Source organism: Periplaneta americana, chromosome 15, assembly GCF_040183065.1.
Source record: "Periplaneta americana isolate PAMFEO1 chromosome 15, P.americana_PAMFEO1_priV1, whole genome shotgun sequence".
Classification (NCBI taxonomy): domain Eukaryota; kingdom Metazoa; phylum Arthropoda; class Insecta; order Blattodea; family Blattidae; genus Periplaneta; species Periplaneta americana.
In genome coordinates, this window is record NC_091131.1 from 17,606,625 (window position 1) to 17,728,520 (window position 121,896).

General features: G+C 35.6%; 1 protein-coding gene across 2 annotated transcripts; it reads right to left on the reverse strand.

The window, feature by feature from the left end:
- Positions 1–38,581: 38,581 nt before the first annotated feature.
- Positions 38,582–120,256, reverse strand: LOC138714687 (RUN and FYVE domain-containing protein 2). Of its 2 annotated transcripts, none has more exons than XM_069846749.1 (11): positions 120,017–120,256; positions 79,981–80,159; positions 77,199–77,308; positions 75,544–75,751; positions 73,808–73,968; positions 70,974–71,271; positions 64,910–65,050; positions 62,454–62,551; positions 54,018–54,234; positions 49,107–49,337; positions 38,582–45,513 (listed from the first exon to the last, which is right to left on the reverse strand). In XM_069846749.1, exons 1-11 carry the CDS (start codon positions 120,204–120,206, stop codon positions 45,373–45,375), a joined length of 1,974 nt encoding a protein of 657 aa, XP_069702850.1. In that variant the 5' UTR covers positions 120,207–120,256; the 3' UTR covers positions 38,582–45,372. The 2 variants fall into 2 exon arrangements, with proteins under 2 accessions (XP_069702850.1, XP_069702851.1); XM_069846750.1 differs by lacking the exon at positions 120,017–120,256 and adding an exon at positions 101,055–101,653.
- Between the last annotated feature and the right edge of the window lie 1,640 nt (positions 120,257–121,896).

A 121,896-nucleotide genomic window follows, 5' to 3' on the forward strand; every position in this document is an offset into this window, starting at 1 on the left:
GTTGACTCACAATGTACATGACGCTTGGCTTCCGTTTCACTTCCATTTCAAATCCGTAATTTATAATTTCTAAAATTTAAATAATTTGAATAATTTCAAGGGAAAAATTGTTCCGGGGCCGGGTATCGATCCCGGGACCTCTGGTTGGACGTACCAGCGCTCTTACCAACTGAGCCACCCGGGAATTCCACCCAACACCGTCTCAACTTTTCCCTTTATATCCACACAACTCGCGTGGGCTGAAGAAACGCCAGAGACCCATATCGAGTGCACACAATCTCTGTGTGACTTGGAATTGTGGTTTTCTGTTAACGTACACAGTAACGTATATATTGTGTGGGTATAAAGGGGAAAGTTGAGACGGTGTCGGGTGGAGTTCTCGGGTGGCTCAGTTGGTAAGAGCGCTGGTACGTTCAACCAGAGGTCCCGAGATCGATACCCGGCCCCGGAACAATTTTTCCCTTGAAATTATTCAAATCTGCTTTACAGGGAGCTTCACCTGAAAGACTAGATTTGTATAAAATTTAAATGTTATACACACCTTACATTCCACATACCCTACGTTCAGTTACCTAATTCTTTCAATCATCTTTCTGCCGGATCAACTTTTATGATGGTATACGAACTAGTCATGTTTTAATAGTGTGCATTCTCAAAGGAAGCTTTCCGTTTCGTTCATTTATGTTCCTCCTTCTCCGTGACCAACATGTGGATAATCTTTACTTTTAAAATAGCTAAACTTTAATACTTCCTATTTTACTTTTTTCTCATTTTGTAATTCAATGACGAAGAACTCATTAAACTTCTGAGGTAAAATCCAGTGATTTACGAATTCGAAAAGAGTAGGCCTATATAATGTGTTAAAAATGTGGAAAAGTCTTAAATCAATTTAGCTGCCTATTAAACTTACAGTATTACTCGGTTAAGAGAGAAGTTTTATATAATATTGTTATTGAATTTGGTATTCCCAAGGAACTAGTTCGATTAATTAAAACGTGTCTTAGTGAAACTTACAGCAGAGTCCGTATAGGCCAGTTTCTGATGCTTTTCCAATTCACTGCGGGCTAAAGCAAGGAGATGCACTATCACCTTTACTTTTTAACTTCGCTCTAGAATATGCCATTAGGAAAGTTCAGGATAGTACAGAGGGTTTGGAATTGAACGGGTTACATCAGCTTCTTGTCTATGCAGATGACGTGAATATGTTAGGAGAAAATCCACAAACGATTAGGGAAAACGCGGAAATTCTACTTGAAGCAAGTAAAGAGATAGGTTTGGAAATAAATCCCGAAAACACTAAGTATATGATTATGTCTCGTGATCAGAATATTGTACGAAATGGAACTATAACAGTTGGAGATTTATCCTTCGAAGAGGTGAAAAAAATTCAAATATCTTGGAGCAACAGTAACAAATGTAAATGACACTCGGGAGGAAATTAAACGCAGAATAAATATGGGAAATGCCTGTTATTATTCGGTTGAGAAGCTTTTGTCATCTAGTCTGCTGTCAAAAAAACTGAAAGTTAGAATTTATAAAACAGTTATATTACCGGTTGTTCTGTATGGCTGTGAAACTTGGACTCTCACTTTGAGAGAGGAACAGAGATTGAGGGTTTTTGAGAATAAGGTTCTTAGGAAAATATTTGGGGCTAAGAAGGATGAAGTTACAGGAGAATGGAGAAAGTTACACAACGTAGAGCTGCACGCATTGTATTCTTCACCTGACATAATTAGGAACATTAAGTCCAGACGTTTGAGATGGACTGGGCATGTAGCACGTATGGGCGAATCCAGAAATGCATATAGAGTGTTAGTTGGGAGGCTAAAGGGGAAAAGACCTTTAGGAAGGGCGAGACGTAGATGGGAGGATAATATTAAAATAGATTTGAGGGAGGTGGAATATGATGGTAGGAACTGGATTAATCTTGCTCAGGATAGGGACCAATGGCGGGCTTATGTGAGGGCGGCAATGAACCTCTGGGTTCCTTAAAAACCAGTAAGTAAGTAAATAAGTAAGTAAGTAAGTAAATATCATTACTGACTTTATGTTTAATGCTTCCAACGGACTTCTTTTAAGGTTGACTCACAATATACATGACGCTTGGCTTCCGTTTCACTTCCATTTCACATCCGTAATTTATAATTTCTAAAATTTAAATGTTATACACACCTTACATTCCACATACGTTCAGTTACCTAATCCTTTCAATCATCTTTCTGCCGGATAAACTTTTATGTTGGTATACGAACTAGTCATGTTTTAATAGTGTGCATTCTCAAAGGAAGCTTTCCGTTTCGTTCATTTATGTCCCCCCTTATCCGTGATCAACATGTGGATAATCTTTACTTTTAAAATTGCTAAACTTTAATACTTCCTATTTTACTTTTTTTGTCATTTTGTAATTCAATGACGAAAAACTCATTAAACTTCTAAGGTAAAATCCAGTGATTAACGAATTCGAAAATGGTAGGCCTATATAATGTGTTAAAAATGTCAAATAAATTTACAATTTAAGCGTTCTTCCTCATTCCAAATAACAGCACACAGCATTCAATTTAATATACACTACATTATTTCGAAAAGTCTTAAATCAATTTAGGTGACTATTAAACTTACAGGATGAATTTGTGTTATTGGCCAATAACGTTTCAGAACCGCCTTAAAACCAACCAATCACATTCTTGATGAGACGCTTATATTACTTTTGAGGTTAAGTATTGTTGTTTCGTATTTCCGCTCTGAGTAGTTGGCAATAGTATCTAGTATGCCGTGATAGATAGCAGTTTGTTTTTGAACTTCGTTAGGCCTACGAGGAAATATAATAATACCGCATTGATGTGTTTTATAACGTTTGTTCCAGCAAGGTTCGGAATCGATTCTGAACTGCCTGCTCATGCGCAATAGCTTAATATGTGTTCCAACAAGACTAGAACTGATTCCGAACCAATACTGAACTCCTAGTTTCCTGTACCTACCAACGTGCTTTAGAACTTATTCGGAACAAGTGACATTGGTTCTCGATTAAGAGCAGGAACTGGGAATTATGAACTGTTGACGCATGCGCAGATGGTTTAATCTAAAGTTACGGTTAAAATGCTCTGAGACTAGGCAGGTTAAAATATATAAAAAAAAAAAATAGTCGATCATGAGTGCCATTGAAATGGGTGTTTGAAAATGTACCGTTTCTGCAAAAAGCGGATTAGTCCAACGTCTTTTTAGTAAAAGACTGACAAATCACATACTTATCCGGTTCTTGCTAGAAAATATTATGAACATGGCATTAGTGCTGTCTTCTTTTGTTTCATCGCCATATTAGCTGTTATTGTCGGTGTTATTGGTTAAATATTTCGTTTTGCAAATGGTCATCAAAATGAACCACATTAAAAAAAAAAGCAAGTCATCAGAATGAGGAGAATGTTGAGGTGGCAGAATATGACATATTGTGGGTGTGATGAGCGAAAACAGCTATAATAATAATAATAATAATAATAATAATAATAATAATAATAATGCGATGAAAGAGTAATGGAACGGAGAAAAATTCTCTCCGGCGCCGGGATTTGAACCCGGGTTTTCAGCTCTACGTGCTGATGCTTTATCCACTAAGCCACACCGGATACCCACCCCGGCGTCGGACAGAATCGTCTCAGATTAAGTTACAACTCTTGGGTTCCCTCCAGTGGCCGCCCTCTGCACTACGTCATAGATGTCTATGAACGTAGGACTGAAGTCCACACATGTGCTGAGGTGCACTCGTTATGAGTGACTAGTTGGCCGGGATCCGACGGAATAAACGCCGTCTTAAATCACGAAGTGATTTACGCATATCATGTATATTATTTTAATGTACTGAAGTACATAGTGCATAGTTTGTGTTATTAGAATAATTAGTTTTCGATATTTACTTGATATATCTGACGTGCCAAGAATTCAAAGATTAAAGGATACAGATTTAGAAAGAGAAAAATATAAACATAATATTGTTTTTCTTGTTCAGGAAATCATTCCAACATTAAGTTTTTAATTTAATAAAACACTTATATAGTATTTATTTGTATGTTGATAGAGTTGACAATTGAATAGAACATGATTTCATATACTTTTTCTCAATTAATGTGTACATATAAAATTTTCTGCAAAAAGTGGATATGTTCAAAATTTTTGTTTGTTTGTTTGTTTGTTTGTTTGTTTGTTTTTCTAGAAACCATACAAAGAAAATAGTGAAACTTTTTTAAAAATTGGTAGATATATGAGAAACCTATACAAAATATGTCAGATTATTTTATTGTATGAGAAACGTGAGGCCATGTATTGTGGGTCCCTATTCATTCATTTCATTCATTCATTTATTTTATTCCATAGATCTTACATGAGCAATGAAGCTTTAAGATGTGGAACATGTCAACATTTTACAATATTACAATTACAATTTTTACAAATTTTTATAGTTTTACAATTTAGTAATTTTCTACAATTTTTACAATGTTGTACAATTTTTTTTTTTTTTTTTTTTTTTTTTTTTTTTTTTTTTTTTTTTGGCGCGTCCTCAGGTAGCGGATAGAGGGGACGGCCTCCAGATATGGAGGGTAGCTGCGAATATATTGAATAAGCAGTCGTAGACAGCCGATAAGGGGTGGTCCTCCAGCTTGGGGGTTGGGCGAAGGGCTAACAACCCATCACCGTAAAAAACAGCTTGTTACGAAACCTAACAATAAGCCTCGGAATGGGACTGATTCTCCGGCACGACCACAGCAAAGGAATAAGGTTATAAGAAAAAACTACGTATAAGATTATGTCTCGTGATCAGAATATTCTACGAAATTGAACTATAAAAGTTGGAGATTTATCCTTCGAAGAGGTGGAAAAATTCAAATATCTTGGAGCAACAGTAACACATATAAATGACACTCGGGAGGAAATTAAACACAGAATAAATATGGGAAATGCCTGTTATTATTCCGTTGAGAAGCTTTCGTCATCTAGTCTGCTGTCAAAAAATCTGAAAATGAGAATTTATAAAACAGTTATATTACCGGTTGTTCTGTATGGCTGTGAAACTTGGACTCTCACTTTGAGAGAGGAACAGAGATTGAGGATTTTTGAGAATAAGGTTCTTAATAAAATATTTGGGGCTAAGAGGGATGAAGTTACAGGAGAATGGAGAAAGTTACACAACATAGAACTGCACGCATTGTATTCTTCACCTGACATAATTAGGAACATTAAATCCAGACGTTTGAGATGGGAAGGGCATGTAGCACGTATGGGCGAATCCAGAAATGCATATAGAGTGTTAGTTGGGATGCCAGAGGGGAAAAGACCTTTGGAGAGGCCGAGACGTAGATGGGAAGATATTAAAATGGATTTGAGGGAGGTGGGATATGATGGTAGAGACTGGATTCATCTTGCTCAGGATAGGGACCAATGGCGGGCTTATGTGAGGGCGGCAATGAACTTCCAGGTTCCTTAAAAGCCAGTAAATAAGTAATTATGAGAAACGTGAGGAACAGTTTTTTTGGTTTTCTAACAAATTAATATTTTGACTTGTCCGGTTTTTGCTATCAACCCTTCAATTCCAAGTGAAGCACTCTGAAGCGGGTTTCTAATGTTGTTTCAGTATCATCTTACCAGAAAATGCTAGAAACGAATACACGCATGCACTGATTTACAGAATCCTAGTGCAACATGCCTTGAATGTCGTAAACAGGTTGCATATACTTAGTGTACACGCGTCTGTTCTGTTGACAGTTTGGCTCAAGACGAATTTCTGTTCGACGATGAAAACAAGATGATGGGGAGGGACGCCGCCTGCACACCGCGACACAACATCGCCTCTGGCAGCGCTACGGGCCTCGAGGTGTTCATGGCGAAATCCCGCCCGGAAGACACGCTGGGAGAGGGTCAGATCGATCCTAACGGAGCACGGGTCAGTTCTCTTAGCAACTCTTGCCTTTATAGAGCAACATGAAAACAGTGGGTTTCTCGTTGATTGCCATCATTATAAACTATATCGTTTTGATCTTAATATCAGTTTTGATTCCACACACACAGTAGTAGGTCTATATGGATGTAACGTCATCCAACGGAACTGAAAATTGTGTTGTTGTAATACAAAGGAAAGAAGTTGAAGGCAAAGCGGGGGAAGAGGAACAACAAGAAGACAACAAGAGCCAGGGAAATACGACTAGAATAGGGATATCTTATGCGAAGTTTTACCGCTAGATGGCAAGAGCGTTCCATGCGGCGCAACATGTTGTAGGGCTATATTATGTCGTATGCTACAGTCGATTACGGTTTCCCGCTTGTTGGTTTTCTGTGCGTGTCAAAATTATATTTATATTATTTTATGCTCGACCATGCCGAAATGTAGTAATTATACACCTGGTAGTAGCCCTTTAATGCACCTCATTAAAGTACACCTATTCATTATAATTCAGTTGTTCAGCCAATGAGAAATCACCATTGTATCATTATAAAACCGCAACTATCGATTATTCTCTGATATGCAATCGAAAGACAATTAGCGAAAAGTCACGGAGGCTGGAAATCCAATACTGTCGCAGAAGGTTATGTTCTGTTACTATAATAATTAGCGTTAATTGTAAATAATATTCAAATAAATTCAATTTGTCATCTCGTTTTTCAATTCTAAATCAATTTCCAGGTTATAGGCTATCAAGACTAATCTTCATGTTATTCTCTAGATTATATCAAGGTCAATGACATTCGTGCCTCGGAAAAAATCAATACTTTCGTGTCTGCGCACATCTCACAATTCAGGTCAGTCCCGCTCCTCACATAACCATAACATGAATACTTATGAATAATTTCAAGTTAGAAATATGGTCGAGCATAAAAAGTCGTATGAAACTTGCCTATAATGGTAATTAAGACGTTCGTATGGAAATTATGAAACTCGCTTGCGCTCGTTTCATAAATAAACATACTCGCGTCTTAATTACTACCATTATAGGCTCGTTGCATAATGTACTATTGTATAACCTAATATAATTTAACATAATTCAATATTTTCTTACCTCATAATTTAGTTCAATTTACAATAAATAATAACGTAAACCTGTATAATATTGAGCGATTCCCCGAGATGGATGGGGAAATCTGCAGTATGCAGAATATAGACACGAGTAAATTGAATGTTCATGAACCTAAACGAGAACTTTGAAAACAAGATGCGCGAATAAAAAATAGGAACTATGTCGAAGGTGAATATTGTCCCCTTTAATCATTAGTATTTAAGAACCGTACGCTAAAAACAGGATATGCAGCCACCAATGTGTGTGTGTTTTTTTTTATATAGGGAAGAGACTATCGAGATTGAATTCCTTGTATTTTTTTTCTGTAGTTGCAGAAAGATCAAATGCAATTTTTAATAGGATGATATAATATGATCGCAGTAGTATCACGATTAGTCGTGCGTTTTGTAGGTTAAGGACATGCAGTTTTGAATGCTATGTAGGATGATTTTGAAAATTTGAAGTTAAAACATGGTTTTAATAATTAGGGTACAGTACATTAAAAACATAATTCACGAAATGGGTTTCACTACGGATCGTCCTGGATAATAAACATTCCAGTTTATCGAGAGTTTACTGCAGGCGTAAAATTCGGAGACTCCTACAACTGCTGCATATAATCTAAGCTAACATAGCTCGCTGTCGAGGTTGCATATGTTTATATTAATTTTTCTTTTTCCTCTTCCAAAATGAAACTATAGTCAACAATTCCTTACTTGAAGTAGTTACTTTTATTTAATAGCTAGCACTTTCGAGGCCCAATTTAATTACTTATATTTTTCAAGGTTTAAAGCATATATTCAGAATAGGCCTATTTCTGAACCTGATTGAAGACAAAAAGCTTTACCTGGTTTTTACATATAGGAACATAACAAAAATTTGCCATTTTTAGTAGTTTTTAAGAGTATTTAATATACTAATACACTACGTATATTCTCAATGTTTATATACCGAAAAAACAAATGCACACGCAAAGCGCATCCGTCAAAGTACACGTGCGCTATCTGTTGGTGCTAATTCAGGATATCCCTATAGGAATACAAGAATGAGGGGAATAGACCTACATGGCGAACAAGGGGAGACGTGGAGAACAAAGGGAAGGGATACGAAGAGGAACGTAAGGAGAACAAAGGGAAGACAGATAGAACAAGGGGAAGACAAGAATAAGGGCAAGACAAGGATAACAAGACGAAGACAAAAACAAAGGCAAGACAAATAAAAACAAGGGGAAGAGAAACAGAACAAAGGGAAGACAGGGTGACACAGGGGAACAAGGGGAATACAAAAAGAAGAGGAGGAATACAAGGAGAACAAGGGGAATACAAAAAGAACAGGAGGAATAAAACGAGAACAAGAGAAATACAAGGAGAACAAGGGGAATAGTAGGAGAACAAGAGGACGACAAGGAGAAGAAGAGAAAGGAATGGAAAACAAGGTGAATACAAGGATAACAAGGGAAGAGAAGGAGAATAAGGGGAAGCAAAGGAGAACATGAGAAAAACAAAGGTAAGCGGAGAGAAAGAGAACAAGAATAAGAAGAATAAGGAGAAACCAAAGAGAACAAGGCGAATGAACTGAAAACAAGGGAAAAATAAGGAGAAGGGAAGACAAGAAGAATAAGGGAAACAATAAAAACTAGGGGAAAACAAGGAAAAGAAGGACAAGGTAAGGAGAACAGCGGGAATGGAAGGCGAACAAGGGGAAGACAAGAAGAACCAGAATAAAATAAGGAGAACAAGGGTAGTGCAAGGACAACAATGGGAATGCAAGAAAAACGAGGGGAATGCAAGGAGAACAATATACAGTAGAACCTCTATTATCCGTGGTAATGAAGGGGGTGAAGTGAACGATTAATCGAAAAAATCGGATAATCCGTACCACAAAAGATTTTCATGAATTAAATGCCTAATGCAGTTCCCAAATTTGCTCCGTGATCTTTTGTTTTAACACACTAAATAGTGGATCAGAAGTTCGCTAATTTAAGTCTGGTTTTGAACGACAAGTTTTCAATGGCCAAGAAGACTCCTTATGACTGCTGTCTGTGGAAAGACAGGAATAGTATAAGTCTCATGCTGTAGATTTACGTCCTTAATACACTTTATACTTGTTTTTCATTAAATCTCGCAGAGTTGTAATTCCAATCTAGTATTCTAATACGATATGAACCATAGTTTCCCTTTTCCTGAATCGCTTAATTAGACCTACTCGCACTTTTCCTCGTAGAACAATATGTTTTCTTTGACATCTATGGAAGACATTTTGACATTTTGCATAGAAGTTATACAGTACGGCCACTCGAACAAGTAGACCATATTGTGTGAGGGTAAAGGTTTGTAAAAGGAAAACACTCTAGTAAAAAAAAAAAAAAAAAAAAAAAAAGCAAGATAAAGATAGTCGGATAATCCACCAATCGGTTAATAGGATGACGGATATTCGGGGTTCTATTGTACATACAAGAAAAAAGGGGAACACAACAAGAACAATGAAAAACAAGGAGAAGAAGTGGAAATGGAAATCAAGGATAACAATGTTAATATAAGGAGGACAAAGGAAATAGAAGGAGAACAAGATAAATAAAATGGACAATAACGGAAAGACAAGGAGAACAAGGGGAAAGCATAGAGAGCAAAAGGAAGACAAGAGAACAAGAAGAATACAAGGTGAACAATGGTGGTTGCATTTTTGTATGACAGTCAATATCCAAATTAGCCGTCATATCTTGTGAGGAGAGAGACATAATTCTACATAAATCTTGAGAAAGATGACTGTAGAAGATTTCTTCTCAGACTAAAAGCACAGAATTTTTACAAAAAGATGTTAACTTTGAAACATTGGTGTCAGAAGTACTTTGCATTCCCAGTGTTGATAACTAATGTTATTTCGTATGTGAGGAATAATCAATCGTACACCTCCCCGTACGACACATTCGTGATAGGTGTTTCCGTGTCACAGATCCTTGTGCACCACCCCACGGCGCCCCCCGAGGCGGGCAAGAGCCTGTACATGCCGGACCGCAGCATGTCCACGTTCTCCATCAAGGTGTCGCCCGTGATCACGGTGTCCTCGTCAGAGGTGCGAAGCCTGGACCTGGACACCCGCAGCTGCATCTTTCCGGACGAGCACGCCAGCGGGTACTACCGCACCTACACGCTGCAGGGCTGCCTCATCGAGTGCCGTCTGCAGTGGCTCGTCTACAAATGTGGCTGCCAACCTTACTTCTTCGACTCGCAGAGGAGTAACAAGGCTAACTCATTATCTTCCTATTATGTCTGTTGCTGATTCGTATCATTCTTCCCCAGCTTTCTATTCGTACTTCTTCAATATACACTATCTACCAAAAGTAATTGGGCACTGTTTTTGTCCCTTTAGAATCTCGTGGTACCACCTCTTGTTGCTATAACAGCAGCCACCCTGTCAGGCATGCTCTCCACTAGTTTGTGTAGGATATCCACTGGAATGCGTCGCCATTTCTCTAGCAACATGGCACTCAGACAATGGAAGTTGGCCCCATGTTTCGGCGGCTACTATGCAGTGGTATGCAGACAATAACTTTCACTTTACGTAAAATGTGAGAATGGAAGCACATGAAGATTCGGACTACTTAAATTTGTCCTCGACTTATAAAAACCACTTGGGCCTACTTCCCTTAATACATAAATAATTATTTTATATATATTTTACGTTTATGACGCGTTTGTCCAAAAATTCAAACATTTTTAATCTTAATTTCCAAGACCTTTCATTATTTCCAGCCATTTAAATAATTTACAGGTTCAAAAAAAGTGTTTTCATGGGTCCTATTCCTTTATCACGAAATCAACCCAAGAGAGGTACGAACTTACCCCTGACCGCAGCCCAGGACTGTGAATCAAACTCGCTTTCGTCTGAGCTATGTTGGTGTGAACCGGTGAATCATTAATCAGCCAGTTATTTATTTACAGTTACAGCAACATATTACTAATCCACGATTAACTAATTGTAATTGAATAAATACGGAAGTTAAATCGTATTTAATTTGTTTGCATTTAACGAAACTAATAATTAAAACAGAGTCAATTAATTTAATTCTCTATTAAGTCATCACAGCCTTCTGAATCATAGTAAAATCGTAATTCCGAAGGTCATGTGTCTGTTAGTGTTGACACTTTCCTTTATAATGAATTCATTTGTTACTATATATATACACTATCTACCAAAAAGTAATTGGGTACTGTTTTCTCTCCACTAGTTTGTGTAGGATATCCACTGGAATGCGTCGCCATTCCTCTTGCAACATGGCACTCACAAGCAAACGTTCTGATGGGAGCAGATAAAAAAGTTAAATTCTTTTCTTCCACCATGTTAATAATGTCAAAAGAAGTGCTTATACAAATTTTGGCCATTCGACCGCAATTACGAGGCCGTCAAAAATAAGTTCGCAAGGGGCCACTAACAAAAAAAAAAACACAATTTCATTGGACAAATTTATTGGAACGGACACAGCAATTGTTGAGCTATTTTTCAACATATTTTCCATCGGAATTGAGACAGTTGTCATATCATGGGATCGACAGAGAGAGGTGCAGACGCAGTCAAACGCTGGTTCCGATCTGAGGCGGCTGACTTCTACGACACAACAATTGATCCAATGGTATGACAAATGTCTCAATTCCAGTGGGGGATATACGGACAAATAGTCCACACCTGTGGAGTAACGGTCAGCGCGTCTGGCCGCGAAACCAGGTGGCCCGGGTTCGAATCTCGGTCGGGGCAAGTTACCTGGTTGAGGTTTTTCCGGGGTTTTCCCTCATCCAATACGAGCAAATGTTGAATAACTTTCGGTGCTGGACCCCGGACTCATTTCACCGGCATTATCACCTTAATTTCATTCAGACGCTAAATAGCCTAGATGTTGATAAAGCGTCGTAAAATAACCCGATAAAATAAAATAAAACATTGACAAATAGCGCAACAATTGCTGTATCTGTCTCAATAAATATGTCTATGCAATTGTGCTTATTTCTATAAACGGCCCCAGAGAAAAATCACTTTCTGAACGGCCTCGTAATTGCAGTCGAGTGACCAAAATTTGTATAAGCACGTCTTTTGACATTATTAACATGGTGGAAGAAAAAAATTAACTTTTTTATCTGCCCCCATCAGAACGTTTGCTTGTCAGTTGGACAATGGAAGTTGGCCCCATGTTTCGGAGGCTACTATGTTGAGGTATGCAGACAATAATGTTCACCAATTGGACTGGCCTGCACAGAGTCCTGATCTCAATCCCATTGAACACCTGTGGGACGAATTGGATTGGCGATTGAGGTCTCGGGAGATGCGGCCAACTTCCATTGTCCAACTGAGTGCTATGTTGGAAGAAGAATGGCCACGCATTCCAGTGGATATCCTACACAAACTAATGGAGAGCATGCCTGACAGGGTGGCTGCTGTTATAGCAACAAGAGGTTTTACCACGAGGTTCTAAAGGGGCAAAAACAGTGCCCAATTACTTTTTGGTAGTTAGTTTAGATCTCTCCTTCCGTCAGTTTCCGTCTTTACTTTTTTTACATTCTTCCCGTTTGTCCACATCTTTCACACTTATTTCTACACTGCTCCACCCATTTAGGAGAATGCGTTTGAGTCTAAAGACAGCAGCAAAATAGTACAACGTGGTCTTCTTTTGTGACGAGAATCCACTCCCTGCATGTTGGTAACGCATCATGTGACATGAGTAGTTCTGACAAAGTAAATGACGGGATCAGAAGCGCAAAGGGGTACAAGTGACATTTCTAAGAACGTGAGTTAAGTGCATCTAGGGCAAGCTAAAACCACAGTCTAGTATATACAGTCGCGAAGCTCAATACGTAGTAAATATGCAAACATTAGATAGTTGCTCACCACTAAGATCGCTAATATCGCCTCATTACAGGCAATGCAAAATAGTACCGTCACAGTCTATTGTTTCTAGCACCCTCAAAACTCAAGCTTCGTGATTATATATAGTAGACTGTGCTAAAACATTAAACATTTTAGTGGCAAAGGGATATATCTTTTAACTACACCACTTACCTACTAACATTTAAATTTAAAAAGTATACGGAATTTACGACATCTTAAGTACTTTTTTTTAACAAAATAACTCTTATATTAAATTTTTGGTACCGGTATTTAAGAAAATGGTCACATTTCTACCAAAAAGTTCGATTAATTTTAGTATTTAGTTCTTGAATATTGAGCCCAAATAATTTTGGTTTAGTAGTCTTGAATTTATTATACGTAGGATCACTAACGAACTACAACATACACAGTTTAATAAAAGTCTTAAATACAAAATTTGAACATTTCCTGTAATATATAACCACAAAATTTCACCATACACAGATATAATAAAATATAATTCTTTATTTACTTACACTGGCAGAGTTAAGGCCATAGGGCCTTCTCTTACACTCTACTTACTTACTTACTTACAAATGGCTTTTAAGGAACCCGAAGGTTCATTGCCGCCCTCACATAAGCCCGCCATCGGTCCCTATCCTGTGCAAGATTAAGCCAGTCTCTATCATCATACCCCACCTCCCTCAAATCCATTTTAATATTATCCTCCCATCTACGTCTCGGCCTCCCTAAAGGTCTTTTTCCCTCCGGTCTCCCAACTAACACTCTATATGCATTTCTGGATTCGCCCATACGTGCTACATGCCCTGCCCATCTCAAACGTCTGGATTTCAAGTTCCTAATTATGTCAGGTGAAGAATACAATGCGTGCAGTTCTGTGTTGTGTAACTTTCTCCATTCTCCTGTAACTTCATCCCGCTTAGCCCCAAATATTTTCCTAAGCACCTTATTCTCAAACACCCTTAACCTATGTTCCTCTCTCAGAGTGAGAGTCCAAGTTTCACAGCCATATAGAAGAACCGGTAATATAACTGTTTTATAAATTCTAACTTTCAGATTTTTGGACAGCAGACTGGATGATAAGAGCTTCTCAACCGAATAATAACACGCATTTCCCATATTTATTCTGCGTTTAATTTCCTCCCGAGTGTCATTTACATTTGTTACTGTTGCTCCAAGATATTTGAATTTTTCCACCTCTTCGAAGGATAAATCTCCAATATCCTTCTACCAGGTCACAAAGTATACAAACAGTTAAAAACCTTTCAACCACACTTTCTCACAAATAACTTTAGTGCACTTATAACCCGTTGCTTCTGACCCACTCAAATATTATTCAACGCTTTGAAAACGGCGCAAATATCAAGGATTTTGCTGGAGAGTTTAAAACAATATTTATTTACGGATTTCATGTATTTTATGTATTTATTTATTTACTTACTTATTTCCATTTATTTAATTATTCATTCATTCACTCATGTATTTATTTATTTATTTATTTATTTATTTATTTATTTATTTATTTATTTATTTATTTTTTTTTTTATTTATTTATTTTATTTTATTTTTTTAGAAAGATATATTCTAGGAATTAAATTTAATTTGTATTGACGTTGTATTACATTCACTTTTTAAAATGAATTAACAACTGTTACATACCCATTTCCGTATAATATATTTTTCACTGTTCATAATGTTCCTTGACTTTCATGCTCTACCTAAACATGATGCTTGCCGATTGCAGGGGACTTGATCCGCGTGTTATATTTAAGTAGGTAAACATTGGCTTTCTCCAATATCGACGAAGAAGTGTACCTTCATTTGTCGTCGCAATGGAGAAATGGAAGGAGAAGCAGTTAAAATGAATGCAAAAACGTATCTTTGCAAGGGAATTTGGGGTTGAGAAAAACAGAATAGGGGTATGTGAGCTCCAAGTCTGTTGACCACTTGTCTCACTCCGATTTTCGCATTTCCACCTGTGGAACTTCAGACAATTTTGAAAGGGAACGCCGACCTAATATGGTCGATGTAAATTGAGCCCGAACTGCTTGTTTACCTATCTCAAGAATGTAAATTCGAGTGTTTGGCATGTAGCATACATTATTATAGACTGTTTTTCGAATCTAATTATATGAATGAATAGGCCTACAAAGAGCATAAAAATACAGTGCGTGTTTATGTACTGTATGTATGCTTGTGAGAATATACAGGAAGCCATGTTTGAAAACAGCACGTGATATAATCAACAAGGACTGTGAGAACTGTTTCTCTGCTCGAGACTGCAGTAAAATGTATTGTTTCCTTCACCAGGTGGAGTTCCGGAGTGCAACATCACACACATGTGGTGTCTGGCGAATGAGAATGGTAAGATCAACATCACGTGACCGATTATCAAACTGAAATGCTCTAGTGGAGCGATTCTACGATATTAGCACAGTCTAGTATATACAGTCGCGAAGCTCAATACGTAGTAAATATGCAAACATTGGATAGGATCGCTAATATCGCCTCATTACAGGCAATGCAAAATAGTACCGTCACAGTCTATTGTTTCTAGCACCCTCAAAACTCCAAGCTTCGTGACTGTATATACTAGACTGTGATCTTACGCAAGTCTATTCACCAAAAATGTATTGGAGGAAAAGAAAATAGAGGCTAGGCGACTTTCAATTCACGAAAGCGCTTGAACTTGACGTGAAGGGGACACTAAGTATAGAGTCCTCAAAAAATATATAGATGTTTTGAGGTTAGGGGTTGAAAAATGAAGCAATAGTTAATTCTGGTGACTGATTTTCCTTAACAAAGTTATAAAAGTAGCATTATTTTGTTGAATGCAGGTATGTAGTATGAAAAGTTCGATACAAAGGATATACAAACTAAATTGAGATTTCTTATACACGTTAGACCAGTCTTGGGCACAAAGGGGAAGTGAAAAGGAACGGAGAAACTCCCACCCATGTCCTTTTATTTTATACCACCTAACAAACAACGCACAGTAAGGTACTCTGCATAGTGGTGGATTTCAAGCGACCAGCGAGAGACTAAAGTTCGTAAAAGCCTGATGCCTGCATTATATAATCCGTCACTGAGCAATGATTACTTTCCCGTCTACTCGTCTCAACTCGAAGGTGGAGTGGGGAGTTAAGGGGAAATCTGCAGTGACTCGATTGAGTTAATAGTGCCCAGGCCTGGTATAGTTCATCACAAACCCGGTGTAACAGATCTGCATCGACACTTGCCACAGCAATCGTGATGAGTTGTTTCAACTCATCTGAATCATTAGAGAAGGTAAATATTGTGTTTCAAAAAAATCCCAACGAAAACAGCCGCAAAGTATAAGATCGGGGCTCCTTGATGGCCACCGTGCGAGAGCGCGGTTGTCGCCTGTTGCACGACCAATCCAGCGTTGTGGAAGTGTTTCGTCCAGATAATTTATAACCCTGCTGTCAGTCATTCTGTTGGGAGATGGAGTACCTTCCATCCCTTTGCAGTTGAGGCAGTTCCTCAAAATAACAGTGCAAAATGCATGTCGATATCACAGACAGCGATCTTAGCTATTATGTTTACACCAGCGCAACAATCAGAGTTGTAATACCACCAGTGTGTCTTGTCGAAACTTCTACAGTTCCTCAACCTAACAGCGCAAAATGCATGTCGATATCACAGATAGTCATCTTAGCTATTATGTTTGCACCAGCACAACAATCAGAGCAGTGTGTGTCTTGTCGAAACTTCTACAGTTCTTCAACCTAACAGTGCAGTCGATATCACAGCTATTATGTTTGCACCAGCGCAACAATCAGAGCAGTAATACCAACAGTGTGTTTTATCGAAACTTGTACAGTTCCTCAACCTAACAGCGCAAAATGAATATCGACATTATACATAGTTTTTGAAACAACACTGAAAATGTCTATTTCTTTTGCACTAACCCGGTATCCTACAATATTAATTGAGGTTTGAAGGTCTTAGTTCTGCTAAAATTGTGTTAAACTGATTTTCAGCCGCCTTGCGGGTGTACAGTCCCCCTCCCGGATACCGAGGTCTGGACACCGGGAACGAGCCGGCGATGCCCAACTGTTCCAACTGCCTTCCCACGTGTCACGACAGCACGTACCTTATGGACTACGACACCGTGCCAGACAGCAACTTCTTCACTAAGGACGGTAGCGGACACATCGACGTCTTCTACAAAGACCTCGGAGCCATAAAATACCGTCGAGAGAGAGCCTTCACTTTCATGCAACTCATCGGCAAGTATCACTATACAAAGCCCTCTAATTCTTTCACGCGAGATGCCATAACCGAATACTCAGGTGTCATCAAACCAGGAGATGGCGTTTCCAGGGCCCTATTCCACAAAAGTATGGTTCACTACATTGCAAATGCACTGAGCTGTAACTAATAGTTATTAGTAGAAATGTGTTCCGCAAAGCTTTCTAGTATATTTGAAGACTTAAGGGGAGAGGATATTATTTTTTAAAACTTTTTTTCTATTTGGTATTAAATATTAATTTTTTGTATGTGGAGAGCTCATAGCTGTGGCAACTCAACCAAATAAAAATATTTTGAGAAAAGAAATATTTGGGGGCCCGAATTTGAAAAAAAAACCAATGTAGGATTGTACTAAAACCGATATATCTAAACCGTTTTTAAACATAGATTCAAACAATTTTTGCACTGTATTTGCAAAAGTATTTTCTACAAACTGTCTGTAACAGAATTTTGATATTAGTCCCTACGTTTGTAAAATAAACAATTAAAATTTAATAATTTTCTGATTTCCTTTCTTGCAAACAAACGGACGTATTTTTAAAATGAAATCAATTAACAAAATTCTGTTACAGAGAAAAATGTCCTAATAGTCTAAAGAATGTTTGTTCTAAATTTCATGCATGTATCTTTAATAGTTCAGAAATTATATCCATTTTTGCCTGGCAATGTAGCAAAAAAAATGAAGTTACTGGAAACTGATAAAAGCGGGCGTGTGATTTAAAAATCCATAACGCAGGAAGTTTAAAAATGGCGACTCAACATCCGATAAGGGCACAAATATCCACAAAATGTTATGCTATGCATTCCACACATAACACAGAGTATTTTAAAGAATTTGTTTTGAAAATTTACTCATTTTTCACCAAAAAATACCATCCTCTCCCCTTAAGAGCTATAGTGGGCCAACCCCCATTTATTAAAAAAAAAGGAAAAAGCAAGGGTTAAAGTTAAGTGAATACCATAGTTTAATGAAGATTGGCATATAATTTAGTTTTGAAATGCATATTTTAATTATTTCCTATATTTTTCATTAAATTATGGCAATCACTCAAATTTAACCTAGTACAAAAGAAAAGAGTACCGGTAATTAGAATAACAGTAGGTGCCACATCTAGGGACTCGTGTAGAATCATTTTCAAAATAACTACAAATAACGCCCAAGGCTTGTCAATATATTTTTTTCATTAATAAACTTCCTCGTATGTAACCGTAAAACCTTTGTAACAAATTTTATTCCACAGTTCATAGTATAAATACTTGTCAAAAAATTACTTTCATACTCCATCACCAAGTCTATCGCGCTATCAAAAAGGAGTGCGTTTATGGCATTAAAATTTGTATGGCCTCCCTATGGATATAAAGAAATCGAACTCAAAACATAAGATTATTTAGGGCCAAATTAAAGAAGTGCCTACTGTAATTCCTCACGCCTTCTGTTCTGTAGGTGAATTTACAACATTAAACAAAGCTGCATGAATATTTTTGTCTTGTATTAAGTACCAATTCTAATCCCTTGTGTTGTAGTAATAAACGCTTTTGCATACAGGGTGAATTGTAAGTAATGTCATTAAATGTTTCATATAAAACTATTTTTATCTCGAAAAGGAAGCAAAAACGAGCAAAATTGTGTCTAACTATTTTGTTTGAAATAACCCAAAGAATAACCCCCTGAAATTAGTAACACTACTTGTGGTATAGACTATTTTAACTAGACTGTGATTAAGAATTAAAAGTCCACACCTGTGGAGTAACGGTCAGCGCGTCTGGCCGCGAAACCAGGTGGCCCGGGTTCGATTCCCGGTCGGGGCAAGTTACCTGGTTGAGATTTTTTCCGGGGTTTTCCCTCAACCCAATAAGAGCAAATGTTGGGCATTTCATCGGCATTATCACCTTCATCTCATTCAGACGCTAAATAACCAAAGATGTTGATAAAGCGTCGTAAAATAACCTACTAAAAAAAAGAATTAAAACCGTGTAGTACGAGTACAATTAAGATTTTTTGACATGTTCCATATTTTAACTGTGAAGCGATGTACGAATACCACGGAATGTGCATAAATACAGTACAATTCTGCATATGGTAAGCCGATGCTGTCTTGCTTGCAGTTTCCTTCGGAGGCATCATGAGTCTATTCCTGGGAGTGAGCCTTCTCAGCGGTGTGGAGTTCGCGTACTACATCATCAGGCTGCTCAGAGCCTTCTGTATGAAATGGAAACCCCAAGAGAAACAAGGCACAACGGAAGTTAGCACGCTTTTCACAAACAGCAAGGCGTACGGTTTTCGAGACTTTCCAGGTTTACCACCCGTACACACCGATACAGCTTCATAAACTTGCACCCAATAGCAGTTGTAATTGAATCCGATATAATTATAATGTTGTAATAAATGTCATTAATTATTACTATTTTACATTTTTGGCACAAATTTCCACCACAATCAGAGGTAATCCTGCGGTAAGGATTCACAACAGCAACGTGGACGGACGGACGGACGGACAGACAGACAGACGGACGGACGGACGGATGGACGGATGGGCGGCGGATGGACGGATGGACGGATAGACGGATAGACGGGTAGGTAGGTAGGTAGGTAGGTAGGTAGGTAGGTAGGTAGATAGATAGATAGATAGATAGATAGATAGATAGATAGATAGATAGATAGATAGATAGATAGATAGATAGATAGATAGATAGATAGATAGACAGATAGACAGATAGACAGATAGACAGATAGACAGATAGACAGATAGACAGATAGACAGATAGACAGATAGATAGATAGATAGATAGATAGATAGATAGATAGATAGATAGATAGATAGATAGATAGATAGATAGATAGATAGATAGATAGATAGATAGATAGATAGATAGATAGATAGATAGATAGATAGATAGATACTGGAGGCTGAGGACTGTGATAAGTTCAATGTGGATTAGATGAGGGAATTTTTAAGAGGAGGCTGAGGACTGTGATAAGTTTAGTGTGGGTTAGATTAGGGGATTATTAAGTGACAGGAGGCTAAGGACTGTGATATGTTTAGTGTGGATTAGATGAAGGGATTATTAAGTGACAGGAGGTTGAGAAATGTGATATGTTTAGTGTGGATTAGATGAAGGGATTATTAAGTGACAGGAGGTTGAGAACTGTGATATGTTTAGTGTGGGTTAGATTAGGGGATTATTAAGTGACAGGAGGCTAAGGACTGTGATAAGTTTAGAGTGGATTAGATGAGGGGATTATTAAGTGACAGAAGGTTGAGGACTGTGATGTTTAGTGTGGATTAGATGAAGGGATTATTAAGTGACAGGAGGCTAAGGACTGTGATAAGTTTAGTGTGGGTTAGATGAGGGGATTATTAAGTGACAGGAGGCTAAGGACTGTGATAAGTTTAGAGTGGATTAGATGAGGGGATTATTAAGTGACAGAAGGTTGAGGACTGTGATGTTTAGTGTGGATTAGATGAAGGGATTATTAAGTGACAGGAGGTTGAGAACTGTGATATGTTTAGTGTGGGTTAGATTAGGGGATTGTTAAGTGACAGGAGGCTGAGGACTGTGATAAGTTTAGAGTGGATTAGATGGCGGGATTGATAGATTACAGAAGACTGATGACTGTAATAAGTTTAATGTGGGTTAGATGAGACGATTATTAAGTGACAGGAGGCTAAGGACTGTGATAAGTTCGGTGTAAGTTAGATGAGGGGATTGCTAAGTGACAGGAGGCTGAGGACTGTGGTAAGTTTGGAGTGGATTAGCTGGAAGGATTGATAGATTACAAAAGACTGGTGATTGTGATAAGTTTAGAGTGGAATAGATGAGGGGATTATTAAGTGACAGGATATTGAGGACTGTGATATGTTTCGAGTGGATTAGATGAGGGGATTGTTAAGTGACAGGAGGCTGAGAACTGTGATAAGTTTAGAGTGAATTAGATGAGGGGATTATTAAGTGACAGGAGGCTGAGAACTGTAATATGTTTTGAGTGGGTTAGATGAGAGGAATTGATAGATTATAGAAGAGTGATGACTGTGATAAGTTTAATGTGGGTTAGATGAGGGGATTATTAAGTGACAGGATGCTGAGAACTGTGATAAGTTTGGTGTAAGTTAGATGAGGGGATTGTTAAGTGACAGGAGGCTGAGGACTGTGGTAAGTTTGGAGTGGATTAGATGGAAGGATTGATAGATTACAAAAGACTGGTGATTGTGATAAGTTTAGAATGGATTAGATGAGGGAATTATTAAGTGACAGGATGTTGAGGACTGTGATATGTTTCGAGTGGGTTAGATGAGGGGATTGTTAAGTGACAGGAGGCTGAATTCTGTGATAAGTTTAGAATGGGTTAGATGAGGGGATTGTTAAGTGACAGGAGGCTGAGTTCTGTGATAAGTTTAGAATGGGTTAGATGAGGGGATTGTTAAGTGACAGGAGGCTGAGAACTGTGATATGTTTCGAGTGGGTTAGATGAGAGGAATTGATAGATTATAGAAGACTGATGACTGTGATAAGTTTAATGTGGGTTAGATGAGGGGATTGGTAAGTGACAGGAACCTGAGAACTATGGTAAGTTTAGAGTGGGTTAGATCCACCTACTCAATTTGCTCTATACAGGTCTAAACCAGAGAAGATTACACTTTCATAAAGAGTGCTACAATGAACGGTGTCCACGAGAAAATACCAAGATGGTAACATGGTGATTCTGGCTCGAGATTTCTAGATTTGTAGTGGGCAAACAAGCAGCCACTTGCCGAACAGCTCGATCCAGTTGTTACCACCAATATTTTTCCTTTCCTTCGCATAGAGGCCTTGGGGTCATATCGTTTTTATTTATCTCGACTTAATCTGTATTCTGCGAAAGACTGACTTTACAAACATAGTTTTCGGGTTAATTTGAAATTCAGGGGAGCGCTTCCGTACAGAGACAGCTGCATTTCTCTAAGGTTCGAGCAGAGTTTAGGTGTGCGTGTATTAATCGAAAAAAAATATCATATAAACATTCTCAATATTTTTAGCCCATAATTTTCGATTAATACACATACACCTAAATTGGGCTATAGCCTTAGAGAAATGCCACTGGCCCTGTACGGAAGCGCGCCCCTATAAACTATAGTACGGTATCAAGTTAAATTATTGTACTCACCTTTAAAAGAATACTTCATCTGAGATGAAGATGTACCATTTCCTTTCTTCATCAGTCCCATTTTCCATTTCTTCAAGACTTCTGGTAAACTAGCCTCCAGAATTTCAGGTCAAAGTAGACAATATAGTCTATGTTTTCTTTTCGTATGGTAAGTAGGTATGTATGAACATCAAAGCGAGCCGATGGGTACAAACACTACGGAATACGTCGTAAATAACTTTCCTTACGTATAGCACTTTTCAGGATTTTCAACTTTTCACTTATGTGGTTATAAGAAGTATAAAACAATTTATACAATACATTTTACAATATAAAAATAAGATTAAACTGCTTCAAATCACCACTGTAAACACCACGTTTCTTTCTTCAATTCGATTATCGATTATAAAATACGTCACACACTCTATCAATTTTGATTCATATTTTAAATACTTATTACCATGGAATTCTGGTCAATTCTCTAGAGGGTTATTAACTGATCAAATAGTCGATATCGATCGAAAGGATAGATTATGTGGCATCCTATTAGTACGCTGGTCACATAGATTACAGAAGGCATATTTGTTTAAATTTACTTTAAAAATTGATTATTAAGGAGACGTTAATTGGAGATCTACATACTGAACTTCACTGTACTATGTTATTGACTATTAGCGTGATAGTTTCTTAAACAGTGTTCGTAAGGTAAAGGATCAGTGACAGGTTAGGTTTGGTTTGTTCAGGCTTTTGATATGCCTTGCATATATGCTTTTTGTTTGATACATAAATCTTGTCCCGCGTCGTGGTCTAGGGCATCCTGCCTAGGACTCGCGTTACGGAATGCGTGCTGGTTCGAGTCCTCATGGGAGAAGAAATTTTCTCATGAAATTTCGGCCAGCGTATGGGACCGGTGCCCATCCAGCATCGTGATCACTTGGGGAGCTACGATAGGTAGCGAAAATCCAGTTTCGCAAACCAGCTATAACGGCTGGGGGGATCATCGTGCTAACCACACTATACCTCCATTCTGATTGGATGATCGTCCACCTCTGTTTTAGCATGTGGACGTGAGGCCAGCACTCGGCTGGTCGGTCTTGGCTCTACATGGACTGTAAGGTCACGGATTTACTTTTTTTTTACATAAATCTTAGGTACACTGACTCTACTATATGACTCTACTAATCGATAGTGATCGCTAATTTGTTGTAAGTGTTGCTTCTTTTGTTATTACTTTTATGAATAGATGGCGAAGATAACAGTGTTACCAATAGTGTATAAATATACCCGCATTATATAATTCAATGTTTCATACCACGCTACTTCTTGTAAAACAACATTGAGTTCAGCTGGAAACCGCTGATATTGTTAATTATGAGAATAATTTATGCTTAACCTACATAATCATTTCCCCTCACACTATTTAACCGCCCAATAATGGTGCCACCTATTGAGAACTAGCGGAACTCTTTCAAAGTTTGTTAATTTGATATATCCTTGATTCTGCATACCGTGGTTGGAAAATTCGCTTAACGATCACAAAATCGGTCAGATATCTGGTCGTATAAGCTTCCAAGGGATGTCAGAACAAAGAAATAACAAATTGACAAACTCTTAAATAGTTCCGATAGTTCTCAATAGGTGTCACTATTATTGGAACAGCACGCTATCGAAACGAAACGTCGTTGTCGGCCACTTTGCAAACATTGCCTATGGTCACGTGATAGAAGCTAATTATGTTAAAATACGCCAATACATAGTGTAAAGTTTGTAGATTACGATCATATAGTCGTTTTGTTACATTATTGGAATTAGAGTTATAGCAATGGATTGCTCATGACTTTCAGTCGGTCCTCGTAGCATATCAGCTGCTCGCTACATGCTACTGTTGAACGAAATAACGCGCAAGATACCCACTGTCAAGGGTAGCTTTCAATTGCTCCATACGCTCTTTTTTTTTTAATGGAAAAAGACATGCTTCATTGAACGAGTTCCGTTCACTCTTGCATGCATTGCTTGAATGTGTAAAGTTAAATTTGACAGAAAAGTTGAACTGTCTATGCATGCAATCTGAAGAAGATATTGAAAGACGCAAGTTTGATACGTTTTTCAATTAAGGTTCATGCAGGTTGTCTACATGGTCTGCAGTGTTAAAAGTAATCTTCACTAAGTATATATATTTAGTATTATTATTATTGTTATTATTATTATTATTATTATTAATATATTAATAAATATGAAATATCATTCCAATACTTAGACCTACTTGATTCTCAAAATTGAACACTTTCGATAATCTTCAATAAAGATAATTGTTCCCTGGAGTTCAAAGATATCTACCTACAATTTTATGATCGTGTAAGCGAACTTTCTAACTACGGAATAAGTCAGAATCAAAGATACAACAAATTAACAAACTTTTTAAAATAGTTCCACCACTTCTCAATAGGTGACACTATTGGGATAGTTAAAAATTTGTGGAAAATGAAGATGTACATTAGCTATAAATTATCTCATAATTGACAGTATCAGTAGTTTACCGCTAAATTTAGCATTTTTTTTTTACGTTCATTAGAGAGGGATGAAATTTTTAATTCTATAATGCGGGTATATTTATTTACTATTGGCGACACTTATTATCTTAGTCATTTATTTATACAAGTAATAACTACAGAAAACACACTTACACGAACAAATAATCGATCACTGTCGATTGGTAGGGGTCAGGTATTTTTGAACGCTAGTATACATTCTAATTATTATGCCTGCCACCTACTTTTTAGATTTCGTACTAATGATGAGGAAAACTGCAGAGCTTTTCGAAACTATACTGGGAACTAAATACGATTCTTTTATTGTAATGAAATAGCAATTCCCAGTCTTCTTCTATCCTCATTAAAAAAAATTAGATTTAAGAAAATTGTAGAAATTTGAACTGTTCATTCATTCATAGTGTTTTGCCCAAGGACAGGTCTTTCACTGCAAACCCAGCATTCTCCAGTCTTCCTATTTTCTGCCTTTCTCTTTGCCTCCTCATATGATTCATATATCTTATTGTCGTCTATCATCTGATATCTTCTTCTGCCCCGAACTCTTCTCCTGTTCATTATTCCTTCCAGTGCATCCTTCAGTAGGTAGTTTCTTCTCAGCCAGTGACCCAACCAATTCCTTTTCCTCTTTCTGATCAGTTTCAGCATCATTCTTTCTTCAACCACTCTTTCCAACACAGCTTCGTTTCTTATTCTGTCTGTCCATTTCACACGTTTCATTCTTCTCCATATCCACATTTCAAATACTTCTAGTCGTTTCTTTTCATTTCGTCGTAAAGTCCATGTTTCTGCTACACTCCACACAAAGCACTTCACTAGTCTCTTCCTTAGTTCTTTCTCATGTTTTTATAATCTGTTCTCAGCTGTGTCACCATTACAAAAATGTTGTATCCCTGCAAGATAGGGGGAAGGGGAAAGGTTGAATTCTTCCATAGTACGTGAGCACATAAATCAGATCACTTTCCATCAAGATCAAATGAACGATGCCATTTGCAAAAAATATTCTGCTTAAGACTTTATTTAAATTGAATGTCATATATAGTTTACCTCAGTTCGAATGTGGAGCTTAACCAATCGTAACAGTAGGGACACATCACAGAGCAAAACTTCGAATCAACGACTATGGGGTGGGCAAACCATCAACAAATTCAACACAATGTCCAGCTCATGTACATGATAATCCATGAACATCTGGGTTATCAAGGTGTGTGCACAATCAGTACCACAACATTTGACACACTTCCACATGGAAGGACATAAACAACTCATTTTGCTGACACATCTGAGATGATCATGGGTGACAGCGTTTTTTGATGAACAAGGTTTTTCTGCTGCTTGACTTTCTGGAATGAAGTGCTACACAACACTGTGAGATGTAATCACAGTCTACTTTACACAGTCGCGAAGCTCAATATGTAGTAAAAATGCTAACATGGGTAGTTGCCCACCACTAGGATCGCTACTATCGCCTCATCATCACGGATCTCTCCTAGCAGATGACAAAATATGTTACACTTCCGTTGTCGTGTTCTTTTGGAAAAATTAACAGCTTCCTTCCATTATTGAAATATTAAATGGATAAAGTTCATTTATTATTTTAATGAAGTATATTAAATTCCACCATAAACTTGAAGATACCTGCAAGAAATAGGTTAATATTATTTTTGTTTGTGCAAAACGAACTGAAATTTACTATAATCGCTTCACTCATTCAAGATTATAGCGATAATGAACTATGAAACCAATAAATATTAATTTGCATTTCCCTTTACAACAATATAATAACAATAATAATGGAAATATGAATTAATGGGAGTAACTTACGTGTACCAGTACTTGTAGTGTAGACTTACATAGTTAACAAAGTGGGATGAGGTTAAGCAATAATAATCACACCAGAATTGGAAATAAAACGTGATCAATAAATTTTATTGTAACAGACTTACTTTTTCTACGTTTCTAATAAAGTAACAAATAAAAATAACAACAAAATTAACAGCTATAATTAAAAACATACCGGTATCCTTTGAAAAAAAAAAGTAGGCCTAAGTTGTCTGAAAAATTTACAATTATTCAAGGAATCAGCTGATACAGACGTAGAATTAGTGCAAAGCTTTTGTTTCTCAGCTGCAGGTAATAACAGAACAGGTTTATTTGAAACATCAAATAAAGTCGGAACTGCATTCCAGATTAATTTATTTTTGTTTTCATTCATGAATTGTGTGTTTTCGAAATGAAGAGAGCAAAACTTTACATTATTATAAAGATATGCGTCATTCTTTGTCATTAGATCTTGCCCCCTGCTGTTTATTAACCACTTTTTGCATCTAGAAGTAAAATAAGAAATAGATGTTAGGATTTTTCTTCACGAGCATCAATGCGAAATACGCAACGACCTAGCACTCGATGGAAATACGACTCAGTCCACTCTAAATCCAAAGTCGACCGTGGACAGTCTATAGTTTCTAGTTGCTAACCGCTTGGAGCGCTTTATCGCGAGATTCAAAAAATCACCTCAAGCTTCGCGACTGTATATAGTAGACTGTGATGCAATCATGAGCAAGCATCCAGAGAATCTAACAGCACTGTTTTCTGCATGACAATGCTAGTCCCCTTGTCACAACACTGAAATGTTCCCGATCATCCCCCATACAGTCCCGATTGTCAACCTGTGATTTTCGCATCTTTTAAATGTATACATAAGCGAAATTGAACATGATGTTCATGGCAGAGAGAATAGGACATATAAAATAACGAAACATTTAAATAAAGAAGAAAAAGATGTACTCCATTATCAACCCAATAACAGGAAAAGAATGGCTAGAGTATTTTAAAGAGCTATAGACGTGCAATGAAAATTACATTATTTTAGCTGAACCAAATGAAAATGTAGATCCGATAACTTTAGAATAATTATTAACAATTCTTAAAAGTAGTAAAAATAAGAAGGTGCCAGGCACAGGCAAAATCAACATCGAATGAATAAAATATGCATCACCTAATGTACAAATCAGAATATTAAATCTCTTTAATACATGTTGGTTCCGTAGTTACGTTTCTGACGAAAGGAACTCAGCTCTAATCTCCCAATGTTTAAAAGAGGAGATAAATTATAGAGGTATCAGTATTCTGAACTCTTGCTATAAACTCTATGCCAAAATATTAAATGATAGAGTGAGATCAATAATGGAAGTTTTAATTTCAAACAGCCAGCATGGTTTCAGAATAGGGAGATCGTGTTCTGACTGCATATTTGCTGTTAACTCAGTTGACTGAGAAAAGAAAAGACTTATTTTACCTTTAACGACTATGAAAAGGCTTTAATAAAGTCAATCGATATAAACTATGGAAAATATAAAAAAACAGAGAAATTACATCTCATCTAATAAGAGCTATACACAGCCTTTCTAGATATCATACAATACAAATAAAAATATTCCGAAATGATACAGCAGAAATAAATAAAGGAGTCTGACAAGGTTACCCTTTATCACCGACACTTTTTAAATTCTATTTGAATGAGGTCACAGAAATTTGGCTGAATGATTTAATAGATTTTAAAATAAATGAAATAAGTCTTACAACAATAAACAATACTATTTGCTGATGTCCAGGTCGTCATAAGTAAAAATAGGCCTACTTTACAAAAAACCATTTTCAAGTCAAATCAAATAGCAACTAATTTTCATCATCATCATCATCATCCTTCACGAATTAGGCCTCTGTAGACCTGTTTCGGCCCCTTGTTTGAGGCTTGAAAGTAATGTAATTTTCCCTAAGATAGGTTACTAGCCTTATCGTTAGGTAGTCCAGTAGTGGGGCTGCCACTTTTAGCCTCTGGACAGGCTTGTAATGCAGCATTTCCTCTGCATTTCATGAAACAGTTATACCGCTGTGACTCGGTCGCCATTTCCTCGTTGGTAGAAACAGGGTGGACCACGGGAAGGTGAGGATGGCATTTGGATAGGAGAGGCTGTATGTTTCGCGTCGCTATCCCTTCTTCACCCCCAACTAATTTTAACATGACAATATCTGTTAATAAAACAAAAACAATGGCTTTTCTAGGACCTCACCCAATTAGAGCAAAAATAGTTATAGATAGTAAAATAATAGAACAAGTTAATACATTTAAATATTTGGGTTGCTCTATAACTTGTGGAAAAAAGGTTGAAATTGATAATAAACTAAATATATTTAACTACTTATGTGGTATAATTCGCTGTACTTCAGGTAAAAAGATGCAAAAGGAAATTTTATTGAAGTTTTATAAAGCCATGGCAATCCCCTGATTTTTTGTATAGTTATGAATGCTGGACTCTAACCAAAGAATTGAAGCAGAAGAAATTAAGTTTTTGAGATATGTAGCTATACTTTAATTAGAAAGAGGAATGAAGGTATAACAAAGGAACTAAATATACAAAGTATAACAGAAATAATTAGAACAAAACACGAGGATAGGAAAGAACACATACCCAGAATGCCAACTACACATATTGCTAGAGCAACCATGGATTATAATCCAAGAGGAAGGAGGTCACTAGGAAGATCAGTTAAAAGATGGCGAGAGCAATTATGATGGAGGTGGAACAGGTCGAAAGGCCTAAGTCTTGAAGGAGATGATGATGATGATAAGATGTTTGAAACAACGTCAGTTCACCTCACATCAGGAAGAGTGTGATGTCGTGGAACAGTAATTTGGACAGCAACCAGAAAGCTTCCTTGCCAAAGGCATCAGGAAAGCGATGCACCATTGGGACTGTTGCCTTAACACTGAAAGGAACTATTTCCAACCCTATCTGAGCCTGTGATGAGTGTAGTGTCTATATACTGCGTGTTCAGTTCAAAGTGTGTCATGGCTCGCTGTATGCCGTCATGTGGCTAGCCGATGAGCCTAGAGAATTTAATCTTCCTACACTTCCGCAAAGCCATATTACCTACGTGCCAGAGAAGTTGCCTGGCAAATACGGTGTTCATTCAGAAGAGCACTTACCGATACGTACGGTAACGCCTGTAGTGGCAGGAATGTGAACTGTTTGGAAACACATACCGAGGTGAATTTTTTTCTTACTGTCGGGATATGGCAAGTGGGTTAAGATATTACTTACGTATTTGTTGACATTAACTTGGACGGTCAACATGGACACGGAGCAATTGATTTGTGTTGTGGAATGTTGTGATACGCAACCGATGATAACGAATACCCTGCGTACGACTTGGCCGCACAAAACACAGTTCGAAAGAGGTTATGGTAGCACATAGACCGTACAGACCGCCATCTGTTGCTAGGACATTCAAGTTATACCGTACACGTTCTCAAGTTCAGATTGAACGCCTTGATTAATAGGCAACTTCTCTGACATAAAAGCTGAAACTCACTTCAAATCGCTGACTCATCAACAGTGACGTCATGACACACTTTGAAATGAACACCCAGTATAATTACATTTATGATAATAAAAGCTGGTATTCAATAGAAGGCTGAGTCTATGTTTCATTTTAAGGTACCCCATATGTAAACGAGCTAAATAAGTGAACAAATGACTACTCATATTGAAAGTCTCAGAGAGAGAGAGAGAGAGAGAATGTTTATGATTGAAAGAGAGAAAGAGACAGTTTGTACATGTATGTGGATGTGTATGAAGGAAGGGTTAAAATAGGGACAGAATGCTCAGAATCGGAACATAATAGTTTTGTGCGAGATCGTGCGTATTTGCTTGTTTTCCGCACAGAACCAATATGCGGTAAGTGTGAAATACCACATTCAGTATTCCCAACGTAACACACACAACAATTTCCCTCTTCTTACCGCTTAAGCGCGACATTCATTTTACTGCTTTAGGCTTTTAACATATTATTTTTAGAGACGTTTAACAAAGTAATAATTATAAATTGGAAACTTACCACTGCAATTTCACCTAAATTGCACTGTTAATTATTGTTTTTAAATATTTGCAAAAATTAAGTAAAGTCTACTACTCCACGAAACTTATTGCATTCCTGATACAAGTAACATTAAGGAAGCCGTGAAAAAATCAATGAGATTCCAGATGCCGATGTTATTACTGCAATATATTATATAAATAATATTGTTAAAATATTAAAATGAAAAATAAATCATTACATAACCTTACCGTTTGTTTTAAGTTCGCATTTATAGACTGGGGGGAAAAAAAAGACACACGTATATCACGGCCTGTTGGGGTATAGTAAACACAGAAAACATTTTACAGCAACAAAGTTGAAGAAAGATATTTTGGTGTTCCGAAGTTGGCATCATTAAACAGAAACCAACATGGAGATTTCATTGCAACTAATTAGAAATTCGTCTTTCAGGTATGTAATAAACGATCTTCGCACAAAATAATGTACGATACACGAGCGGTATGTTTGTTTTCATGTTCTCGGAAATTAAAAAAGCTCAACTACGTTTCGCTTTTTCAATCTTTTCCTCGACCATGAAAACGTCAACATACCGCTCTTGTAACGTATATTACTATTGCAGAGGCCGAGACGTTGATGGGAGGATAATATTAAAATGGATTTGAGGGAAGTGGGATATGATGATAGAGACTGGATTAATCTTGCACAGGATAGGGACCGATGGCGGGCTTATGTGAGGGCGGCAATGAACCCCCAGGTTCCTTAAAAGCCATAAGTATACTTGTAATTAAGATTATTTATTGTAATCTCAACTTAAACATAAACATCTCAAATATCTGTAACATTCTTCTCCTTTGTAAATATACAATAAAACAGTACCTCATGACATTTCTTGTTTTTACAATAATCGTACAAAATCATAAAATCAGTTATTGTAAAAACATTATTTTTTACTGTTTTATTATACAAATTTTTAATTCATGTATCCATCACAGTACGTTTTAAAAAATTACTAATATATGATAACCTCTTCTTGTAAAAGCCATCTGTGTGTTATAATAACCCTGTATTTCAAGCATCTTACATTCAAAACTCTCCCTTCATTTTCTTCGTTATGGTGAATTAACCCCAAAGATCCAAGTCAACCATCATTTCATTTATGCTGAAATAAGAGCTGTAACACAACACAACAAAGATAATTTACACTTTCAATAAACAGAGTGATTTACATTACAGATACATGCTTCGAGGGGTGATTCTGAGTAAAATGTATCACAGCCATTATTTCTCATTTTCATATTATACATGTCTATGTTATATTTGAGACTTCAGTGAAATTACTCAACATGGAAATCAAAGTCGGATCACAAATACGAAAATGCAAACCAAGAGGCCATAAATCATTTGAAAAGTCAGAGTAGATGTGGGAAAGAATTCTGTGGAGATTAAACCAGCCTTATGAGACAGTCACAAAGAAGAAAAAAAGAACGCAAATCAAGCTTTCAGGTATAAACTCCCTGTAAAGTTGATTTGAATAATTTCGAGAGAAAAATTATTCAAATCAACTTTACAGGGAGTTATACCTGAAAGCTTGATTTTCATAATACACGTCACTGTTCGTTAACAGAAAACCACAATTTAAGTCACACGGAGTTACGTAGTGTGCACTCGAAGTTGGTTGCTTGACGGTTGTCAGCCCACTTTGAGGTCTGTGGATATAGAGGGAAAAATTGGATCGGTGTCTGGTAGAGTTCCCGGGTAGCTCAGTTGGTAGAGCGTTGGTACATTAAACCAAAGGTCCCGGGTTCGATACCTGGCCCCCCCTCAAAATTATTCAAGAAAAAAAGAAGATTAAACATGCAAATATATGAGAACAAGAGGTCTGGGTCTTCCACATCGTATTTCCTCCTCCATTTTGTGAATTTTGACGTGAAATGTCAATATTCGACCTACAAGGAGAGAAAAATTATAATGTTTTGAGATGAAAGATTTACTCTGATGTCACTCATGGTATCATGGAAACAAAAGCGTAAGATGAGCTTTGTTCCTAGAAGTTCTCAACATAGTCCTCTCCATCATGTGGTAACTATTTCCAAACAACAAAATTCTCTTAAATTACTAAATGGGTAAAATAAACGCCTTTGAATACCAAGTAAATATTTATATATATATATATATATTTGAAGGGTTTTTTTTTAAAAAAAAAAGAACCATAGTCCAAAAAATGCAAATTTGAGATATTAAGCATGTGGTGAGAGTATTATAGTGACCATCTACTGGATTTGTTGTTAGTGGAAAAAAACACCGCAGTCCTATGTTATAGGAGTGGAAATTTTCAGTGGTTTTCATAAAACAACTATAGTCAAAAGACCTTTTTTTTTTTTTTTTGTGAAAACAGCCATTGTCCAGGACGATGGTAGCATTTACAAATATCCCATTAATATCATATTGAAACATTTATCCATACACTTTTAAATTGCAGTAGATTGGCAGTACTGCTTCTTATGTATGTGGCAAAAGCCAACTCGGAGAAAAATACTTTAGCACGTGAATTGTTGTATTAGTTAATGGAGTCATCTTTAGGTGCAGGAGTAATTCCATGGAAGAAACGTAAGCAACAAAAGGAGAAGAAACAGGATATAATAAAGAAAATGAAGATTCAGCCACAACAGAGTATTTTTTCTTAAAGCAATCATTGTCCACAGTTACCTACATTTACACATGTATTTCTATGAGACAATATAAGTTATAAATGTACTTCAGCTTATCCAAGTTTCTACAACACCTTAAGAAATGGCATGATGAATTTCATACTTGAAGTGTCAACAATACCCATTTTAGAGAGTTTTTTGTCATATCCGTCACGTATTAGACCCTGCAGGATCTGTTACGGTCTCATGCCAGCGCTTGCGTGGGCTTCCCAATTTCCTCTTTCCTCTTGGTACACAAGTAAGAATTTGTTTAGGCCATCGTGTGCGATCCATCCTTTCGACATGTTTTTTCCACTAAAGTCGATATTGTTGAACAAAATTAACTATAGGATCCATTTTTAGTTCCTGCAATATGTCCACATTTTTATGGTGTTCCAGCAAAGAGCATCCCGCTGTTCATCGCATGAACCTCATCTCAGCTGTTGTCAGCCTTTGCTCATCAGCTTTTCTGATTGTCCATGCCTCGCTACTGTAAGTAGCCATATAAATGCCTGTCCAGAAGGCTATTAAGGTAGCAGCCCCACCACTGGACTACTGTGCGACAGGCTTGTAACCTATCCACAGGAACTCTATATTACATTCAAGTCTCATAATATTAACAGCCGGAGTTTTTTGTTTCTCCTGAAAATTTACGTTTTTGGACTGTGGTTGTTTTTCCAAGAAATTCTTCATTTCTTTAAGAATTTGCAGAGCTGTATAGTATATAAAACATCATTATTTACATAGTGGCATTTGATTTTCGAGAAGTACCACCCTATTGGAATGATTCAATAGATTTTTAAGACCAGAGACGTCGCCTAACTGCTGAAATGAGTTTCATGCGAAAAACTGCTGGATACTCTCTTCTCAACAATCATCGGAACATAGATATTCTGAAGGAATTAAAAATTGACTCTATCGTCCACTATCTGCAGCAATACAGGCTTCAGTGGCAGATGCATGTCAAGAGGATGGATCGCTCTAGATGATCCAGGCAATTTTGTCGTGTGTCCCAAGAGGTCGAAGAAATTTAGGAAGACCTAGGAAACGCTGGCAAGAGACTGTAACAGATCCACTGGGGTCTAACACTTGAAGGCTGATGATGATGATGATGATGATGATGACGATGACGATGACGATGATGATGATGATGATGATGATACGTCGCCTACTCTGTTGGGCTTGTTAGCTAATCCAGAAGACTGTAGTTCCTAAACGTTAGAAACGTCAAGTTCCAGGACACAAAAGCCTAATTCCAATAAACACAGTCACCGTGAAAGCCTAAAAACTCATATAAAGCGCCACTCTAGTTTACTGGTTCGGGATCACACACAATTTGGATCACTTAAGAAGAATACCTCCAAACAATTCCACACAAGCTTTTAGATTATAAACTGACAGAAAACGACAATTGACTCAGCTTACTTATATAATTCCTGAAAATGGAATAGGCCAACTGGTATCATCCATTAAACTAGTGCAAGCACAAAACAGTGGAGGTCACCAACCTTGTCGTCAATTGGATTTTGCACCAGTAACATAATATTCCTGCTTTACAAGGTGATTACTACAAAAAAGAACTTATACAGAGTGAACTAGCCAGGGCTAAAATTCTAACAGCGACTGATTCATATGTAACGACACTACCATATGCCGAGGATTCGTTCTGCGCTTTTGCAGTTAGTTTTTTTTTTTTATTGGGTTATTTTACGACGCTGTATCAACATCTCAGTTTTGCAGTTAGTATTGTGTAACGATGTACTTACTGAATTCACAATTCACGTTCGAAACGACGTTCTTGTGATACCTGGCAGGCTGCACATCTCCACATGCAAAACCTAAGTCTGCTCTGATAATCGGGTTCCATTAACCTCTGAACTACACGAATTTTGTAAGGTTTTAATTTTAATTGTTTCGTACCTCTTATCACTGACGACTGTGACACTCCTACCTGCTGAGCTACATGGCGGGATGATGTCGTACGACTTCTCTCTAGTCAGTGGCCAATTTCATCTAACATCTCCTCAGTGAGAACACGCTTCACACATGTTCGTTTCTTATCCAGTAATGATCAGTTGTACGAAATTTCTTCAATCAATTGTAAATCATTGCTTTAGAAGACTCTGGCGAATCAGGGAATGACTGATGGAAGTTTGTTACAACTGTTCTCCAAGATTCGTATTTCACAAAGTTGTCATAAATAAACACTCGTTATTCAAGGCTATATTTCACACACTACTGCACTCTAAATGTACGGTATACAACCAGTGGCGGCTCGTGAACTTGTGGATTGGGGGCGCTGCAGTAGATTTTGGTATATACAAATTTCACTTCAATCTTCTCCGCAAGGGAAAGTTGAGAAAAATTAATATTCTGTAATTCACACACACTCATGCTTGCACATTTGCACTGGTTAAGTTACGGTATTAAGACGTCACACCAAAGCAACACTCAGATATACTGATGGTCAACAATTTTCTAAAACTGGAAAGAGGTCTCTTTCGTATTTTACATGCTATATCAAAATGATTCTACTCGCGCAAAACATTTTCAGTTAAGGAGGCTGGATATAATTATAATAATAAGGCAAAAGAGGATATTAATTTCGTTATATTAACTCGATAAGATTCTACAACAATAAGAATGTGAAGAGAAAATAAAAATTTTGTCATTAAGTTTCAAGGGAATAGAGAATCCAATTGTGAGAGGGGAGGATAGATCTTCCCTTGTGGCCTGGCTCTGCAAGCTACTGCAGCGAAATATGGGTTTTAAACAGCGGCAGTTTCCCTCTGCTTCCCTTCACCTTTCTACCCCCTGACCATGCAAGACACACTCTCTTACGAGCTGTCCCACCCTGCAGATCCCAGGACGACTTTGAATGCAGTGTCAATTCCAATACAGTCAATGCGCAAAAATATTATGCATCAGATAATAGTACATATTCCGGGCCAGATGAAATATAAAGCAATTTACTTAAGAAAAGCTATAAAAAATTATTCTACAAATTAAAATAAAAATTATTTTTATTTTCTTGACAAAGCAGGGAGTGCTGCAGCTCCGCAGCTCTTATGGGCGAGCCGCCCTGTATACAACTACACTCTCACTACACGAACTAAACTAAACACAAAATGCACGCGAGCAAGAGGCCTGATCACTGTGATAGCGCAGCAGTTACTACACATAAGACTTTCCGCTGATGCTGGTCTAGCCCTGGCTGACTCAATCTGTTGTTATTGCCCGAAAATGACAGAATGACAAAAATGCCGAAAAAAAAAATAGATTTTTTTACATAACTATGATTCTCAGCATCACCTCCAGAAGCATGCAACAGTTTTGTATCTCTCTGAATATTCTCACTCGTTAAGCTGACATAGAAGCAGAAATAATGTAAACATAAATTATTAAATTGCACACTGGACCAAAATTGAAGACCACAGAAATAATTTAATTTAGTGCCTCAAACTTCGGTTGTTACAAATACAGAAGCGAGTTTCTGCACCGTGCGACCTGCAAACAGATCGGCAAGAGTTCCAAAAAAATTTCATAATTATCAATACTCATTTCAACGAGTATTTTAGACTGAAAATACTGCAACAACATTACCAAAAGCTTGAAACGTACTGTACACAGAAATTAATATCAGTATTTCACGGCATTATACGTATATGAATTGAACTTACAGTAAAAGTAGTCAAAATGCAGGAGTTGTAAGAGGTCGAAATTTATCCAACTTAAAAAAATATTTTCTGTATCAAATTGGCACAATGCATGAAAAAGGCAATGCAATTACATTGGTACATTTGCAACATTTGGCATATGCTTCCATGAATCCATTCGTTTAAGGATTACTTAAAAGTACACAAGAATTTTCGTTCCATGGTCCCTTAGGCCATTCGTATTAATAATGCTCGTCGCATCCAGCAAAATAATAATGCACTGTTAACCTGTTATCAACTATAATGATCATTACTAAGTGCTATACAACAATAAATTAGTATCAACACAACTTGTACCTTCAAGTTGAGTTATTTCTTCTTTACAGTGTTGACATAGAGTTCTACCTGTATTTAACCCTTTGTAGAATGAGACAATAAAATTAAATAAATAGTCAAATATAGTATCTCATTTATTTTGACCACCAAAAATAACTCTGTATGGAAGCACCAAATGAAAAATTGTTTCATACAGAAGGTGTACGAAAGTGTCGAGCATTACAGGTGCTATGTTCAGTTCAAATTTGTCATGTATGGCAAAGTTCGATAATCGCCGATGTTCGCTCTGCAGCAGAAGGTCTGTTGTGTTTATTCCATAGTGCTGCTCAGCAGATCAAATACAACTGCTGGAGGAATCGGAGATTACGAATAAAGCTTTCTTCCATGATCTCCGATAACACTGTGGATGGTAAGAAGGGATGCAGAGATTCAGAGGAAAGCGACAATCAAAGGACGGAATTCTCAAGGATCGACCGGTGGGACTGGCAGTAACTGTCAGTGGGATAAAATGGCACTGAAGTGGGTATCCGAAACATGGAAAATCTTTCATTCAGTTTAAAGTAGCAGAATTTTGTCAAGGAGGTCATTATTAAAGTTCTTTAATTTAATTTTAATTTATTGGTCTGACCCAATATTTTGGGTTTGCCCTGCGACACAGAATAGCTCAGAATAAAATTTCAAATGAAAAATTATATAATAATAATAATAATAATAATAATAATAATAATAATAATAATAATAATGTTTTATTTTCGCTGGCAGAGTTAAGGCCATAAGGCCTTCTCTTCAACTCAACCAGCCTCCTTAATCGATACAATATATATTTAAATTACAAATATTTACACTACACTTAAAAGGTTCTCCAGCTATATTCTTCAGTTAAGTTTTAAAGTTTTTAAAGACTAGTAGACTACATATTTATTTAAATTTAGATAAAACTATAAGGTAAAGTAGTAACTTAATTTATATGCTAATTTAATTCAATGAATTATAATTAATTTAAGATTTGAGTTAGCTAGTAAAATGATGAAAATTAATTTAATATAGGCTTACTAGGACTATGTTACAGGGAGAAAAAAAATATATATATATATATATATATATATATATATATATATATATAAATCTAAAATATATTTCTATAATGAGAATATTAATGTAATTGCCATAAGAAGTTTTGTAAATCTATTTAGAGAAATTAATGATAATAATAGGAATGGACAGATGTTAGTGTCATTATAATATGTAATAAATATTAATCAGCAATTAATTTGTTAAGTAAGAATTTATGTAATTTTGACCTAAATGACAACCCCTTACATCACTCGGTAGCGAGTTCCAATTTCTAGCAACTGAAACTGTATAAGATGAAGAATATAAAGATGTCTTGTGGTAGGGTATGATGAGCACTTAGCTGATGATATGCGGATAAATTTTGAAAACAAGAAGCCAAATAGATTGGGGTAGCAGTGCGCAGAATTTGAAATAAGAGGACAAGAGAATGCAGGGCTCGTCGATCGCTTAGCCTTAGCCAAGACAGAGTTTGGAAAGACGGGGAAACATGATCAGACTTACGAATATTACAAATATAACGGACGCACGCATTATGCACACGTTGTAGCCTGCTGCTCAAATTTGCATTTAGGTTACTTAATATAATATCGCAGTAGTCAAAGTGTGGCATCACGAGTGTTTGTACAAGGATTAATTTTAATTTATCAGGAAGAAAGTGCTTCAGTCGCTTTAATGAGTGAATAAATATATAAACAGGTTTGAGACAAAATTGATTAAGACATAAGAAAAAGAAAATAGAACCAGCTATAATTTAAATTGAATGTACACCATAAAGATGCTGATGAAATATCGCTACAGAAAATTTTATTATGTTGGTGACGATGGCATCTTGAAGATCTCTCGTCAGCTTGTATTTTTCCCTCCACTTTACTAAGGCTTTCGGAATGGTGCCTCTCGCTCCAAAGAAGAGACCGGTAACTATGATTTTTTCAATGTTGTATTTCGCCGGTAGGTACTGAATCGTGGGATCGTAGATTTTCTTTTTCTCTTCGTTCACTTCAGATGGTTGAGTGGCTGAGATTTCAAATCTGATGGTTGGATCAATTATTTCGGCTGTTTGTTTATTTCTATTTATAGCTATGATATCGATCCTATGATTGCTTCCACCATCAGCAATACAATGAATTTCCACGTGAACATCTAGATTTTTGGATCGAAGTGCATCTGCGATCATAGAACGTATGATGTTGTGACGTTTTATTCTAAGTACTTCTACCTGCGGGCAACTCCCAAGCACATGTGGTAAAGTTTCATACTCACTGCAGTGCCTACAGTGGGTTGTGCCTGTTGAGTGACCAGGGAGAGAACGTACTGGTGCCACCATCGCAGTCATTTTTAGCATATCTCTCCATTCAGAACTTGATAAACATTCATGCTTGATGATCCACGAGTTGGCTGCAGGTACTTCTTCAAACAATACAACTCCTTTTCTCTTCTGGGGGTATACATTATCGGTATTTCAAATTTTGTGTATTATTATTATTATTATTATTATTATTATTATTATTATTATTATTATTATTATTATTATTATTATTATGGTACGGTATATTTATTAATATTATACTATGTTCTAATAGAACATATTCATGAATATTATGTAAAAGTGTTTTCCAGAGTTAAAGGCAACGAAGGGCCTGAATAAATTATTTTCAAACAGTAAACCTTAACACATTCATACCACATGTTTCTTCAATTCCATTGTAGGAAACAATTTTTCATTTGGTGCTTGTGTATAAAATAATTTTGGGTGGTCAAGATAAATGGGACACCCTGTATAAGAGCACGTATTTTTCATACACTTCACACAGTAACTAATTAAATCACTATTAATCATTAACTCTGTCAAATGAATCATTCTTGATCACCGCTCTACATATATCTTTATGTATTCATCCCATAAGCAACTGAAATGAAAGAAACTGATTTGTAAGTTTACCAACTACCAACTTTCTTTTTACCTTAATCATGCTGGATGGAATGACATATGAACGACCTGCATGCACTGAATATTAAATGAAGTGTAGTGCCTTGAAGATGATCATTCTGTTGAACGTCAGCTGGTTCAGTAGCATTTAAAAATCATTCTCTCTCAACTGAACATTTTCTAAAATTTTTTATTTAGTATACTGTTTTCTCTTAAAGGAAAAATATTAAAAATGAAACAGTTAAAGCCAACTTAAAGTAAAACAAAATAGTAATAGGAGGTCATGATTGTTTGGCCAAACACCTGAATAGAAATGGAATATATCAGTCCCCTAACTGCCCATTGTGCAACTCAAACCAAGAAATGGATTCGGAACACCTCAAAATCTGTGCTTCAGTGGCTGAGCATGATAATATCTTTGAAAAATATTGGAGTGCAAGAGGTCAAATGACTTTATTGTCAAACGCCTGGCATTAGAAAACAACAAACAACAACAAATAGTAATAGGGAATTTGAGGAAATCCCTGTAATATACAGGGTTCAGGGTGATGGAATTAGATATGCAAATTGTTGTAAAGATAATCGCACTCCTTAGACGAATCACACGCAACAGATATTTTAAGTAGAGTGCATTCATTGTAACGGCTCCACCTCATCAGATTCCCTATCAGCTGTTTAAAAATATGACATACGATATTGACATTGTTGAAAACAAAGGAATTTTGAGGTTAGGCCTATTAATCATGCGTGACAGCAAAGAAGAATTTGTAATTGTTTCATGCATATTAATCAAGGAGGAAGAAACGAAAGAGATATTGGTTACATAATACATGTAAGAAATAACTTGATTGCTGTAATGAAGATGCCTCAAATTATATAATTCATCGTAGTTTTCTACAAGCAAAATAACTTTCCTGTCTTCCATTTTGGGGTGACACTGAACATGGCAGAACATAATAGTAACAGTTGAGCAAATAAGATTGATTTATTAAAGGCCATGGTCGCACGAATTGGAAAAGTTGCTCCTCCAAGAATCGTGGACAGATTTACCGAAAGCCCATGCATGTGATACGACGTAGTAAACGCAGTTACATAACAATTATAGCAAAGACTGTTTTTCTCCAATCTGTGTGATTCATCCGATGATGTGATATGATGCAGTGAACGCATATCTTTAGATTAAGGTTGTCTAATGAATGAAATGAAATAAAGTCATATAAGCTGAATAACAGTCAATTCTCCTATAATAATAACAACGAAGACAAGTATGGAACTATTTATGTCTTTCAACATCTACCCTGTTCAACAACTACTTGGAGGATTTAGTGAAGAACTGTTTTCAGAACATGGGAGGGTGACAGTAGAAAGAAGAACAATAAAGTGCGTAAGATTTGCTGCTGATATGGCGTTGTTAGCAGAAGAGGAGATGATACTAAGTGATATGCTACTGGAGCTAAATGACAGCTGTGAGCAGTATGGGATGAAGATAAATGCCAAGACGAAGTCCATGGTCATAGGAAGAAAAATGAAGAAGGTAAACGTGCGAATTCGAGACGATGCAGTAGAGCAAGTGGACAGCTACAGATACTTGGGGTGTAGTATAAGCAGTAACATGAGCTGCTACCAGGAAGTCAAAAGAAGGATAGCAATGATCAAGGAAGCTTTTAATAGATAAAGGAGCATTTTCTGCAGAACTCTGGTTAAAGAGCTAAGGAAGAGACTAGTGAAGTGCTTTGTGTGAAGTGTGACACTGTACCCATATGGGGCAGAAACATGTACATTTTGACAAAGTGAAGAGAAACTACTAGAACTGTGTTACAAAGAGTGAGTGGAAAAAGAACTATGAATGACTGAACCTCTGATAAATACTGTTACTGTTATGTATCCATCAGTATGAGTGTATGAAGTTATGAATGTACTGTGCATGCGTCTGTTTCGTGTCCATGTCAAAGCACAACTGAATAATGTTATTTTTTTAAATATGTTAGAGAGTTTTCGCACCCTCGTCGCCCACAAAATGGATAATGCTATGTTCACATCAGAAGTGACATATTTGGTGACGTAGGTTTATGTTCGTAAAGCTTCGGAAAGAATCATAAGCAATCGGTGTTTGCTGACAACATGAAGTCCAATATAGTCCACTGTAGTCTATTCAGTTGTTGTTTTTCACGAGAAATGAGGGGTATTTTGATCAGTGTTCATTATAGATGCCTGTTGCTAGTAGCCAGAGGTGGGGTGTAGTCAATATATACTGCAGGGCTGTGTCTTCTGCAACTGGTACTGATGATTTTAATTTACTTCTTTTGTGGTTTATGGATGGACAGTATAGAAGAATGTGTTCCAGATCTTCATCATGATTATTACACCACAGACAAGTAGGATTATCAGAAATGTGAAATCGGTGTAGGTACAATTGAGTGACAATGTGACCTGTTCTGGCTCTTGTTAAAAATGTTTGAACATGTCTGGGCAAGTTTTTGTACATTTCCAGGTCATTTGGTTTCTTTTGTACAGACTGTAAAATTGTTCCTTTGTCAGAAGAGAGCCAATTGTTGATCCATAGGTTTGTAAAATGAGACTTCACTGAAGCAAAAGCACTGGATAGAGATATCACTTGAAGGGGTTTTGGTTGCAAATATGTTGCCTGTTTTGTAATATTATCGATTTTCTCGTTTCCAGGTATGCCATAATGACTAGGTATCCATTGAAATGTTATTTCCTTTTGGAATTCTTTTAGTTTACTTAGTTGTTTCTGAATTGGAATAATAATAATGATATTTAATCAATCGAACTGCAATTTTTTTAACTGATAGCTCAATGTCTGAGGAAAACAGAAAAAAATTCGTAATGAAAATATTTTCTGAAAAGTGAGGAAAAAACTTAACTTCGAAGTGATTATTCAGAATTGACATTTACACCTTCAAAAGTTGGTAAGTGGCAAACTTTATATTTTTCACTTTTGATGGGGGGGGGGGGGGGGGTTCAAAGTGAGAGAAATATTGAGAAAGAATGGAAATTACTTTTAAAAGTGGTCACTATTCAATCTGTACTGGTTTCTGAATTATAGTGAGTTAAACAAAGGAATGTTTTTGCTTGGTAGAGAGTGGAATCTCAATGAAAAATTCTTTCCCGAGCCTTCTGATATTTCGGCCTGAATAATTTATCCATCTTGAGCTGTTCTGAGTAGAAGAATATCATCCACAAACGAGATGCCATGTTTTTAACACTGAATTAGGCCTATGGTAAACTTCTTTCACTTCCACGTTATCCTTCTAGAGATAGCGGATCTGCTATTTAAATAACATGAAGTGAATGTCTCTGATTAGCTCGTTCATCAATGTTGTCAACACAGCGTTAACCGTTTACCGTACCAGTAGGGTGCGAAAACTCTCTATTGCAACGTATCAATTATAATAAACTCTGACTCTCCATCATTATATCAAGTACTTACGTACTAACAGCAAATACCTTACTACAATAATACCGGACAGCTGTATACTAGCAGCATTGGCGTGAGTGCGAAATATCACGGACCTGACATCTAGCAGAGAGGGATGGAATTACGTTCACATATACAAATATTAACATAACGAGATTCGGAGTATTGTTTAAAACGTGAGTTACTAATGTGGAATTATATATGAAACACTTAAGAAATGTCGAATAGTATTAATGTAAAATTATTATCTTATATCAAAGCTGCATATTATGAGAAATACTGCATACTTCATATTACTTTCCGTTATTAATTGTTACATATTTTGTCTCTGGTTTACCGAGACAAAATCAATCTGATATTAGGAATGAATTTACAGTAATGTTTTATATACGCATTGCTGACAACTGCAAAGATAAAATTGATAGTAATCTGATGCTTGTAATAATTAGTAAAGGCGTGTGGACAACAATAAAACTTAATTTAATAAAACTTTAAAATCCAATACATTTTAACTTCTATTTATTTATTAGGTCTAAATAAAAAAACTAATTTGTATTTTTCTTCAACACAAAGACGAAGGAATTAGGCCTACTAAAGAATGTTGTTGACTTACGTTTTATGAACTGACGGAAATCGAAAGTACGGATTGGAGCAATTTGTAATGCTGCAATTGTCACAATTATAAACAGCACATATACACCCTGACATTTTAACACTAGTACTAATTCATAAAACTATTAACAAATTAACTAGCCCAGCAACAATATACATTGCAGTTGATTACAGCTTGTTTCGCGAGTATCTCCATCCTGGCAGGTAGGTAGCAGCACCATCGTCGTTCGCACGTAAAACTGCTAGCTGTCCGGTATTATTATAGTAAGGTACTTGCTAACAGTATGCCAGTACTATATCACTGTAACTTATTCACTGTTTTTTAACTAACATTAATGGTACACCAGCACATATATTAAATTAATAATGTTAATGAAAAGTACGTAAGAGAAGTTATTCTTCTCACAACAATATCGATGTGAAGAATTTCAAATTGACAGAGTTGATAGATTAGAAATATCCCTGATTATGACAGATGGCAATAATCATAAGTTTCACTCACATAAAGCAATTCTACGAATGTATATCTAATCCTAGAAAATTATTTGCCTTCCTAATCACTTGTGACTAACCTACTCCACAAAATCACAAATTAAATACCGAAAGAGACAAAGACAGAACTAACAGCTGAAATTGAATTAATCTACTTCTGAGATGGATGGCACCACAGCTCATTTCTCTACAAAGGGTTAAATATATAACAAGTCATAGAGTTTGGTATATTTACACGACTTGATATGCTTACACGGAATTGTACACTGGTTGTAGAGGACAGTAAACTATCTGGGCTACAATAAACAAAGCTTGTCTTTTATGGAAGCATATGTTAAAAGTTTTGCAAAGCAGATTTTCTGTACAATGTGTATAATGTTGAGCTGCAAAGCAATGGACTCTGGTGAGATCACTGCACGACTGAGTACCGACCAACGAGGAACACATGACAGTCGTCACACACCCGAACCGGCTTCGCAGATGACGGCAGTGACATTGCATTGTCTGAACACGCATTGCAGAATATCTCCCCACAGTTCCGGCAGTGGTGCTGCAACACAACAATTTAATGTCAAACTCCATACTAACAAGGAGACCTTACTAAATTTTACATTTTAATTATGGTTTATTTAACGATGCTCGCAACTGCCCAGTTTATATCAGCATCGCCAGTGTGCTGGAATTTTGTCCCACAGGAGTTCTTTTACATGCCAGTAAATCTAATAACATGAGCCTGTCGCATTTAAGCATACTTAAATGCCATCGACCTGGGCTGGGATCAAACCCGCAACCTCGAGCACAGAAAGCCAACGCTATACCGACTGTGCCAGGCAGATGAGATCTTACTAATCATCAGATTGAGACTTCTGTTGAAAGTTTCTATAGGGTGAACTGAAAGTAATGTCATTAATTTCGGAAGGTTATTCTTTGAAATATATCAAACAAAACAGGGAACAACTGCACAATACACATGGTAGAGCAACACCAACTATGCTGGCCACTAGTCACCGGGCTGTATCGAGCCGTGTGAAACAAATGACAATCGAAATGGTTGTAGTAAAATTCGCGACTATATCCTCCAATAATTTATTTTATTTTTATTTGATATTGAACATAACAGGCAAAGCCCAATTATAATGTTCAAGACTGACAAAGTAATTTAAAAAACATAAACTCTGCTAGTAAAGTTCAAGGTTTACGGAGTATAATGGCGATGTTTTCAATACACTGAAAGAAACTGCAAATGTAGTAAGATCTTATAGTAGGTTATCACAAAATAAAGGGAAAAAAAAAGGTGTGGTTCAGAGAATATCACTGAAATGAACGAAAGTATGTATATGCAAGATATGTAACTGGAGCACGAAGGTAACTTCTTCATTTGATCTGGAATGTGCATGCGAAAATAAATCCAGATAAGGATCACACTGGCACTGCATGAGAGGTCCGCATATGCGTCTCAACATTACAAGCCCTTTCTAAGATTTTTTATTAATACGAAAAATAATAGTATGTAATGCTAACGTCAATATATTTGAAAATGTTGTTAAGGAACAACATAATCCTAACCAAAGTATATTTAAAAATATTAATAAGTCTTATCACTGTCCGTGTGTCTAATTTAGACTAGTATATGTGTTTGCTCATCTAATCCTACCTAACCTTGTGGCTAACAATGGTGCTATCTGTCAGTAATGTTCAGAACGAAGGAGGTAGAGAAAGAGAAAAAACAAATTTCTTCTTCTATCAACGCCACATGCCAAAATCATGCCCTTATGTTGGTGACAATGTGTATTTAGTTCTATTTGGTCGTAACCATAATGGCATGGTTGAAAGCTACCGTAACTAATTCTTCAGTTTCGCGCAAAAAGTTAAATATATTTTGCTCGTTTTTGCTTTACTTTCGAGATAAAAACTGTTTCATATGAAACATTTCATTGAGTGTTTTGAGAAAGCCATTGATTTAATTCCCGATATGCTCTGTCAATTTAAGAGAGTAATGTATTATAATAATAATTGATTGATAGGATTTTAGTCTTGTCCTTTACATGTGCAAAAATTTGATCCGAACAAATGTAACTTTTTGGTCTCAGAAAGGATTTTAAAAGGTTTGTAGCATATGCATAATATCTCCAGCTAATACATGTAAAACCTTAATTCGAATCCTGATAGTTTTTTTATTTATTTTATTTTAGTTGGTTATTTAACGACGCTGTATCAACTACTAGGTTATTTAGCGTCGATGAGAGTGGTGATAGCGAGATGATATTTGGCGAGATGAGGCCGAGGATTCGCCAGAGATTACCTTGTATTCACATTACGGTTGGGGAAAACCTCGGAAAAAACCCAACCAGGTAATCAGCCCAAGCGGGGATCGAACCCGCGCCCGAAAGCAACTTCAGACCGGCAGGCAAGCGCCTTAACTGACTGAGCCACGCCGGTGGCTTCCTGATAGTTCCATGGTCATTTATGCATATAGCAGTTGTGACCAACTCAGCTGCCCTTATAGGGCAGTGCATGCACTAGTGAGCAATGTTGGCATTGCAAGCACTGGGACAATCTATTCTCGGTACTGCACATATGCAGCAAACAGCACGAGTTGATTATCACTGACATATGGAGTTCTAATAACTTTGTGATTTTTAAGAGGGACAAATAAAATAAAATTTACAAAGTTCAATCATTTTTTACTAATGCTGAGTAAATTTGTATTGTTTATGTAGAATTGCATCTGAATATATTTTTATAATATGTCGTAGAATTCAGAATTGGTATATTCAGAGACCTTAGGAGCAAGGTATGACCTAAATATCATATAGGCAAAAGAATTATACAAACTAGAAGTGAAGAATGCCACCGAGTGTACTATAGCAGACATGGTTCAAAAGTCTCCAAATTCTAACAATAGATAACTATGTCACATGAATTGGACAAAGCATCTTGTAAACCACACACTGAAGTGTAAATAGCAGAAAAGGTCGAAAACAGTATCAAAGCAAAATACTTACAATATTTCGTTAACGTCTTAACCATCACTCTCACATCAATATGTGACTTAAAACATGCATTCTTCAGTCCAAGTGACTCACTGTTATTTACCTAAAGTTAGATTTCACAATCTTGTGAACCAGGCCTAGGAACTCAAAAGTCGTAACATCTATTCTAGTATACTCAGCGACATTCTTAGCTTTTAGTGAGTCTCATTCCTAACCATAACAACAACAATAATAGAGAGGGAAAATTATTCACATCTACTTTAGAGGGAGTTATACATGAAAGCTTGATTTGCATAATAAACGTCCCTGTTCGTTAACAGAAAACCACAATTTAAGTCACTCAGAGTTAGTGTGCACTCAATGTCAGCCCACTTTGAGATCTGTGGATATAGAGGGAAAAGTTGGAACCATGTCGGGTAGAGTTCCCGGGTAGCTCAGTTGGTAGAGCGTTGGCACGTTTAACCAAAGGTCCCAGGTTTGATACCCGGCCCCGGAACAATTTTTCCCTCAAAATTATTCAAATCAACTCTACAGGGAGTTATACTTGAAAGCTTCATTTGCATAATAAACGTCCCTGTTTGTTAACAGAAAACCACAATTTAAGTCACTCAGAGTTAGTGTGCACTCAATGTCAGCCCACTTTGAAATCTGTGGATATAGAGGGAAAAGTTGGAACCATGTCGGGTAGAGTTCCCGGGTAGCTCAGTTGGTAGAGCGTTGGCACGTTTAACCAAAGGTCCCAGGTTTGATACCTGGCCCCGGAACAATTTTTCCCTCAAAATTATTCAAATCAACTCTACAGGGAGTTATACTTGAAAGCTTCATTTGCATAATAAACGTCCCTGTTCTTTAACAGAAAACCACAATTATTTAAGTCACGCAGAGTTAGTGTGCACTCAATGTTGGTTGCTTGACGGTTGTCAGCCCACTTCGAGGTCTGTGGATATAGAGGGAAAAGTTGGATCCGTGTCAGGTAGAGTTCCCGGGTAGCTCAGTTGGTAGAGCGTTGGTACGTTTAACCAAAGGTCCCAGGTTCGATACCCGGCCCCGGAACAATTTTTCCCTCAAAATTATTCAACAACAATAATAATCCTATTTAATTAACGACTAAAGCAAAAGATTATTTATCAAGAGCCGCTGGTAAACATACCCGCCTTCGTGTAATGTTGAACTCCTTGCTACAACCCTTGCAGTGGGTCACCTCCTTGTCTGAAGCCCACTGTCCATCACCCTTGGCAATGTTTCGCGTGGCCTCCTCCTTGAGGTCTGCAACCTGCAGCTTGGATATGCTGAGCTGGTTGCCTAGCTCCTCAAGCGTCTGCTCCTGCTCCAAACACTGCTCCTTCAGTTGGTAATACTCCTCCTGAAGGGATACGTACTTCTGCAACACAGATGCCAGTCCATAACATTTAATGAATATTGGGCTCAAGTGTAGGTATGAAATGTACACCTACATCTATCTGAATTGGTTACACTTAATGAAATGAAGTTCTGAGAACGCAAAATTACATAAGATTCAGTTATACAGTGATCCGTTTGGTAAGGATATTATTATAAAGCTATTATAATAGTAGGAAAAATTTCTTGCTGGTTATATTATGATTAAAAGATGGGAGTTTCCATATATGACAATCAACAATGCATAATCTGAAAGGACAAATGAAAATCGTAGATGATTAAAATGGCTACTACAAATCAACAGCAGGCACAATGTGTTCTTTGGTATGCTAAATTTGAGTGTTAAAAGAGTTCAAAGGGAATTTCGACGTGAATATGGTGTGCGTAATGTACCTAAATACGACTCCATAATGTTGTGGTATCGAACATTTGTAGAAACAGGTTCTGTGTTAAAAAACATGCACGAGGTCGCAGGCGAAACCCAGTACGAGAAGCAGCTATCTCTTCACTTGGTCCCCAAACTCCCTTCGTGTGGGGTTTTGTTAAAGACATTGTCTATTCACAGAAACCCAGCAACATTGATGATCTGGAGAGTAAAAATTACTCAAGCTTTTCAACAAATCACCCCTCTTATGTTACAACGGACATGGGCTGAACTGCATCACCGTTATGAGTTGTGCAGGGTGAGCAATGGGGTCATGTTGAGCTCTGAGGAATCTCCCATCTTTCAGTGTTGTATGCACAAAGTTTCAACAAATAAAGTTCAGTATTAAATGTTTTATGGTGTTTTTATTTTCTCCATACCCAAACGGATCACCCTGTAGAAACAACTTTCTAGTGTTCAATTAAAACTATATTGGTAAATTACCTTATTTGATTAGTTTCGACTGCACTGTTAGTCATCTTCAAAACTAGTGAGATCCTTCCTTGTTTCCGGTTTCGTCTAGAGTTGCTTTGGGTGTTGAGTGCATTTGTGTTCAGTATTGTGGAGTGGAATAGTGTGTTTTTTCTGAAATTTAATTGTGTATTGAGGTTATGTTATGGGTGTGGTTTTGTGTGTATTGTTCAAGAGTATTTAATTTCTGGTTTTTCGGTTGAACATATAGGTGGCTTTTTCAGTTGAATATATAGGATTTCATGAACAGAACACACGTCCTAAGAAGGACTCACCAGTTCTGAAGATGACTAACAGTGCAGACGAAACTAGTCAACTAAGATCATTTACCAGCTTAGTTTTTATTTAATACTAGAAAATTGTTTTTATAACTAAATCTTAAATGATATACGATGAAAGAGTATGTACTTCGGTACATTAAAAATAATATATATATATATATATATATATATATATATATATATATTAAATGATATATTTTTTTAGTTGGTTATTTTACGACGTTTTATTAAGTGCTGTGGTTATCTAGCATATGAGTAAGATGAAGGTGGTAATGCCAGCAAAAGGAGTCCAGGATTCAGCGCCGAAAGTTACACAGCATTTGCTCTTAATGGGTTGACTGAAAACCTCGGAAAAACCTCAACTAGATAACTTGTCCCAACCAGGATTTGAACCCGAGCCCGCTCACTTTACGGTCAGACATGCTAACTGTTACTATGGACTTTAAGTGATATAAAATGTTAAAAATGTGCAATCAAGAATAATATTAGCTCATAAAAAAATTAAAGACAGATTTATCCAAGCAAGTTGCACCATTAATCAAATAACTAGAATGTAAATTTTATTTTTAGTAACTTGAGTTCAAATTCCTGCAAGTGCAAGTGACACTTGTGGTGAATAGAGATTGGGTTGGTGCACATTCTCAGGAAACCAAGATCCCCCTGTGTTATTTCATTATTTGACATTTTCATAACTAGTGCAGTAACGAAGGAAAATTACTAGATACTCCATAATGTAATCCCAGAGAGCAAATCTACAGGATTCCCCTACAACGAACATTCTACAGAATAAATTATTTGTATTTTATATTTATATTTTAATGTCAACAACCATAATACAAGCTATGGTGTGCCTTCACATTTCTATCCTCAGGTGATATCATACTATCTATTTACATTTTCCTCTAATTTATTAATATCTTGAAGGTAAAAGCTACATGGGACAAACTGTCTGATGTACTTTTCTCGACCATCGGACAAATGAAGATATTTTAGAAGAACTCCATATACGGCCACTGGAAGACAAAGATAAAGTATCTTCATATCGAGAAAGATGGCTCCAACATGTATCCAGAACGTCACCAAACAGAATACCAAACATACTCTTACAGTACTGTATTACTCACAGGAACAACAAAGACCATGGCATCCGTAGAAAAGACTTTTATACCCTGTTTAGCTGAGACCGAAATGGGTTAAAATAGCCTAATTTCATGTATAATGTACGATGATACTGATGATGAAGGTAAAGTTGTTATTCCCCAATGATAATAGACTGATGTTGATACTTATATTACTATTAAAACTGTATTATCTCTGTTATCATTTTCCAGTCACACTATCATTCCCCTTAATATGTCTACCCTCCTAATAACTTCACAGTTAAAACTGCACTAATGTTCATTTTTGTATTCTGTTCACTCCAAAATAAATATAACCACAATTACAATTCCTTAACCTTTGCAATTTACCTGGCTGACTAGTTTTGAAGTGGTATCCCTCACTGTCCGAAGCCTAGTGAAGATCCCGCGCTGTCTTCTGGTTTCCTTTTGTGGTAAGGTGTGTTCATAATTGTGTCGAAAAGGGTGTGTGTTTAGAAATTCAGCTGAGTGTTCAGGATGTGATATGGGTGTGTTTTTGTATGTTTATAAATTTCATATTGTTCTAGGGTGTTAAGTTTCTGGTTTTTTGGTTGATGTGTAGTATTTTCATGCCAGTGTCTATGTTGCTGTAGTTGTGATTGGAGTTCATGATGTGTTCTGCAGAAATTACAGCAACATAGACACTGACATGAAAATACTACACATCCAATCAAAAAACCAGAAACTTGATACCCAAGAACAATAAGAAATTTATAAACATACAAAAACACACCATCACATTCTGAACATGAGTAGGTTCACTGTCGCCCTCACATAAGCCTGCCATCGCTCTCCATCCTAAGCAAGATAAATCCAGTCCCTACCATCATATCCCACCTCCCTCAAAATCCATTTTAATATTATCTTTCCATCTATGTCTCAGCCTCCCCAAAGGTCTTTCTCGCTCCAGCCTCCCAGCTAAAATTCTATATGCATTTCTGAATTCTCCCATACGGTATGTGCTACATGCCCTGCTCATCTCAAACGTCTGGATTTAAAGTTCCTAATTATGTTAGGTAAAGAATACAATGTGTGCAATTCGGCATTGTGTAAATTTCTCCATTCTCCTGTAACTTCAACCCTCTTAGCCCCAAATACTTGTCTAAGCACCTTAGTCTCAAACATCCTTAACCTCTGTTCCTCTCTCAAGGTGAGAGTCCAAGTTTCACAATCACACAACTGGTAATATAATTGTTTTATAAATTCCAACTTTCAGCTTTTTTGAGAGCAGACTAGATGACAAAAGCGTCTCAACTGAATAATAACAGGCATTTCCCATATTTACTCCGCGTTTAATTTCCTCCCAAGTGTCATTTATAAGTGTTACTGTTGCTCCAAGATATTTGAATTTTTCCACTGCATTTGAAAATACGAGGGCTATTCATAAAGTAACTTCCGTTTTCATATAGCGTGCGTAACAACAGAGACGGTGGCGCCGCTCTTGCAGTGTAGTGTACCTTGAAGAAGTACGCGTCGAGCAGCGGTAGAGTCAAGGTCGTGTCTTTGTTCCTCTCTGAGCCACGTGCTGTCAAAATGTGTGCTGCAATCGCAAGTCCCACCAGGTGTGAGGTACCTTCTGTAATAAGATTTCTTGTGGCCAAAAACTGTAAAGCTAGTGAAATTCATCGCCAACTTTGTGAAGTTTATGGGCCAGACGTAATGAGTGAAGGTGATGTAAGACAATGGTGCTGTATGTTCAAAAATGGACGAACCAATGTCCATGATGACGAGAGAAGTTGTCGACCGAGTATCGTGAATGCAGATCTGATTTGTTTGGTTGACGAAAGGGTTAGAGTAAACCGCAGGTTCATCATGAAGACGTGGCTTGGCTCGAAGCGCTTTGACGATGACGAAGAGTTGAAAATCAGTGTGGTAGGTTGGCTTCAGTCGCAGGTGGCCGAATTCTATGACTGCGGAATTTCAAAGCTCGTCAAACGCTACGACAATTGTCTCAATGTGACTGGAAACTATATGGAAAAATAAACTAGAGTGTATACTTTCAAATGTATTGTAACCAAATTCTGTAACGTCATTCACAGGTTTGTAAAAAATAAACGGAAGTTACTTTATGAATAGCCCTCGTATAATAGATTTAAGTCAATGACATTATTTGTAACAAGTGCAGTGAAGCACAAGGAATGGCTAGTATTTTATAAAAACGAAAAGTCACGAGCTACTAGTGAAAAGCAATGTGGAAATTTCTTAGCAATTTATAGTATACAGACACTTTGAGATTCATGGCTCCTCTCACAGAGTTCTATGAGTTTTATGTAAGTGATTAGTTATAAACAGACACAAGTATTAACTCAAGCATCTTGTCTAATAGATTTAAAACGAAAGTCACTTACAGCTGCAACTGACTTGAGCTGCGCCAGCTCCTGATGAAGCTGAGATATCTTGTCTCTGTCTTTCACCATCGTCTCCTGCAGTGACGTCCTCCACTCCCTCTCTATTCTAAGATCACCTTCAATGCTAGAGTTTTTCACCTCTTTCTCTGCAACCTGCTGTCCGAGTTTGCGAGAAGATTCTTCAGCCGCTGTCCTTTCACTTTCACACAGTCTGTACCTGATTTTACACCAGCATTGTGCAATGGGGGAAATGGAAGTAGGAACAGGAATCCGAAAAACGGAAAAGAAATTACATAATTAGAAAGAAACTAAATAAAAAAACAATAAAAATACAAATTTGTTTCCAAAAATATGAAGGACATATTCGCCTCTGATCATATAACTACATCAAGTTAACATGTGTTACAGGCAAACATAAAATGCGTATACACGGTCTGAAACTGTAGGGTTGTGACATCAGAAAATGTAATGATTTTCTTCATGATAAACTCCTTCATTGCACAAATTCTTTACACGTACAACACTGTATTTTTGTGACAAAGGCAATGTCCTCCTTATTTATGGAAAAAGGATCATTTTAGAAGTGAAAGTAGGGCTGACAATGACATTCTTTTACTCTTGTCATGCATAAGGCTAAAGAATGGCAAGTCAATACACATTTAGCTCCACGACTAAAGTGATCCTTCAAAATCAAATCATGATGTAATGAAAATAATGGCAAACCCGCAAAACAGACAAAAAAAACAACACAACCAAAAGTAGGTGCTACAAAATTGTAGGGGGGAGAAAAATCAGCATCATCAAAACTCGAACCAGTCGTTGGAATAACACGAACATATTTTTCACAATATATACTTTATTAGATAATTCCTTTTACAAGCAATAAGCATAGATTAAATTCACTTATCACCGACAGTGCAAGGAACAGATATTTAAAATTCAGTCAAAGTCCTAAAAACTGTATAATATGTATACACTTAAAATAGTAAATGAAAATATTACATTATTATATATGGCGGCCTGTAATGAAGGTTTGCCAATATCTCCAACATTAATAATCTTCAATACTTCGCTACAATAGCTACGTTAGATCGCTAGTATGTGTATAAACCACAAATGTGGGTATTAAGTACAAAATAGTCCTTAAATGCCACCGAGATCAATACTTATGGATGTGACCATATTTCCAACACCTGACAAGTTTAAGTTTTCAGTCAGATCAGTCCTGATCATTGTAATGTAGAAAATAACAACTGCCACACAATAATTAAAGCTAGTTGCATTTGGCAGATTACATTAACCAAGAATGTAAGCATTTAACCCTTTCAACTCCTATGTCGACAATGTATCAACATTACCAGTATCAGTTCATGTAATTACAAACTCTTGGACACAATATCCCTAATGTAGGACTTTCTTTTTAGTCTTTAGACAGAAGATTTTAAATTGTATTTCATGAAACTTCAGAACTAACAGCAAGACTGGTTTCATTTTGTTGTATTTACTTAAGAAGGGAGATGGGTGAAATTTCTAACTTCTGTAGTTTTTGAGCTAGTAGATTCATTTTTGGCACATATATTCCATTATGATATATATATATATATATATATATATATATATATACATGCAATTTTTATGCATGTCATCCAGATTTTTTTGAGTTATGCCCATTTTCTAAAAAAATGGGTGCATATTTTTAAAATCCATCTCCTTGTACAAATTTTAAGTATGTATCTTTGATGTACCTAGAAAAGCACTAAGCATCCATATTTTAGAAACATATCCTTACAATAAATAAAAAGATTAATATATTGTTTTGTCAAAAGTTATTTAATTTTCTAGCACATATGAGGCGTTCAGAAGTCAACATGATTAACTCCACTTTTGGTTATTTCAGAGTTTATAAGTTGGCAATGTATTAAATTGACCATATTTTCAATGGTCAAAGTGATTTGCTCCATAGTTCAGTAAAAAGCCCACATACTGCAGTATTGTTCTGGACTACATCACAGAATTAATAGTGTGTGTTTAACTTTAACCTTGAATATCTCAAAATCTTTGGAAAAGAAGTTAATCATGTTGACTTCTGAATGCCTCATATCGTTATGATAAATTATTTTTTAATTTAAAAAGTTATTAACATATCAAAAATCTGATATTCTAATTTGTTAACCATACTTTATAGAACATGCAGCAAACATTTCATGTTCCTAGCATCAAAGTTGTAAGAGTTCGAACCTGACGATATGTGCTGAAAGAAAATTTGTGAAAAACAGCTTGAAAAATTTGCATGGAATTGAAGTTCAATGGTGCAGCCATTTATATATTGTGTAATTTTTATGGTTTAGATTGTCGCAGGGCATTGCAACTTGCTCAACATATAAATAAGAGACTGCTAATTCATTTTTTACAAGAAAACGAAAATGCGATTTTTAACTGAAAATGACCAAAATTTCACCCGTTGCCCCCTTTAATTACAAACACAAGAATAAATCATTCACCATTACCCACTAAATTTTCCGACGATAAATCTAGCACTGGGAACTTGTTCACTAACTCTACTTTCAACACGTAAATGCACTGGTTAACTTATCACTCACTGTTATCTTATTAATAAGTTCCACAACTGTAATTACGCGAAATATATCATCCCATCTTTTGAAGTACAAATAAAACTAATAGCACTTTTATCCAATGGGTTAAATGTAGATTTAAGTTTTACAGTATTGCAATCACTTCCCCTCAATCTTTCTCATTTTAATCAAGGTATAGAGAAATATAAGATAGTATTTCCCCTCTTTTGTGGTCCTCAATTGAAATTTATGGTGAGCAAATGAGACAGTTTTGGCAAGTATAAAAATTGTAACCTTAAAAAAGGTATCAAGAATACGACCTTAAAATGTTGGTCTTCTAATGTCTGAACATTAATTTGGCGATTAAACCACCAGTTTTCTTGAACTACAATATTTTTATGGATCATATCGTGCATGAATACGGCTATGCTTTTGTTGAAATGGTTCAGATCCGCTACTTCATTTGAACTGCACAGAATAAACTTTCGTATGTTGTGAATTCTAATTCTGTGAAGATGGTTTCCTAAGCAGTCATGGCCTGTCTACAGTCTGAGCACTGCAACTAGATTTTAGTGGTCCTTGTGGTATTATCCCAGGATTAGTTACAACAATCTTCCGTTTCTTGTCTTTTGCAATATCTCCATTATGTTGCTTTTGGATGAATCGAAATTTATTTTTCATTAATTGTTTTACAGAGTAGTAGTTCTAATTATCAAGAATGTTGGTACTATTCCTTGCCAAGAAATCTGTTATTTCATTAGCCCTTTATACTACGATGTGTGGGATTTATGAATTTAACATCGAAACAAAAATATGATGATACCTATCATAAAAATTTTAGCTTTTTTTTTTCTTCACAGAATATCTTCATTTATGTTACGCAAAGATGAACTTTCTAAAATTTCCACAAAACAAAGTAACAAAATAGAGTAGAAATTATCCTTTCAAGAGTAGGACTTTTTAGTGCCATAAATTTCTGGAAAGCCCAAAAAATTTCCCACAGAACATCACCTATTTAACAGACGGAGTTTATATACAATATTATATTTAGATAAGATGCCATTCCCATGAGACAAGACTAAAATTAATATGTCCAAGAGATTTTTCTGCTATATGTAATTACTGGAATCTGACATTTCTGCAATGTTGACATAATGTTTTTGTATAGTTTTCTGCATCTATCTTTGTTTCAACCCAATGATATTTCTATCATTGCACCTGTTTTCTCTGGTATAGAATACAATTTCTGATGAATTACTTCCTGATTCATCATCTTAATGTTCCATCTGATTTTACTGGAATAATTATGCAAGAATTTGTAATTTTACATTTAGAATGAAAGCAAAACATGATTTCACAGCACAACTCTGCCACATCAAACAATACTCTGTGTGTGTGAGAGTAACAAACAACAAATTCATTGTGGTTGTGAAGTAGTGTGAATTACAGGAGTGAAAAATTATGGACAATAATAATTATTCATGCTGGAATGCTGTTAAGTGGAAATAATTGTGATATTAGTGGGGTACCTATATTGTGTAATCCATTACAGTTGTCATATTAATTGTTTCATTTCTAACATAGGACCAGAGATTACAAAAGACCAATAAATTATTTTTCTGTAATGCTAGAAATCAAAATCACTTCACTGTCGTCTGGTTTTATAAAACAAGTTAAAAATGTTCCATGAACAGTAATTACTAACACTGTGCTTGGGTTACCAAATCTTCTCTATCCCAAGTTTAATTTTTATCAGTCCTTTTTACCAGTGATTCTCAATCTATGGGTGTGAAAAAAATCATACAAAGGATTATGTAAATCTGAAACTCAAATTTCTGGATACGAAATTTATAAATGAAATTAAAAATAAAAACTTATGCTGCATTTATTAATTATATTTAAATTAACAGGCTTAAGAATTGTGCTTTACCTTCACCTGTTTTACTTGATTTTTTTTTATTGGGTTATTTTACGACGCTGTATCAACATCTAGGTTATTTAGAGTCTGAATGAAATGAAGGTGATAATGCTGGTGAAATGAGTCCGGGGTCCAGCACCGAAAGTTACCCAGCATTTGCTCGTATTGGATTGAGGGGAAAACCCCGGAAAAAACCTAAACCAGGTAACTTGCCCCGACCAGGATTCAAACCCGGGCCACCTGGTTTCGCGGCCAGACGCGCTGACCGTTATTCCACAGGTGTGGACGTTTTACTTGATGTTATGTAATTATTAAGTTGGATGATTTATTCCTTGGTTACTCTTGAGAAAGAATTATATTCTCACTGTCATTAGCAACCTAGAAAGGAGCCATGTTGAACAACAGAAAATATAAAACACTGTCAAGAAATATCCAGCTTTCGCTATACTGGCAATGCTGGAGTTTGACGATACTATCGGTTGATGAAACCAATGATTGATTCGTCTACTATTTAACTGCCCATATGAACTGACAAATGCAACATATTCAGAATAATCGAGGACCGTTTTTGCAAAACTTGCTAACTGAAAAAACTAAAATTTTACAGGAGAGACAAAACACTACAGTAAGCAAGTTTTGCTGTCTATAGCAGAAAGCAAGTTTTGAAAAAACGATCACACTTTTACACAATACAATGAAGAGAAATAACCCAATTTTACTAAGACGCCTTGAACATCATGTAGAGGCCTGCCTTATGTTAACGAATCCATCAAAATCTCAATTTTGCAAATTTTGCAGTTAGCAAGTTTTGCAAAAACGGTCCTCAATTGTTTAACCATGGCTCTTTTCCACTTGAATGGTTTAGCAAGCTTATATAATCTATTTTAGGATAAAATATAAATATATCCGATGATATTGATAAAAATACGACAACTTTAGCTCTGCTTCTTAGCGATTTTTCGTGAACTGTCACTGGCGACAATGTATAATGAAAACTCCCATTTCGAATTTCGTTCAATAGGCTAAGTCTCTTTGCACGAAGAACTATTTATTAATAAATGTGTGGAAATGCGCGGAATTTAGTGGAATTTCGTTTTCACTACTGCGAATTTCAGACAACAGTGTGGAAACGATAATGGCTTATGATACTCTTAAATACAGAATGCAAGGTCTGTCAAATCAATCAGAGGGTGGCATGGTTGAGAATCACTGCTTTAGACAATGTATTAAGAGTAACCTCTTTTTCTCACTAGACTTAAGAGTTAAAATTTACATACTCAAAATTTATTTTTAAAAATTTAAAAACTAAACTTTTATCGACATAATGTCATAAATATGTATGAAGATACAAAGTTGTAATTCAATTATTTCTTAATATTGGCACAATAAGGTAGTGATTGATTGGCACCATGTTTTGATCTCTTTGCCATAACAGTATCCATTTGACAGAAGAAAGAAACAACAGTATATGTAACTTTCATTTTGATAAATTCTTCGATTTCAAGTACTTCACTCTTTTAACTATAAAATTATGGTCAAACTGAATGTGAGGTAGGTTAGGATTTAGCGATCAAGATTGTAACCTTCATCACTATTCTTTAAAAATGCAGATACCATATTTACTAGCATAATTTCAGCCCTCAAGTAATTTTTCTTTCAATTCCTAACCAGCATTGAATATTTAATAACAATGCCTCAAGTTCTCACCTGTCTTGGAGAATTTCTTTCCAATTCTGGTTGTTCTAGGGATTTCAGAATTTCTTTCAAGTGGTCTGTACTGTATATTTTGGAATTTCTCCCAAGTTCTGAATTGTTTTGGAGATTTTATGATTTCTTTTAAGTACTAATCATAATTTCTCTCTCGAACTTTGACCTGTTCTACAGATTTAACATTCCTTTCCATTCCTAGTATGTATCAGGTGATTTAACCCTTAAGTACTATGGATCGTCTGTTAGACGGTAACCTATTTTCCACCTTCTCCATTTATCTTATCTTCAAGCCAATTCCTCCTTTGCTTTGTCTGCCTTTCATTTCGGACGAGACCTGCTTCAACGAGAAGGTCACGCAGGTTATCTCAATTTTTTCTCAAGTGATAATCAGTTCAGTTTGTTTGAAGCGGTCTCACAGACGTACTATAGTAGTTGCGTGCGTGTATTTCACATACATGTTTTCGTTATTTCTTTTAATTTTTGGATTGTTGTGTGGTATGTCATCTCTACATGTAAACAAGGCGGAAAAAGCAGGATCTTCTAGGCAATGTGGTTTCCACGTTTGTAGAGAAAAAACAAACATCCATGCTTTCGATGTGGAGTTCCTATTTGCTTGGAGTGCTCCAGGAAAATTTGTGTAAGGTGTTTGTACGAAGATCCTATGAAGGGGTGCAGTGTTATAAAAAGTGTTGTGCTCTTTAATTTTTGAAAACTGGAGAGTGGAAATTACGTTTTTTATACAGTAAACATTTTCTATTCCAGAAAATTGAACAATAACTGAACAAAATATTTCAATGACATGTTGAAATGTAGTAAATATTAGCATTATATTCAAATTCGTATTATTTTGACAATTTATAAAAATATGATAATCGTTTAATAAGTTTAAAAATGAAAACATTACGAAAAGTAGCAAGTCATTACTGCTTTCTTTGTTATTTCTATTGTTTGTAACTGTTTCAGACTATTTAAATTTTCCACACGACTTAAATTAACATATTATAATATTCTGTAGTCATATATCAATGGTCAGTATGCTGCAGATGTTGTATATAATAAATTATTTGTTATATATTTACAAAATGAGGTCTCATATACCCCTCCATAGTGTTACATGACAATAACTCTCCATAGTACCTAAGGATTAACGATTTTTTTCATGTCTTAATCAGAATTTCTCTAAAGTCCTGACCTCTTCTGGAGATTTAGAATTTCTTTCAAGTCTTAGTATGTACCGGGTGTTTCAGTATTTCTTTCAAGTCCTAGCCTGCAATGAGTAATTTATGTTTTCGTTTAAATTTTGACCTGTTCTAGAGATTCCAAAATTTATTTCAAGTCTTAGTATATACTGGGTGTTTCAGTATTTCTTTCAAGTCATAGGCTGCACTGAGTAATTTATATTTTTGCTCAGATTTTGACCTGTTCTAGAGATTCCAAAATTTATTTCAAGTCTTAGTATGTACCATTTTTACCAAAATGAATTATCAAACATATAATTATTAATGAAATAAACATCATTATTTCATTAATAGTAATTATATCACTCTCAAATTTTGACCCATTCTAGAGATTCCAAAATTTATTTCAAGTCTTAGTATGTACTGGGTGTTTCAGTATTTCTTTCAAGTCCTAGCCTACACTAAGTAATTTATATATTCGCTCAAATTTTGACCTGTTCTAGAGATTCCAAAATTTATTTCAAGTTATAATCTATGTACTTTAGTATCTTCTTTAATTTCTGATCTGTCTTTAGATTTTAGAATTTGTTCCAAAGCTTGTTCCACTCTGGGTATTTTAAAATTTTTCCAAGTCTTAACCTCCTCTGAAGAATTTAGTGTTTCTTTCAGGCTTACTCTATACTGGGTATTTCGTAACTTTTCTCATATCCTGATCTGTTCTGAACATTCTATAAATAATTTCGAGTCATGACCTTTTCTGCAGATTATGGACATTCTTGTAAGTAAAGTCGAAACAGATAATGCAGTGACGAACCATAGCATGAAATATTACAGCATCTTTCACAAATGAATTACAAACCCATAGGAGTAGAAAGGGTTAAAGCACAAAGTTAAAGCAAACACTTGTAAAACAATACAGTACTGTGCATTTTGTCAACAGGTTCGTTGATGCAAAGCAATTGAAAGAGCCACATGTGAACCTGTTAGTTTAACAACTTAAAGAATACCCATCATCCATGACTGAGACTAGAACACCAAGACAAGAACAGGTACCTACTTTTCATCCATTTTCTGTATAGTGTCAGTCATAGCTAACGATTTAGCCTCCAGTTTGGTGATAAGTTCGGTTTTGTGTTTGAGCGAACTCTCGCATTCCTGTAACGCAATCACGAGACACACAGTCTGTGGAGACACCCATCAAGTTTATCATGCAACTAAACATACACAGATATGCAGCCACTTGTATGTTCCTCTCAAAATATTATTTTTTTTGTAGGTTTCCCTTTGCTGAAGCATGACCCCCCTTTTCAGCATCTTTCAACAAATGATTGTATTTCTCTAAGTTGTTGAGGATTTGACCAATTTGGCTTGTCTTAGCCTGGAGACGAGTCACCATCTCACCTTTTTGGGTCAACTCTTGCTCACACTCCTAAAAAAATTGAATGACATCAAAGTGTATTGAATGAGTAACACAAATAGGTGGATTCAGGAATGTCTTTTTAACTACAATTAAGACTGTAATAAAGAACTATAAATGCACAGTGTGTTTCACAATCTGGTACATCTTGCTTCTTCTGGGGAATGACAACAACAAGTATTAAAACATTAGCCCCTATCAAGTATTGAAATAATAACATGATCATTATTTTTGCACAGCAAAGACAAAACTATTTGTTAGTCTTATCTTTTAAGGTCAAAAAATCTAAGCCTAAATGTACAGTATGCTAGCAAATTCTCAACAAATAATTCTACATCTGGAGCATATTAAAAAAATTAACAATACAAAGTAAGTTTTTAATCTATTCCTGGAATAGGCTACATTAGTTTTAAGTGGCAGCTTGTAAGATACGGATATCAAGTATACTCTAACAAATGGCCACCAGATATTTGTGATTCATTGATTCTAGTTCACGTTAACACTTTGTTTAAAAGCTTAAAATTGTTTAGTCAATATGTTAAAAGTGTTAAACTTCTTTTTAACACTTTTAACATGTCGACTAAACAATTTTAAGATATTTGTGAATTGAAAACCAAATGTACGAGCATTAAATATGTCAAAAATATTTTATTATAGAAAGATTAAATTAATGTAGATTTGCAAAAATGTACGCCTCCAATCTGGTTAATTAAAGAGGCAACAAATATATTATTATAAATGTGAAAAGCGACCAAACTGAGTTGAAAGTTATTTTCTTAAATCTGCAGTAGAGGAAATATTTTTCGTCATAAAAATAAATAAAATAGTGAAGTTTGCAAAGCTCAATAATTATTTATTGTTATTCGAAATCTTTTGTGTTTAAAAAAAGAGTAAAAGCACCTCCATGTAAATCATTCTGTTTAGTTTGTGGACACACAAAACGTAGAGATTTTCATGATAAAAATGTGCATGTTATTGAAGGAAATGTAGTTCTAGTTTCTAGGTCCTTTCTTACTTACAAATGCCTTTTAGAGAACCCGGAGGTTCATTGCCGCCCTTACATTTAAAATTTTAAAATTAGACATAATAACGAATGAAACAATTTGAATAAAAGTAAGCTAGAGAAAACAGTAGGCTATTGCAAAACAAAGATAGTGACGATAGGATATGAACACAACTCCAGAATGTGAAACAACAGACTGACAAAAAAAGATTCTGCTATGGAGCCTGTAAGATTGAAGAAAAAAGGGGAGACCAAAGGACAACTGGAACTGAAAGAGTGACAAATGGACAGACTGTTAAGAAAAAACTATCAGCAATTAGACTGAGAAATCCATGTATGTATGGAATAAATAAAAAAAATTCCTTTCCCTTAGGAATGTTGATATGAGACATTTTGTGTAGCCTAATATAATCTTACGTCTTTCTTTAGAAGTAATGGTGCAGCCAGTAACATTGATTGAAGGAGCGCACAGTCTGACTGGTAAAGTAAGTTATGAAAAGGTAAGTATCAGTGAATGAGCTGTTTTTGCACATCACACACAACAGAAGAGCACAGCCACATACTATACACCTACATAATCTATGCAGTTAACAGTAAATACTTGTTTGGCAAAAGCGAATTCACAAAGTTAAAATGGACAAGCTGATATATTGAAATACGTTTAAAAATAAATTTAAAAAGTCTGTGTTTTACAAAACTGAGATAAACATGATTACTTGAGTCATTTTACCAGAAATTAGATGCAATTCCAACAGACTGTGAAACACACTATATATTTTATACTATCAGGCATTAGAAAACTCATTATTTGTAACGAAATATTAGATCTCAGCTTAAAAATTACATTGTGATAATAATACAACGTCTGCTTTAGACTTTGATTGGCAATAAACAGAAATAATACAAATAGAAACATTTACGTTGCAGACTGGCACTGATGCAATAAAGTTATAAATCTGAACTAATAAACATTAAGTTATTATTCCATTTCTAGTAAGAATAGTGACTCATGCATTCCAGAACTGAAATTTTGTTCACTTTAAAAACATGCTGAACAATTATAGTTTAATAAATAAAACAAAACACTTCTTACCTGAAGCTTCTTGTACATTTCCAGATTGATAAGTTTGATATCATCCAGCTGTCTTCTCAAGGACACTATTGTATCTTGCTTTTCATGGATATCTTTCTCTAAGAGTTTCATTGCAACCTCCATTTCTGCCTTCAAACTTATCTGCAAGACACACAGCATAATAAATATCAAAATTATGAACTGTAGTTGTTAATAATAGTAGGTGGCATACAGCTGTTCCATACACACACATATACAGAATATTAATTTTATATCCATAAATGGAGAGAATATTTTCTAAAAATTATATACAACTTCAATCGTATATGAATATTCTTCAAAATTTAAAATTGCTTACCAATCTCACATTCAAATATATATTACAAATTGTTGTAAATAGCAATAAACAGGCAACAACAAAAGGCTATTATCATAGATCCAACTATACGCATAAAGAGAGATCTAAACCAAGCTCATCAGGTTGATCAGGAAAAAAGGGTCATTTATGAGCCTTGTATTCCCTACCTTAGTGCCAAGTATAACATCCCTCTCTTCAATTGGTCAGTGACAGGTTTATTTTTTGGTGCTCGGAGTTCTTTACCAAAATTTACATATCATTTTTTAAAACAATTATCAATATCATCTTTTGAAATTCAAAAAATCATCTCGCAAATTCTCAAAGATTCCCTGCAGATTATACAATTTCATTTATACCACTCAGAAGGCCTTAATTAAGGATATGCTAATTTTAAATAAAATTTTTTTTTATCAGTATAATTTAGTCATCTTCTAAGATTTTATTTTACAATTGATAATCAATGGTGCTTAATTATTACACTTTATTTTTATAACACTATTCATATTTAATTAATTGTATTTGTTTGCTATTCATTTCCGGATCCTCGTGGTCATCCTTAATTAAGGCTGGATGAGTTTCTCTCTCTCTCTCTCTAAAATTATAAGCGAGTCACACCCCGAAAAAGCAAGATGCTTGAGGCAGGTGTGACCAATAATGAAACTGGATAGAAGAAAAAAATAATAATCACAACTGTGATTAAACTGTTAACTGTAATTGCACATAAAATTAAAAAGGAGGAAAAAAAAAAACAAATATTACATATAAACATACTAAGTTAAGAATACGACTTTGTTAAAAGTGACAAAAAATAAATAATAAGAATTTAAATGATGATTATAATTTTAAAAACAGTTCAAGCACTTGTTTTTTTAATAATGTACTGTTTAACAATTTTACATTAGGATTTTTCTTTATAAAATCATTTTGTGCGAGATCGTGCGTATTTGCTTGTTTTCTGCACAGAACCAATATGCGGTAAGTGTGAAATACCACATTCAGTATTCCCAACGTAACACACATAACAATTTCTCTCTTCTTACCGCTCAAGTGCCATATTCATTTTACTGCTTTAGGCTTTTAACATATTATTTTTAGAGATGTTTAACATAGTAATAATTATAAATTGGAAACTTACCACTGCAATTTCACCTAAATTGCAATGTTAATTATTGTTTTTAAATATTTGCAAAAATTAAGTAAACTCTACTACTCCACGAAACTTATTGCATTCCTGATACAAGTATCATTAAGGAAGCCATGAAAAAATCAACAAGATTTCAGATGCCGATGTTATTACTGCAATATGTTATATAAATAATATTGTTAAAATATTAAAATGAAAAATAAATCATTACATAACCTTACCGTTTGTTTTAAGTCCGCATTTATAGACTGGGGGAAAAAAAAAGACAGACGTATATCACGGCCTGCTGGAGTATAGTAAACACAGAAAACATTTTATAGCAACAATGTTGAAGAAAGATATTTTGGTTTTCCGAAGTTGCCGTCATTAAACAGAAACCAAGAAGGAGATTTCATTGCAACTAATTAGAAATTCGTCTTTCAGGTATGTAATAAACGATCCGCACAAAATAATGTACGATACACGAGTGGTATGTTTGTTTTCATGTTCTCGGAAATTAAAAAAGCTCAACTACGTTTCGCTTTTTCAATCTTTTCCTCGATCATGAAAACGTCAACATACCGCTCTTGTAACGTATATTACTAATACAATCTTGAATCGTAATTAGAAATGTGCCTTAGACCTGCTTCAGTCTTACATTTTGTTCAATGAGGGGAAGAGGGGAAGCGAAATATTGTATCTTCTTGTGTTGTGGTCTTGATCAGATGATATAAATTTAGTTTGATATTTATGGTACTAATTCAAAAGAGTATGCAATATATAAATATGCTTGATATTCAAAACAAATTCTTTATATATGAGATGAGTTGGATGATCAAGTTTTCTTCTTAAACATATTTTAATAATTCTTTTATGTAGTAATGTTAATGGGCGAATGGTACTCTGTGATAATCCACCCCATCCTATAATTCCATAGTGTATTACAGCCTGAACCAGGTCTAAAAAATATTGTTCTCGATAGTTTTACTGGCATAAAGCAACGCAGTTGTACAAATTTGTACAGTGTTTTACGTAATTTAAGACATAAGTAGTTAATATGAAAATTCCATTTTAAGCTTTGATCGATGAAGATATCTAAATATTTCACATGGGCTGATGGGCGTAGTTTAGGACAATTTGTACAATAATTGCTACGAATTTTTAAATTTAGTTGTTTCCCACAGTATGGAGACCTGTTTAGTTTAGTTTATCAAAACATGCTACTCTGTTTTGTTTTTTTTTTTTTTTATTGGGTTATTTTACGATGCTGTATCAACATCTATAGTCCCGTCGCTCTAATTTCCGGCAGCCAATCGCGTTGCAGGTTGGCTACATTTAAATGTGTGCGTCTTGTGATTCGCTGATTCATTTCTTAAGGCTCGATAAATACTTAATATAATCGCCCGCCATTTTAGCTCTTTAGTTGGCGTTCGCAGAAAGCACATGAAGACGTTATTTGCCGCTCAATTATTTGCTGAATTACATTGCGTTTGATTTATTATCATAGAAGTTACGACATGATAATCTTTAACGGTGTTGCAAATAGATTCCTCGTATGGTAGCTCGGCAACGTAAGAACAAAAATGGCGAATGATACTACCTACCTAGACTTTATAGAGCCTTCACTTTCTAAGACGTAAGCAAAGAGGCGGAGTCACGCCAGAAATAACAGCGTCGAGACTATAGGTTATTTAGCGTCTGAATGAAATGAAGGTGATAATGCCAGTGAAATGAGTCCAGGATCCAGCACCGAAAGTTACCCAGCATTTGCTCGTATTGGGTTGAGGGAAAACCTCGGAAAAAACCTCAACCAGGTAACTTGCCCCGACCGGGATTCGAACCCGGGCCACCTGATTTCGCGGCCAGACACGCTGACCATTACTCCACAAGTGTGGACTCTGTTTTGTTACCTACAGTAAGTATACAGAAAATGCAGTAAAAATTTCATGTTCATAGCATCAAAATTGTAAGAGCCTTTACACTTTGAACATAAAAAATGTGCTAAAAAAGCTTGTAAAGTTTGCATGGAATTCAAATTCAAGAGTGCAGCCATCTACAAATGATCAAATTTTTTTATGCTTTCAAGCACTGTAGAGCACTGAAACTTGCTCAAAACATAAATAAAAGATTGCAGATTCATTTTTCACATAAAAGAAACGGAATATATATGATAAGAACAGGGGCGTATTTTGCGGGCTACCGGCCCAACTGTAATTTCAATGACGAAGTCATCAAAGTATTTTCGTCCCAATCAAGACGTCTGGAATTCGCATATAAATAGGTAAGGAATTTTATTATAGGGATTTTAAAATATATTTTGCGTAATAATAGGGTCAGCGGTAGCCCAGACCCTTAAACCAGTATACGCCACTGGATAAGAACTTTCTTGTACCTTGTTAACATGTTTCGACCTATTTTCGGTCATCTTCGGAACTGGTCTTGTTTCCTGTGAGGGTGCGTTCGTAGTGTAGAGTCAAAGAGTGTATGGGTTTTGAAATTGAGTTGTGTGTTGAGAATATCGTTGGGGTGTGTTTTCGTGTGTCTGTATATTTCATATTGTTCTAGTGTGTTGAGTTTCTGGCTTTTTGGAAACAAGAGGCGCCAAGATCAACAACGACCAGTTCTGAAGATGACCGAAAATAGGTCGAAACATGTTAACAAGGTACGTTAAAATTTAACACAAGAAAGTTCTTATCATACATATTCCGAAGTGATACAGTGTTAATAGTTGTGTAATCAAGATGTATAAAAGAAACGACTGAAAATAACCAAAATTTCACCTGTCTTTCCACTTAATTTGTTGTACATGCCACTTTCTATTACAGTTTGACTGCAAAATGTCTCGAATTTGCATAAGTAAATTGATGGGAGGCACAAAATTTTTTCGGTCCCATGATCCTAGCACTACCGAAATACAGGCAGTTCCTGGTAGGTCTTTGGATGGATTACAGTGCAAATATGGATGCCTGGAGAATGGAACTATTGCACTCCTCCAAGGCCAATGTGATCATGGACTGTTACTGCGTAATGCTCGACACCATAAAGAAGAAATCCTGGGAGATGGAAGAGGAAATTTCTACAGCAACAAATAGCTCTTCTAGACACAGACATATTGGCGTATTCAAAGATCACCAAACATGGCTTCATAATAGATTCTACAATTAGATATGAATGGAGCGTTGACTAGCCTGAAGAAGTTAACTAAGAAAAGAAAGACATTTATGAACCAATTATTGAGTACTTTAAAGAAAAATATCATCTTAAACACATAGATGTGATTGGTCTTTTTATCGGGGTCCGTGGTGTTATTCCAAAATTCTTTAATACATTTAGGAAACAATTTTTTTTATCTAAATCTTTAATAGAAGACATTGTCACAATTGTTTTGAAAAAGTCATGTCAAATTTTAAATAATCATTTACACTCTTAAGATAATATATTTTAATTAGATTTCAGTATACATATCAATTTCTTTTTCTTTTCTTCTTAATCTACTCTACATTTATATTTGTAAATCATAGGTCAGTATACTGAGGCTTATGAGTCTATCTCCGCTGGGAGGCAGTTTGAAATAAATAATAAAATTATTATTATTATTATTATTATTATTATTATTACTATTATTATTATTATTATTATTATTATTATTATTCGAAATGGAAATATAAAAATTGCAAATTTATATTTTGAAGAGGTGGAGAAGTTCAAATATCTTGGAGCAACAGTAACAAATATAAATGATACTCGGGAGGAAATTAAACACAGAATAAATATGGGAAATGCCTGTTATTATTCGGTTGAGAAGCTTTTATCATCCAGTCTGGTGTCAAAAAATCTGAAAGTTAGAATTTATAAAACAGTTATATTACCGGTTGTTCTTTATGGTTGTGAAACTTGGACTCTCACTTTGAGAGAGGAACATAGGTTAAGGATGTTTGAGAATAAGGTGCTTAGGAAAATATTTGGGGCTAAGAGTGATGAAGTTACAGGAGAATGGAGAAAGTTGCACAACACAGAACTGCACGCATTGTATTCTTCACCTGACGTAATTAGGAACATTAAATCCAGACGTTTGAGATGGATAGGGCATGTAGCACGTATGGGCGAATCCAGAAATGCATATAGTGTTAGTTGGGAGGCCGGAGGGAAAAAGACCTTTAGGGAGGCCGAGACGTAGATGGAAAGATAATATTAAAATGGATTTGAGGGAGGTGGGATATGATGATAGAGAATGGATTAATCTAGCTCAGGATAGGGACCACTGGCGGACTTATGTGAGGGCGGCAAGGAACCTCCGGGTTCTTTAAAAGCCAGTAAGTAAGTAAATATTATTATTATTATTATTATTATTATTATTATTATTATTATTATTATTATTATTATTAAATGGAGCTTAAAGATTAAAAAAAAAGAGTGTTTGAACTGTTATTGTGATTCATTATTTATTGATGCAGAAAAAACAAACCAACAAACAAAAATATGAACAATTTCAGCCATTTAGGATCAATCTTGGAGAGGGAATGGACATCGAATTTGGAAATTGCTAAAAGAATTATTAATTGACAGAAAGCATGAACTGTGCAGCACTACATAACAGACTGTACCTGCAAGTTCAACTCCTTCTCAGTCTCCTGTCGTTGCTTCTTCTCTGACTCCAGCTGCTGCTTCAGATCATCTAACTCTGAGTTTGCGTCAGACTTCCTGGTCTGCCCCCCCTCCCCTCCACCTCCACCCTCGTCCATTCTGTCGGCGTTCACATCCAGGCCAAGTTCCTTCTTCAAGTTCGTGTTCTCGTCGTACAGTGACAGGATGTTGTTCTTTGCAATAGCCAGATCTTCCTTCATCAGAGCATTCGTGGTTGTCAGAGTCTCAACTTTTGCCTGGAGGTTTGTAACAGTTGCACTAAAAAAGTGATACAAATTTTAATTTAAGATAGCAGCTCCCAACCTGAAGGTCACAAGTTAAAAATATATCACGCTTTTCAAATACAACAGAATCTCAATTGCCTATCATCAATTAACTGGCCTGGACTTTCCCTGATATTTTTTTCTGTATGTCCATTCCACAACACAATGAACACAACTGCCATACATGCCAAAAATTCAAATTTAAGGTAAGATTGCTAACTAGTGTCATTCAGATGATGCCTAAAGATACAACATTAGTTAGCTATATTATATGTAGTAGTAGTAGGTTATTTTACGACGCTTTATCAACATCTTTGGTTATTTAGCATCTGAATGAGATGATGGCGATAATGCCGGTGAAATGAGTCCGGGGTCCAACACCGAAAGTTACCCAGCATTTGCTCATATTGGGTTGAGGGAAAACCCCGGAAAAAACCTCAACCAGGTAACTTGCCCCAACCGGGAATCGAACTCGGGCCATCTGGTTTCGCGGCTAGACGCACTAATCGTTACTCCACAGGTGTGGACTATATTATATGTTATAATTGGCACTACAATAGAACAATGTTTTGTTGTTGTTTTCTAATGCCAGAAGTTTGACAATAAAGTCATTTGACCTCTTGCACTCCAATATTTTTCAAAGATATTGTCATGGTCAGCCGCTGAAGCACAGATTTTGAGGTGTTCCACATCCATTTCTTGGTTTGAGTTGCACAATGGGCAGTTAGGGGACTGATATATTCCAATTCTATGCAGATGCTTGGCCAAACAGTCATGGCCTGTTGCCAATCTAAATGCAGCTACAGACAATTTGAGCAGTAAATCGGGAATCAACTGTGGATTATGACCCAGAGAGTTCCATTTTTTCCCTTGAGATTGTGTTATCAAATTTTGTTTGTTGAAGTCTAAGTATGTAGATTTAATAAGTCTTTTCACAGAGTAATACGTAGATTTAGTGACAGGTCTGTAAGTAGCACAGCATTTGCTAAAGCATCTGCATTCTCGTTTCCCAGGATTCCACAATGGGATGGTATCCATTGGAATAATGTACAATACTGTATCAGTAACTTGCATCATTATACCATCTGCCCCACAATAAGACCCATACCCTAAATTTCTAACGACAAAATTTGGAACAATGTATTATGAGACCACGATAGAAAAGGCTTCAAATAAGACCCATACCCGATTTTCAGAGCAATATTTTTTTGCAAAAAAAAAAAAAAAAAAAAAAGTGTGGGTGATATTTGGTACTATACAGACTAAAACTCTGTTTTGTCAATAAACAAATAATAATAATAACTCTGCAACCAATGAAAATTGGACCCATATATAAAAGAGTTAGTCTTACTGCAGCAACCTGAGAGATTACCACCTCAATTTATGCACGTTAGTCATCAATCATGTATATAAAAAAATTCATCTGGTTCTCAAGTAGTAATGTCGACTGATGGAACTGATTGTGAGGACAAATTTATTGTATGTTGTTATTTATTCTTTGTATTCTGTATCATGGATTCTGGAAGTTAAGTCTGTTATTGCAAATAAGTTTTGTAGTGCTTCTCAGTATCTATTAGATACCTTCAAAAGTGAAGAACATGCCAAAAATACGATGATAGATTTATATTGTCCTTCAAGTCTGATTCGCAGTGTTTCATTGCATATCATTCCTGTCTTAAAATTGGGTATATACTATATTTTCTCAAATACCCCATGCAGTTTTTTCCTGAAATATAAAGTAAAAAATACAGGTGTGCGGCTTATTCGAATTGAAGTTGGCAATATTAATAAAATAAACTAGCAGCATTAAGAAAAATATTAATAAAATAAACTAGCAGCATTTCTCACAAAATAAATGCATAGAAACATGCAGCTACCTCATAAATACTTGCAGTAAAAATTTCATCCAGATTGATTCATATTTGGCATAAGAAAGTTGGTGTTGAATCAACAAAAATGAACACAGAAAAATAGATTTGAAAATAAAATGAATATTTATGTAAATTAATATTATCCTCCGCTACATTAATCTAGTAACTTCAGGGAGCAACAAAAAGTTACTAGATTTGTAATCAGACATTTTAAAAAAGAATTCTTCGATGAAAAACAATTTTGACAGCTCTTTAAATTCCACACCCCCTTCCAGCCTTAATTTAAAAAGTGTAAACATACGAGTATTTGTAATCAGAATGGAGCTGAATCCATTTGGGGTATGAAAATATAAATTCTGAATAAGTGAAATAGCTAAAAAAAAAAATTGGAAAAATTTTCATGATTTTCAGTGGAGTCTTCCCTTAAACAAGGGTGCAGAGTATTCGAAAAAATAAGGTACTTACTTTGACACAAAACTAAACTGAAAAGTTTGAGCATATGAAGTTCCTAATTTTATGACGTAATGGTTTCATTTACCTGAATATATTGCGAATGAAGATATTTAAGGAAAGAGTTCTTAACTTCCATGTCAACTTAATGCTTATATTTAATTTTGCATTACAAATTAATGTCATAAGGTAGGGACACAAAATACCTACTTTAAATGCCTGTTGAGCTCCTCAATGTAGTTCTTTTGATCCAAGACTGTTGTCATGTTGTCGTGGTCCAGATCATCCTCTGAAGATTCACTGCACTGGTTGCTGGACCTCAAGTAAAGTGAGAAATCTATTACACCTTGCTGGCAGTCCAAGTCCTCCTCCTGTGTAACGAAAATACATAAACCATACTCAGATATAACAAATGTATTAACTTAAATTTTGCTGAATGATTCTGAAAATTATTCCTTGCAGGCAGTGTTCTTCATGACCAATGACACTTTCATACTGTCTTTTTCAGGGGAGCAGAGAATGAAACAGTAAGGTGAGAGGGGAACTTGATGAAGTTAATTAGAATTAGAATACTATGGTATTAAAGGCATAGCGTACCAGTGGTTTGAGTCATATCTTCTAAACAGAAAACAAAAAGTTGAAATCAACGCATTCACCAACTCCTTTAAATCTGCGTAATTTTTGGTCCTAGCAAAGCCATGATGCATGAAAAATATTGTAAAATATGCGAGAATAATAATTATTCAGTTGTCGAATATGCATACTTATCATTGTAGTATTAGTATTTAGTATTTATTTATTTAACCTGGTAGAGATAAGGCCGTCAGACCTTCTCTGCCCCTCTACCAGAAGATTCCAACTATAATATGAAGAATAAAATTACAATTAGTATTAAATTTACAATTACAATTACAATAAAAATCAAAGTACGAAAAGATTACCTGACTAATTAAAGCTAGATAATTTATCATAGAAAAACAAAGAATATTTTATATTTGCTGAATTACAAATTAAACCTAGAGTAACAAAATTATATAGTGATGAAATTACTGGATATTAAAATATTTTGTGATAGATTAAGGAAACTATTTACAAGAAGTCAATTACTGACCAAGTGCCTAGTAAGTTTGCATTTCAATTCAATTTTATTTCGACAGTCCCTGATGCTAGCAGGTAGCGAATTCCAGAGTCTTGGCAGGGCTATTGTGAAAAAGGATGAGTATGGGGAGGTGTGATGGGATGGTGTTGTTAGTATTGTTTCATGACGAGAGCGTGTGTTCAGATTATGGTGGGAAGAAAGGTAAGTGAAGCGAGACGACAGGTACGAAGGAATAGAAGAGTTCAAGATTTCGAAGAGAAAGAGAAGTGAATGTAAATTTCTTTTCTTATTTAGTTTAAGCCAACCTATTGCTTCCAGGGATGGGGTAATATGATGATATTTACGAACATTGCTTACAAAACGTATACACAAATTATGAGCACGTTGAAGTTTCGTTTTGTTGTCGCTGGAGAAGTCAGTTAGTAAAATGTCAGCATAGTCAAAATAGGAAAATACAAGTGTCTGCACAAGGGACTTTTTTAAGCAAGATTGGAGATGAACATTTATCCTTTTTAGCACATGGATAATAGAATATACTTTTCTGCAGGTTTCTGTGATTTGCAAGTCGCAGTTGAGATTATTATCCATCTGAATGCCAAGATTTTTTACTGAAGAACTGGTACCGATTCTTATTGAAGTTGCAATATACAGTATAACCTAACTTAGGTACAGTATCTGTTCCATAATATGGGTCACAATTTGTAGGCAAATTTAATCAATTTTCGGTTTAACGATATTTCATTACAACGAAAATAATTACAGTACCCCATAGAATTCGTTACAATGGCATTTCACTGTACTAATAACATGTTCTCACTCTACCCTAACCAACATGCTCAATATTTACCTTAACACACAAATTGCAGTCTATGACATTCAGTCCTACTAGAAGCCCCATGATGATGATCGCCTCGTCACTCATCATGAGAGCATCAGGTTCGAAGTATTCAGACAGAAGGTCGTCTTTGTGGTCTATCAGGATCTTTAAGTAATCAGCCAACTTCTTCTGCATAAGAGCAAGCCTCAGCCACGCTCGTGCTCTACCCATGTGAGTCCTGAAAAACAGGCACATGTTATGATGTAAATGCAGAGTTTATTTAGTGCAGGAATCTTCTGCATTGTCACAAAATCTGGAGCTGTTACCCAAATGGTCAAAGAGGGGCACAACAGAATATGACAATATTATTTTGACCAGTGTGAGTTTCAAAATATGTACAGATTATAAACAGCTAGCTTTGACTTCCAATTTTGAGTTTTCATAGTATTCTGCCTTGCTGTCAGTTTAATTGAATCGGTTTCTTGAGAAGCACCATAAGTCACGAAACACAAAGTTTTAGGGAATTACAAAAAACTGTTTACATTTTACAAGAAACGTATGAGCAAAGAATTGCAATATTCTAAATTTAATGGTTTCGTATGAGCAAAATGCAAATTTCTGTGTGAAATTGTTTGACTTACCAATATATATTTTCTCATAATAATAATGACAGAAATTTGACAAATATATAAAAATTCCTTTATTGAGACATCAGTTCACCATAGAGGTCCGGATAAAATGTAACAATTTTACAATCATCATGCCAGAGAAAAATAATAAAAAATTACAATGTAAATTAACAATGAAATTTAGAGATTAGATAAATGGTTATACAATATTCTTACTGAGCCCTTTATTTTATATAAACCGAGTTTTTTAATATGTACTTCTTCTCTGTACAAAATAAACGAAAATGTAGATCAAAAAGGATACCAAGTTTATCTCCAAAATCAGTATTTGGAAGACGACTTCAAGATTTTTACTTAATGATAACTATATTTTCATTTCGAAAATTTCCATCTTGAATAATTTCAGATGTTCAGGGGACAAGATTTTGAGAAAAACATGTCGACTTAGTTTTCGAGAGGGAAGTTCAAAAGCACTGCTGATTGGATTTTTTATTCCATCACTTCACTCCCACCCACCTCTACTTTCAAATTTCACCCCCTACCTTCAGACATATCATTTTAAAAGGGATAATAAACCCTACCCGTGTAGCAAAAAAAAATTTTCATCTGTTTCTGAAATAGATCTAGGAAATGTATCACTTAATGAACTAAAGTTTAGTTGATATTAAACTGTATTATTAATATACTATGCTATTACTGTGCGTACTAGAAAACAAATCTGTTGTTTCTCTGGTATGTTGTCGTGAAATAGTCCAGTGGTTTCTTTTTTTAAGTTTGTTTATACACGCTTTAATATCTTAGGTCATATCGCATGTGTAGTGAACTATTATTGTGATTCTGTTTCTATTGTCATTTGTTAAAAATGGCTTGCATTCATTTTTCATCCCTAACCATATTATTGCTATTCATATCAATGATACATTTCTGACTCTATCTCAGAAATGGATAGACCAAATTAATTTATTTTTTCTTTTTGTATCATATAACAAACACTAAGAAATGCTGCTCTAACTGAAAACATTTGAAGTGCCATCAACCACTTTTTTTATTGCTTACCTAACAGTTGGAAGATCTCTAACACTAGCAGTGATGTCTTGTGCTTCGATGGTAAACTTTTCGACACATTGCAAAATGTCCCAGAGTTCTTTCTTGGGACCCAGGAGGCCCTGCAACGATATAAATGATTTAACTCAATGTTAAATAGTAACAGATGTTACAAAAGCAGCAGTGCAATGCTTTCAAGAGTGCAGAAACAGATAATTCATAATTATGAGAGAATTAACCAATTACTTGATTCATCAACCAATATTCGCCTACGTAACTTCTAATCGTTAAATAACAATATTTAATTTTTATATTGACAATACTGGGTCATGACAAATATTCCAAAGGGACAAATGTAGCCCATAGGCCACAAGTTATTCACTGCCAATCTAGATTATAGGTGTATAAACACACAAAGGAGACACTCAACCTTCTGCATTTTGGCCTATAGCAATAAGAGAGGCCCAGCACTTACAGCAATTGACAGCAAGAAATCATAATATAATTGGTCACGTATTAAGAGAAAATCTCACACTGACATATGATATAATCGAACTGTCATTACAATCGAATTACATGAACTGTCTAACTTTTAAAACTATCGAATTATTAATCAAAATTAATTAATTAACTAGAAGAGAGATGAACTGACTGGTGACCAGTGGCGTACACAGAATTTTGTCAGGAGGGGGTCATTATTAAAATTGTTTACAATTTACATTATCGGTATTTTAAATGTTGTGTATTATTATTATTATTATTATTATTATTATTATTATTATTATTATTATTATTATTATTATTATTTAAAATATGAACTGTCAAATGCACAAAATGTTAAACGAACGTTTCACAATTAAGTCAGAGCTAATGAATGAGTGAATACCCTCTTAAAGTGAGTTTAAAATCGACAATGCACAACATTTAACATCTGTACTACAGAACTGTCAACAACCTTTTAAATACCTATCTTTCACAACAAGTTGAATTTCATATTGTGTCGACTTCATTTTATTGCAAGGTTGGTAATAGGCAGTAGGTCTCACAGCATTGTTATAATTCGAACGTGCCACAGCTCCAAGCACAGGAATTATATTGTAGGAGGGATAGGATATGTCGATGTAGATTTTGTTATTCTGACAGTGAAAAATTAGAGAAGGGAAAACGATTATGGATAAAAAATATTCAAATCTAAATACAGTATGAAGTTTTTTTTTAAGTTCAAGGGGTGTTCAAACCCAGTAATCGCCCCCCCCCATTGCGTACGCCCCTGTTTCTGACTGTTACTGAAGAATTTAGGATAATCTTAAAAAAGTGTGAGAGAAAATTTCATATAGTGAACACTCACAGGTTAATGTTTCATTTATTTATTTATTTATTTTTGCACCATGAGGTATAATTTCACATAAAATAATTCAAAGTAACAATGGTAACAATATGGCAAGAAATGCTATGTTAATGAATGTGTGAAAATTCCCTGTCGTTTAATTATCAAGTTTGACAAAAGTGTGAATTTTCATAAAATACATAATAAGAGAGAAAAAAACAACAAAACAAACAACACAAACAAAAGAAAGAAAATACATAATGGTAATAGATGCTAGAATAAAATTGAAATATTAACAAAGAAGGTAACCATAAAAATGTAGGAAAAATTAATATTCAAATTAATTTGCATTATATGAAAAAAAAAAAAATTCATAAGGTGGACATTGTAAACTAATTTCATAATAATGGTCCATGGGCGTGAATTTGAACTGCCACTGGGGGAGACCCTGGTGTACCAGTATCATGCGGAAGTACTGCGTGAAGTCTGCAGCCAGGTAGTGCCACTCGAAAATTCTGTCCAGCAGCCAGATCTTGGGGTCCTCTCGTTTTAGATCGGATTCGCACTCGCTCTTGTGAAGGTACACCAGACACACCTTTCCAATACCTTGGCAAGCGTCCAGTTCGAAGATCTTGCACTTGACGCCGAAGTTGGGGCGCTGCCTGGGGTCGTCCTGCTCGCTGCAGATCTCGATGTCCAGCAGCGTGGGGCATTCCGCATCGCCCATGCTCTTGACGCCGGCCAGCCGTCGTAACTCAGACATAGAGTTGATTTTCATGTTGCCGATGGGGAGCACCTCGTCTTGTGGATATTCTCGACCATGGCTTCATTAAAGTTCGGACATCCTCTCTCCTTTCTTTGTGGAAGTTTTGTTCTTGTGAACTTTCTACCCGTGCTCAAGCAGGTACGCTACACATTAAATGAGAAAGATCTCTTCTAACGAAATAGAGTTAGGAAATGATCCCAGGATGGAGGCAGCATTCCCTCGCTGAACCGCTATTCCAATGCGTTGACGAAGGAAATTGATACATCTAGGATCGCCGGTACGGGACAGTGAAATATAATAATAAGATTCAAATAATTGTTACAGTCAAAAGTCAGTAAATAAACAAAAACGTTATTTGTCCTTTTAAATGCGAGGTTAATCTGTGGAATTTCCTCAGATTGGAAAATCTATAGCTGACTCTTGGGATAGAGGTAGGAGTCATCCGATTATGAAGAGTAATTACAGTGAAATATCGTACGAGTATAATGAACTCTAACCAAGTAAACTGTTAGGATGCCCATTAATACTTCATTGTACATCTTTAAAATTTGATAGAAATTTTTTTAAAGATAAATTTGTCACGAACAAAATTTCGTGCAGGGTTTTGGCATACCTGCCTTAGATGAACATTATAATTTCGTTTTACTGATATTTCACTGTATTAATTAAAATGTATGCTGGCTATAAAAAAGAAACAATACCTTCTTTGGTTTCAATCCATGTCTTAAAACATGTTCCAGAACTATGAAGAAATGTTGCAAAGGCATACTATCGGAGTCCAACATTCGGCCATACTTCAGCGATGTTTCTATCAGCTCTTTTACAATTAGTTTTGATATGTTCACCAAATTGCTTCTTTCTATAATTACAGGATCTCGAGCTGAAATGAAAGAATTCAGTCACTAAAGATATACAACGTTATAATTGAAGTGGAAATTGTTTCTGCAAAGAACATTACAATTACAGTTATTTCAACAAAATTATCACACTTCAACAGTAAAACATCCAATTAAACTGTTATTACTGGCTACGGCTTAACGAACGTAGAAATTTTCATTCTCTTGTTCTCCTTTTCCAAGTCCTTCACACCTCTAAACCTACCTACCTTGCCCCCCCCCCGTTTCAGTTACCTGTCATCATATAATATCTTCACACGCACGCAAAATAACTGTATACTAGCCATACCTATACATAAGACATCATCGTATTCATCATCATACACAATCTCGCTCTCGTGCTTGTGGAATACCCTACCCAGTGACATCAGAGACTGTCGGAATTTAGAAGCGTTCAAAAGCAAACCTATTAAGCATTTTCTTACTGCGTAGAGTAGGTTTAATTTTTACTTAATCAATGAAAGAAATGCTTCTCTCTTCTTAACTTTTACAATAAACTGTCTAGCTTTTATTAATCAGTTAATCTTTTAGTACTTTGATTTTTATTGTATTTGTAAATTTAATATTAATTGTAATTGCACTCTTAATATTGTAGTTGTAATCCCCTGGTAGAGGGGAAGAGAAGGTCTGATGGCCTTATCTCTACCAGGTTAAATAAATAAATAAATAAATAAATTACTGCCCACAGGTTAAGTAATGCTTCCCAGAAAGTGCAGAAATCAAATTAAAGCCAAAATATCTACCAGATGACAAGATACTAGTCTCGGTAAACAACAGATTTCAATCCGGCCGACTTTTGGTTGTGGGGTTACCTCAAAGAACGAGTTTTCCTGACACATCCAACAACCCTACTGCAACTGAAAGATGCCATCTCGCAAGAAATTGCCAATATTCCAAGACATTATCTGCAAAATGCTGTGCATGGTGTCGCAGACAGAATGCTGCATGTTGAACAAGAGAACGGACATCTTCCCAATGTTTCGTAAACCCCGTTGCTTGCCCAACACTGTGATGTTCTTGTTTTTTCCCTATCTCACCACACCGTGTAGACATAAAATCTGAATGCATCTTAATTGAACATTCGTTCTCAACTTGATTCTTTCATTATTCTCCCCAGATTGCATACGTAGTAAACGCATGGAAAATTTAACCATGTAGATGCACCTTTAACAAACTAATACCAACGCATCTTTCGACGCATGCGCCAATTCAGTACATTCTCAGAACAAGCTCGGAATTTTACGTTGTTGCAACGTTTCTTGAATTTATTGTTCTTGCACGGCCTTCTGAGTTTCTTCTCACATTAAAATTATATTTATCTTCCGAATTTAATTCGTCATAAAATATATTGTGACAGCGACGTGAGATTCGAACTCACGACCAGCGTCCCGCAAGAGAGAAGATCGCGCGGAGCACTTTGGGATGGCGCGCGGCGAAGAGGGGAAAGGGCCAACGCGGCGAGAGAGTGGAGCGAGAGTGCGCGCGCATCTGGTGCTGGTAGAGAGGAGAGGGCTCTGGCTTTTTCTGGAGTGCCATCTCTAGAGACACGTGGAACCTTCGAGGCTACGTCGCTGTGGTTATAAATTACGGACGCGAAGGAACGACAGAGTTTTCAGTTATTCAGTCAGTGAGTAAGCCAGAGCAAGCAAGCCAGTCAAGCCAACCGGAGTTCGACTCGGGTGTGCGTCCGCATCTGCGTCAGCATCCGAAGGCCTGAGTTCGAGTGCAGTGGATCGCAGTTGGAGGGACCTGAGTTCGAGTGCAGTGGACCGCAGTTGGAGGGACCCGAGTTCGAGTACAGTGAACTGTCTCTGAAGGTCTGTGGTTCGAGATACTGTGGACTCGAGTGACTGAGATAGAAGAACTGTGAACTGAGAACTGATAGTTCTGATTTGTAAATAGTGCTTTGTAAATATTAGTTAAGATTAACAGTTCATTGTTGTTAGTACTAGTCCAAGTAAATTGTCATTGTCGTCGGTGGAGTGCTATAACGAATACTGTGTTGAGTGAAGATCCAATTGTTGACGAGAGCGTTTAAGGTGAATTGTAGAAAGGAATTATTGTTGTCACGAATAAATTACATTGTTGTTACTAATAAAATTTACAATATCACTATCACCTTCCAAATCACTCATGATTAGGGTTGCCATACGCCGTGGATTTCGCGGACAGTCCGCGATTTTATAGTGTAAAAGGAAGTCCGAGTCGAAAAGACAAAAGTCCGCAATTTTGAATGCTGTCAGACAGAAATCTGGAAAACTGTAATAAAATTTGTGGGATAGTGTCAAAATGATATCCAAATGATGCAAGATAACTGAATGAGAATCTTCTCTCTGACCAGATCAAACTGAAATATTTTCTATCGGACAACAAAGAGAAAAGTCCGAAATATAATACTTTCACACAAAAAGTGGTTAAACCTTCTTCACAGCTGTGGAGCAGTACTCAGAATTTCTGAAAACTGCAGAATTTTATTTCTCTGCACCTGGGAATAATGTGTTAAAATATTACAAATAACTGCTGTAGAGTTGTAATGAAAACCATTGCCTTCTATGCATACTATAATTCTACAATGCATGTAAAATCAATACTCAAAAGGCAGGTCGGCGTTGAAAAATTATTTTCTTTGATGAAGACTTGGACAGAAGAAAGGAACAGATTATCACTGAAGTCAGTATAATATTATGAAAAATGTAAAATGCAGTGCATTTCACAAGGACATTCAGAAACAAAGTTCCTTTCTTCTGTTCACAGTTCTGAGAAATAGGTATGAGTGGTACTGTGTGGTAACATGCAGAATTTAACGTCTGTCGCTAAAATAAACGGTAATAATGTAATGCCCATGCCAAATAATAAGGTAAAATATATTGTGAATTTTATTAGTAACAACAATGTAATTTATTCGCCACAACAATAATTTCTTTCTACAATTCGCCTTAAACGCTCTCGTCAACAATTGGATTTTCACTTAACACAGTATTCGTTATAGCACTCCACCGACGACAATGATAATTTACTTGGACTAGTACGAACAACAATGAACTGTTAATTTTAACTAATATTTACAAAGCACTATTTACAAATCAGAACTATCAGTTCTCAGTTCACAGTTCTTCTAGCTCAGTCACTCGAGTTCACAGTATCTCGAACCACAGACCTCCAGAGACAGTTCACTGTACTCGAACTCGGGTCCCTCCAACTGCGGTCCACTGCACTCGAACTCAGGTCCCTCCAACTGCGGTCCACTGCACTCGAACTCAGGCCTTCGGATGCTGATACAGTTGCGGACGCACACTCGAGTCGAACTCCGGTACACAAGACTGGCTTGCTTGCTCTGGCTTTCTCACTGACTGGCTGACTAATCAACTGAAAACTCTGCTCTCGTTCCTTCGCGTCCGTAATTTATAACCACAGCGACGTAGCCTCGAAGGTTCCACGCGTCTCTAGAGATGGCACTCCAGAAAAATCCCGAGCCCTCTCCTCTCTACCAGCACCAGATGCGCGCGCACTCTCTCTTCACTCTCTCGCCGCGTTGGCCCTTTCCCCTCTTCGCCGCGCGCCATCACAAAGTGCTCCGCGCGATCTTCTCTCTTGCGGGACGCTGGTCGTGAGTTCGAATCTCACGTCGCTGTCACAATATGATTGAAGTATCCAATCCTGTCCATAATAAGTAAATACGCGATACTGACGTAGTGTATAATAAATAAATCAAGAAACAGTAAAACCTCGTTAATCCGGACTAATTGGGGGATAATTTGACCGGTTTAACGAAAGTCCGGGTTGACTGGAATAACCTTAAAGAACAATATAAAGTGCATTGAAACTCCGTTTATAGCAACAAAACACGTTTATTATAATATATTTAAAGGGCATAGATCTAAATACACTATACAGTACAGTAACTCTATATAGCTGTATACGGTACCTTATAAGGAGAATTGTCTATATCAGGGATGTTAAATCGCCTGCATTACGTGCCGATACTACAAGCAATACAGATTCAACAAGGTTCACTTTTCAACTACATAAAGTGCAATCATCGATCTTAAGGAAATGTTTTGCAGGTTCTTGAGAGCACGCAGTGCAGGCGCTTTGACATCCCTGGTCTATATGATATTATAAAATGTGATTATTTCCTTGTATGTAACTTATGAACATATTGCTTACTTGTAAATCTTTTTCTGGTATTTAAATGTTTTTTCTTAACATGACATTTTCCTATGCTGCATTGTACAGTCTTTGGAAGGAAATAAGTAGTAGTAGTAGTAGTAGTAGTAGTAGTAGTAGTAGTAGTAGTAGTAGTAGTAGTAGTAGTAGTAGTAGTAGTAGTAGTAGTAGTAGTAGTAGTAGTAGTAGTAGTAGTAGTAGTAGTAGTAGTAGTAGTAGTAGTAGTAGTAGTAGTAGTAGTAGTAGTAGTAGTAGTAGTAGTAGTAGTAGTAGTAGTAGTAGTAGTAGTAGTAGTAGTAGTAGTAGTAGTAGTAGTAGTAGTAGTAGTAGTAGTAGTAGTAGTAGTAGTAGTAGTAGTAGTAGTAGTAGTAGTAGTAGTAGTAGTAGTAGTAGTAGTAGTAGTAGTAGTAGTAGTAGTAGTAGTAGTAGTAGTAGTAGTAGTAGTAGTAGTAGTAGTAGTAGTAGTAGTAGTAGTAGTAGTAGTAGTAGTAGTAGTAGTAGTAGTAGTAGTAGTAGTAGTAGTAGTAGTAGTAGTAGTAGTAGTAGTAGTAGTAGTAGTAGTAGTAGTAGTAGTAGTAGTAGTAGTAGTAGTAGTAGTAGTAGTAGTAGTAGTAGTAGTAGTAGTAGTAGTAGTAGTAGTAGTAGTAGTAGTAGTAGTAGTAGTAGTAGTAGTAGTAGTAGTAGTAGTAGTAGTAGTAGTAGTAGTAGTAGTAGTAGTAGTAGTAGTAGTAGTAGTAGTAGTAGTAGTAGTAGTAGTAGTAGTAGTAGTAGTAGTAGTAGTAGTAGTAGTAGTAGTAGTAGTAGTAGTAGTAGTAGTAGTAGTAGTAGTAGTAGTAGTAGTAGTAGTAGTAGTAGTAGTAGTAGTAGTAGTAGTAGTAGTAGTAGTAGTAGTAGTAGTAGTAGTAGTAGTAGTAGTAGTAGTAGTAGTAGTAGTAGTAGTAGTAGTAGTAGTAGTAGTAGTAGTAGTAGTAGTAGTAGTAGTAGTAGTAGTAGTAGTAGTAGTAGTAGTAGTAGTAGTAGTAGTAGTAGTAGTAGTAGTAGTAGTAGTAGTAGTAGTAGTAGTAGTAGTAGTAGTAGTAGTAGTAGTAGTAGTAGTAGTAGTAGTAGTAGTAGTAGTAGTAGTAGTAGTAGTAGTAGTAGTAGTAGTAGTAGTAGTAGTAGTAGTAGTAGTAGTAGTAGTAGTAGTAGTAGTAGTAGTAGTAGTAGTAGTAGTAGTAGTAGTAGTAGTAGTAGTAGTAGTAGTAGTAGTAGTAGTAGTAGTAGTAGTAGTAGTAGTAGTAGTAGTAGTAGTAGTAGTAGTAGTAGTAGTAGTAGTAGTAGTAGTAGTAGTAGTAGTAGTAGTAGTAGTAGTAGTAGTAGTAGTAGTAGTAGTAGTAGTAGTAGTAGTAGTAGTAGTAGTAGTAGTAGTAGTAGTAGTAGTAGTAGTAGTAGTAGTAGTAGTAGTAGTAGTAGTAGTAGTAGTAGTAGTAGTAGTAGTAGTAGTAGTAGTAGTAGTAGTAGTAGTAGTAGTAGTAGTAGTAGTAGTAGTAGTAGTAGTAGTAGTAGTAGTAGTAGTAGTAGTAGTAGTAGTAGTAGTAGTAGTAGTAGTAGTAGTAGTAGTAGTAGTAGTAGTAGTAGTAGTAGTAGTAGTAGTAGTAGTAGTAGTAGTAGTAGTAGTAGTAGTAGTAGTAGTAGTAGTAGTAGTAGTAGTAGTAGTAGTAGTAGTAGTAGTAGTAGTAGTAGTAGTAGTAGTAGTAGTAGTAGTAGTAGTAGTAGTAGTAGTAGTAGTAGTAGTAGTAGTAGTAGTAGTAGTAGTAGTAGTAGTAGTAGTAGTAGTAGTAGTAGTAGTAGTAGTAGTAGTAGTAGTAGTAGTAGTAGTAGTAGTAGTAGTAGTAGTAGTAGTAGTAGTAGTAGTAGTAGTAGTAGTAGTAGTAGTAGTAGTAGTAGTAGTAGTAGTAGTAGTAGTAGTAGTAGTAGTAGTAGTAGTAGTAGTAGTAGTAGTAGTAGTAGTAGTAGTAGTAGTAGTAGTAGTAGTAGTAGTAGTAGTAGTAGTAGTAGTAGTAGTAGTAGTAGTAGTAGTAGTAGTAGTAGTAGTAGTAGTAGTAGTAGTAGTAGTAGTAGTAGTAGTAGTAGTAGTAGTAGTAGTAGTAGTAGTAGTAGTAGTAGTAGTAGTAGTAGTAGTAGTAGTAGTAGTAGTAGTAGTAGTAGTAGTAGTAGTAGTAGTAGTAGTAGTAGTAGTAGTAGTAGTAGTAGTAGTAGTAGTAGTAGTAGTAGTAGTAGTAGTAGTAGTAGTAGTAGTAGTAGTAGTAGTAGTAGTAGTAGTAGTAGTAGTAGTAGTAGTAGTAGTAGTAGTAGTAGTAGTAGTAGTAGTAGTAGTAGTAGTAGTAGTAGTAGTAGTAGTAGTAGTAGTAGTAGTAGTAGTAGTAGTAGTAGTAGTAGTAGTAGTAGTAGTAGTAGTAGTAGTAGTAGTAGTAGTAGTAGTAGTAGTAGTAGTAGTAGTAGTAGTAGTAGTAGTAGTAGTAGTAGTAGTAGTAGTAGTAGTAGTAGTAGTAGTAGTAGTAGTAGTAGTAGTAGTAGTAGTAGTAGTAGTAGTAGTAGTAGTAGTAGTAGTAGTAGTAGTAGTAGTAGTAGTAGTAGTAGTAGTAGTAGTAGTAGTAGTAGTAGTAGTAGTAGTAGTAGTAGTAGTAGTAGTAGTAGTAGTAGTAGTAGTAGTAGTAGTAGTAGTAGTAGTAGTAGTAGTAGTAGTAGTAGTAGTAGTAGTAGTAGTAGTAGTAGTAGTAGTAGTAGTAGTAGTAGTAGTAGTAGTAGTAGTAGTAGTAGTAGTAGTAGTAGTAGTAGTAGTAGTAGTAGTAGTAGTAGTAGTAGTAGTAGTAGTAGTAGTAGTAGTAGTAGTAGTAGTAGTAGTAGTAGTAGTAGTAGTAGTAGTAGTAGTAGTAGTAGTAGTAGTAGTAGTAGTAGTAGTAGTAGTAGTAGTAGTAGTAGTAGTAGTAGTAGTAGTAGTAGTAGTAGTAGTAGTAGTAGTAGTAGTAGTAGTAGTAGTAGTAGTAGTAGTAGTAGTAGTAGTAGTAGTAGTAGTAGTAGTAGTAGTAGTAGTAGTAGTAGTAGTAGTAGTAGTAGTAGTAGTAGTAGTAGTAGTAGTAGTAGTAGTAGTAGTAGTAGTAGTAGTAGTAGTAGTAGTAGTAGTAGTAGTAGTAGTAGTAGTAGTAGTAGTAGTAGTAGTAGTAGTAGTAGTAGTAGTAGTAGTAGTAGTAGTAGTAGTAGTAGTAGTAGTAGTAGTAGTAGTAGTAGTAGTAGTAGTAGTAGTAGTAGTAGTAGTAGTAGTAGTAGTAGTAGTAGTAGTAGTAGTAGTAGTAGTAGTAGTAGTAGTAGTAGTAGTAGTAGTAGTAGTAGTAGTAGTAGTAGTAGTAGTAGTAGTAGTAGTAGTAGTAGTAGTAGTAGTAGTAGTAGTAGTAGTAGTAGTAGTAGTAGTAGTAGTAGTAGTAGTAGTAGTAGTAGTAGTAGTAGTAGTAGTAGTAGTAGTAGTAGTAGTAGTAGTAGTAGTAGTAGTAGTAGTAGTAGTAGTAGTAGTAGTAGTAGTAGTAGTAGTAGTAGTAGTAGTAGTAGTAGTAGTAGTAGTAGTAGTAGTAGTAGTAGTAGTAGTAGTAGTAGTAGTAGTAGTAGTAGTAGTAGTAGTAGTAGTAGTAGTAGTAGTAGTAGTAGTAGTAGTAGTAGTAGTAGTAGTAGTAGTAGTAGTAGTAGTAGTAGTAGTAGTAGTAGTAGTAGTAGTAGTAGTAGTAGTAGTAGTAGTAGTAGTAGTAGTAGTAGTAGTAGTAGTAGTAGTAGTAGTAGTAGTAGTAGTAGTAGTAGTAGTAGTAGTAGTAGTAGTAGTAGTAGTAGTAGTAGTAGTAGTAGTAGTAGTAGTAGTAGTAGTAGTAGTAGTAGTAGTAGTAGTAGTAGTAGTAGTAGTAGTAGTAGTAGTAGTAGTAGTAGTAGTAGTAGTAGTAGTAGTAGTAGTAGTAGTAGTAGTAGTAGTAGTAGTAGTAGTAGTAGTAGTAGTAGTAGTAGTAGTAGTAGTAGTAGTAGTAGTAGTAGTAGTAGTAGTAGTAGTAGTAGTAGTAGTAGTAGTAGTAGTAGTAGTAGTAGTAGTAGTAGTAGTAGTAGTAGTAGTAGTAGTAGTAGTAGTAGTAGTAGTAGTAGTAGTAGTAGTAGTAGTAGTAGTAGTAGTAGTAGTAGTAGTAGTAGTAGTAGTAGTAGTAGTAGTAGTAGTAGTAGTAGTAGTAGTAGTAGTAGTAGTAGTAGTAGTAGTAGTAGTAGTAGTAGTAGTAGTAGTAGTAGTAGTAGTAGTAGTAGTAGTAGTAGTAGTAGTAGTAGTAGTAGTAGTAGTAGTAGTAGTAGTAGTAGTAGTAGTAGTAGTAGTAGTAGTAGTAGTAGTAGTAGTAGTAGTAGTAGTAGTAGTAGTAGTAGTAGTAGTAGTAGTAGTAGTAGTAGTAGTAGTAGTAGTAGTAGTAGTAGTAGTAGTAGTAGTAGTAGTAGTAGTAGTAGTAGTAGTAGTAGTAGTAGTAGTAGTAGTAGTAGTAGTAGTAGTAGTAGTAGTAGTAGTAGTAGTAGTAGTAGTAGTAGTAGTAGTAGTAGTAGTAGTAGTAGTAGTAGTAGTAGTAGTAGTAGTAGTAGTAGTAGTAGTAGTAGTAGTAGTAGTAGTAGTAGTAGTAGTAGTAGTAGTAGTAGTAGTAGTAGTAGTAGTAGTAGTAGTAGTAGTAGTAGTAGTAGTAGTAGTAGTAGTAGTAGTAGTAGTAGTAGTAGTAGTAGTAGTAGTAGTAGTAGTAGTAGTAGTAGTAGTAGTAGTAGTAGTAGTAGTAGTAGTAGTAGTAGTAGTAGTAGTAGTAGTAGTAGTAGTAGTAGTAGTAGTAGTAGTAGTAGTAGTAGTAGTAGTAGTAGTAGTAGTAGTAGTAGTAGTAGTAGTAGTAGTAGTAGTAGTAGTAGTAGTAGTAGTAGTAGTAGTAGTAGTAGTAGTAGTAGTAGTAGTAGTAGTAGTAGTAGTAGTAGTAGTAGTAGTAGTAGTAGTAGTAGTAGTAGTAGTAGTAGTAGTAGTAGTAGTAGTAGTAGTAGTAGTAGTAGTAGTAGTAGTAGTAGTAGTAGTAGTAGTAGTAGTAGTAGTAGTAGTAGTAGTAGTAGTAGTAGTAGTAGTAGTAGTAGTAGTAGTAGTAGTAGTAGTAGTAGTAGTAGTAGTAGTAGTAGTAGTAGTAGTAGTAGTAGTAGTAGTAGTAGTAGTAGTAGTATAGTAGTAGTAGTAGTAGTAGTAGTAGTAGTAGTAGTAGTAGTAGTAGTAGTAGTAGTAGTAGTAGTAGTAGTAGTAGTAGTAGTAGTAGTAGTAGTAGTAGTAGTAGTAGTAGTAGTAGTAGTAGTAGTAGTAGTAGTAGTAGTAGTAGTAGTAGTAGTAGTAGTAGTAGTAGTAGTAGTAGTAGTAGTAGTAGTAGTAGTAGTAGTAGTAGTAGTAGTAGTAGTAGTAGTAGTAGTAGTAGTAGTAGTAGTAGTAGTAGTAGTAGTAGTAGTAGTAGTAGTAGTAGTAGTAGTAGTAGTAGTAGTAGTAGTAGTAGTAGTAGTAGTAGTAGTAGTAGTAGTAGTAGTAGTAGTAGTAGTAGTAGTAGTAGTAGTAGTAGTAGTAGTAGTAGTAGTAGTAGTAGTAGTAGTAGTAGTAGTAGTAGTAGTAGTAGTAGTAGTAGTAGTAGTAGTAGTAGTAGTAGTAGTAGTAGTAGTAGTAGTAGTAGTAGTAGTAGTAGTAGTAGTAGTAGTAGTAGTAGTAGTAGTAGTAGTAGTAGTAGTAGTAGTAGTAGTAGTAGTAGTAGTAGTAGTAGTAGTAGTAGTAGTAGTAGTAGTAGTAGTAGTAGTAGTAGTAGTAGTAGTAGTAGTAGTAGTAGTAGTAGTAGTAGTAGTAGTAGTAGTAGTAGTAGTAGTAGTAGTAGTAGTAGTAGTAGTAGTAGTAGTAGTAGTAGTAGTAGTAGTAGTAGTAGTAGTAGTAGTAGTAGTAGTAGTAGTAGTAGTAGTAGTAGTAGTAGTAGTAGTAGTAGTAGTAGTAGTAGTAGTAGTAGTAGTAGTAGTAGTAGTAGTAGTAGTAGTAGTAGTAGTAGTAGTAGTAGTAGTAGTAGTAGTAGTAGTAGTAGTAGTAGTAGTAGTAGTAGTAGTAGTAGTAGTAGTAGTAGTAGTAGTAGTAGTAGTAGTAGTAGTAGTAGTAGTAGTAGTAGTAGTAGTAGTAGTAGTAGTAGTAGTAGTAGTAGTAGTAGTAGTAGTAGTAGTAGTAGTAGTAGTAGTAGTAGTAGTAGTAGTAGTAGTAGTAGTAGTAGTAGTAGTAGTAGTAGTAGTAGTAGTAGTAGTAGTAGTAGTAGTAGTAGTAGTAGTAGTAGTAGTAGTAGTAGTAGTAGTAGTAGTAGTAGTAGTAGTAGTAGTAGTAGTAGTAGTAGTAGTAGTAGTAGTAGTAGTAGTAGTAGTAGTAGTAGTAGTAGTAGTAGTAGTAGTAGTAGTAGTAGTAGTAGTAGTAGTAGTAGTAGTAGTAGTAGTAGTAGTAGTAGTAGTAGTAGTAGTAGTAGTAGTAGTAGTAGTAGTAGTAGTAGTAGTAGTAGTAGTAGTAGTAGTAGTAGTAGTAGTAGTAGTAGTAGTAGTAGTAGTAGTAGTAGTAGTAGTAGTAGTAGTAGTAGTAGTAGTAGTAGTAGTAGTAGTAGTAGTAGTAGTAGTAGTAGTAGTAGTAGTAGTAGTAGTAGTAGTAGTAGTAGTAGTAGTAGTAGTAGTAGTAGTAGTAGTAGTAGTAGTAGTAGTAGTAGTAGTAGTAGTAGTAGTAGTAGTAGTAGTAGTAGTAGTAGTAGTAGTAGTAGTAGTAGTAGTAGTAGTAGTAGTAGTAGTAGTAGTAGTAGTAGTAGTAGTAGTAGTAGTAGTAGTAGTAGTAGTAGTAGTAGTAGTAGTAGTAGTAGTAGTAGTAGTAGTAGTAGTAGTAGTAGTAGTAGTAGTAGTAGTAGTAGTAGTAGTAGTAGTAGTAGTAGTAGTAGTAGTAGTAGTAGTAGTAGTAGTAGTAGTAGTAGTAGTAGTAGTAGTAGTAGTAGTAGTAGTAGTAGTAGTAGTAGTAGTAGTAGTAGTAGTAGTAGTAGTAGTAGTAGTAGTAGTAGTAGTAGTAGTAGTAGTAGTAGTAGTAGTAGTAGTAGTAGTAGTAGTAGTAGTAGTAGTAGTAGTAGTAGTAGTAGTAGTAGTAGTAGTAGTAGTAGTAGTAGTAGTAGTAGTAGTAGTAGTAGTAGTAGTAGTAGTAGTAGTAGTAGTAGTAGTAGTAGTAGTAGTAGTAGTAGTAGTAGTAGTAGTAGTAGTAGTAGTAGTAGTAGTAGTAGTAGTAGTAGTAGTAGTAGTAGTAGTAGTAGTAGTAGTAGTAGTAGTAGTAGTAGTAGTAGTAGTAGTAGTAGTAGTAGTAGTAGTAGTAGTAGTAGTAGTAGTAGTAGTAGTAGTAGTAGTAGTAGTAGTAGTAGTAGTAGTAGTAGTAGTAGTAGTAGTAGTAGTAGTAGTAGTAGTAGTAGTAGTAGTAGTAGTAGTAGTAGTAGTAGTAGTAGTAGTAGTAGTAGTAGTAGTAGTTAGTAGTAGTAGTAGTAGTAGTAGTAGTAGTAGTAGTAGTAGTAGTAGTAGTAGTAGTAGTAGTAGTAGTAGTAGTAGTAGTAGTAGTAGTAGTAGTAGTAGTAGTAGTAGTAGTAGTAGTAGTAGTAGTAGTAGTAGTAGTAGTAGTAGTAGTAGTAGTAGTAGTAGTAGTAGTAGTAGTAGTAGTAGTAGTAGTAGTAGTAGTAGTAGTAGTAGTAGTAGTAGTAGTAGTAGTAGTAGTAGTAGTAGTAGTAGTAGTAGTAGTAGTAGTAGTAGTAGTAGTAGTAGTAGTAGTAGTAGTAGTAGTAGTAGTAGTAGTAGTAGTAGTAGTAGTAGTAGTAGTAGTAGTAGTAGTAGTAGTAGTAGTAGTAGTAGTAGTAGTAGTAGTAGTAGTAGTAGTAGTAGTAGTAGTAGTAGTAGTAGTAGTAGTAGTAGTAGTAGTAGTAGTAGTAGTAGTAGTAGTAGTAGTAGTAGTAGTAGTAGTAGTAGTAGTAGTAGTAGTAGTAGTAGTAGTAGTAGTAGTAGTAGTAGTAGTAGTAGTAGTAGTAGTAGTAGTAGTAGTAGTAGTAGTAGTAGTAGTAGTAGTAGTAGTAGTAGTAGTAGTAGTAGTAGTAGTAGTAGTAGTAGTAGTAGTAGTAGTAGTAGTAGTAGTAGTAGTAGTAGTAGTAGTAGTAGTAGTAGTAGTAGTAGTAGTAGTAGTAGTAGTAGTAGTAGTAGTAGTAGTAGTAGTAGTAGTAGTAGTAGTAGTAGTAGTAGTAGTAGTAGTAGTAGTAGTAGTAGTAGTAGTAGTAGTAGTAGTAGTAGTAGTAGTAGTAGTAGTAGTAGTAGTAGTAGTAGTAGTAGTAGTAGTAGTAGTAGTAGTAGTAGTAGTAGTAGTAGTAGTAGTAGTAGTAGTAGTAGTAGTAGTAGTAGTAGTAGTAGTAGTAGTAGTAGTAGTAGTAGTAGTAGTAGTAGTAGTAGTAGTAGTAGTAGTAGTAGTAGTAGTAGTAGTAGTAGTAGTAGTAGTAGTAGTAGTAGTAGTAGTAGTAGTAGTAGTAGTAGTAGTAGTAGTAGTAGTAGTAGTAGTAGTAGTAGTAGTAGTAGTAGTAGTAGTAGTAGTAGTAGTAGTAGTAGTAGTAGTAGTAGTAGTAGTAGTAGTAGTAGTAGTAGTAGTAGTAGTAGTAGTAGTAGTAGTAGTAGTAGTAGTAGTAGTAGTAGTAGTAGTAGTAGTAGTAGTAGTAGTAGTAGTAGTAGTAGTAGTAGTAGTAGTAAAATGTAAAGCAATACATAGTACTTACGTGATACCCATAATAAAATTATGGTGATATACCCTACGGACCTGCCTCTGCATCACTCGAAACTCTTACTGCGGAAGTTGGTTTGAAGTACATGTAAGTTTTAAAACAAGATTCTTTAATTTTTCCAAACTCTTTTTTTTTTTTTTTGTCCGGATTAAGCGAAGTCCAGCTTATCGGGGTCAGGATTTACGAGGCTTTACTGTAGGTATTTAGTGTCCACATTAAATACAACATAAGTTTCTTAGAAATTCATACGTTTCGTGTTGTCGGTCGGATTGACGTGTCAATCATGTCCAGATTTTGTGTGTTTTTTTTTTTTCATTATGGAAACCCTACTCATAATCGGTTATTTTTAAATTTAAGCTACCTGTCTCGAAGCGTTTTAACTTTAACCTCAGATTAAACCATCGGCGCATGCGTCAACAGTTCAGAATTCCCAGTTCCTGCTCTTAATAGAGAACCAGTTTCACTCTTTCCGAATGAGTTCCAAAGCAGACTGAACAGGAAACTTGGAGTTAAGAATCTATTCTGAATCAGTTAAAGTCATGCTGAAACGAACAATGAGTCACTGCGCATGAGCACGCAATTTGGAATCGATTCTGAACCATGCTGGAACAAACCTCATTTTAACATAATTTGGAATTCCCGATCTACCTGTATTTTCGTCTCTGAACCTGTGGCTCTTAAAGACTGCCTCTGAGCCTGAAAAAGTGTTCTTGAGGGCAAAATGTTCAAAGTTGAGGGATTATAGGCACTGAAATACGTATATATGCACACACGGACCTATTCTAATTAAATCTTAAACACGAATTTTGTACACGAGAAAACAGAGTAACGCACATTATTTACGACAACTCCAGTTTACACAATCTTAAAATATTACCAACACTGCCATTACAATTTCATTATAAACATAATCAAAGCTGTGGTTTATGTTATGACCTCGTATGAAACGAAAGCTTGTTATGACATAAATAATATAATTTATGCATAAAATGTATTTTAAAAGAAATCTCATCGTAATCATTTAAAATTTCGGAAGTTACAATTTCAGAATACCTTGTAATTAGCCTATTTTATGTCGTTTTTAACCGTTTATTGTTATGGTTACTATAGAAATAGTTTTATTTGCTCGTTGTCATTTATTAGAAATACGAATAGTTGAAAATCGCGCTGGCAATATTGAACAATGACGTCATGTTATATGTTATTGTAATCGTGGCTAACGAGAAATACAGGCTTGGGTACGAATCGGAGTTACGTAGACCTAATTATCATGGCCATCTTGACAATCGCCTAATATAAATAGCCTACATGTTCAAAGTTCTAAAAAAAAAACAAAGGAATTGCTATATTAAACTCATGTTAAACGTGCATTTACATATAAACTTGTTCAAAGTTGGCCATGTTATGAGTTGACTAAGAATGTGAGTCTGTCTTTCTCGTTAGCCACGATTGTAATACAGTATGCGGCAAAACGAACAACACTGAAATTATTACTCATCTGTCGTCCACGTTTCCCTAGCAAAGAAAGTATTTATTTTCTGTATATAATAGTTTGATATATTGTGAATTCAGTGTTGTGCTGGTTTCTGCCATTATGATTCTCACAACAGAGGAGAAGGTGTTTATCGTCGAGCAATATTGCCTGTCATACGGAGTAGAACATCAGAATGGGCCAAGTTTGCTTCACGTTAAAGGACAGTATCAGGATCCATATGCAACATATGTTTTCAGATGAAAGCCATATTCACCTTGATGGCTACATCAACCGACAAACAACTGGTCTTTTTTTTGGGGGGGGGGGGTTGAACGGCCTGATGTTATACAGAAACTCTGCACAGTGTGCGGGTTACGATTTGGTGCGCCGTGTCCCGTCATTGGGTCGTTATTTAGTCGAAGATGCTGCACGGAATCCAAAAACAGTGAACCAGATACTCTACAGAGGCTTCAATATTAACCCCTTAGTGCGGGATTTGCGCCGTTTTTGTCGCATCATAAACTTAATCCTTCAACGACAATGGATTTTTTTTACTGGGTTATTTTACGACGCTGTATCAACATCTAGGTTATTTAGCATCTGAATGAAATGAAGGTGCTAATGCCGGTGAAATGAGTCCGGGGTCCAGCACCGAAAGTTACCCAGCATTTGCGCGTACTGGGTTGAGGGAAAACCACGGGAAAAACTTCAACTAGGCAACTTGTGCCGACCAGGATTCGAACCCGGGCCACCTGGTTTCGCGGCCAGATGCGCTGACCGTTAAGGCTGGTCCACAATAAACTGAGAACGGAAACGAGAACGAGAACAGAAATGTTAAAATAAATGTATTTAAATGTGAGCATTCACAATTAACGAGAAGCTTACCGGAGCCCGGGAACGGGAACGTGAAAATTAATTGTGAATGCTAACATTTAAATAGACCTACATTTATTTTAACAATATTTCCGTTCTCGTTGTCGTTTCCGTTCCCGGTTTATTGTGGGCCAGCCTTTACTCCACAAGTGTGGACACGACAATGGATGCAGCAAGCTGGAGCTAAGCCCATACCGCGGGGGAGTCACTTGCCCTTCTGCAACGACACTTTGGAGATCGTCTAATTTTTAGTGGAACTCCATTCCCGTACTTTTCTGCTCTCCGGATCTCTAACGGCCCCAGATGGCTATGTATGGGGCATGCTGAAAGAATCAATTTTCAAGACAGATGAGCCACCTACAAATATTCCCGAATTGCGCGAGAAGATAACATTTTCTGTGTCCTTACAGTAACCTTTGTTCATCAACATGTTCAATAATCTTCAGAAACGTTATGAACAATGTGTGGCATGTGATGGTACATATTTTGAATACATACTGTACCAACGCAATTAAATAACGTTTCAGTGTCGTTTGTTTTGCCGCATATTGTACAAAGCTATAATTAATATATTTTTATTCGAACAGTTCATTCCTCTTTTTCAAGCCTTGCGAATAATTTAGAAATGTTAACAGTGTTCGTGAGATGAAAATGGTTTTATTATTTCATCTCCGTAAACATAAGACATATTGTAACATTATTCAGCTGACTGTTCAGTTGGTTAAGGCGCTATGTCACTAATCCCCATTTCGCAGGTTCGAGACTCATCCAGGTAAAATATAAAAATTAAATTAATTAGACGAAATAAGATAGATGTGAATGTAGTATAATATATAAATTAGAATATAAATGATGGTGGCGATATTGTAGCAGTAATAAATAGAGCATGGCCAGGGAGGAGAGAAAAAAATGGAGGTTTCGAAGGGGTGGAATCACATTAAAATTGACCGAGATATAGCAACTTTCGTTTTGGACTATATTTCCCATACAATTTACTGAAACTTTAACACCTTATCAATGCTATAAAATTGCTGTTATGTCCAAATAACTTTTTGTGTGTAAAGAAATACATTAAGAAAATTATTGTACAGTTTGTATTGCTAAAATATGTTAAAATACGTTTTCAAATAATGATAATGTATCTTCCAATGTCGTATTAAATTTTAGCAGTAAGGAAGATGAATATTAAGCTAAATTGTTAGGTAAATAAGTAAAAATAAGTGTATATGTATAATTTTTTAACTTATACTGTATTGTAGACTCCATCATGTCAATTCAAACATCCCTCTAGAGCTGAGAAATTATGAAATACCCCTCAAGAGGTAATACATTACTTCAAGTTAGAAAATCGATGAACTTGATCAGTTTCTTTCACTGTAAACATAATATCGTAATAGTCCTTCAAGCATATCATAATAGCCCTAAAAAGTGTACCAAAGCTCTTCTCATTCATACACTAATTACTGCTAGGCTCATCAACATTCACAGCTTTTCTTTAGAAAAAAATGAAGCTGACACTATTCTGAGTAAAAGGCAAATTAAAAAATTATTCTACCTTTATTATTTCAAGAGCACTAACAAAAGTAACCGAGTATCACATCAAAGTTTTCTCAAGAAAGAAAACTACCTTTTCTCTTAATACGTTTATAGGCTGATAATGATTTTTTAAACTTTGTTCAATAATGCTCCTTAAAGAGCATAAAATGTACGAGGGGGATCCAGGAAATAACGACCGTTTTGTTGTAATAATTTAAAAAAATATATTTATTTAAAAAAAACAAAGTCTGTTACATAACTGAAGATTCCTTTACTTCTCTACATAATCACCACCTAAATTTAAACATTTGTCGTATCTGTTCACTAGCTTTAGAATTCCCGTGTTATACTCCTCTGCCGCCAGTTCATTAAGCCAGGTGTTCACTGTCTTCTTCAACTCTTCATCACTTCCAAAACGCGTACCACCCAGAAAGTCTTTCAGCTTAGTGAAAAGGTGAAAATCGCTAGGAGCAAGGTCTGGACTATAGGGCGGATGATCAAAGATTTCCCAACCGAATTGATCCAGCAATTCTCGAGTTGAAGCAGCAGTGTGCGGGTGGGCGTTGTCGTGAAGAAGCACAACTCCTCTCGAAAGCATTCCTCGCACAATTTCACCAAGCAAAGAACAAGAAATGTCAGGAAAGGCAATATGCAATTCGTCGAGTGATGTGCGCCTGTCTTGCAAGATTCTGTCCTTCACTTTAGTCTTCAGGTCTTCTGTGATGAGTGATGGGCGTCCTGGTCGAGTTTCATCGTGGACATTTGTTCGTCCATTGTTGAACATTTCGCACCATTTTCTCACATTTCTTTCATTCATTACAGTATCGCCATACACTTCTTTCAATTGCCGGTAAATTTCTGCAGGTTTCAAATGTCGGGCATTCAAAAATCGAATCACACTCCTCACCTCACAGTCGGCGGGATTATCAATCACGTCGTTCATTTTGAAGTAACACAAAATGCACAATGGCGACTTGTTGCAACCAGTACTCACAACATTATGAGAACACATGTTAAGGAAGCCAGTTGACCTTCAAACAAGGAAGGGGAGTCAGCTGCGCGGCGGGTATGCGCGAACGGTCGTTATTTCCTGGATCCCCCTCGTACTTCCACAATCGCAGTTTTAAACATTTCAAACTGAGCCTTTGGTACGGTAATAATAATAATAATAATAATAATAATAATAATAATAATAATAATAATAATAATAATAATCCATGGCTACAGCCTGTGAAGGGCCTAGACCGACCAGCCGGCTGCAGGACTCACGCCCACATACCGAAGCAGAGGTGAACGATCATCCAACCAGAATGGAGGTATCGTGTGGTTAGCACGATGATCCCCCCAGCCGTTATAGCTGGTATTCACAACCGGATTTTGCTACCTATTGTAGCTCCCCAAGTGCACCACGATTCTGGGTGGGCACCGGTCCCATATACTGGCCGAAAATTCATGAGAAAATTTCTTCCCCCATGAGGACTCGAACCAGCGTGCATTCCGTAACGCGAGTCCTAGGCAGGATGCCTTAGATCACGATGCCACGGCGTGGGACTTGGCACGGTAATTAAATTTTAAAGTCTGTATCAAAATTAGCCCGCCTTTCTTTACTGTATCATATTAGCCATACTTGACACTACCTAGAATACTCAGTTCAGCATCACTAAGACAATATTAAGTATGATCATGTTTCCCCGTCTTTCCAAACTCTGTCTTGGTTAAGGCTAAGCGATTGATGAGCCCTGCATTCTCTTATTTCAAATTCTGTGCACCATTACCCCAATCTACTTGGCTTCTCGTTTTCAAAAATTTATCTGCATATCATCAGCTAAATACGAGGTCTCATCACAGCAATTTGCTAATTATATCCTGCCAAAAGACATCTTTACATTCTTCATCCTATACAGTTTCAGTGGCCAAAAACTGGAATTCGCTTCGGAGTGAAGTAAGGGGTTGTTGGACAATGACTTCATTTAGGTCAAAATTACATAAATTCTTGCTTAACAGATTAATTACTGCTTAATATTTGTTAGTTATAATGAAACTAACATCTGTCCATTCTTATTATTACCATTAATTTCTTTAAATAGAATACAAAATCTCTAATGGCAAAATCTCATTACATCAATACAGTCCCATGCCGTGACATTGTGGTCTAAGGCATCTTGCCTAGGACTCGCGTTACGGAATGTGCGGATTCGAATCCTCATGAGGGAAGAAATTTTCTCATGAAATATCGGCCAGTGTATGGGACCACCCAGCACCTTGATGCACTTGGAGAGCTACGATAGGTAGCAAAAATCCGGTTTCGCAAGCCAGCTACAACGGTTGGGGGGGGGGGGGGGGATCATCGTGCTAACCACACAATGCCTCCATTCTGGTTGGATGATCGTTCATCTCTGCTTCGGCATGTGGACGTGAGGTCAGCAGCGGCTGGTCAGTCTTGGCCCTTCATGGGCTGTGCACCATGGATTTTTATATCAATACATTTTAGATTTATATTTGATCTCTATAACATACTGTCTTCCTCCGACGAGTTTAGCGCTGGGACCTGAGGTATTTTTGCCATCGGTGCGGGGGGGGGGGGGATTGCAGGTAGATTCTTTTGTTGCTACAGCCAAGCCGAGCGGAGTGGGAAGTATTAATCGTCCAAAAACATGCAGTCTTCAGTTTGTAGTAGTGTGTGAATATTTCATAATTATACATATTGTTTATCTAGGCCTATATGGTTTTGTTATTAATATATTAAATATATTGTTGCAATTTTTGCTCAAACATTTCCCTGATGTTAGCGATGTTAATATTATATTAATTACTCATATTAAATATTTCACTGTTACAAATCATTGTTAAGGAATCATGCTGTTGAAAAATTTTGGTTTTATTCTATTGGAATTTTAGAATATGTGTGATTGGTATCGTGAAAAACAGATTCCTATAATGTCATGCAAAAATCATTTGTTGGTGATATCTTAAAATACAAATCAAGTAGTTTTACTTCTCAAGTGAGTTCAGCAGTACAGTATATTTAAATTGATTACTTTACAAATTTAATTCAATTCTACTAATCACTAAATTGTATAGTATAATTCTTCTTTTCATTTATATTATTGTAGTTGTATTAAGATTTTTCTTTTTATTTATTTTATTGTATTTGTATTTCTGGTGGTGTGATGGCCTTAACTTCACCTGAATAAATGAATAGTAAATAAAATTTATTACAATACTTTCCTTCTCTGAACAATGAAGTACGAATACTTGTATCTCTATCTCGTCAAAAATACATTAGAAAACTAATAGTCATACTGCTCTCGTAAACTGGGCGAATGTTTTCAGTATGATTGTACTTCCTTCCAGGCTGCCGCTGTCACTGTTCCCTCCCACTCCAGTATCGCGCTAGACTAGTTGGAACCGCATTCCTCTCAGCACTAAACTCCTCAGAGGATGACAGTAATTCCAATAAACTACTATTAAATTAACTTCCATCATTTAAGAAACTAGCTAACTCAATATAATTATATTTCTATAGGCCTATTGCATACAGATTGAATTGTATCATATTAGCTCATAAATTATTACTTTTTCGTATAGGTTTTATCTCAAATTTAATAAACACACACTAGTCCTTAAAATTTAACTCAAAGTTGCTGATGTAGAATCTTTAGTGTATTGTAAATATTCATAATTTAAATATATAGGTCACTATTGTATTGATTAAGGCTAGATGAATGGAAGAGAAGGCCTTATGGTCTTAACTCTGTCAATGAAAATAAAACATACTACATTCTAAGACAAGTACTCTAATGTGCACGCAACTGTTCCAATAAAACAATCTGTTGAATTTAGAGCACAACATGCTTCGTTCGAATGCAATGTGCTGAAAAATTGATGCTGTGTTACCAAGAGTGGAACTATGCACAGATAATGAAAACACAAAACAAGAATCAAATATTAACAAAATAACAGTAAAGAGAACTTTCTTGGCATACCCAGCAGAGGCAGAGGTTCGTCAGGAGATGGTGTAGAAGGCTGAGATGAAGATTCAGGCACACTGAATTCCACATCTTGCAATTCTTTCAGGCAGAGCCATTCGCCGTCAACAGAGACGCGGAAATTGCACAAGTAGATGGTGTCTTGGGCACCCGCCATATCTTGGTCAATCATTATAACGGATCTTTTGTCACAATTTCTTCTTCTAAAACTTGACTACATACGCAGTGAAAGACATTAATTTCAATTCAGTAAACATCGTATTTAAATTCATATCAAAATTATTAGTAAACTGAGTATTTGTCTTTAAAAGGCAACTATCCAAAACCCGAGAATCCATCCATTTTTCTTTTTTTTTAATATCTACGTAGGAACCTGCATCACGAGACTTTCCAATATTGGTCAGTCACTACTAACCGGCCACAAAGATCAAACCGAACAGATGCAGGGGCTCTCTATGCTGTACCAGGCACACATGTCAATCCCTGCCTAGATTTAGCCGGCACAAGTGTCCATCCCTATATCAGAAAGTAACTAAAATAGATGCAGAGCACAGAGAGTCATGGCCACTGTTCGTCACAGTCCTCTTCTGTTATTGATTTCCACAACAGACCCCTCTAGAGGGCACCACAGACACTGTGTGCAAATCAATACTTCTAGCAGTAAGACGCAAGATTGCAGTCATATGCATGAACTGTTGACATTTTAAGAAAAAAAAGTATAAACTTTATTAAAAACAATTTTTAAATTATTTATTTTATTGTAAAATACGTAATTCATATCAAACGTAATATATTATTCGATTTTTTAGGACGAGGAGAAACTACATTAGCTATATGAAAAAAAAAAAAAAAAAAAAAAACATTACTATAAATTTCTCTTCTATTCTAGATAATAATAGAGAACTTGTAACACAATCATTTAACATTTTCCTCCTTCAGAAATAAATAAAGTTTTATTAGCTTTTAAAACATCCATTAAAAACATTAATTCCATGTAAATCTCAACACGTGAATGTAGAGGAAAATCCACCAACTATTAGGGAAAAACTTGAAGTAAGGAGATACGTTTGAAAGTAAATCCCGAAAAGACAAAGTATATGACATATCTCGTCACCAAAACATAGAACGAAATGGAAATATAAAAATTGGAAATTTATCTTTTGAAGACGTGGAAAAATTCAAGTATCTTGGAGCAACAGTAACAAATATAAATGACACTTGGGAGGAAATTAAACACACAATAAATATGAGAAATTCCTGCTATTATTCGGTTGAGAAGCTTTTGTCGTCTAGTCTGCTCTCAAAAATTCTGAAAGTTAGAATTTATAAAACAGTTATATTACTAGACTCTCACTTTGAGAGAAGAACAGAGATTAAGGGTGTTTGAGAATAAGGTGCTTAGGAAAATATTTCGGGCTAAGAGGAATGAAGTTACAAGAAAATGGAGAAAGTTACACTAAAAACAATTTTTAAATTATTTATTTTATTGTAAAATACGTACTTCATATCAAACGTAAAATATTACCCCATTTTTTAGGACGAGGAGAAACTACTTCATTAGCTATATGAAAAAAAAAAAAAAAAAAAACATTACTATAAATTTCTCTTCTATTCTAGATAATAATAGATAACTTGTAACACAATCATTTAACATTTTCCTCCTTCAGAAATAAATAACGTTTTACAAGCTTTTAAAACATCCATTAAAAACATTAATTCCATGTAAATCTCAACACGTGAATGTAGCAGAAAATCCACCAACTATTAGGGAAAACACCAGCATCTTACTTGAAGTAAGGAGATACGTTTGAAAGTAAATCCCGAAAAGACAAAGTATATGACATATCTCGTCTCCAAAACATAGAACGAAATGGAAATATAAAAATTGGAACTTTATCTTTTGAAGACGTGGAAAAATTCAAGTATCTTGTAGCAACAGTAACAAACATAAATGACACTCAGGAGGAAATTAAACACAGAATAAATATGAGAAATAACTGCTATTATTCGGTTGAGAAGCTTTTGTCATCTAGTCTGCTCTCAAAATTTCTGAAAGTTAGAATTTATAAAACAGTTATATTACTAGTTGTTCTGTATGGTTGTGAAACTTAGACTCTCATTTTGAGAGAAGAATAGAGATTAAGGGTGTTTGAGAATAAAGTGCTTAGGAAAATATTTCGGGCTAAGAGGAATGAAGTTACAAGAAAATGGAGAAAGTTACACAACACAGAACTGCACGCATTGTATTCTTCACCTTACATAATTAGGAACATTAAATCCAGACGTTTGAGATGGGCAGGGCTCCAGGGCAAGTAGCACATATGGGTGAAAGACCTTTTGGAAGACAGAGACGCAGATGGGAGGATAATACTAAAATGGAATTTAAGTGAGGTGGGATATGATGGTAGGGACTGGATTAATTTTGCTCAAGGGAAAGATGGTGGGCTAATGTGAAGAAGACTCCAGGTTCTCTAAAAGTTATTTGTAAGTAAGTAAACTTGAACAAAAATACAATTATTTCTTCTTACGAAATAAAAAATTGATTTTAGGCAGGTGGTAAATTGTTTTTAATGAAAGACTAATATTCTATGCAAAGAAAATTTTTTTCACTCACTGCATACTATAAATCATTCGTAATAAAATATCAAATACTTTTCTCTCTGAAATGGGTCTAACTAAATATTATATTTTCGTGAATATTCAACTGTCTTTCATTTCCAAAATATAAAACATGTACCAAACACAGAATTCTTTAATATAACTCTGTATTCCATCATGGAGAGCATTCTATTACTGATATATAAAAATAATATTTTAAGGAGAAAAAAATTATAATGCAACAATATCAAAGCTGAAGAAACAAATTAGTGCCATGAAGGCAATACATCCTTTCCCAATACAACAATCTAGCTTATCGTGTTATGAATTGCAGTTGAAGTTTATGCTCTTGAACTGCAATTCAAAAGACATACCTACATATTGTAAATGAAATCATGTACCCTGAACTCAAATACGATCCTCCGTCCCTTTTTTCCTCCAACGAACACCACATATTTATTTATAATTCCAAAATATACTTCATTAAATAATTTATTTAAATCTTACTAAATGGGCATATATAGATATGGTAGATTTATCAAATGAAATTAAAAAATTTAGCACTTTAAAAATCAAATTTAGCATTTAATAGCACTTTTAATGTCCGAATTTGGCATGTTATAGCATTTTGGGATGGATCATTTTTTATGGAAAATTTGATGGTAGAAATTCAATATCATCAGTGTGTTAACAGGAGTATTTTCTAGCTTTTCCGGTGAAAATTCTTGAAAATAATAAATACATAAAGGAACATATACAAAATTACAGTGAAATTCTGAAAATTAAGAAACATGACAAAAGTTATGGTGTGATTTTATCCCAACCCATCTTGTTACTCAATCACAATCACTCACTATCACATACAACTTGTTTGTGAGTGAACACTGAACCTAAAGAGATGCATAGGCAGCCAATATTCTACCACTAGCAACAGATAGATTAGTTGAAAGCTCGAGATGATGATACAGACAACAACAAAGAGGGTATCTAGTAGACCACATTCCTGTGCTATCCGTACTGTAAAAGCTAATGCGAAGGTGTGACCACACTATTAAGGGGAGAGGATGGTATTTTTGATGAAATATGACTAAATTTTCAAAAAAAAAAAAATATATATATATATATTCTTTAAAATTCTCTGTGATATGTGTGGATCGCCATTTTTAAACTTCCTGCATAATGGATTTTTAAATCACTCGCCCACTTTTATTGTTGTTTCCCGTAAATTAAATTTTCAATTTTTTTTTTCTTTAAAATACCCTTTGATATGTGTGGAATGCATTGCATAACATTTTGTGGGTATTTGTGCCCTTATCGGATGTTGAGACCATTTTTAAACTTCCTGCGTTATGGATTTTTAAATCACATGCCCGCTTTTATCGGTTTCCAGTAACTTCATTTTTTTTTGCTACATTGCCAGACAAAATGGATATAATTTCTGAACTATTAAAGATACATGCATGAAATTTAGAACACACATTCTTTAGACCATTAGGAAACTTTTCTCTGTAACAGAATTTTGTTAATTGATTTAATTAAAAAAATACGTCCGTTTGTTTGCAAGAAAGGAAATCAGAAAATTGTTACTAAATTGTAATTGTTTATTTTACAAACGTAGGGACTAATATCAAAATTCTGTTACAGACAGTTTGTAGAACATACTTTTGCAAATACATTGCAAAAATTGTTTGAATCTATCTTTAAAAACGGTTTAGATATATCGGTTTTAGTACAATCCTGCATTGGGTATATTTTTTTTCAAATTTGGGCCCCCAAATAATCTTTTTTTTTTTTTTCAAAATATTTTTATTTGGTTGAGTTGCCACAGCTATGAGCTCTCTACATACAAAACAATTAATAATTTACACCAAATAGGAAAAAATTTTTAAAAAATACCATCCTCTCCCCTTAAATGTGAAAAGAAACTTAAAAGCTTGTACCTATCTGGTGGGGCCTACAGATAAATTTTGATTAAAAAAAAAAACAAACAAACGGTGTCATAAAATGTAATTTCGATCTTAATCCGCAGAAATACATACATTTCAAATTTTGTACACAATTTCGAATTTTATCGCAAATTAAAAAACTACAATAATATATTTAACTTGCTTAGAAAAACATTTTCACAGCATTTGGGCACATTTCGCATTTATCGTGATTGCGAAAATCTATCTCTAGATTATGTAATTACTTTTGCACAACTATACATTACACAGATATTTTTATATTATGTTTTTATTCACGGATAATATCGATATTTGAAATGGGATCCAAATATCGCAAGATTTTATTCTACAAGTTGAGCGTTGTGGCAGCAGAATAGCATCATATTGACGTCATCGGTTGTCACAGTAACAGTCTTCTCTTCCACACATTCACTTCGCTTGATAACCAATCAGCATCAGCTACAATAGGTACATTCATCTTTTCGTCAGTCATTTGTTTACACATTGATAAAGCCTAACGTGATTTTTGGCAGCATGTTGGGAAATTACATGTATGTAAATTATAAAATGATGATCAAATGCTGGTCCACAGTATAAAGAAGAGATTGTGGCTGGTCTTGTTAGTTTAATATAGCTCTTAAAATATATTGTGAGCAGTATGACGATAGATGCATTATTATACAACAGTACACATAATTCCCAAATCGCGCTATAGATTATGTGGTAACACAGCTGCTATAATAACTCAATTGAAAGGCAAAGTCGTGGTTTACTGCATAATGAGATTGTGCGCGTATTATAAACAGCACTATGAAACCAGGCCGATAGAGTGAAAGATGTAAAACAATATTTTATTACTGATATTCCCCCACGCACAAAATCGTGACCTTTACAATTCAGTGTTGGCGTGTAAAAGGAAGCTAATTCTTTTATAAAGAGCGACCCCGTAGTCTTCTAATCCTGTTTGACTTTTATACTAAAAGCAATGCGAATTACATAGCCTACTATGTACAGTATATACGACTTAGAGAGAAAATTAAAATATTTGGAGAAGAAACATGCAATTTCCGTAAGGTTTGGATTACGATGTTTCACAAAGTAACTTAACTTGTCGTGTGAATCGGCTCTAAAATTATTTTGGCTGTTCTAGTTCTTGATTGTATTTATTAACATTCGATGGTATTCATACATGCTTACAGCTAGAATATGGAACAAGTAAAAAAACTTAATACTATTATAAAATCTTAATTTATAGTCACAGTCTAGATGAAATATATACAGACGAGATTTGCAATATAGTCTACTAGTACAACACATAGTTTTAGTATCAATTTCATGAAGTGTTATTGAATGTCATGAATTCACCTACAGAATAGAAGGCGTGAGAAATTAGGTACTTCTTTAATTTGGCCCTAAATAATTTTATGTTTTGAGTTTCATTTTTTATATCGATAGGGAGGCTATTAAAAATTTTTTTAGGCACTCCTTTTTGATAGCACGATAGACTTGCCGATGGAGTATGAAAGTCATTTTTTTGACGTGTATTTATGCTATGAACTGTTGAATTAGTTACAAAGTTTTCACGATTACATACGAGAAAGACTATTAATGAAAAGATATACTGACAAGCCATGGGCATTATTTGTAGTTTTTTGAGAATAGTCCTACACGATTCCCTAGATTTGGCACCTACTATTATTCTAATTACTCTTTTTTGTAATAGAAATATATTGTTACTATCTGTGGAATTTCCCCAGAATATTATTCCAAAACTCATTACCGAGTGGAAGTATGCAAAGTATATTGTTTTTAGGGTATTGATATTTACTATCTTTTGCATAGATCTAATAGCAAAACAAGCTGAATTTAGTTTGGGGGTAATTTCTTTAATATGATTTTTCCAATTTAACACATTATCGATTTTTAAGCCAAGAAATTTGATTGAAGGTACATAGCCTATAAAATACATCGCCCAGTTACAAATTATTTTTGTTTCAGTATACAAATAGACAGTATGGATCTATGATTGTTGTTTAGTCAACTGTCCGAAGATAGGTCTGAACCTCACAAGTGAAACCAATAAAGCACCACTCATGAGGCAACTAAGCCAGGAGATAATGGGGTAGGATGGCCAGTTTCTTTCCCCCCTCCATTGCATACATTGCCGACTAGTTACAAATTACACTACATATTAATTCATTCATAGTGTCCTGCACAAGGGCAGGTCTTTCACTATAAATCCAGCTACCTCCAGCCTTCCTATTTTCTGCCTTCCTCTTTGTCTCCTCATATGATCCATATATCTTAATGTCTTCTATCATCTGATATATTCTTCTGCCCCGAACTCTTCTCCCGTTCACTATTCCTTCCAGTGTATCCTTCAGTAAGCAGTTACATCTCAGCCAGAGACCCAACTAATTCCTTTTTCTCTTCCCGATCAGTTTCACCATAATTCTTTTTTCACCCATTCTTTCCAATACAGCTTCATTTCTTATTCTGTCTGTTCACTTCACACATTCCATTCTTCTTCATATCCACATTTCAAATGCTTCTAGTCACTTCTCTTCAATTCGTCGTAATGTTCGTGTTTCCGCCCCCATAAAATGCCATACTCCACACAAACCACTTCACTAGTCTCTTCCTTACTTCTTTCTCCAGAGGTCCGCAGAAGATGCTCTTTTTTCTATTAAAAGCTTCCTTGGCCATTGTTATCCTCCTTTTGAATTCCTGACAACAACTCATATTCTAGTATTTGAAGCTGTCCACTTGCTCTACTGTCTCATTTAGAATTCGCAAGTTTACCTTCTTTATTTTTCTTCCTATGACCATGGTATTCGTCTTATTTGCATAATTATCTTCATCCCATACTGCTCACAGCTGTCATTTAGATCCAGTAGTATATCCCTTAGTATCATCTCTTTTTCTGCTAACAACGCCATATCATCAGCAAATCTTATGCACTTTATTCTTCTTCCTCCCACTACCACTCTTCCCATGTTCTGAAAACAGTACTTCACTAAATCCTACAAGTAGATGTTGGTTCTGGCATTTTTTCTCCTATTCTGACTTTGACTCATTGTTTCATATAAAGATTACTCAACAGCCTTCACTCTTTCCACTCCACACCAATTATCTTTAGGATCCCCATCAGTTTATTCCAATCCACTCTGTCAAAAACCTTTTCTAGGTCCACAAATATTACATACACTTCTTTATTCTTCTCTAGGTATCTTTATGAGAAGTAATTAATGAAGAGCATACACTATATTTTTTCTCTTCATATTTAGAGACATGTCTATAAAATCCAGACGTTTGAGATGGGCAGGACATGTAGCACGTATGGGCGAATCCAGAAATGCATACAGAGTGTTAGTTGGGAGGCCGGAGGGAAAAAGACCTTTGGGGAGGCCGAGACGTATTAGTATTAGTATTAGTATTTATTTATTTAACCTGGTAGAGATAAGGCCGTCAGGCCTTCTCTGCCCCTCTACCAGGAGATTCCAACTACAATATCAACAATAAAATTACAATTAGTATTAAATTTACAATTACAATTACAAATAATATTACAATTAGTATTAAATTTACAATTACAATAAAATCAAAGTACGAAAAGATTACCTGAATAATTAAAGCTAGATAATTTATCATAGAGAAACAAAGAATATTTTATATTTACTGAATTACAAATTAAATCTAGAATAACAAAATTGTATAGTGATGAAATTACTGAATATTGAAATATTTTGTGATAGATTAAAGAAACTATTTACAAGTAATCAATTACTGACCAAATGCCTAGTAGTTTTCGTTTGAATTCAATTTTATTTCGACAGTCCCTGATGCTAGCAGGTAGCGAATTCCAGAGTCTTGGCAGGGCTATTGTGAAAGAAGATGAGTATGAGGAGGTGCGATGGGATGGTACTGCGTCTCTCAAGCCCACGTAGGTGGGACGATAATATTAAAATGGATTTGAGGGAGGTGGGATATGATGGTAGAGACTGGATTAATCTTGCATAGGATAGGGACCAATGACGGGCTTATGTGAGGGCGGCAATGAACCTCCGGGTTCCTTAAAAGCCAGTAAGTAAGTTTAGAGACATGTCGAAATTAGTCCCAGAACACAACAAATTTTGCATTATGGTTCACTCAAAGTATATTATGTCTATTATTATCAGTGTAATATTGCAGAACTCGAGAATACAAATTACATAAGTGGTTGCACAGGTCTGTGGCTGCTTTCGATACCGAGATATTACTGAGAGAGGCCACATGGAACAGCTAATTTTATACGCAACTTCAGTGTCCTCATACCCACAGCGAAGTGAAATGGCATCATTGAACGTGGTTACAAAAGTTATGTTGGTACATGGCCTAACTACTAATAACACTAGCAATTAGATGAGGCTCATAGTGTTTTTACAATAAGCACTTGAAATTATGTCATTTTTCTTTGTTTCACCACAGATCCCAGAACAGGTGCCATCCAAGAATGAGTGCTCATATTCAACTTGTCGAAAGACATATTCAACATCAGAACATTATGTTTCAAAGGTGACACATATTTACTCATACATCTTATAAAACAATGACACTCCCCACATAGTTATATTTTTCTAAAATATTGACTCTGACAGCTCAACGAAAGAAACGAACAGAGACAGCAGAAATGAAATTGCTAATGTCTCTTGAGGGATATTCATGCTTCAATGGATTAAAAAAGTTAAAACATTAAGACAAGAGTTACTACGAAAATAATAGCTCACGTTTATTAGTCTAGAGCAGTGGTTTCCAAACTGGGGGTTGCTAAAAATGTTTCATTAACATACACACTATGTTCAGAAACATAAACATCATTAAACATAAAAATAAAAAATCAGTAGTTATATACTAAAGTAAAAAATAATGTTACTGATGTGACAAATATGTCTGTTTTTCAGAAAGTAGCTCTGGAATCTGTATTCGACAGACACATAGTGATATCATTTCCAGTTGAATGAGATTTCTCGTCTTTGTTTTGATAGCGGTCATAGACAAGGAGGAGTCAATGAAGAAAGATACATTTTAACAAAACCTCGAAGACAAGCAGTAGCATATTTCCTATTGTTTACAAGACACGATTATCTTGTTGAGCATCTCAACAAATTGAACTTAACGGTAACAACAGACTCCACAATATGTAAATAGCCATTAGTGCCCTCAAAGGATCGGTTCAGATATTGAGAAATCATTTTTATGGAGTGATAAGGGAAATTTCAAGTTATCTTAACCGATGGCTGTTGATTGGTTTAGATAGCAATGCCAATAAATCTGTACTATTATTTTTCTCCGGCTGTTGATTGGTTTAGATAGCAATGCCAATAAATCTGTACTATTATTTTTCTCGCGGTATACGGCATTCAAATCATTCTAACCTATCTGATGATATTTTTTTCCCCTTTTCTTAACTTTAAATGAGCACAAACGCTACTTAGCTGTAAATTTTTCTGATATTTTGTATATTCGGTTCCCTAACTGTTTCAAATGTAGGCCTATATCATTTTACCTTTTAGGTGTGTTTCCAAATTATATGTAATACGCTTTGTCAAATCTGGCAACCTTTACATAAGGGAAGCTAAATTTATATTATAAATTAAATTTTGAACAGACAGCACCTTCTCCTTTCTAATAAAGTTGTCACAAGTTGCACTAGACCCTAATTAAGATTTTACCTCTTTAAAGCTCACAGCTACTTCCAAAATCTTGATGTTTTGCCACTGGCACTCACTTTAAAACGACTTCTACAGAAAGAATTCCTATGCAGGCAAATTCCATTCCAATCTCTACCTAACAAAATGGCAGCGTACAGACAATTCTGTGCATGCTGCTCTAAGCAGATGGGTCCCACTCCACCCCTTATCACCTAGCTTTCTCATTACAGTCATTAAACTCACGGGACTGGTCTTCATAGGAATTCTCTATAGACTATTTGAAAGTGATTGTCTCATACTCCTAAGAATATTAGAAACCTAAATTTTCTAAGTGTACTGTGTGTTATAATAAAAAGACACTAACGAAGTCTAGAATTCTGTACCCACACAGACCTATACTAACCTTAGCCACAAAAATCCAATAAAAATAAAAAAAAGAGAAAAAGTAGAAAAGGTTTCAAGTACTGAAGCTTCGCAATTAAATGAGGACAAAGCTGATATAAGAATTATTGGTATCAGGTGACCATTTTGTATGTAAAACATAAACAGCAGCACTGCAATCTTATGTTGTTACTCTGAGCAAGAGAGAAAGACATGGTCTACGACTAGAATAAGAGAGCAATCATACTGCACAGGCTACGACGTAACAGCAGTGTGCTGTGTACTACAGACCCAGAAACAAAATTTGGGCCACTGAGCATGCACAGTATGTTATAACTGGAACTTGGAAAATTCAGGTGGCCCAAATTTTGTTTTTGGTTCTGTACAAGCGACTGCCATTCCACAAACAGAATGGTCGGGTAATAATTTGTAAATGCATGATATTTATAAGTAAATTATAAAAATATATATTCTGAACTATTAACTAATTAAGCATAAATCAAAGTATTGGTACTGCAGATATCTTAAAAAATCTGTAGCTCTAATTGACGGAAAATTTACGTTATTAAAATCCCGAAAAAAGAATGATCTTTTTAAGTGGACTGTACTTCGCTTATTACTAAAATAACTACTGCTTATTACTGTTAAAAATCTTGCTTGTCCTACCAAAGCACTTGAATCCGTTAGGTGATGATGAATTAAGTCTGGCAATGAGTTCAAGACTCATGTTAGCTGCATATGCATGTGAAGTTTTCTGTCTTTTCTAAGATTAGTACCCAGTGATGAATTCAGAGGTTGGGCAGGAAAAGAATTCCCCCCCCCCCCAAGATTTCAGGATATTCCTCCTCTCCACAGAGATTTCATAGTTTTTAAACTAAAAAATACAATTATTACAATACTATATTTCAATTTGATATGACTTCTGCAACTAAAATAAATTCTGTTATGTAGATTTCCAAGTAGTTGTTTCTTTGAGGCTTGGTGATCTACCAGCCAATCTTGAGTTTGTTTTGTTTAGTAGATCTGTTACCATTAAAGTCCGAAATCCATTATAACCAGTTTCAAGTAGTAGAAACTAGTTTAAACAAATGCAGCTAGATAGAAAGAGAGTTTTCGAAAGTTCTAGAATCAGGGACAGGTTAGGTTTAGTTTGTTTACACTTTTGATAGGCCTTGCATATATGCTTTGTGTTCAAACTAGTTTTAACTAGTTGAAACTGGTTTTGACAGTTATGTTTACAAAAACAGCTTATACAGTAGATACAAATATTTCAGTGTATGATGGCGAAACAAGTCGGGAGGAAATTAAACACAGAATAAATATGGGAAATGCCTGTTATTATTCGGTTGAGAAGCTTTTATCATCCAGTCCGCTGTCAAAAAATCTGAAAGTTAGAATTTATAAAACAGTTATATTACCGGTTGTTCTGTATGGTTGTGAAACTTGGACTCCCACTTTGAGAGAGGAACATAGGTTAAGGGTGTTTGAGAATAAGGTGCTTAGGAAAATATTTGGGGCTAAGAGGGATGAAGTTACAGGAGAATGGAGAAAGTTACACAACACAGAACTGCACGCATTGTATTCTTCACCTGACATAATTAGGAACATTAAATCCAGACGTTTGAGATGGGCAGGGCATGTAGCACATATGGGCGAATCCAGAAATGCATACAGAGTGTTAGTTGGGAGGCCAAGGGGAAAAAGACCTTTAGGGAGGCCGAGACGTAGATGGGAAAATAATATTAAAATGGATTTGAGGGAGGTGCGATATGATGATAGAGAATGGATTAATCTTGCTCAGGATAGGGACCAATGGCGGGCTTATGTGAGGGCAGCAATGAACCTCCGGGTTCCTTAAAAGCCAGTAAGTAAGTAAGTAAGTAAGTAAGTAAGTATGATGGCAAAACAAGAGGCAATGCTTACTTTTCTTTAAAAGATGTATTGAGGAGTCAACGGAAAGTATATCTATTGCATTTAATGAAGAAAATTCTCAATTAGCTTTAAGTGAAAGTGAAATTTTGAATCAGTAAATCCATTTGTGTTATCTTCAATTAGTGGTGAGTTAATGAATAAAATGGTTGGATGCGAAATCAAATATAAAAACTGATGACAAACTAAATAAGATTGGTTATATTTTGTTGTACTTGGTGTGGTACATTTTGTAAACTCCTCCTGAATACAGTATAAATCCCCTCTGAAGGAAAAGATCTGAATTTAACACAGTAGCTTCCTCAATGGCTTTCACTATCTAGCTTGGCTACATACCATTTAAGTATCGATACCATCATGATAGACCTACTTGACAGACAAGATTCCTGGAATTGACAAAATGCATGTGTGTCCTATTTCTCTTCTTTCTAGGTTCATCAGCAAGATATGGGGTCTTCTAAAATAGACCATAAGGAGAGTTCCACTTAAATTTTTTTCCCAACTACAGCACTGGTTCCACTACATGTCCATCACTATTTGAAGTGTAGGCTAAGTAACTGTGTACTCTTTCCCCTTAGAGATGGTAGATTTTAGTAACTTTAAATTAAAAATTTGGCACTTTAAAAATCAGACCTAGTATTTTATAGCACTTTCAATGTTATAATTTACCATTTTGTAGCATTTCTGAATGAAACATTTATGGATGACTCTTGAAGTGGAGGGCCAACACTACTTTTGAAAATCAACTCTGGGAGACTAGGAGAGCATTTCTCTTCTTTGTTACTACTTCATTCATTGTGCTGAGAGATCTCTTGCACTTTGATGTTGAAATTGGTAGAGTCGATTGTTTTAAAATTTTCAGTTCATGTGTTTCATTTTCAGAATCAATAAACTCATGTAAAGCAGTTATGAAGATGAAAGAGTAATGGAACGGAGAAAAATTCTCTCCGGCGCCGGGATTTGAACCCGGGTTTTCAGCTCTACGTGCTGATGCTTTATCCACTAAGCCACACCGGATACCACCCCGGCGTCGGACAGAATCGTCTCAGTTTTAAGTTCCAACTCTTGGGTTCCCTCTAGTGGCTGCCCTCTGCACTACGTCATAGATGTCTATGAACGAAGGACTGAAGTCCATACATGTGCTGAGGTGCACTCGTTGTGAGTGACTAGTTGGCCGGGATCCGACGGAATAAGCGCCGTCTTAAATCACAAGTGATTTACGCATATATATATATTATTTAATGTACCGAAATACATATGATATTTCCTTGCAGATATTCTGCGCCATCATACGATGAAAGAGTAATGGAACGGAGAAAAATTCTCTCCGGCGCCAGGATTTGAACCCGGGTTTTCAGCTCTACGTGCTGATGCTTTATCCACTAAGCCACACCGGATACCACCCCAGCGTCGGACAGAATCGTCTCAGTTTTAAGTTCCAACTCTTGGGTTCCCTCTAGTGGCCACCCTCTGCACTACGTCATAGATGTCTATGAACGAAGGACTGAAGTCCATACATGTGCTGAGGTGCACTCGTTGTGAGTGACTAGTTGGCCGGGATCCGACGGAATAAGCGCCGTCTTAAATCACGAAGTGATTTACGCATATCATATATATTATTTAATGTACCGAAGTACATATGATATTTCCTTGCAGATATTCTGCGCCATCATACGATGAAAGAGTAATGGAACGGAGAAAAATTCTCTCCGGCGCCAGGATTTGAACCCGGGTTTTCAGCTCTACGTGCTGATGCTTTATCCACTAAGCCACACCGGATACCACCCCAGCATTGGACAGAATCGTCTCAGTTTTAAGTTCCAACTCTTGGGTTCCCTCTAGTGGCTGCCCTCTGCACTACGTCATAGATGTCTATGAACGAAGGACTGAAGTCCATACATGTGCTGAGGTGCACTCGTTGTGAGTGACTAGTTGGCCGGGATCCGACGGAATAAGCGCCGTCTTAAATCACAAGTGATTTACGCATATCATATATATTATTTAATGTACCGAAGTACATATGATATTTCCTTGCAGATATTCTGCGCCATCATACGATGAAAGAGTAATGGAACGGAGAAAAATTCTCTCCGGCGCCAGGATTTGAACCCGGGTTTTCAGCTCTACGTGCTGATGCTTTATCCACTAAGCCACACCGGATACCACCCCAGCGTTGGACAGAATCGTCTCAGTTTTAAGTTCCAACTCTTGGGTTCCCTCTAGTGGCCGCCCTCTGCACTACGTCATAGATGTCTATGAACGAAGGACTGAAGTCCATACATGTGCTGAGGTGCACTCGTTGTGAGTGACTAGTTGGCCGGGATCCGACGGAATAAGCGCCGTCTTAAATCACAAGTGATTTACGCATATCATATATATTATTTAATGTACCGAAGTACATATGATATTTCCTTGCAGATATTCTGCGCCATCATACGATGAAAGAGTAATGGAACGGAGAAAAATTCTCTCCGGGACCAGGATTTGAACCCGGGTTTTCAGCTCTACGTGCTGATGCTTTATCCACTAAGCCACACCGGATACCACCCCAGCGTTGGACAGAATCGTCTCAGTTTTAAGTTCCAACTCTTGGGTTCCCTCTAGTGGCTGCCCTCTGCACTACGTCATAGATGTCTATGAACGAAGGACTGAAGTCCACACATGTGCTGAGGTGCACTCGTTGTGAGTGACTAGTTGGCCGGTTATGAAGAGTCCCTTTTCTAGGAAACGAAAAATATTGTAGCATTTACTCACACTTTTATCAACTCCAGTAATAAGCTTATCAGTCTCAGGAGACCAGTTTTTTGTAATAACCAAATTCAAGTAAATTCATTTGTTCATAATTTATCAAGGAAAAATTTCAATTGGTGATACTGGAAACTGACTAACTTTGCTGTGTTTCTTGAAACTAACTTCACCTTTATACACCAGAGTGCATTCTCTGTCTGCATGCATAGCGCTGGACTGCATAGAGAAAAATAAAATGAATTGTTGACATCTCACTACATCTTTTCCTAACTTAGTGTGTTTCTGTTTAACGGAAGCCTACCGTAAATTGAAATTTGCTCCAATATTAAATCCAATAAAAAAATAATTTTTATTGATAAATATTTAGCTAGAATTGAAAGGTTATTTATACCGGAATGGTGAAGTCATATTAATTTTTAACCGGAATAGTAAAGTCCAACTAAAATTTTAACCATAACTATATTCTGGTCCATTCAGGCACAACTACAGCACTGAGTGGAACAGAAAAAGGTCATTATTACTGTTAACAGATGTCGTACTGACTGAATGCAGGTAAGAACAATGGGTATATGTCCAACACTACTGTTTACAGATGCGTCCCTTTCTCTTTTACCTGCAAGTCAATAACTTGGAAGAAAAGAGATTTGTAAAAATCTTCATTCTTAGGCAAATCTTTGGACCAGTTAGAGAAAACGGAACATGGAGAAGAAGATATAATTTCGAACTGTACAGATTATATAATGAGCCAGACATTGTTAAATTTATAAAAATAAGAAGATTGGATTGGGCCGGGCATGTTGTGAGAATGCAAGATGATAGAGTTTTTAAATTTATTCCGATGGAAAGAAGGAAGGTTGGGAGACCAAGATTGAGATGGGAAGACTGTGTGATGGATGACATCAAGACTTTGGGTGTTAGAAATTGGAGAAGTTTGGCATTGGATAGGGAGGAATGGCGAAAACTTCTGAAGAAGGCCAGGGCCCATGAAGGGCTGTCCTGCCATTGATGATGATGATGATGATGAAAAATCTTCATTATTGTATGTAGGCCTACCTACAGAAGTTAGTGTTACTGGCTCTTCTACGTTCATAACATCATAGCATGGAGCATACACAAGTTCAAGCAAAGAAAATTGAAGTTTTTTCTTCTATTGGTAGTCCAAGTTTTGTGTAAATATCGATAAAACATGTCATCACTTTAGTTAAAGTACACTGCACATTCGTTACTCATTATGGTATATGAGTGTGTAATTCATTTATTGATAAGAATTTCCTAAAAAGAAATAATAATAATTTGGTGGTTAATTCGAATTTTCAATAGTCTATTTGGAAATTTTTCAAATTTCTCTTACAGTTGGACTTAAAAGATTGTTAAGGCTCTCACTTGTATAGACAATTGGCATTAGCAGCAGTACAGATTTCAGAACTCCTGCTATTCTTTGGTCCTCCATGGCCTGTAATAGAGGTAACTGTAACTTTATGGGTTAACTACCTTTTCTGATGTTAGCGATAGGCCTATTAATTAAGGTTTCATTGAACTATAGCCTTGTTCTTCAGTCATTGGTGCTATGCACGAGGATAAAATTTAAGTACAGAGTAGATACTTAAAAAAATAATTAAGCAACTTCACATATCGATGGTGTTGAATAGCAACCTCGTATGTCAAAAAAATTAACAAAATGAGATTTAACTTTATCCCTATCAAAAAAGTCTTCCTGAATCTTTTCGAAACACATTTTATGTCAAGACATAGATACAAACTTCACAAAAATATATTTAAATGTCCTCTTATGTCAGATATTTGTTCGCTGTCAAGATATTAAAATGTTTCTACGTTTTCCTGTAAAATCGAATATTCTGACATATGAAGTTGCTGTTCAGCACCATCGATATTTAATATAAAGTAGACTAAGTAACTATTTAAGATAGAAGAACGTGTAAGGCATCAATGGACAGGGAAATTCTCAGAGATCTGCGTACTGTACATTACGAAGATTTAAAGAGATTCTATGCTGGAACTGTGTGTCAAGTGACATATGTCCAAGCAATAATAGAGTTCTTGACGTACACGGAACAACATGCTCATGTCCATGGTTTCCATATAACATAAAAATTATTTGATACTTAGCTCACCAGTCTATCTATTGGATTGTCGTATCCCCCTTCAACGTGCGAGAGGTCCAGGGCGAATTACTAGGAATGTGGTCAGTTTTAGTAATATTGAGTCCTGAATGTTTCGAGTGTTATATTTGTAACAAGTGACTGCAGCAGTGAATTAGAATATACAGGTAAGCATCAAACGATTTTTATGTTGAAAGTATTTGTGACTGAAAAACTAAAACCACATGTTTATTATTATCACTATAATAGTCCTACATCTCACAGATGCCAGTGAAGTAAAAGAAAATTGTGCCTTCTTTGGTGCACCTTTTCTAGAGAAACGCCTTAAGAATAATTAAAGATGCGCATAAAACGACATCCTGTAAAAGGGTTTTCCAAAATGTACAATTCTTGACTTCAGCTTGTCAAGCAGGCCCTTCCTTTTCTTTCTTTGATGATATTTCAAGTTAACTTACCAAGCTACTTTTATTAGGCCTACTAGGCCTAATCAAAAAATTCATAATTTAACACAAGATATAGGCCTTAAATCAGTTTCAGCTGTTACAAAAAGGAGCTCATTTACGTGTATTAAGCTTAGTCTTCAATAGTAGACCTAATAATTATCTTAAAGCTTTGGGGAGTCAAGAGAAAAGTTTTAGAACAGAACTAGCAAAATTTCTTCATATTCGTACCTTCCACTCAACCTATGGAATGCTTACCTATGCTTTTAAATTCAATTAATCTACTCCTACTTACTATGTAGTCCTATTAACAACTCCGTACATTATGTATCAGCCTATGTAATTTTGTAAGACCTAATTTTTTACTTTGTTTCACATCTCAAAGCTACAATATTGGTGTAAGATCTATGGAATAAAATAATGAAATAGCAATACTGGCAAATTAAAATAACATATTCTAATCAGCCCTAACATAATAATTGTTAATTTATATTTCAGTAGCTGTTCTTACCTAGATTACCCCTCAAAAATTTCAAGAAAATGAGCAATGGTTATATTGATTATGTAGATGAGTTGCCTACTACGCCAATTTCGAATGTTTCAGCATGAAGTAAAAACATATTGTATGGTACTTTTGCGAATATGACTATGAATATGAAGTTCATCACACTATATATCGTTTCGGAATTTATTCTATTAATTATATCACTGTTGCTGTATTACTTTTTATTGAATTCCACACCACACCAAGGTCATGTTACCAACTGTAAACACATTGCAAACACGTGCGTTATTTGAAGGAAAATAATTTCACATACCGTATTGAGATCGTACAGGCTTTGTGTACATGAGCTAAACTATGCCACAATCTCTCTTTAGTTTTTCTTCATAATATAAGAGCATAGGCCTCCTATGCTACACCTACTGTCACAGTCACAATCTTTTGTCACATAAAAGTTTCACAAATGTTTTGCAATTATTGAGCCTGTTTAATAATTACATGCAAAATTGTGACGTTAATGATATGCTGTACACTAATAAATATATATGTACCGTAAACAACATAATAATCAAAATGTTTCAATAAACATAAATATTTCATCTTACATTTTATTCCTCTCTTCACCACCATTCTTGGCTCTTTGGAAACTACCAGCACCGGCCATCTGTCTTCTTTAATAGAAGAAATTGACGGAGAACGTGATACACTTTTACTGCCGGAAGAATTATTAGATTCAGTTACAGATTTATTATCTGTTGGAGAAATTGGCAAATCTTCATTACAGACAGTGGCCATGTTTGATGTTATTAATTTTCGAGTTCAAACAATCGATTTGCACACATCGATATACATATACTGTATTTACATCAATGAATGCCAATCAGAGTAATCGCTAAGCGTACTTCATAAGATTTCGTTGACATGCACTTATTTGTTCCCCACGTTTCGTTATTTAATAATGCGTTTTGGTTTGAACATTAGAATCCATTCACAAATGAAAGAACATTTAGCTCAAAAGTACCAGACTTGAATATGAAATTAAGGTAATAGATATCTTGGAATGTTTTATGTGGAACAAACCACCGCCTGGGGGTGAACTCAATCAACATGTCTGCTCTTCCTCCCTTAACGACATTCAATAAAATTTTCACAGAATCATAGAACATTACACGTAACTTGAAATATACTAAAATTTATAGAAATATCTGTTTGTAACCTTAATCTAAAATTTTCCAAACAAATTACTTCGATTGGTGTGTGATAAAGATAAACAAAATTGAAGCAGCCGTAATTCACAATAATATTTGCAATTTTAGATATTAAAAAAAGTAAGGTAATTCACAATATTGGTAATTTTAGACCTGAGAAAAAAAAATCCAATGTGCATAGACCTACTGTCATAAAAGAAACGATTTCATTAATTTCGTGTTATAAAAAATTGTTGTTAATCTCTCTCATTCTTACATATTAGGGCCTATTCAGTTCCGTTACCTACTGATACGTAATGAAATAAAGGGAACAGAGATCAATGTCATGCATTCTTTGAAGTCCTGTCTGCCTGCGTTTGAATCCTACCGTTAGTCAAAATGCTATAGCGTCTGTTTCTCACGCTAGATAACCGGGTTAACAATTCGGCGCGATAAAGTATCTTGAAAGAACTAAAGAAGAGACTAGTGAAGTGATTTGTTTGGAGTGTGGCTTTATATGGGATAGAAACATGGACATTACGACAAAGCGAATAGAAGCATTATTTTGAAATGTGGATATGGAGAAGAATGGAGCGTGTGAAGTGGACAGACAGAATAAGAGATGAATCTGTGTTGGAAAGAGTGGGTGAAGAAAGAAATATGCTGAAACTGATTAGGAAGAGAAAGAGAAATTGAGTCACTGGCTGAGAAGAAACTGTCTACTGAAGGATGCACTGGAAGGAATGGTGAACGGGAGAAGAGATCTGGGCAGAAGAAGATATCAGATGATAGATGACATTAAGATAGGCGTGTGCAGAGACAAAGAGGAGAGCAGAACATAGGAAAGATCGGATAATGTTGGGTTTGCAATGAAAGTCCTGCCCTTGGGCAGAAAGCTATGAATGAATTATTATTAAAAATTCGGAACTTGTATGATTTCAAAATATCTAGAGAAAAAAATCAGGAGTGGCATTCTATAGCGTGTATCATGATGTAAATTAATTGCAATTGATAAATGAAATCCCGATATTTTTAATTCATTGACAACATTTTGTCAGCCACGAATAAGCGATGGATGTATTAGATATAGTACTTTATTTCTTCTAATCTTTATATACTTTCTTCTAATCGTGTAATAGTAGGTAAATTAAATTCCACTAGATTTTTTATTTTCTCTAGATAAATCAAAACTTCTAGCGATATTACTGTTAATAATAATGAAAATATGATACCGGTACGTAGGTCTAAGCAAAACTATATCTAAATATTAAATAACTAGAATTAAAATAGGTATAAAA

Bases quoted from the DNA above. Each gene is read 5' to 3' on its own strand.
- LOC138714687 (XM_069846749.1), bottom strand. From the start codon at position 120,206: ATGGCCACTGTCTGTAATGAAGATTTGCCAATTTCTCCAACAGATAAT. The intron at 73,969-75,543 runs GTAAATATTGAG...TTCGTTACACAG, and splicing joins ACTGCAATTTGTGTGTTAAG to GAGGAGGACTTGGACTGCCA. The intron at 49,338-54,017 runs GTAAGTGACTTT...TCTGTGTTGCAG, and splicing joins AGCTCAAGTCAGTTGCAGCT to AAGTACGTATCCCTTCAGGA.